Source organism: Bos taurus, chromosome 1 (genome assembly GCF_002263795.3).
Source record: "Bos taurus isolate L1 Dominette 01449 registration number 42190680 breed Hereford chromosome 1, ARS-UCD2.0, whole genome shotgun sequence".
In the NCBI taxonomy this organism is placed as follows: domain Eukaryota; kingdom Metazoa; phylum Chordata; class Mammalia; order Artiodactyla; family Bovidae; genus Bos; species Bos taurus.
In genome coordinates this window covers 83,116,252-83,260,430 of record NC_037328.1, presented here as the reverse complement: position 1 = coordinate 83,260,430, position 144,179 = coordinate 83,116,252, and the positions used below count along the sequence as shown (strand labels likewise).

At 43.9% G+C, this 144,179-nt stretch overlaps 3 protein-coding genes and 2 pseudogenes across 13 annotated transcripts in view; all 5 read right to left on the bottom strand.

Moving 5' to 3' along the window:
• Positions 1–14,241, bottom strand: part of PARL (presenilin associated rhomboid like) — a 55,108-nt gene extending 40,867 nt beyond the window's left edge. Inside the window, exons 1-3 of one of the 3 annotated variants that reach the window (XM_059881183.1) lie at positions 14,192–14,241; positions 2,371–2,560; positions 1,771–1,911 (exon numbers count right to left, since the gene is read on the bottom strand). In XM_059881183.1, the coding sequence (XP_059737166.1) occupies positions 1,771–1,911; positions 2,371–2,560; positions 14,192–14,226 (366 nt within the window). In that variant the 5' untranslated portion in view covers positions 14,227–14,241. 3 annotated transcript variants of the gene reach the window in all.
• Positions 14,242–23,380: 9,139 nt separating this feature from the next.
• LOC782787 (cytochrome P450 2J2-like) lies at positions 23,381–32,705 on the bottom strand (annotated as a pseudogene).
• On the bottom strand, positions 27,071–27,614 carry LOC504858 (small ribosomal subunit protein uS15-like). Its single transcript, XM_010801329.4, has one exon. It carries the CDS (start codon positions 27,582–27,584, stop codon positions 27,186–27,188), a length of 399 nt encoding a protein of 132 aa, XP_010799631.1. The 5' UTR covers positions 27,585–27,614; the 3' UTR covers positions 27,071–27,185.
• Positions 32,706–53,161: 20,456 nt separating the features above from the next.
• On the bottom strand, positions 53,162–54,222 carry LOC101907797 (glycine cleavage system H protein, mitochondrial-like; annotated as a pseudogene).
• A 975-nt stretch (positions 54,223–55,197) lies between these two features.
• On the bottom strand, positions 55,198–137,563 carry ABCC5 (ATP binding cassette subfamily C member 5). 9 transcript variants are annotated; one of them, XM_005201586.5, is made up of 30 exons: positions 135,459–137,561; positions 134,410–134,586; positions 116,942–117,099; positions 114,419–114,574; positions 113,639–113,786; positions 108,602–108,835; positions 108,278–108,451; positions 107,074–107,221; positions 104,782–104,930; positions 104,415–104,522; positions 99,753–100,109; positions 94,327–94,398; positions 91,933–92,057; positions 91,740–91,812; positions 89,933–90,136; positions 88,945–89,088; positions 88,070–88,172; positions 84,570–84,754; positions 84,027–84,173; positions 83,626–83,755; positions 81,967–82,120; positions 81,747–81,875; positions 79,851–80,037; positions 78,072–78,161; positions 75,992–76,181; positions 70,807–70,966; positions 60,892–60,970; positions 59,751–59,864; positions 57,991–58,155; positions 55,198–56,655 (listed from the first exon to the last, which is right to left on the bottom strand). In XM_005201586.5, the coding sequence occupies exons 2-30, from the start codon at positions 134,536–134,538 to the stop codon at positions 56,554–56,556; spliced, it is 4,314 nt and encodes a 1,437-aa protein (XP_005201643.1). In that variant the 5' UTR covers positions 134,539–134,586; positions 135,459–137,561; the 3' UTR covers positions 55,198–56,553. The 9 variants fall into 9 exon arrangements, with proteins under 9 accessions (XP_005201643.1, XP_005201642.1, XP_005201644.1 ...); XM_005201585.5 differs by having other exon boundaries at positions 137,463–137,561; XM_005201587.5 differs by having other exon boundaries at positions 135,382–135,486.
• Positions 137,564–144,179: the final 6,616 nt, after the last annotated feature.

Sequence of the window (144,179 nt, the reverse complement as noted above, 5' to 3'; positions counted from 1 at the left end):
ACTGAAAGAAATCCAAGGTCAGAAAAAAAAAAGTTACAACTCAGTAGTATGTATTTGATCCATATTCAACAATGATTTCATTTTTGTAATTCAGTTGACCCTTGAGCAGCAGAGGCTTGAACTGCATTGGTCCACTTAAACGAAGATTTTTTTCAGTAAATATGTACTACACCATATACACTGTACCATCTGCAGCTGGCAGAACCCACCAACGTGGGACCACTGTTCCGGAGGGCCAACTATAAAGTTACATGCACGTTTGCCACTACGTGGAGGATCAGCGCCTCAAGCCCTGCATTGTTCAAGGGTCAACTGTAAAATTAAATGTATGTGAGCTCTCACACCTTACTTGCTGCAGTAGTGTGGCATGGGTTCCCAGGACTTTCATTCCCCATGTTTTCTTTATGTGTTACTTCAACTTTAACCAGATTTTACATTTTATACCCTATCATTTACCTATCTCAAACAAACTCATCTTTGGATGAAGATTATGTATATCATTTGTGTCATTTTCACCATTTCAAGGAACAATTTGGATACCAAAACTTTATACTTCAGAAGCCTGTAGCTTTTAAAGGGATCCAGGAATGTGGAATAGGTCAGCACTACCATCTTCTCAAACATATTGTACTAAATAAAAACCTTTGCTCATTATTGCAGGTTTTACCCGCAAAATTACATCAATTGTTCTTCTGACAAAAGCCTCTCTAGAACAGGTAGGGCTCATGCTTCTTGTGTTGATGGGGAAACAAGGAGGAATGAATCCTCCCAACTTAGAGGAACCTCAACTATCATTAAGAAAAAGAACACCCACGGCTGCCCTCTCAGCCTCTCACTGGCCAGGAAAAAAGTGGAAGGGGAAAACCGAAGAGGACACCAACTCATCTCCAAACTGGAAGGGCAGTGTGCTGCCACGAAAAAATAAAAGGAAGTGCCTGAAAATGAAAGATTCACAAATTGGCCTACAGGCTCTGCTCAATAAGCACTGTCAAATGAAACAAAATATATGCTTTCTCTAAAAGGTGAGGAAGGTCATTAACATGCATATGAAGTAAGGAAAAGTTCTAAAAGCTCTGCATTTGTACCCTTTTCTTGCATCCTCAATCCAAGCACAATTAGAAACATCAACAGTAGGTATTTATCAGAGACATATAAACATAATGTCACTAAGAAGCTTTCTAAAATCCACACAGTATCTCTACCCCTCAAACATAAAACGCCCTCTGATTCCAACATGTACTCCAAAATCATCCATCCAGATGATGCAAGTAAAAACAGTGGCCATTAGAAGAGCTGGAAGAAAATGCACAACAGTAATTTTTAACAACTATTTGTGGTGATTCTTGGTATATGTGGGTAGAGGGACGAACTTCTTGAAACACTTGACCACCACAGTGCCAGCCATATAAAACATTAATACTCAGTGGCTCAGTCAGTAAGGAATCAGTCAGTAAGGAATCCACCAGCAATGCAGGAGACGAGGGTTCAATCCCCTGGTTGGGAAGATCCTCTGGAGTAGGAAATGGCAACCCACTCCAGTATTCTTGTCTGGGAAATCCCTTGGACCGAGGAGCTTCATGGGCTACAGTCCATGGGGTCGCAAGAGTTGGACACAATTTGGTGACTAAAACTACTACAGTGAATAAAGAAGAATATTAAGTGCACTGACTTCATATCTACTGACCTAACGTTGCTATTAAAAACACTTCATAATAACCAGACTTCAAAAACTTATCAACTAGAATAAACAAAAGCCACGTTTATCTTTACCTCCTTTCTGAAGTCTCCTTCCTTCTGCGGTCTTATGCTATCCAACCAATCAGCTTTTATACCATCAAAATAACTTTGGACCTTGGATTTCAGTGATTCATATTGCCAAATAGCAGCTGATCCAAATGCACAGCCTGTAAACTACATAAAACAAACATATTACAAAAAATTTTTTTAAGAAATAGACCTATACATAGTTTCAAGGATATTATTTCATTTTCATCACTTTTTATGAACATAAGGAACATCGGGTACACTGAAACTTATTAGGTGAACATTTCACTGTTTCCCATTTTATTAACTTCACAGTACCCTGGGACCTGCTTACAATTAGAACTTTTTCAATAAAATTAAAAATATCAACTCAGTATCACCTGCAATGTTATACCAAGTAAGAGGCCCATGAGTTTCTTCTCCAGGGCTTACATGAGTGAACCATGCGCTAACAGCAATTACCCCATTCATGTTTTCTTATAATCACGACTCCAGATCCTTTTGATGCCCCTCCATGTGTCATTAAGGGAGCCCAAACACGACGAACAGTACTTTAACGCCACACCTGAGGCAATGTAGGTAACTCATATTAATGTGAGCTCTTACCCCAACAGTAAAAAACAAAGGCTTTACAAGAGTCCTTATAGGATAGGGAGAAGGGTAAAAGGCTGTTTCTTCTACAGGAGGAATCAAAGCACTTCTCTTGTACGCTTCACTGCTTGTGTCCGATCTTCGTGGTTCAACCTTCCTGGGTGCTTTTCTGAATCCACATTTTTGCTGAATAAAAAAGTTAAACCTACAGAAGAAAATGGCAGATTAGAAACTGAACTGCATCTTGCCAACAGCAACCTCTATGAGCCTCCCCTCTTAGCCTGCAGCCACCAACTCAGTTTACTCTCGCTCTGCAGCCCCAAAGCCACCGAGACTCCTGCTCCCGGGAGGATTCAGTCAAAACAGTGAACATGCTCTTATGAAAAAGGAGAGACACACTGCAGCAGCTTTACAGGGCATGTCTGGACTATTACTGTGTATCAATAAATAAAACAATTTGTACTCCTCCTCCACACAGTTTACAATCCAATAAAAAGCTTTTTTCTTTTGTCAAATGGTAATTTCTCCCAGGTAGACCAGGCAGAGGCCTCTTCCTGACTGTTCTCATTATACTCTAAACATACTACCTTTCTACACTCATAAAACTGCTTGAAAGCAATCAGACAGGTCTTCTCATCTTTGTAACCCACACCCTGAAACACTCTGGTTGAGTAAAAAGAAAAATTTCATTTCTGTGGCCTGGATGACATCTAAACAAGTAACTCAAATATATGTCTCGAGTCCCAGCCTCAATTTTCTTATCCTGTATTTCCAACTATATATTGAATATTTCTACTTGGCTGGAGAAGGAAATGGCAACCCTCTCCAGTATTCTTGCTGAGAGAATCCCAGGGGCAGAGGAGCCTGGTAGGCTACAGTCCATGGGGTCACAAAGAGGTGGACATGACTAAGCATGCAGGCATGCTCCCCATCACTTCAAAAACCAATATATTCAAAAGGGAATTCAGCCCCCTCTACAAACAGCTCCATTTTCCGACTTCCTTACTCCTTCGGTGGTCCCACAGTTCTCTGAACCACTAAGATTAAAAATCTAGAAGTTATTATTCTCTCTCCTTAATTTTTACCATCTCCTTAATTCCTACCATCTAATTAAAAATCAACTCTGGCAAATAACATTCTTTCCATTCTTAATTTAGTCCTTTATCTCATGCCTAGTTTATGCCAACAGCTTATTTAAGTTCAAACATTTGTTTTAACATGTTGCATTTTCTTCTTTCCTCATATTATTCTTCCACAAACATTCAACACCTCCTCAAATGCTCTCTCAGAGGACCAACATTCTCTCCTTAATTCCAACACAATCCATTAGCTCATCCCTTCTGACCTGGAATACTTTACCATTTCCTAACAGATTTCATTGCTTTTAATACCTCCCTACTCCAATTCATCCTTCACATTTTATTAAACGCAAATACCTTTCTTATTCCCCTGCCTGGAACCACACAGTAAATGTCTCATCATCTATCAAACTTCGCAACGCGCTCCTTTGTCGCAGGATGTGCTTCTCTAACTTCTTCTGTGCCCTTCGAACTTCAGCTCACGTACTCCTCCAAGCAGCAGTCCTAACCTCCCCCAGGCTGAGTGTATTCTTTGCACTCCTAGAGTCCTAAAATACCTTGTATATACTCTTAACCTTCTCTCATTCACTGGCTGTACTGTAATTGGATTGTCACTTCTGTGTTCATTATATCTCTACCACCAAGGCCAATCCCTAATAAAGAAAGGGTCAACAATTACTTCAGAAAAAAGGGATCAAGAACAATTATTGGTTTTATTTTGAATAACTGAAAGGAAAGTGGTACCATTCACTAAGACAACGAAAATCAGAAGCACCAAAACAGGAAAGTAGAAGGAGAGATGAATAATTCCATCTTAGGCACTGTTTAAAATGCTTGCAGTCATTGCAGCACAATTCTATCAGCTAAAAAATTGGAACTTAAACTGCTATCAACTGGGGAAAGGAGAAAGTTTGGTATATTTATATGATGGAATACAGTTGTCCCTCAGCATCTATTGGGGATTGGTTCTAGGACCTCTTGCAGATACCAAATTCTGGATGTTCAAATCCCTTATAGAAAATATAGCTGACATTCCCCATCAACATGGTTGAATCCATGGATGAGAAAGCTGGAGATACACAGGGCCAACTGAACTACTCAATGAAAAACTACCGATCACACATCACAGATGAATCTCAAAAACACTGAGCAAAAGAAGTCAAACACAAAAGAGCACATAATGCAACTGTGTGATGGCGTGTATATATATATACACGAAGCTGAAAACTAGGCAAAAATTACCTGTGGTTAAAAAATAATAATCTGTGGTGATCAAAATCAATAGTGATTGCTTAATCACTTGACTGGAAAGAGGCAAGAGGGAACTTGCTGGAATGATGGACATTATTTTTAGGTGACAGTTGCACAGGTGTATACATCTGTCAGCACTAAGGGGCTATACACTTAACACTTATACATTTTACCAGATGTAAGCTATATTGCAATAGTGTTTGAGCACCCAGGTGATATCTAGCAGGCATATGGAAACATAAAACTCAGAAACATGGAGTAGCTACTGTTACTACTATTACTCATCTAACTTGCTCTTCAATACTGAGTCCACAGCACAGTTCAAATTTTCAGACATCACGTGGTAAGGATGGGTAATGATAAAGTAATTCACCTTAAAACTTTTAGTAAGTCAGAATTTGTACTTACAAATAAGTGCTACTCCTTTCAACAAAATCTATTTTGGAAAGCAATGCACTTATTCAAACAATGCCAACTGTTACTCAGAATGGCTCTGAATTCCTTCAGAATCTGTCACCAGGCTTATGAATTTGTTGTTTGTTCAGTTGCTAAGTAGTAACCAACTCTTTGCGACCCCATGAACTGCAGCACGCCAGGCTTCCCTGTCCTTCACTATCTCCTGGAGTTTGCTCCAACTCATGTCCAATGAGTCAGTGATGCCATCCATCTCATACTGTCACCCCCTTCTCCTCCTGCCCTCAATCTTTCCCAGCATCAGGGTCTCTTCCAGTGAGCTGGCTCTTCGCATTAGGTGGCCAAAGTACTGGAGCTTCAGCATCAGTCCTTCCAGTGAATATTAAGGGTTGATTTCCTTTAGGATTAACTTGTTTGATCTCCGTGCTGTCCAAGGGACTCTTGAATCTTCTCCCGCACCACAATTTAAAAGCATCAATTCTTCCATGTTCAGTCTTCTTTACGGTCCAACTCTCAGATCCGTACTTGACTACTGGGAAAACCAAAGCTTTATCCTTTAGCAAATAACTACTGAATGGCAAATTGCAAATCTACTTTTCTATTTCTTGTTCTATTGCCTGCTTTTACTGCAGACGCTAAGAAAGATAAATATCTTCACTTTATGAGGCTCTCCTATGGCTGCTGCTGCTGCTAAGTCACTTCAGTCGTGTCTGACTCTGTGCGACCCCATAGATGGCAGCCCACCAGGCTCCCTCGTCCCTGGGATTCTCCAGGCAAGAACACTGGAGTGGGTTGCCATTTCCTTCTCCAATGCGTGAAAGTGAAAAGTGAAAGTGAAGTTGCTCAGTTGTGTCCTACTCTTAGCGACCCCGAGGACTGTAGCCTACCAGGCTCCTCCATCCATGGGATTTTCCAGGCAAGAGTACTGGAGTGGGGTGCCATTGCCTTCTCCGCTCCTATGGCTAGGGGTGGCCATATTACAGAGTTCTATGAGACAATTATTTAGAAACCTCCTGAAAAGGTTTTGCTTATCCAGTAAAAATGGAGGTATCACTAATGTTACATCCCTCCCACTTCTTTTTGCCTTGAAAAAAAGGATGTAAGTCTCTAGAGACAGGGCAGTTATCTTGAATGTCAAGAGAAAGGCCAAGGACTTCAGGTACTAACCTTGACATTTTATGAGCAACTGAGCAAAGACAACAGTTACCTACCAATCATTTTAAGCTAAGTACTTTTTTTTACTTTACAATATTGTATTGGTTTTGCCATACATCAACATGAATCAACCATGGGTGTACACGTGTTCCCCATCCTGAACCCCACTCCCAGCCACCTCCCCATCCCATCTCTCTGGGTCATCCCAGTGCACCAGCCCCAAGCATCCTGTCTCATGCATCAAACCTGGACTGGCGATTCATTTCATATATGATATTATACGTTTCAATGCCATTCTCCCAAATCATCCCACACTCTCCCTCTCCCACAGAGTCCAAAAGACTGTTCTAGACATCTGTGTCTCTTTTGCGGTCTCGCATACAGGGTTACTGTTACCATCTTTCTAAGAGCTAAGTATTTCTCTCATATATTTAAGCAACAATTAACTTACCACCAAGGGCATTCCTCCCCACTCCAGTACTCTTGCCTGGGGCTGCAGTCCATGGGGTCGCTAAGAGTAGGACACGACTGAGCAACTTCACTTTCACTTTTCACTTTCATGCATTGGAGAAGGAAATGGCAACCCGCTCCAGTGTTCTTGCCTGGAGAATCCCAGGGACGGGGGAGCCTGATGGGCTGCCGTCTATGGGGTCGCACAGAGACGGACACGACTGAAGCGACTCAGCAGCAGCAGCAAGGGCATTCCTAACTGATAACACCTTTAAAAGTGTGTCAATCCTTTGCAATTGGATTTGATTTTTCTTAAATACTCCAAAGTAATTTAGACTAATGTGCTTAGCCGCTCAGTTGTGTCCAACTCTTTATGACCCCATGGACTGTAGCCCACCAGGCTCCTCTGTTCATGGGATTCTCTGGTCAAGAATACTGGAGTGAGTAGCCACTCCTTTCTGCAGGGGACCTTCCTGACCCAACGATTGAACCCAGGCCTTCTGCACTGCAGGCCTCCTACATTGTGGGCGGATTCCTGACTGTCTGAGCTACCAGGGTTTAAGCCCTAATTTACAGCGAGGTCTAGTAAACAAAGCAACACCACTGTGTGTCAAAAAACAAAAGATGTGACACAAAGTTACAGGAATACATTTCCTTTCAATGTTTCCTTGTAAATGGTTAGAAATTGTAACCCAGTGTAGTTGGCAGCTGGTTCCCACCCCCCCCCCCCCCCCCCCGCCCCGAGTTGTGCCACAAGGTTCCCAGGACTTCAGCTCTCTCATCAGGGGCTGAACCCAGGCCATGGCAATGAGGTCCTTGTAATCCTAACCACTAGGCCACACTTTTCTCTTTTTAGACCAAGAAATATGAAGGATGAGATTTCTTTGTATCTCCAATAGCTTAATACTACAGGATATGTACTCAATCGCTTCTAATGAAAGACTACTTCAACAGTTCTTCAACTCATTTACAGTTCTGAAGCACAATGCCTGAGAAGGAACACAAACATGCCAGGTTGGGAATCTGGCTTTGTGTCAAAGACTGATGTTTATCTTGAGATAAACTTTTGCCTAGACTAATGTTTATCTTGAGAATCTCAACAAAAGTTAAGTGTGGGGCTGAGGACACAAAGAACATGATACACAAACTAGCCCCAGGTACAGTTCAGATGCAGAATATATATGTTACAGCTGGACATACAGAACTTATTGGATAGAATTAAGTACTGTGACTTGGTTCACTGAACACTTATTCCTTTCACCTAAGGTACATTCAGGAGAAGGCAATGGCACCCCACTCCAGTACTGTTGCCCGGAAAATCCCATGGATGGAGAAGCCTGGTAGGCTGCAGTTCATGGGGTTGCACAGAGTCGGACACGACTGAAGTGACACAGCAACAGCAACAGCAAAGGTACATTCATATGCTGCAGGGACTGGGAAGCTACAAACTGTTTTACAGATATCCTTTCGGTTAGAGTCGTGACGTGACCAATGCCTTCTCATCAGATTCGCCAGCCAGAACTGGGTTTAGTGAGGAGGCAGGACACAGGCATCACTCCCGAGGAAGGTGGAGGCAGCACAGTTCCTGCTCTGGTCAGCAGATCCATATCTAGCAGCAACTTCCCCAGTTGCCTCATTTATTATTGCATAACAGACTGCCCCAAGACTTAGTTGTCCTGAAAGCCTAATTACATCGCATGACTCTGTGAGGTAGCTGCCCTCGGCTGAGCAGTTCTTCTGCTGGTCTCATCTGGAATCACTCATGCAGCCAGTTATCTGGCTGCTCAACTGGAGCTGGAAAGGCTACGATGGCCTCCCTGCCATATCTGGAGCCTCAGTACTGGCTGTTAGCTGGTTCTTTCTAAATGGTCTCGGTAATCTCTAGTCTAGTCTAACAAGAGCTTTAACCATAGCAGTGAGAGTGTTCCAAGACAGATAAGGATAAAGCTGCAAGGCCTCTTGAGGTCCAGACTCTGAACCTTGCACATTACTTCTTCCACATGCCAACCCTGCTTCAAGAAAAAGGGAAATAGATTCCAGCTTCAGATGAGAAAAGCTGCAAATGACTGTGGCCATGTTTTAAAATCTACCACATTAACTGCGGCAGAAGCAGTTATGACTCTGAAAGCATAGTCTGGAACAGTAATTCTCAACGCTGGCTCCTGAAGAGGAGCAGAATACTCCACCCCCAAATATGCTACTTTGGCACGGGGATTATTTTGAGCTGAAGACAACTGAGAAGCAGCAGATATAAGAAAAACTCTCTGCCCTGCCCCTATAGGCCTAGAAGCAGGATACACACTTGTAAGGGTGTACCCCCACCCGTCTCTACCAGGAAGGACAGAATTAACCACAAGACAACTCAAGACCCTTAACTCAGAGAACATCAGAGGAATCTACATAACAATCTTTACTAACTCACCCCTATATTAACTTCCCACTATTTGCTGCCCTAGAAACTCAAAGTCCTTTCCCTTTGCCTTCTCATTTCTCTAAAACTTTGTTGTTCTTTTGTTAAAATGTATATAAGACCAAGTTCTAACCATCCCTTTTGGTTACTCATCACTGAGTACTTCCAGGTATATGTACAAAGCACATTTTCCCCTTGTTAACCTGGTTTTTTGTTAGTCTGGCAGGGCCCCAGCCAATAAACCTAATATTGGTAGACAGAAAACAGCTTTTCCTTTCCTATATTATACCTTAGTACTGCCTGGTAAGCTCTTAAAAACAGGACACCATGGCTTCACATCAGACCAATTAAATTAGCATCTCCAGTGTTCTTGCCTGGAGAATCCCAGGGACGGGGGAGCCTGGTGGGCTGCCGTCTATGGGGTCGCACAGAGTCGGACATGACTGAAGTGACTTAGCAGCAGGGATGGGATCAGTGAGTGCATCAGTATTTTTTAAGGGCTCCCCGGCAACCCACTCCAGTGTTCTTGCCTGGAGAGTCCCAGGGATGTGGGAGCCTGGTGGGCTGCCCTCTATGGGGTTGCACAGAGTCAGACTCGACTGAAGCGACTTAGCAGCAGCAGCAGCAGGTTTCTCAAGTGTGGGAGGGTTGAAAAGTTGAGATTTACCACAGATGTGGGGAAAACTTTAGTCTCTACACAAATCACCTGGGGATCTTGTTTAAAAAAAAAAAAAAAGATTCTAATTCAGTAGGTCTAGGGTGACTCTGAGATGCTGCATTTCTAAACAAGCTCCTAAATTCCAGACTGACAAAACTATGGCCTGCAGAGAGAATTTGGTCTTCCAACTTAAAACAGCTTTTGCATTTTTAAAGAGTTGTTTAAAAGAAAAATAATATCTGACAAAGACCTACATGGCCCTATTTTCTATCTAGACTTTTATAAAATAAGTCTGACAAACCCCTGTCCTAAACTGCTAGTTCATGAACCACTTTGAATACCAGGAGCTAGAAATGAATCCCCCACTCTTCCAACAATATTTCCACTTAAATTACAATAGTTATCTACAGGTTAATCCTAACTAGTTAGAATTTTAAAAATAGGATTTGTAAACAAACGAAGAATTCCAATAGGAAAGTTTAACTAGGACTGACAGTGAGCATTTTTGGCTCATTCCCAGCATAACATCCACATCCTCTTTCCCTCTCGAAAGAGTACCCTGGAATTTCCAGCCATTTGGTTGGGGGAGGTACACCAAGCTCCTGACTGGCGTAAGCATGTCACAGTTATTTTCTTAAAACTCATCCTGAGTTAATACGTGGAAGATTAAAAGGGAAATAAATATACCAGATTTTACTAATTTGTCAAGTATTTAAATATATCTTAAGACTGTCATCCCAGTCTAAATTTAAGATTTACGCTCCATATAAATGATACATACAACTGAAAAATTATGCAGGCTTCTTTCAAGCCTAAACCATTTTTCAGAAGTGCTGCCAACAGTTTGACAATGGTAAAGTTTCTAAAAACTCTAAGTGAGATGTTCTTCATTTTCTGTAAAGAGCCAGACAATAAATATTTTAGTCTTTGTGAAAAACAACTTATATCTCTGTGGCATACTGTTCAGTCTTTTAAAGCACAGAAACCATTCTTCACTGGCAGGCTGCTTTGGGCCTGCCATTATAGTTTGCAGAAATTTTGAGGAATATCACTACCTGTAGTTCTTGTTAAAAAAAAAAAAAAAGCAAATTCTCAGCCACACTTCACTCCTGTTACAACAAAAAATCACAAGGACTAAGCCCAGACCTCTGTTTTAATCATATCACTGACTTCATTCCTCCATATACTAATTTTAGAACTTCGAGAAGTGAAAGCAGATCTAATAAAGTTACATACAAAGAAATTTGCTTCTTTCTAGAAGTTACATTTCGGGCTCACCCACAATCTCTTTTTCAATGTCACCCCAAATAATGTCAATTTCAAACTCTGCATATGAATGACAAACTAAAACGTGTGATGGTAATCTTCAACACCACATGTATTTGTTTCAAATGGTCTCCATTTTTACTGGAACCTCCTCTTTAACCAAGTTGTTCTTCTTTTCCTTTCCCTTCCTAAAACAGATCTTGAATATTGAACACCTGTTGCTTCCTAATAGCTACATTCACTCTTCTTCCCTCTCAAACTATGCAATTTCAACTGGGGTTTGGAATAAAGAATGGAATCAGGACCACTGATATAAATTACCACCTCCACCTGACCTCCTCATTCTCCCATCTCCTCAGGAGTTTTAGGTTAGTGCTAAGGCTCCACGTTCCCCTGTATCATGAAGTTAAGTACAATGTAAGCCAGTTTACCACAAATCTCTGATCCTACATTCAGTGCTTGTTTAGAACTACAGGTTCTTTCCCGCTTCTCCCACAACCCACCTCCTTTCCCCCAACCCACCTCTGCCCACCAGGCAAGTCGACAGGATTGAGGTAAGGCCTGGGAAATATACAGACACTCCAGATGATCTGAAAATTAAGGATGGCTCCACCATATTGGGGAGAAGGCAATGGCACCCCACTCCGGTACTCCTGCCTAGAGAATCCCGTGGATGGAGGAGCCTGGAAGGCTGCAGTCCATGGGGTCGCTGAGGGTTGGACACGACTGAGTGACTTCACTTTCACTTTTCACTTCAATGCATTGGAGAAGGAAATGGCAACCCACTCCAGTGTTCTTGCCTGGAGAATCCCAGGAATGGGGGAGCCTGGTGGGCTGCCATCTATGGGGTCACACAGAGTCGGACATGACTGAAGTAACTAGCAGCAGCAGCCGCAGCAGCAGCCACCATATTGGAGCCTCAATTATTTACCACTGGCTAGAGCTGGTGTTCCAGAGAAGGCAATGGCAACCCACTCCAGTACTCTTGCCTGGAAAATGCCATGGACGGAGGAGCCTGGTAGGCTGCAGTCCATGGGGTTGCTCGAGTCAGACAAGACTGAGAGACTTCACTTTCACTTTTCACTTCCATGCATTGGAGAAGGAAATGGCAACCCACTCCAGTATTCTTGCCTGGAGAATCCCAGGGACAGAGGACCCTAGTGGGCTGCCATCTATGGGGTCGCACAGAGTCAGACACGACTGAAGCGACTTAGCAGCAGCAGCAGCAGAGCTGGTGTTCACGGAGAAGGCAATGGCAACCCACTTCAGTATTCTTGCCTGGAAAATCCCAGGGATGGAGGAGCCTGGCAGGCTGCAGTCCATGGGTTTGCTAAGAGTCCGACATGACTGAGCAACTTCACTTTCACTTTCATGCACTGGAAAAGGAAATGGCAACCCACTCCAGTATTCTTGCCTGGAGAATCCCAGGGACAGGGGAGCCTGGTGGGCTGCCGTCTATGGGGTCACACAGAGTTGGACACGACTGAAGCGACTTAGTAGCAGCAGAGCTGGTGTTGAACTAAACACAAGGCTTCTTGCTATCATCTATCAGGTAGACTTCAGGCACTCATCTAACCAAGTAAGAAAACGGGGAACTGAAACTCTGTTAAACAACAGAAAGAAAATTCAGAGCCAAATACACACTAGAACCTTAGATAAGGGGTTTCTCTCAATTTATAGTTGAACTATTCTAATGCAAAAAGGGCAAACACTGATAGACCATACTCTTCACACAGCTTCTACTCAGGAAAAATCAAGTTTTCTTTCCAAGTCATCTGAAAACCAAATATTCCCTTGTCTCAACTCGTTTAACAGAAAAGCCTCTCCTACCATTTTGCAAGAGGCAAAGTGATGCCCTCCTCTGACTCCGCCTTCCCTCATAAATTCCTCTGAAGAAGTAATCTGTAGAAAAACAAAGCTTTTATAAAAATTGATAAGAGATTAAAAACTAGGCCCTGCGACTCTACCAGCTGTGTTAATTCTTTATTTGCTCGCGGGATTATGAGGTATGGTGCCCAATCTGCCCTTTACAGATTACTTCCCCTTCCCGACACGCCCCTCCCGAGAAAGAGGCTACCGCGGGCTCACGGAGATCTGGGCCGGGGATGGTCACTGAGCACCCGGGGCGAGGTGGCGCGACGAGAAGCGAAGACTGGACGGAGGCGTAAGAGGAAGAGAGAGAGGAGGGACGCGAGAGAAGAGGGGGTGAGGCAGGGGAGGCACAAGAGGCCCGCACGGCCTCCGCACCTGAGGATGCGCGGCCGGAATCGCAGGTCTGAGACGCGAGAAGCCCGGAGGTCGGTCATTACCTGCGCCGGAGCAGCCGCGACGGGGCCAGGGCCGCAGTGAGCTCTTCATAGCTGCCGCCGCACACTGGCAGAGTCCACGCTTGTCCACAGCCCCAGCCTCTCTGCGCCCAGCCTCGCCACGCCATCTTCCCAACCTCTGCCCCACCATGGCCCGACCTTATCAACCCCAGCCGGAAACCACTTCCGGGGCGAGGGACAACCATAGAGTGCCGAGGAGCAACCTAGAGCGCCCCCGTGCGGCGAAGCCCAGGTTCGACCTACGGACAGACGGGGACCCGAAAGCCGCCAGCCAGTCTACCGGCACCGCTCGGTCTGCATTTTGGAGGAGCGTCGTCTAGCCGCCCGGCCTACAGCCTACTGGCCCAGGGGAAAAAGAGGAGGGAAAACGAATTTACTGAATGATGCCATGGACCAGGCACTTTACTGAATTTATTACTCGCAAAACACTGAAGATAGAGGTTGTTACTGTTGTTAGTTTGTTGTTTTCTACTGAAGGGAAGCGAGTGGAGGAACCAATATTGCAACCCAAGTTTTATTAAATTACTACTCTTTTTACTGCACCTCACCATTTCACGTTGTGATACACTGAAGAGTCTGTGCATATAACAAAAGGTCAAAATCTGGCCTGAAAATCCAGATTCTAAATAAAACTCAAACCTCCTGATCAGCTCTTTCCCACCTGTCAACTTTATTTTCTGCCACTCCATCCCTCCCTCTTACCCTAACTGTGGTCATACTGAATCATCTGCACTTTCTGAAAAGCACAACTTTTCCAGTCCCTCCTTCTCCGAAGTTCGTATTAACCATCCTCACTGCCCAAACCACCTTTCCCTTCTCTTCCTACCGAAATAATTTGTCCTTCAGACCAACTTGGAGCATCACCTCTTCTAGGAAGCTGTAGGAAAAAGTTCTCCTCCATCCTGGCCAGGTCTGAAAGTTAAGTGATAAAGACATTAACAGGACAAAAGCACACCGATGTTATTAAATTTTTACATGCTCATGGAAGTCTTCACAAAAGAATGAAGATCAGAAGAAAAGACTAGCGCAGGAAGTTTTTATACCTTTTCTACAAAGATACAGGGCTTCCCTGGTGGCTCAGTGGTAGAGAATCCACTTGCCAATGCAGGAGAGGTGAGTTTGATCCTGAGTTGGGAAGATCCCCTAGAGAAGGAAATGGCAACCCATTCCAGTATTCTCCCTGGGAAATCCCATGGACAGAGGAACCTGACAGGCTGCAGTCCATTGGACACAGAGTCACATGCAACTTAGCAACTAACACAACACAGCAACAACTGCAAAGAAACAATCTGTGAAGAACTGACAAGATGATGCGGCTTGGGCTAGGGGGAGTCCAACCAGGGTTAGGTAGTGCTTATCTTCCTTACTAGGAAGGTAAGTGTTAGGTTAACGAAGTTTGTTGCAGATTGCACCAGTGTCTCATTGAACAATAATATTAATAATTATTAGTAATAAATACTCATAATATGGAGGTTGCAGAGAACAAAGCTTTATTTAGGGTCTCAAGAATTGCAATTCAGAGGCACAGATTAGGGTAAAATGAAACATCTTCTGGGTAAGAGAAGGAAGCAGAGGCCTATAAAGGCAAAAGCCACAAGGTTGTTCAAGAATTAGGGAGTTCCCTGGTGGCCTAGTGGTTAGGATTCTGGGTTTTCACTGCCATGACTCAGGTTCAATGCCTGGTTGGGGAACAGAGATCCCGCAAGCGAAAAAAAGAAAAATTATTGATCCTGAGGCAGTCCCTTAAGGCATTTTCCTTAAGGGATGGACTCTTGCCAGTTATTTTAGGCTAAGAGTTTAATAAACAGGTAGGCTGTCATGAGTTAATTTTCAGTTCAGTTCAGTTCAGTCGCTCAGTCGTGTCTGACTCTTTGTGACGCCATGGATCACAGCATGCCAGGCCTCCCTGTCCATCACCAACTCCCAGAGTTCACTCAAACTCATGTCCATTGAGTCGGTGATGCCATCCAACCATCTCATCCTCTGTCCTCCCCTTCTCCTGCCCCCAATCCCTCCGAGCATCAGGGTCTGTTCCAATGAGTCAACTCTTCACATGAGGTGGCCAAAGTATTGGAGTTTCACCCTCAGCATCAGTCCTTCCAATGAATACCCAGGACTGATCTCCTTTAGGATAGATTGGTTGGATCTCCTTGCAGTCCAAGGGACTCTCAAGAGTCTTCTCCAACACCACAGTTCAAAACCATCAATTCTTCAGCACTCAGCTTTCTTCACAGTCCAACTCTCCCATCCATACGTGACCACTAGAAAAACCATAGCCTTTGACTAGACAGACCTTTGTTGGCAAAGTAATGTGTCTGCTTTTGAATATGCTATCTAGGTTGGTCATAACTTTCCTTCCAAGGAGTAAGCGTCTTTTAATTTCATGGCTGCAGTCACCATCTGCAGTGATTTTGGAGCCCCAAAAAATGAACTCTCTGACACTATTTCCACTGTTTCCCCATCTATTTCCCATGGAGTGATGGGACCAGATGCCATGATCTTAGTTTTCTGAATGTTGAGCTTTAAGCCAACTTTTTCATTCTCCTCTTTCACTTTCATCAAGAGGCTTTTGAGTTCCTCTTCACTTTCTGCCATAAGGGTGGTGTCATCTGCATATCTGAGGTTATTAATATCTCTCCTGGCAATCTTGATTCCAGCTTGTGCTTCTTCCAGCCCAGCGTTTCTCATGATGTACTGTGCATAGAAGTTAAATAAGCAGGGTGACAATATACAGCCTTGACGTACTCCTTTTCCTATTTGGAACCAGTCTGTTGTTCCATGTCCAGTTCTAACTGTTGCTTCCTGACCTGCATATAGGTTTCTCAAGAAGCAAGTCAGGTGGTCTGGTATTCCCATCTCTTTCACAATTTTCCACAGTTTATCGTGATCCACGCAGTCAAAGGCTTTAGCATAGTCAATAAAGCAGAAATAGATGTTTTTCTGGAACTCTCTTGCTTTTTCGATGATCCAGTGAATGTTGACAATTTGATCTCTAGTTCCTCTGCCTTTTCTAAAACCAGCTTGAACATCTGGAAGTTCACAGTTCACGTATTGCTGAAGCCTGGCTTGGAGAATTTTGAGCATTACTTTACTAGCGTGTGAGATGAGTGCAATTGTGTGGTAGTTTGAGCATTCTTTGGCATTGCCTTTCTTTGGGGTTGGACCTTTTCCAGTCCTGTGGCCACTGCTGAGTTTTCCAAGTTTGCTGGCATATTGAGTGCAGCACTTTCACAGCATCATCTTTCAGGATTTGAAATAGCTCAACTGGAATTCCATCAGCTCCACTAGCTTTGTTCGTAGTGATGCTTTCTAAGGCCCACTTGACTTCACATTTCAGGATGTCTGACTGTAGGTTAGTGTCACACCTTCGTGGTTTTGTGGGTCATTAAGACCTTATTTGTACAGTTCTTCTGTGTATTCTTGCCATCTCTTCTTCATATCTTCTGCTTCTGTTAGGTCCATACCATTTCTGTCCTTTATGGAGCCCATCTTTGCATGAAATGTTCCCTTGGTATCTCGAATTTTCTTGAAGGGATCTCTAGTCTTTCCCATTCTGTTGTTTTCCTCTATTTCTTTGCATTGACCGCTGAGGAAGGCTTTCTTATGTCTCCTTGCTATTCTTTGGAACTCTGCATTCAGATGCTTATATCTTTCCTTTTCTCCTTTGCTTTTCGCTTCTCTTCTTTTCACAGCTATTTGTAAGGCCTCCTCAGACAGCCATTATGCTTTTTTGCATTTCCTTTCCATGGGGATGGTCTTGATCCCTGTCTCCTGTACAATGTCACGAACCTCTGTCCATAGTTCATCAGGCACTCTGTCTATCAGATCTAGTCCCTTAAATCTATTTCTCACTTCCACTGTATAATCATAAGGAATTTGATTTAAGTCATACCTGAATGGTCTAGTGGTTTTCCCCACTTTCTTCAATTTAAGTCTGAATTTGGCAATAAGAGTTAATTTTAGGCTGAGTCAAATAATTATCTTGAGTTTCTGGAACATTGAATAGATCTTCTGGATCCTGCCATTAAGACAATAAGTTGTCCAAAGGTCAGATTCTTTGACTGAGGAGAATCTGAGAAGGCTGAGAAGTGCATAGATCACACTTTCTCAATGATTTCCCAACTCTCTAAAATATAGAGCTCTCTTAGCAATACTGACTCCATTTTGATTTTACTTTCACATTGGTCTCCAGTCTTTGGACCGATAAGGATCTGTCTCCTTGAAAGGAAACATTTATTTTCTGTCTTTAGAAAGAAAAGGAAGGGGGCAGTGTCTGCATTTGTTGCTGCTTTTGTTATATTTTATTATTTTTGTTTGTTTGTTTTTTGTTTGTTATATTTTATATTTGCATTTACTGCTTCTTAATTGCCTTTGGCTCAAAGTAACTTTTATGTCAAAGAGTCATATTCAGAGGTGACATTTTGGTTTCCAATAAGTCCTTCCTCTTAGACCTTCACTCTGATTTAGATGACCTTGAGTACTATAATAATACCACATTCAATCTATAAATATTTATTAAATACATAATGCCAGGCAGTATAGGCTTCCCTGATAGCTCAGTTGGTAAAGAATCTGCCTGCAAGGCAGGAGATCCTGGTTTGATTCCTAAGTCGGGAAGATCCACTGGAAAAGTGATAGGCTACCCACTCCAGTATTCTTGCGCTGCCATTGTGGCTCAGCTGGTGAAGCCAGGCAGTGTACTAGATCTGAGATATATTTTAAGAAGACACTATCTCTGACCTCACAGAGATCCTGCTCTACTGAGGAAGAAGGGAGCAAGTCAATAAACAGGCAATTACAATACATTGGAAGAAGTGCTATGGTCAGAGAAGGAGAAGGCTCTCTGGGGGTTTAGAGGAGGGGGAAATAACACAGTCAAGGGATAATGAATGGGAGGTAGGGGAGAAGGCTTCTCAGAGAAATTGATGGAGTTTATCAGGAGAAGAGAAGGGCTGAAATGTTCTAGGTAGAGAGAATAGCATTTTTGATGTGTTCCAGGGCATGACTTACTTAAGAAACTAAAATAAATTAACCTTAGATTTGTCAGTTCGGATCAGTTCAGTCGCTCAGTCATTTCTGATGCTTTGAGACCCCATGGACTGCAGCACACCAGGCTTCCCTGTCCATCACCAATTCCCAGAGCTTGCTCAAACTCATGTCCATCAAGTCAGTGATGCCATCCAACCATCTTATCCTGTGTTGTCCCCTTCTCCTCCTGCCTTCAATCTTTCCCAGCATCAGGGTCTTTTCAAATGGGTCAGTTCTTCGCATCAGGTGGCCAAAGTATTGGAGCTTCAGCTTCAGCATCAAAGTTGTATATTGTCACCTTGCTTATTTAATTTATATGCAGAGTACATCATGCAAAATGCCAGACTGGATGAAGCACAAGCTGGAATCAAGATTGCAGGGAGAAATATCAATAACCTCAGATATGCAGATGACACCACCCTTATGGCAGAAAGCGAATGAATATTCAGGACTGATTTCCTTTAGGATTGAGTGGTTTGATCTCCTTGCAGTCCAAGGGACTCTCAAGAGTCTTCTCCAACACCACAGTCCAAAAGCATCAATTCTTCAGCACTCAGTTTTCTTTATGATCCAACTCTCACATCCATACACGACTACTGGAAAAACCATAGCTTTGACAAGATGGACCTTTGCTGGCAAAGTAACGTTTCTGCTTTTTAATATGCTATCTAGGTTTGTCATAGCTTTTCTTCCAAGGAGCAAGTGTCTTTTAAATTTCATGGCTGCAGTCATCATCTGCATCGATTTTGGAGCCCAAGAAAATAAAATCTGTCTCTGTTTCCATTGTTTCCCTATCTATTTGCCATGAAGTGATGGGACTGGATGCCATGAGCTTCGTTTTTTGAATGCTGAGCTTTAAGCCAGCTTTTTCACTCTCCTCTTTCACTTTCAGCAAGAGGCTCTTCAGTTCCTCTTCACTTTCTGCCATAAGGGTGGTGTCATCTGCATATCTGAGGTTATTGATATTTCTCCCTGCAATCTTGATTCCAGCTTGTGCTTCATCCAGTCTGGCATTTTGCATGATGTACTCTGCATAAAAGTTAAATAAGCAAGGTGACAATATACAACTTTGACATACTCCTTTCCCAATTTGAAACCAGTCAGTTGTCCCATGTCTGGTTCTAACTGTGGCCTCTTGACCTGCGTACAGATTTCTCAAGAGGCAGGTAAGCAACCTTAGAGGCTGCTGGGTCACAAACAGCTGCCAGCCCTGTGAGGGGGTCATTCAGGCAAGAGAACTAGGCTTTTTGCCACTTTCTGGGACCCTGTGCGCTCAGTGGGGCCCATTCTGGACTCCCCAGGCCCTGGGTATGGTTCCACACAGAAAATAACATGTCTGTGAGAAAGTTTCAAGATCTCGAAAAGCCTGTTAGAGAATAATGCTCAGCCATAAAAAGGAATGAAATACTGCCATTTGCAGCAACATAGATGGACCTAGAGATTATCTACTAAGTGAAGTCAGATAAAGAGAAATATATGATATTACTTATATGTGGAATCTAAAAAAAGTGATACAAATGAACTTATTTACAAAACAGAAATAGACTCAGAGACAGAGAGACAAACTTGAACGGGGGAGGAAGGGATAAATTAGGACTTTGGGATTAACACACACACACTACTATATACATATAATAATCAACAAGGACCTACTGTATAGCACAGAGAACTGTATTCAATATATTGTGATAACCTGTAATGTGATCATCTTTTTTCAGAAAAGAATCTAAAAAAAGACTATATAGAAACACATTTATGTACTTCCCATGCAGTCCATGGGGTTTCAAAGAGTCGGACATGACTGAGTGACTGAACTGAACTGATGGGCTTCCCAGGCAGCATAGCGGTAAAGTATCCACCTGCCAACACAGGAGATACAGGAGACGCAGTTTCGATCCCTGCTTTGGGAAGATCCCCTGGAGTAGGAAATGGCAACCACTCCAGTATTCTTGCCTGGGAAATTCCATAGACAGAGGAGCCTGGTGGGCTACAGTCCATGGAGTTGCAAAAAGTCAGATACAGCTGAGCACGCACACAGGCACACACATGTACTGAGTCATTTTGCAGTACATATGAAACATTGTATATCAACTGTACTTCAATTTTAAAAAAGAAGGAAAAAAAGCCTAGAAGAACTTGTACATTTGCTTGCAGAAAAGACTGCTGCTGCTGCTGCTAAGTCGCTTCAGTCGTGTCCGACTCTGTGCGACCCCAGAGACAGCATGGGAAGCTCCCCTGTCCCTGGGATTCTCCAGGCAAGAACACTGGAGTGGGTTGCCATTTCCTTCTCCAATTGCAGAAAGACTAGAGGCTAATTAATACAAGTTTCCCAGCTGGAATTTTAGGCTGGAATTTTCCCAGCTCAGTTTAACAGTTGTGGATGAAAAAATTAATAGTCAATCTAAGAAAGGAATAGAAACTTTTATTAGAGCCAATCTAAGGATTCTAACCTGGGAGACAGTCTTTCAGAAAGCTCTGTTCCACCCATTAGAGGTCAAAGCATAGTTATGTAAGTTTTTGAGACAAATATACATCAAATGATGTATCACTGACAATTTATATAGTGCAGATCTGCACATACAAAGGAAGGAGTAGGTCATGTGTCCTCACGGCCCATTACAAGGTTAAGAACGACGGCTATCTTTTTAAGGAGGTCTGGTTACTGCCAATGCACCACACACTCTCAAGGGGAGCAGGGAGACCCAAAGCTGCAAGGAAGTTTTTTGCTTAAATTTTTTCCTGTCTTGCCATAAAATAGGCATTTTATTTCATCACAGTGATGACTGATATCCTACTAATTAGAAATGTTGGTTCATTTTGTCCACTGGAAAAACCACACAAGATAAGAGCAGTGAGTTTCTGCTTTATTCAGGGACAGTACTGAGGACTGTGGCCCAGAAGACAGCCTCTCAGAGCCTCAAGGAACTGCTCCTAACAGGTAGGGGGGGGATCAGTATGTATACACATTTTTTGTGGAAAATTGTGTGTGCACGCACACGCTCATTTGTGTCCAACTCTTTGCGACCCTGTGGGCTGTAGTCTGCCAGGCTCCTCTGTCTATGGAATATTCCAAGCAAGAATACTGGAGCAGTTTGCCATTTCCTACTCCAGGGATCTTCCTGACCCGAGCGTCAAACTTGCCTCTCGGACATTGCAGGCAGATTCTTTACCACTGAGCTATGGGGAAAACACAGAAGTGAGGAAGGAAAAGCTTACTATTAATCACAAAGAAGAGATATCTCAAGGTAATGATTTTAGTGCTTATCTGTCTCTGTAAGGGAAGACGAAAGCTCTGGGTCATTGAAATCCTTCCTTAGATATGCATCTTAAGTACCTCGGGGCCCTTGCATCCAAAACACAGCTTGCATCCTCCTGCTTTTCTATCCTGAGTTCCCCTCAGGGCGCGCTGTCCCAGGGACTGCAGACCCGCTGTAAGTGGGGCTTGACTTAGCCCTTCATATAAGGAGATGATGAGTGACGCTTTTTAAGAATAATTGTTATTGGATATAGTTAATTTGCAATGTTGTGTTGGTTTCAGGTGTTCAGCAAAGTGAATCACCCTTCCACATGTAGCCACTTTTTTTTAGATTGTCTTCCCATACAACCATTGCAGAGTACTGAGTTCACTGTGCTATACAGCAGGTTATTAGCCATCTATTTATAAATTGTTCTGTATATATGTCACTCCCAGTCTCCCAGTTTATCCTCCCCACCACCTTATCCCCCGGTAACCGTAAGTTTTCTATATCTGTACTTTGTTTACAAGTCATAGGTACATCTTTTAAATAACGCAAAGGATAAAAGATATTTCTTTCTTAGAAGTCAGATTTATTCAGATATGATTTATATACAACATTCACTCTTGTAAGTATGCAGTTCAATGATTTTTGACAAACACATTCAGTTGTGTAACTGTCACCATAATCAAGATACAGAACATTCCCATCACCCCAAAAAGTTCTCTTGTGTCCCTTTATAGTCAACCCATAACCCTATTCCCAGACCTTGCCAACCACTTATGTTTTATGTCCTATAATTTTGCCTTTCCAAGAATATCACAGAAATGGAATCATATAGTATGTTTTGTTGTGAATGTATATTTTCACTTCTTTTGGTTAAATACCTAGGAGTGAAACAGCTGGATAGTATGGTCTAGTGTTTAATTGTACCGGGAATTGCCCATGTGATTGAACTATTTTACATTCCCATCATCAGTGTGTGAGAATTCCAGTACTTAGGTTCAAGACTTTGTTTTTAGCAATACTAATAAGTGTGTAGTGGTATCTCATTTTGACTTTAATTTGAATTTCCTAATCAAATTATTCTTTTTTAATAAGCAATGTTTGTCTAGAGACACAGTGGGGTGTTTTTTTGTTTTGTTTTTTGGCCGTGCCATGAGGCATGCAGAATCTTGGTTACCTGATCAGGGATTGAACAGATGCCCCCTGCAGTGGAAACGTGGAGTCCTAACCACTGGCCAATCAGGGAAGTCCCTGGAAACAATGTTTTAAAACTTGAGGCATCCTAGGTTGCTGGGGAGATCTTTCCTAGTCATGTGGCTGCAGGGGCATGCACTTCCTGCCTCTGGTCAGGAGAGGGCAGGAGAGGACAGAAAAATGAGCTTCCCAGGTTTTGGACTGTCAGGGCCTGCATCAATAGTATAAAGATGCATTACTGCATTTATGGTTTTTCTCTCTGAACTGCTGAGATGCTACCTCGTGAGACTTGACTCCCCAGATTAATCTTCTAAAGTGATTCAAGGCCACATCTCTTAACCAACCTTATAAAATCCTAGGGACTGAGCTACCCAACTGAACCACATTGGTAGAATCCTTAATAAGTATACCCTCCAATGTCACGCATCAGAGCTTGTGTTAGGGAGAACCATAGGCCACTAAACTGGTAAACTCTGTTCTTCTCCAACTTTTCAGGAGCTGAGAGACTGAGGCAGGTCTTTGTGGGCGACAAGTCTCCAGACTCCAGAGGGCTACAGGACCTCCTCTCTAGGACCTGGATGGGGGCAGTTCAGACGGGACACGGCATAGATCTTCTGGGGCAGGGGCTTCCGGGTGCCCCCAAAGTTGTACTCCAACCTGAGCCCTGGGCTCCGCCCTGGCAGCTGGAAGGAAAAGGTCCCAAGGAGGGTGGCAAACATCAGCAAGAGTTTCATCTGAGCCAGCTAGTCCCCTAGGCACATCTGATGCCCTGGAAGCAGAAGGAAAGGTCATGAGGCAGCAGGTGGTCCTGCAGGGGTCCCATCACACCCCCCACCCACAACCAGTGCTGCACCCCATACCTGCGGAGAATGGTGGGAAGATGTCCCTGACCACAAAATTTCCATCCTTGTCCAGGAAGTGGCCAGGGTTGAACTGTCGAGAGGTCCGCCAACACTCAGGGTCACAGAGCACAGCGGCCAGGTTGGGCAAGATGATGGTGCCCTGCAGAGACGAGCTGGTGTAGCTCAAGGAACTCAGTTGACCCAGCACCCAACCCTGACGCTGGGCTGACATGAGCTCAGAGAACACTAGGTGGGCAGGCGAGAGTCGCCTGGGGCCAGGGAGTCCCAAAAGATTCAGCAGAGGGGCCCTCACAGAAGTGAAGTTGCTGGGCATTACTCTCCTGGCTATGGGGCACCCACCTCCATCCTAAGACTCCCAGCCTGGGCTAGAGACACAGCTCCTGTCTCCAAGGAAGAGGGCCAGTGGCTGGTGGGCATGACCAGAGGGGACCAAGTCCTGCACAGGGCAACAAACAGTGGCAGTGTGTGTGCGAGAGAGAGAGGAGGAATGGAGTGGCAGGCAGACAAAGGGTAAGGAAAACTGAGTAACGAGGCAGAGAGAGAAGAAGAGACAGAAAGCTTCACTCCTTAGAATTAGGGAGAGGAGAGGGTGACCTCTAACCCTAACCTGAGCCCTCACTCTACCTCAAAGAAGTGAGTGACTGGAAAGAGAATCAGACTGATCAGACCAGAGCAGATAGGAGCCAACACTTGCTGTTGGTGACTTCTGCTCCGTACCTCGCAGGCCCTGGGCTGAGCAAGAGGCCCAAGGGGAGCCAGGAAGGGGTTTGCTGTGGCCTCCGGGACCTGGGACACAGCCCCAGGGCTCTGAAGCAGGCCTCCTATTCTGCGGCTCTTTAACCAACACCAGAGAATCAAACCAGTCATCCCTGGGGGACTAGAGAACTGGCCACATGATTCTTGGTTTTGACAAAGACATCTTGAAATTAAAGACAAAAACTCAGCAGTTTGAAGCCTGCACACCAGAGAGAAGCCAATGAGGAGTGCAGAACACAGAGAATGTGTATACTTGCAGAAGCCCTCTCCCCTCTTTTTTCAGTTGATCTACTGAAGCCTACAGGGAGGGGCCTGACCCTAGCCATCCAGACCGACAGGCACCCAGGCCTCCTGACTCCATGGCTTCAGGCAGAGGCTTTTGCACGGGAGGCACTTGCTCCTGCTGCTGCCTAAGCAGGCTGTTTCCTAGTTATGGTTCTGGGACTTCCACCCCACACTCTGTTTTCCCTTCCTGGGATGAAGAAACCTCTGCATTACAGCAGTTCTTAACAACCTCCTTTGGATGCAAAGCCTCCGGGAAAGACGCTCTTTTCCCTTCAGAGTTATTTATGTCCTGTTTTGGGTGAGGTTCTGGACTTCTTGCAAAGTGGCTGAGCAACCTCAACTCGCGGAACTGGCTCAGACATAGCCAGTACTTACTCAACAAGGCCAACCCTCCCTCTCCTCCAAATTATAGAACCATCTGCCTGCTGGGTGCCTCCTGGGGACTTTAGCCCAACTTCTTCCCTGTAAATGGCAGCTTGGAGTTTATAATCAAATAGAATGTCTGAGGAGACGGGCTTGATTAGGGGCCGTTGCTGTTGTCACTGTCACGTGACTGTTGGAATGGTTAAGAACAGTTTAGGAATATCTGTAACATTTAATGATCTACTGCCACGCTTTGATTCTACTTTCAGGAGACATCTCTTGTCCAGGCTGGGAAAGCTGGATATTGATTCCAGGCCGTTAATGGTTCCCTGGAGCTCTTATCACAGAACAAACTCCTAGAATCAATTGGCAAGAATGGGCTATTAATAAGGAAATTTCTAATCCCAGATGGCATGAAACAGACCTGAACTCTAGTTCCCTCTTTTTCAATTTGACCTAATTTGGTATAACTCTTAGACCACCAGGGCCTGGGGCCTCCTACCAGACTAACAGCAGAATGAGTTGATGACATGGTCCTGTCCTTACAATCCAGGAGACATTTAACCTCTGAACCTGATGGTCAAATACTGCCAAGGACTGTTCAGTATTAGCCAACCTAACAGAACAATAGACAATGCAAAGCATCTCCATCCAACATGCTGGCTCATTTACTTTACAAAAATGGGATTTTTGGAGCAATATGAATGGCAGGGAGTATGGTAAAAAGGACAAAAAAAAAAGTTGGAATCAGAAGGACATGAATTAAACTCAGTTAAGTTTCTTACTGTGTGTTTGGGGCAGTTACATGAGCTCTCATAAGCTATCTGTTTAAAAAAAGAATAACAATAGCAACAACATCAAAAAGACAGGATTATTATGAAGAAGAAAGTACATGGAGGCAGGGATCTCAAGTCTGATCAAATTAATAAGAATTTAATGATCACATCCTGCCAGGCCCTTGCAATCAAGTCTGCCCTGAACCACGGTTGTAAGAGTTGAACAAAGATTCTCCTGATGGAGAAGATTGGGCTTCCATACCTTCTCTCTCACCATCATTTCCATAGTGTACTATTTGTACCATCAAGGCTTCCAGCAAGAACAAGCTGGAGCATCAGTGCTGAGCCAAAGCCCCTTTCTGAGGGAAGGCTTGGGGCTCTAGCCATCACCTCCATGCACTGGGTGCCAAGATGAGAGACTCGGCCACATCTTTATTAAAATTGGCAACCTTACCATCTGTGCTTCTTTAAAATGACACCCCACTCCCCAAATGATTCTTGATACCTGGCATCCACTCCCCATGAAACCCTCTCTCCTTGAGGGTGGGCTGTCTGTAGTGACCCACTTCTGGCAAATAGAATATAGCAAAAGTCATGATATCATGTGAGATTAGGTTACAAAAAGACTAAGGCTTCTGTCTTCTCACTTGCTCTAATGGAGTTCAGCTGTTTTAAGCTCCCCTCTGTAGATTCCCAATGTCAAGAAACTGAGGGTGGCCTCCAGCCGACTGCCCAGAATCAAGCCTGAAGGTGTGGGACCTCCCTATGGAGCCTTCAGGGGAGACTGCAGCTGCAGCCCAACAACTTCATCATAGCATCATGAGAGATACTAAATCAGAGCCATCTAGCTAAGCAGCACCTAGGCCCCTGACCCACAGACACTCAGATCTCTGACTCTCTGAAATGCTGTTGTTGTAAGTTGCTAAGTTTGGAGGTAATTTATTACATAGCAGGAAAGGTAGGCTTCCCAGGTGGTGCTAGTGGTAAAGAATCCACCTGCCAATATGGGAGATATAAGAGACACAGGTTCGATCCCTGGGTTAGGAAGATCCTCTGGAGGAGGGCATGGCAACCCACTCCAGTATTCCTGTCTGGAGAATCCCAGGGACAGAGGAGCCTGGTGGGCTACAGTCCATGGGGTCACCAAGAGTCAGACAGACTGAAGCAACTGAGCATGCAAAGAGAAGTAGACAGTTAATTCTTTTTTTTTTTTTCTGTTAAACAATGATTTTATTGCTTTAGTATAATACACAAATTTATGCAACCAGGGCAGAGGCTGTGGATGACTCGTATTTCCAATTAGGGGGTAGGACTCATTTGGTCTTGTAGTATCGAGCTAACCGGTGAATACGGCTCTCAATCAGAATCAGATGGAATTTAGCATCTTTATCCTTTCTGTTCCTCTCAAGATGCTTCCGAAGAGCAACAGCTTTCTTAATTAAATGATAGAGATCCTCAGGGAGATCAGGAGCAAGTCCTTTGGACTTAAGAATTCTCAAGATTTTGTTGCCTGTCACAAAACGTACTTGTGCAACACCATGAGAGTCTCTCAGGATCACACCGATCTGTGAGGGAGTCAGGCCCTTCTTGGCCAGTTTGTAGATCTGCTCCTTCACGTCGTCAGAAGTGAGCTTCAGCCAGGTGGGGACACTGCGGCGGTAGGTCAGAGCCGACTGGGACAGGCCCTTCCCGGGAGCGTGCATGCGACCCATGATGGTGGCGGTGTGGCAGTAAAAGGCGACAGTTAATTCAATAAACATCTTTTACTTAGGATCTGTATGACAGTCATTGTGAAGACTGAATGCTGTAGTGGACACAAATCCCTTAACACAGTAAGGCTTGGCAGAGAGTAGGTAACTAGTTATTAGAAATTATTAGAACCCATTTCATGTCAGAAACCTGTCTCAAGTTGGATCACCAGAGAGCTATAAACCTCAACTCTATCTTTTTTTTTACTCCATACAAAAATGTATTCATGTCAAACTTACATCATTTAAAATGAGTTAGAGGTTAAAATTAAAAAAAATAAAATAAAATGAGTTAGAGGTAAGAAGCTACTATTTGGAAAAATATTCCTGTATCTTTTAAAAACTCCTACTTAAGGCACCACTCAATATATATTGTCTACTGGCCTTCAAAAATGTGTTATGAATGATGATCTTCATAACTTCTTGGAGGATAAGCCAAAGTTTTCCTCATACAGGTATGCTTGCTTTTATTACATGAGAGTCATAACTAATTTGGATTTCCTCTTTTGCCTTGACCCCAGGGTAGCTCAGACTCAAGTTTATGTACATATACAGTAGCTGTTTTCAACCTAAATAGTTTTTAACTTTATTTCTCTATCTCTCCTTATTCAGTACTTGTCCTTTTAACCTCTAAAATCACTGAGGATGGTGATTGCAGCCATAAAATTAAAAGACACTTGCTCCTTGGAAGGAAATCTCTGACAAACCCAGACAGTATATTAAAAAGCAGAGACATTACTTTGCCGACAAAGGTCTGTATAGTCAAAGCTATGATTTTTTCCAGTAATCACATACAGATGTAAGAGTTGGACAGTAAAGAAGGCTGAGCACTGAAGAATTGATGCCTTCAAACTGTAGTGCTGGATAAGACTCTTGAGAATCCCCTGGACTGCAAGGAGATCAAACCAATCAATCTTAAAGGAACTCAACCCTGAATATTCATTGGAAGGACTGATGATGAAGCTGAAGTTCCAACACTTTGGCTACCTGATGCGAAGAGCCAACTCATTAGGAAAGACCCCGATGCTGGGAAAGATCAAAGGCAAAAGGAGAAAGGGACGACAGATGATGAGATGGTTGGATGGTATCACTGCGGGGAGCGAGCTCCGCCTCTGGCAAAGGTCATGAGGAAGGAGGCTTGGCACACGCAAAGGCGGGATCAAGCCTCAGGAGTCTCCCTGGAAATTCTCGAGCAATCTCCCCCCAAAACCAGAGTCTGCCTACTTTCTGCTTTGTGCTTTCACCTACACCTCTGACTTTACGGGGGGCTGTCCCCCACTACCTCTCTGAAAAAAGTTAGCTTACAGCTCCAGTTAATAATTCCTGGGTGTGACAGTGTTTAACCTACAAACTCCTTTGGAAATCCTCTAGCCTGCCTGAATAGGTTTTTCCGGCCTCATGTGATTGTTCAGAGCCTCCCAACTGTGAGAGGCAGGAGATGTTCTAAACTGTCTAAACACAGATTCTTTTGAGTAGTTAAAAGATTGATTAGAAATTGTATTGGTGAAGGGATTTTCACTTCTTGGGCCAATGTTTGCTGCTAAGTTTCCATATCCCTTACCTGCTGTGTCCCTGGCAGTGTATTGATTAATATAATTGGTGTAAGTAGTAGCTTTAATGTTTGTAACCTGGGACCCTTGAGTTAATTCTTTTTCTTGTTATAGCCCACCACACCTTTGCGCTGTAGGAATGCAACTTTATCTAATGCTTTTGGAGGGTGGCTCCTGACCAATCACCTTTAGAGAAAAATAAGTTTTCTGAAGAAAAGGTCTTAAAATGTTAACAGGCCTCCGGGCCAGAAGATGATGCAAATCACCTAAGCTTTTGCATATGATAAGTTTGCAGGAAGAAAGCCTGGTTTGCTGCAAGACTCTACCCCTTCCCCCATTATCCTCTATGCATAACTTAAGGTATAAAAACTACTTTGAAAAATAAAGTGCGGGCCTTGTTCACCGAAACTTGGTCTCACCATGTCGTTCTTTCTCTTACCTTCTGGCTGAATTATTCAGCCTCTTTTCTCCACTGAATTTCCTCACTGAGCTATCCTCATTCTATTACTCTTTATATCCTTAATTAACGTTTAATTAAGCAGTTGTTTCCTGATCCTCGCCGACGCCGTCCCCGCTTCGAATACCCTGGATCAGCCAGGGCTGGTCCCCGGCAGTATCACCAACTCAATGGTCATGAATTTGAGTGGACTCCAGAAGATAGTAAAGGACAGGGAAGCCTGGTGTGCTGCAGTTCATGGGGTCACAAAGAGTTGGACCTGACTTAGCGGCTGAACAATAACAGCCTCTTAACCTAATTATAAAATGAAAGAAACTAGACAGGCATTTCCAAGGACATAATATAAAATGCAGACCAAGCCTAAGGCACATAAAGTGCAAATGGCCTAAAAGTTTATAAGAAGGGTTAAGAAATACAAAACACCCATTTGGTGGAATATTATGCAGCCATTAATAGTGATGTGGACCAATTGTGTTCAAACTGTGGTCCTGGGACCCAAAGCATCACCACCACCTGGGAACCTGTTAGAAAGGTAAATTCTCAGGGCTCACCCCCAGTACTCTGGGAATGGAGCCCAGAAATGTCCATTTTGGGGCTTCCCTGGTGGCTCAGACAGTAAATAATCTGCGTGCAATGAGGGAGACCCAGATTTGATCCCTGGGTCAGGAAGATCCTCTGGAGAAGAGCATGGCTACCTACTGCAGTATTCTTGCAAGGAGAAGCCTGGTAGGCTACGAGTCCATGGGGCCACAAAGAGTTGGACACAAGTGAACACCAACACTTTATTTCTTTCTAATGTACATTTTAGTAAGCCCTGCAGGTGATTCTGGAAGTTTGAGAACCAATACTGAAGAAGAATCAGAATAATGAGTTAACTGACGTGAAGGATTCAGAATTACGTATTCAGCATAATCATAGATATATAAAAAATGTGGACAGGAAAGATTGGAAAGAAGAACATTAAAATATGTGCAGGGGTACTTCTGAACAGTGCAGAACATTTAAAAATATCCCTAAATGAGTATATTCTTTCACAATCGTAACCTTCTTGTCTGGAAAGCCATAGATGGAGATGGATGCGTGGATGATTGACAGAGAGCCGGCAGACAGGCAGAAGCTGGAGCGGGTGGCTGTGCTGGGCAGGCTGTCCAGCAAAGGGTGCTTTCTGCAGGTGCTGGATCAGTCATGAGGTCACACGGGGGCCACCTACCTTGGGCACAGGATGGCCATGCACATGAGTGGAGGTCACACACTGGCACACGGCACTTATGCAACACTGCTGAGGCGCTGTGCCTCATGGAGGAGGGTGCAGATGTGGGGCAGTTGCTCGTGGTCCTTGTAGCAGATGGCTCCGGAGGTGCCCAGCACTGTGACCAGTTCCTGCTGCACCCTCTCTGCCGGCAGCTCCGCGTGGGTCCCAGGACGGTGCTGCAGCCCAGCCTCCCCACCGTCCTGGTCTGCACCCAGAGATCACCATGGAGACTCAGGGCACCCAGAGATCACCATGGAGACTCAGGGCACCCAGAGATCACCATGGAGACTCAGGGCTCCTAGGTCGCCCCACCTCACTCAGCCACCCTTGGTCCCAACAGTGACAGGCTCTCTCTAAGGCGGAGCTCGTGAACAAGATTTTGCAGGGTTTGCTTCTCCAGGGGTTCTGGAGGGAAGGAGAAGGATCCATATGTGAATACCCACTGTGTACCAGGTTTTCTATATACAAGGAGTCCTATGGAGTAGGAACGGTTTTCTCCATTTTACAGACAGGAAAACTGAGGCTGCGACCAGACAGGTATTCTGCTGAAGGTCACAAGACTGGTGGAACCAGGATGTGAACTTAGATCGTGGTTAGTCGGTCCCTGAGAGAACTCTAGCCACATTTTCTTTGTGATCTTGAGTACAGGGCCTGGCACTTAGAGGTACTGAATCAGTACTGAATGAGTGAAATAATACCACCTCATCTCACACTGGTTCTAAGTGGTTGAATTACTTACCCAGGATCACTCACTAAGTAGCCAGGAATAGAAGTCCCCTCCCTGCCCCCTCTCCCCCTTCTAATTCAAAGTCATGAACACTTCCCACACCACAGGGGTCAGAGCAGGGGCCCCCTTCCCAGGGCTATAGACCAAAGCCAGTGATGGGGGCCAGTGCCTTCAGCCCAGAGGCCCACAGCCCAGGGGCAGTCAGCAGGGTGTACCCACTGGCCCCCTTGACCTGGATGGCTCCATATTGGATCATGTAGATGAGCACCCAGTACAGAGTGGTGCCCGTGGTGTCAGTGCCTCCCAGAAACAGGCCGACCACCACCTGGATCAGGTTCTCTTCATTGAATGTGGAGACAGGGTCGTCCGTGGCCTAGTGGGTAGGCGGTGGAGAGGGCAGCTCCAGGTCTGAAGCTCTCCTTTAACAGAGCCCTGGGGTCTCCCTGAGTGAGGCCTGGCCAGTCCCTAGACTTGTGACCAGAATTCTCTGGGTAGAGGGAACTGCCCCAGGGGTGCTGGCTCTGACATCAGCTAGGTCCCCTGCTTCCCACCCTACCCATGTCTGCAGGAGCCAGCACTGGCCTGGGAGAAGAAGGGAGGAAAAACCCAAATGGCGGCTGCTTTGGTGAGCTCTGAAAGATTTGAGGCCAGGGTGAGGACCTGAGGCCATGGCTTTGAAATGAGATGCAGCTGGGAAAACTGCCCCTCTGCACCTCCCTCCAACCCCATCCCTCCCCCTGCTCCGGCCCTCCCCGCCACCTCCAGCCCTCTGCAGCCCTCTCAGGCCCACCTTGATGATCTGGGCCAGGTAGCAGCTGATGAAGTCCTTGGGGGCTTCAGATGTCCTGAGTTTGTGCCTCATGATCTCCCGGTGGATATAGCCCCGCACAGCCTTCTGGTACCTAAACATCTCCCGGTAGGGGCCAGGCAGGCAGCGGAAGGCCCAGGGGAACAGGTCGTTTAGCTGTGGGGTAAGAGGCCTCCCCAGGGGCTGCTCAGGTGCTGGCACTGAGTCAGGGGAACTGAGAACGTTGTTGGGGATGCTGAAGGGGGCTGAGACCTCTGATGTGGGCATCCCAGAAGGAACCCAGAAACAGGCCCTGTGGCCCTCCCCCTGCCTAACTGACACTCACCTGGCTATGCCCTGGCTGAGGCCCCTGCCTGCATCAGACCCGCAGCTGTCCAATGACCCGCACACCTGCCTCCTTGACAAAGGCCAGGCCAAAGTTGGTGGCTTAAATCAGTTCCTGGAAGAAGGGATCCTCCGAGAGGAAGTGGCGGCCGAACACGAGAGCCCCAGTGACTCTGGCCGTGGATCTGACAATGGGTGCCTGAGGGTCAAAGGGTCCACCTGAGAGCAGAGGGGCAGGGCTCAGAGTGAGGAGGCAGAGAGCACTGCGCCGAGCGCTCCTCCAGGCTGTATATGGCTGCTCATCGCATCATTCATTCATTCTCAGTCCTCGGTTGTTCCCTCAGCAAATGATTACTGAGCACCATCTATGGGCCAGGCTTCGTGATACAGGTGCTGGGTTTGCAAGGAGAGGTATTGGAGACACACACCACTTTAAACACACTAGAATGTGGGGCAGGTGTGTCCCAGCTGGGAGCAAAGGATGCAAGGACCTGGGATTCGGGGAGGGCTGCTTAGCAGGTGATGTCAGCCAGGTCTGAGAGGAGCTGGGGTTTCTCACAGGGAGGGAAGGGGTGTAGATTAGGATATTCTAGAGGAGGAAGAGCATGTGCAAAGGGTCTGTGGTGTAAAAGGCCCGAGATGTTGGGGGAGGACATTTCCCCATCTGTAGAGAAGGGCTTCAGGCTTCCCCAAGGACTGGACATTATGGGCCTGTGTCCACCTACCTGCCCACACTATAGAAATTCCTGATTTACTGATGTAGCGTAAGTCCCCTCCTGGACCTGCAAAGGGTCCACTCCTCTACACTTGCACACGCACACACACACACAGTTCAGCCTCCCTGCAGGAGTGTGCTGCGTGCTGCAGGGATTGGGGGGCTGTCCAGGCCGCTCCTCACCCTGTTCCCAGTGGAAGGCCTCGACCAGCCCTGCTGCCTCTTCCTGCAGCCTCAGCTCCAGCGCCAGTGGGCCTCAGCCCAGCCCCTGCAGCGCGGCCAGGCAGAAGCGTCTCTACTGCCGCCGCGTGCGCCCACTGCTGCAGATGACCCCTGGGTCAGGGGTGCGGCACGTCCAGCAGTCCCTCCCAGCCTCCCTGGCCAAAGCTGCCTGGCTCGCACCCAGGTGGGGAGGGCAGACCCCTGGCGGCCTTCCCAGTCAGCTCTGGGATGGTGCTCTGGCTGGCCAGCCGGCCAGTGAGGGGTATCTGCGGCTCGTGGGATCTGTGAGCCTGGTGCCGTCCAGGCTCAGCTGTGCCCTCCTCCCAGGCTGCCAACCTGATTTTTCCTTTAAGAGTCCCCACAGGAACTGGAGGAGGAGATAAAGAAAGGAAGGGAGGACAGGGCCTGGAGGGGAGAGCAGGGGGCGGAGAGCATTTGCTGAGCCAGGTGCTGTACTGGGCACCTTTGGGTGTGTGGCTCACTTAACCTCCCCCCTGCCCTGTCCCTGGGAGGCGAGAGCAGTCAGTCTCCCCATCTAACAGATGGGTACACTGAGGGACAGGGAGTGAGTGCCTCGTCTGGAGTGGAGCTGAAACGACCCAGGTCTTTTTAACCCCCTGAACTGGTTCCTCCCCATGCCACCCCCGCCCCTCGCACAGGGTTATCTGAGGAGACCTGAGTCCTCCCAGCAGGTTCCTCCATGTCAACAATTCTGGGTCACCCCACTGGACCCCTGTGTGCAGTCACCACCCAGCCACCCCGTCCCCAGCAGGAAGGGCAGCCTTGCCTCTTTCTCCAGCTAGGTCCTGGAAGAGTGGGGTGAGGGGCCAGCCTGAGAGCTGCTCTGAGTGGGAGACCAGGGCTTCCTTCCGCCTGAAAGCTGCACAGCACCACCACCGGCGTGGGGCCAACCCACACTGTGAACACGTGGCCATGAGTCTGGGCCAGCTGCGGAGAGACAGGGTCTCAGGTTGCAGAGACAGCTCAGCTGACCCCATTCTCTGCACCTTCCTTTTGGCATGAATCCCCTCCTTCTCACACCCAGTACTCACCTTCTCAGAGCACTCACCACCCATTCATCAGATAAGCCAAACCCCGGGTTCCCACAGCGGGGGTGCCAGCGGGGGTCACATCACAGGCTCCCTGTGGGCTTAGCATAGTCAGGGCCCAGCACTTACACACGTGGTGTCTGATCGTTGAACCTCAACAACCCTGGGAGTTGGGTATGTTCCACCCATTTTACAGATGATATTAAATTATCACTATACTTTCTCCAGAGCTTAGTGTCCGGTGTGGCCTTTACACAGATTACTTCAGCTTTAGCGCACCATCAGTGTATATATGAGGCACGTATTTTATGACAATGGAGGCCAGGGAATTCCCTGGTGGTCCTGTGGTTAGGATTCCATGCTCTCACTGCTGGGGGCCAGATTCAATTCCTGGTGGGGGAATGAAGATCCCACAAGCTGCTCAGCACAGCCAATAAAACAAGAAGAAGAGGAAGAAGAAAGAGAAGAAAATGGAGGCCAATAAAGAAAGTGAAAGACCAGAACCTCACACCCAGGACCCATGACTCTCAGTGCAGTGCTTTTCGGGGAGCCTGGGAATCATGGTTATCGCATATCTTCAACCAGAATTTTTAAGAATACTTAGTTGTCATCGATGAGAGTTGAGCCTTGTCATGCAGAAGGGAATTGTCTCCAGCCCTCCAGCTCTCATGGGAAGTATGGACTGATGCTGAAGGTGAAGCTCCAATACTTTGGCCACCTGATGCGAAGAACTGACTCATTCGAAAAGACCCTGATGCTGGGAAAGATTGAAGGCCGGAGGAGAAAGGGATGACAGAGGATGAGATGGTTGGATGGCATCACTGACTCAATGGGCATGAGTTTGAGTAGGCTCCAGGAGTTGGTGATGGACAGGGAAGCCTGGCATGCTGTAGTTCATGGAGTCGCAAAGAATCGGACACGACTGAGCGACTGAACTGAACTGAACTGAACTCCAGTTCTCAGTAACAAATCAGTTTTGGCCTGGATTTCAAACCCCTCTCCTTGCAACAGAAGCCCTTCTACTGGTGGGATCCACCCAACCCAGAAAGGGCCTTACTGCCACAGCATTACTTGAGTATACCCTTGGGGGTCCCAATCTCCCCAATTCCCAACCCAAGTGGCTTTTCAGAAAATGGCTTCCAGCCACAAACAGTACTGCCTTGGAGCAGAGTCTGGTGAAAGAGTGTTCTCCATCTCGTTACATTGGCAGTGGAGCTCTGCCTCAGGATCCTCTTGGCTGAGCTCTGGGCAAAGTCCTTACACTCTGTTTGCAGTCCCCCAACAGCCCTGCACTGGATAGATGAGGAAACCAAGGCTCGAGGCCATAATGTCGGTGAACGGCAGGAGCAGGATCCACCCTGATGTGTGTCTGAGCCCAGTTCCTTACTTCTAGTGCCAGGCTTTCTTCCTGCAAACTTATCATATGCAAAAGTTTAGGTGATTTGCATCATCTTCTGGCCAAGAGGCCTGTTAACATTTTAAGAAACTTATTTTTCTCTAAAGGTGATTATTCTAAAGTCAGGCGCCACCCTCCAAAAGCATTAGATAAAGTTGCATTCCTATAGGGCAAAGTTGTGGTAGGCTATAACAAGAAAAAGAATTAACTCAAGGGTCCAAGGTTACAAATATTAAAGCTACTACTTCCACCAATTATATTAATCAATACACTGCCAGGGTCACAGCAGGTAAGGGATATGGAGACTTAGCAGCAAACATTGGCCCAACAAGTGAAAAACCCTTCACCAATACAATTTCTAATCAATCTTTTAACTCCTCAAAAGAATCTGTATTTAGACAGTTTAGAACATCTCATGCCTCTCACAGTTGGGAGGCTCTGAGCAATCACATGTGGCCGGAAAAACCTATTCAGGCAGGCTAGAGGACTTCCAAAGGAGTTTGTAGGTTGAAACACTATCACACCCAGGAACTTTATTAACTGGAGCTGTAAGTTAACTGTTTTTTCAGAGAGAGGTAGTGGGGGACAGCCCCCCTGTAAAGTCAGAGGTGTAGGCGAGAGCACAAAGCAGAAAGTAGGCAGACTCTGGTTTGGGGGGTAGATGCTCGAGAATTTCCAGGGGTACTCCTGAGGCTCGATCCCACCTTTGCATATGCCGAGCCTCCTTCCTCATGACCTTTGCCATGGGCGGAGTTCCTCATGCTGGATCCCAGCAGTGATAGAATTCCAGTTGAGCTATTCCAGATCCTGAAAGATGATGCTATGAAAGTGCTGCACTCAATATGCAATATGCCGGGAGATGGCTCCCGGCACCTGGGCTGAGGGGGAGGGTCCGTGTGCCCACCCCTCCGGAGGGCCTCCAACTCAGGACAGATTCCCTACCTGGAGCAGCGTTGCCGGGTGCAGCTGAAAGCTTAGTTGCCACGGGTTTCCAAGGATGGGGAAGGGGAAGGGATCAGGAGGAAGGTGGTTCCTTTCCCAGTAGATGATGCTGAATTTCAGGAGCAGGAAAGAGGCGGCCAGTAAACCCAGCCAAATGAGCAGGGGGCACATGTCGGGCCTGCACCTCCCTCCCCTTGGCCTCCAGCCCTGGCTGCAGTGCGCCCCAGCCGTTTCTTTAGTCCTCCCTGGCCACCCTCCTCTCTCCACTGCCTGACCTCTGCTTTTATGCCAGCACTCTCAGGCAGTGTCATGCAGGGAGGCAACCCCAGGAGTCTTCTCATAATGGAATAAATCCATTTGGTCACACCAGTCACACCCAGCCTGCTACTCAGCAGGGCCACAGGGCTCTGGCCTGCAACAGGTTGGGACACCTTCACTCCCAGAGCAGCCTCACCCCTGGCCCGTGAAGCTCAGCCCCTCTCAGTTGACTGCCCAGGTCAATCCAAGGAAGACGGGGCAGTCACTGGCTGCGGCATGGTCTCCCTGCAGGAGATGCTCTTCCGGCTCAGCACGACGCCAACTGGGCTTGACTGTCTTGCTCCCCTCTGCCCAGGTGCTAAGCAGCCTCTCTGGAGGCCCCACCAACCTCCCAATCCCAGCCCCATCCTCTAGCCAGTTGGGACTCTTTACCTGCCCAGGGGTGACCACGTTTGTCACTTGTTGCGTTCTGTAACCTCTGCTTTTATCTCAGTTATCCTGGAGTCAGATGGTGAAGTCTAAATCCTAGTCCTCCCCTCACTGGCTGGGGACCTTGGGCAAGTTTTCAGCCTCCCCTGCCTTGGTTTTCTCATTTGTACGATGGAGATGTTAATTTTAGGCACGGCCTCAGAGAATTGTTGTGCCAGGTGTGGAAGGAAATAAATGGTATGCTCGAGTAAACTGAGGATAGTTTAATGAAGAGATGATGCAGGGAGCTTAAATCAGGTGCTCTGTGAACCTAGAGGGGTGCGATGGGGTGGGAGGTGGGAAGGAGGTTCAAGATGGAGGGAACATATATATACCTATGGCTGACTCATGTTGATGTATGGCAGAAACCTGCACAATATTATAAAGCAATTATCCTCCAGTTACAAATAAACAAAAGTTAAAAAAAAGATTTACAATGGTGTGTGGGCAGGGGTTAGGGGAATCACAAGGCACAGTGCAGTGCTCAGGGCAGCCACGTGGGGGAGTCCTGTCCACTAGAGAGGAGATGCCTTGATTAATGGATGCAGACTTTGAGTTCAGGAAGATGGAAAAGTTCTGGAGATGGATGGGGGAGATGGCTGCACAGCAGTGTGAATGTACTTAACGCCACTGAACTGTACACTTCAAAGTGATTTAAATTGTAAGCTTTATGTTGTGTACATCTTACCCCAATTTTTAAAAAAGAAGTCAAGGGACGGAGATGTGAGCAGATCCTGGAGCCCATCGTTTGGTGGAGACCCCCCAGCAACTCTTGGTGGGTCACTGACCAGAGCTCTGGCCTTCAGTAGTGGGATGTAGCTGTTTATGGCAACCCTGCAGGAAATAAATACCCCATCCTCACTCTGCTCCACCCTCTGATGTCTCTAAAGTAATGTGCCTCCCAGTCTCCTATTGGTCAAATCCAATTAAAAACTGTAGAGCGAGAAACCCGGTAGCAAACGTAAAGTTGTGCTGCTGCTTTGGAAACAATCTAGTCCCAGATGGTTCATCACAGCTGTGTGATCCAGCAATTCCACTCTCTAGGCATACACCCAAAAGAAATGAAAACATGTGTTCACACCAAGATGTGTACACAAGTGCTCATGGCAGCATCATTTGTAACGGCCCAAAATGATGAATGGTCCTCAGACCTCACTCTGCATGTGGAAACTCTTCACTCCCTCCGTCCCCACAGTCAGTGCTTCTTCATCTCTTATGCCTTCATTCACACAGTTCTCTCTGCCTGGAGGCCCTTCCCACATGTCTCCTCCTCTGGAAGTTTCATCTGTCTTCAAGGACTATCTCATCTGGATAGAATGACAAGGATGCTCCCCCCACAGGACTGTTAGGAGGATGAGCTGAGACAATGCGAGATAAAAGTGCTTGTGAATAACGTACATGCCAGTACAAATATTGTCACTGCTGCAGTTTCCACAAAACTACCGCCTTCTGCTTTTCATACATTGCCTTCCCCTCTCCAACATGTCATATTCCTTCTTTCTCAAATTATTGCTTAAGAGATTAAGTGTTAGTGTGAAGTCGCTCAGGTGTGTCCGACTCTTTGCCACCCCATAGATGATAGCCAACCAGGCTCTGGGTCCATGGAATTTTCCAGGCGAGAATACTGGAGTGGGCTGCCATTTCCTTCTCCAGGGGATCTTCCCAACCCAGGAATCGAACCCAAGTCTCCTGCATTGCAGACAGACGCTTTACCGTCTAAGCTACTAGGGAAGCTTAAGAGATTACACTTCTCTAAATGCCTCTCGAGCCAACCTCCCTAGTCTCTATCCACTCGCTCCAGACACCCAACCATCACCCACGATGGTCTTCATCTTGCTCTGGCTTGACTCCTTGGCTCTGCTAACTAAGTGTGCATCCACTCCAGTTTTTCTACAATATGACATGTTCCTAAGGGCAGATGCCTTATCTCCCCCTCTTTGGGTTTCTCCAACAGTGTCACCCGATTGCTCAGAGTCCCGAGTTGCCATTAGGTGATGTGGACTCACTAACAGAAGGACTGGTAGCCCCCGAGGCCAGTCCCAGGGCACTTAACATTCCTGTGTGTGAGCAACCAGTGTCCCCTGCATGAGTGCTCCTCCATGGTGGTCCTTCCTCACATCTAGACTTCAGCTTCATTCCCTTCTCTCCCTACTGCAATTGGGGGGGAGGGCTTGCAGTACCTCACATGTAACCTGGTACACCCTTCTGAGTGAATTCAGGTGGTTTTGGCGGTTTGGGTATGTGAGGATGGTGTTCTGGGGGTGGCTGGGGTGGGTGGTGCTGGCGGTCATGAGGGTTTTAATAGAGGCTTTTGCACAGATGCAGGGAGTTGGTCAGTGGCTGTGGTGGTGGCTCTGGTTTTGGAGATGGTGGTAGGATAGAAAGATGGGTCTGTCATCTGCCTTGTGACCCACTGACCACATTCCAGTCAGGTCCAGATATATTCTGGGTGTCTTGGCTAGGAATGTTTCTCAGAGCCTCCTCGACATCAGATATATCCTTTGAAGCCTTTTATTCAACAGACAGGCAACCTCCCCCTGATGGGAGATTGCCTGATCAACATTCCTAAGTGTGTTGAACTTTGACAAACTCCCCTCCCTCCCCAACTAACCCCCTGGCTCCGGAGGGGGGATGTGGCTCCTGGAAGAGACACACCCAGCACAAGGGCCCAGGCTGCTGTCAGATTCTAGGCATGGAGGGCCCAGGGCACCAACCTGTTCCTCAGTGCTCAGCCAGGCCCTCAGTGTTGGGTTGTGGGGTGTGGGCTCCCCAGTAAGATGGAGGAAGGAGGTCCACATGGTTCTCACTTAGAAGGAAGTTTCCACGCAGAGTGTCTGATCCTTGGTAAACCACCCTCAAGTTGTCCCTTCCCAGCTGGCCTCCGTATGATCCCAGTCACCATCGCCACCCGGGCTATCAGGCTCCCTATTTCCTTGAATCAAGATTGCTGGGAGAAATATCAATCACCTCAGATATGCAGATGACACCACCCTTATGGCAGAAAGTGAAGAGGAACTCAAAAGCCTCTTGATGAAAGTGAAAGTGGAGAGTGAAAAAGTTGGCTTAAAGCTCAACATTCAGAAAACGAAGATCATGGCATCCGGTCCCATCACTTCATGGGAAATAGATGGGGAAACAGTGGAAACAGTGTCAGACTTTATTTTTTGGGGCTCCAAAATCACTGCAGATGGTGACTGCAGCCATGAAATTAAAAGATGCTTACTCCTTGGAAGGAAAGTTATGACCAACCTAGATAGCATATTCAAAAGCAGAGACATTACTTTGCCAACAAAGGTTCGTCTAGTCAAGGCTATGGTTTTTCCTGTGGTCATGTATGGATGTGAGAGTTGGACTGTGAAGAAGGCTGAGCACCGAAGAATTGATGATTTTGAACTGTGGTGTTGGAGAAGACTCTTGAGAGTCCCTTGGACTGCGAGGAGATCCAACCAGCCCATTCTGAAGGAGATCAGCCCTGGGATTTCTTTGGAAGGAATGATGCTAAAGCTGAAACTCCAGCATTTTGGCCACCTCATGGGAAGAGTTGACTCATTGGAAAAGACTGATGCTGGGAGGGATTGGGGGCAGGAGGAGAAGGGGATGACAGAGGATGAGATGGTTGGATGGCATCACTGACTCGATGGACGTGAGTCTGAGTGAACTCTGGGAGTTGGTGATGGACAGGGAGGCCTGGCGTGCTGCGATTCATGGGGTTGCAAAGAGTCACACACGACTGAGCGACTGAAATGAACTGAACTGAACTGAACTGAGGCCAAGAGTGGACAAAACTCAGACTCCTGCCTCTTGTTCCTCTAGGAACAACTCAAATCAGCTAAAGATGTCTTAGCTAAGCACCTTCCCTGTGTGAGGTGTTTGCACATCGAATCCCTAAACCAATTCTTTCTACGGTACTGTGGAGGATGTTCCACTAAGCAGTTATGGTACAGAATCCCCAGAGAAAGAAAATCAAGCACGGCTTTCTTGACACAGAGAAGCCAGTTTTGGCCTAAGCCATCTTATAGTCTAAGCCTGGCCACAACACTGGCCCTTGAACAGGTTTCAGTAATTAATGATCTACAAGGAACAAAAGAATACAGAAACAAACAAGTGTTATCAAGTGAGAGAAGAATAAATGGCAGTGGTAGTATAAGGGTTGTAAGGATTCCCAGCTCTGGGTCTCTGTTTTGATGGTAAACACTAGCCTCAGGGGCTCAACCACCAGATCAATGGAAGCCTGAGGGACCATGCTGTTGCCCTTTTCTGACCCTCATGACTTTAGTCAACTGAAGCTTGGACTCTGAGGACCACCCAAGCCCCTTCATGAATCTGCATGTATCCTTAGCTTAAATTTCCCCAGTTTTGCTCTTGAGGAGACACTGCTTTGGGAAAGATCCCACAGTGTTCTCCTTACTTCTGCAGTTAATACCTCCTTCTCCTCTCCTGCTCTTTGGCTTGGGTTGTATCCTTTGGCTCTACAGCCACGACGAGGCAAACCCAAGTTGGGCTAACGTTCACTGCTTCTGCTTCACGGATGAAGAAAGAAAGGATGAACCGATTTGCTCAAGAAAGTGGTAGGTAGGGCTACGCCCAGGTTTCTGTCTCCAAGTTCAGTTTTCTTTTTCCACAGCTGTCTCCTATCTGGGAGGATGCCAACACACTCAAAATGAAGTTTATTAAAGGCCAGGAGGAAAACAGAAGTGAGAAGAGAGCCAGTCACACTTCCAGAGGTCCTGATGCAGTTGTAGAGGCCTCCCTCACAGGACCAGGCTGGCCCAGGCCTGCCGCTGCACCCAGAAACCCTTTCTTCGGAACTAAGATGCCCTTTCCACTCACTCTTCCTTTCTCTGCGTTCCCCCATCCAGGGGACTGCCTTCCAAGGCTTTTGAAGAAACAGTGGATAAGGACTACATATCACAGCCTCAGCTAAGGGGCCTGTGCCCCAGGCAGGAGCTATTTCCCCAAACAGACTGTTCCCTGCAACGTGACAGATGTCAGATAAAAGACTGCTTTCATCTCGAGATCCGCCCAAACCCGGGCCTAACCTGCACTCAGGGCCTGGAGGGTGTTCCCCTCCACACACACACTCCACAGGCACCAGCAAGTTCTGGGCTATCTGTAGCCCCAGCCCCACCTCTCCCTCTACTCTAGAAGGGAGGAGACAAAAATAAGGAGGAACAGAGACCACTGGATATAAAAGAACTGGGAAGAGGTGAGGGAGGAGAGGTCCCTAAGTTTATCTCTGTATACAGGAACAAAGAGAGGGATTGTGCTTCTTATATTTGTTTTGAATTTGCACACTGCACCTAGTGCCTACTGAAAGTGAGTGGGAACAAATGCAGTGGGCTCTGGGAAGTTAAGGGAGGTCCCCAAAGAACTGGAGCTATTTCTAGGAAAGGTTGGGAGACCCCTGGATCCCTAACTAAAGGAGGGTCAGACTCAGAGACCAGACCCAGGCAACCTGGGCAAAGGCCAGCCTTCAGGGACATGCCCTGCTTTGCATGTTATAATAATAATAATTGTGTCTCTTTCATTCTCCAAAGGATCCCTGTTTGACCACTCCCAAGAACAGCCTCCAGCCTCAACTCTGAAAGTCTCCAGGCTTTGCAAGTGGGGAAATGATGACATGACATCTCACTGCAATGAAGTCTCGGCCTTGGGAATACTATTGAGTGTTCCAGTTCCCACAGGGAGTTGCTTTCTTTCAACCTCAATTTGAAGAGGATGAGTGAAACTGCAAAAGACACTCCCATGCCACTGTTTGCCCAGGTGTAGGATCCCAGGGCTCAGGAGGAGGCTTGGTGTTTGAAGAGCATGGCAAAGGGCAGTCAATGCCCTCCCCACAGGAAAGCACATGGGCACACCCACATCCAGTACCCTCTGCCTCCACGGAGCTCCAGGGGCAGGTGAATTATTCACAAACTGAACCAATGTCTTTATTATACTCAGCCTATTCCTTCCATGCATACAAGATTTAGGAAAGCTTTTTATTAAAAACACCAAATGTATTTTAAACGGTCAAATAGAAAGATCCAAAATCTTATGAAGGACACTGGAAATGAACTGGGACAGACGTCCTGACAGCACCTGAGCTTCCTGTCGGCTGGAATGAGTGGAGACACACTGTGCTCCAGAAACTCCATCGAGAAGCCAAGAGTTTTCCCAACAGCAGATTCTGAAAAGGGTTTCCTGAGTCTGCTACCTAGTAGACAACGTTGTCAACAGAGATTTTCTGGAAGATGAGCAGCTTTCCACATGGGCCCAACTCTGAGGGTGACTCCAGTACTGACCAAGGACAAAGTATTGAAAGCAGAGAGAGGTGGTCTCTCTGTGGATACAAGGTGGCTCACCTCAGGCAGCGTGATTTATGGGGAAAACCTGGCCATACCTAGGAATGGGTGGTATCACTTATCTCAGTGTTGTTTTGCTTATCTACCTATGAATGCCAGTGGTTGTATCACATGGTGTGTGGCCAGGTCGGAGTGCCTATAGTCCTGATCAACTGCTGAGCTCCCAAAGGAAATAGGCACCAAGGCTCCTCTAGGCAAGTAAAGAATCCACCTGCCAATGCAGGAGACACAGGAGATGTGGGTTTAATCCCTGGGTAGGAAAGATCTCTTGGAGAAGGAAATGGCAACACATTCCAGTATTCTTACCTGGAGAATGCCATGGACAGAGGAGCCTGGCGGGCTACAGTCCATGGGTTTACAAAGAGTCGGACACAACTGAAGCGACTGAGCACAACACAGCTCTAGGGAAAACCCTTCTATTGATTGCTTCAAGATTTTGGCCTCTGTGAGGCAGCTTGGTGGGCTAGTCTGGACAGTTTGGGGCAGGGAACTCCTGTGGCTGGTCTCAGGGGGTACCCAGAGGCCTTTTTGGAGTGGCCCTGGGCTCACATCCTTGTATTAGACCTTTAGATCTTTCCACACTCAAGGTGAGAAGGCATGACCTCACGGTAAAGAACACTGCTGACAGGAGGAAAGGGTGTCTGTAGAGCCCAGGGCAGAGCTGGTCCAGGCACCTCCCGGGTGATGAAAGATGCTGGCTGTTCTCCGGTGCCGGCTGTTGTCCAGTGCTGGCTGCCTAGAGCAAGAGCAGAGGATCACAGAGGAGGGAAGGAGGGGAAAAGAGAGACAGAGAGACATTGTTTCTTCTTTTTCAAAGCTACCTGTGTCTGTTTTTGATCTCCAGCACTCAACAGATTTCCCAGCCCTTAATGAATGCTCCATAAATAGTTTAGGGCCAGGTGGGGGTGGGAGGTTGAGGGGTGGGGGGTGGGGGTGGGTGGGAAGAATCCGGTAGAAGCTAGAGTTCAGGTATTGGGAAGCTGGGAGGGAAGAGCAGCTTGGTCAGTAACATGGGAATGAGAAGTGTGGGCTTGCCATCCTTGAGGGCTTGGAGGGAAGATCTCTCACAGGCCCCTGGGAAAGGGACACGTTTTCTGCCATCAGTGGTTAGACTAGCCCCCAGGACCGCAGCTTACTAGATTCTTTGTCAAGGACACAGAGGAAGCTCAGGTGCTTTCAGGACATCCGTCCCAGGTCAGAACAGTGTCCCTCAGTCTCTAGAATCAACTGTTCTGGGCAAGGTGAGTGTTTCTGCCCCAACAACCGAGTGCCCACAGCGCCTCCCTGGCTGGCACTGGGGCGGTCCCAGGTGGGAGATGGGGCTTCTCTTTAGGAAGGGGGCTGTGGGAGACCAGTTCCCAGCACTGACAGTTCTCACTTGGCAGCAGCTGGCTTCATCTTCCTATGCTGAGTCCACCTGAGAGGGGTGGGTGGGAGTTGGCCTGGGCTCAGGTGGGAGACAGGAGCAGGAGCGGGAGAAGCTCCCAGGGAAAGAGGTGACTGCCTGCCTACAGAAACACTTCATCTCCCTCGTGGGAGCTAGGAGGAGGGATGCAGCTCTGGAGCTATGCTTCAAGCTATGCTTACCAGGAGGACCCAGGGTTTTCAGGGCATATTTGATCAACAGTAACCAGAATTGGAAGGACTTCCTTGGTGGTCCAATGGTTAGGACTCTGCGCTTCCACTGCAGGGGGCAAGGGTTCTATCCCTGTTCAAGGAACTAAGATTCTGTGTCCTGGGTGGCTGTGACCAAAAAAAAAAAAAAAGAATTGTAGCTGGAAGGAATCTTAGATACCATATGGTCCAGCACATGCATTTATTTATGAAGCAAGAGGACTACCTGTAGTTGGAATCAAACCATCTGGGTTTGAATTCTGTGTAATTTACCACATGCTGCATGTGTGACCTGAGAGAACTTAATCTCCATGGACCTGTTTCCTCATCAGCAAAATGTGTTTAATGACACCTACGCAGTATAATTGGAGAAGGAAATGGCAACCCACTCCAGTAATCTTGCCTGGGAAATTCCATGGACAGAGGAGCCTGGTGGGCTACAGTCCACGGAGTCTGAAGAGTCAGACACGACTTAGCAACTAAACTACCACCACTACCACCCAGTATAATAACTGAGAAAATTAAATAAGGTCATATTGCTGGTACCTCTGCAGTGCTTGGCACACTGGTGCTCAGATAATTGAGTTCTCTCGCTCCCAGTCGAAGGTGAAAACACTGATAGGTTATAAAGACCATTATGTTTAAAACCTTAATTAAAATATAATAAATCAATACCTATTATGAAATAGAGGATTTTATGAGACAAGTAGTTTGTTTTATACCTTGAAACGGGCTTTGCCAGGTCATGAATTCCCTGCAGCCAAGGTGGCTAGGTGTTTGCCAAAGCTGCTTTGTCCTCAAAGCAGTTTCGCCTCCTCGGCACACAGCTAGACACTGCATGGCCTCTCTTGAAGCTAGGTGCAGCTACAGAAGTTGAGTTCTAACCACTGGAATTTGAGTGGAAGCAATACATACCATCCTTAGGCAGGGCCCACAAAAACTTCCTGTTCAACATTCCATGCTCTTTCCTCCCTGGTTTACTAGCCTTACACACAGGAGCTGACTGAGGACTTTGAGGCCTAGAGGTCGGCAGAATGACTGGAGGGAGGAAGCCCGGGTTCAGAGTGAGTACAGGAGCAGGACTCTCACTCTGCACCTCCAGCACAACACTGCTCTGTGACAGGCGTGGGGTCATGGTGATAAGCTGCTCAAAGCTTGACCGGTTAGAGCAGTTAGCATGCTCTATCTGTTGGAATTCAGGGAATTATGAGCTAGGAGAGCACAAAGTGGTGATGTGAAAATTGCCTTTAAAAGGCACAGTTTCTAAGGCACTAGCCTAATGCATTCCCCTTTTGCCTGGCAAAGAAATAAAGCCACTCTTTTCTTCTCCATTAAAAAAAAATCAATTTAAAGACAACATATGGAAAAATGAAAACGGAAACAACCTAAATGTCCAGCAAAATTGGATTGTTCCTATGAACAGCGCACCAAAGCCATCTTCTCAGTAAGACTGGCCAGCTTCTCTAAAATTTACCCTCTGGTACCCTTCCCTGTTTTATTCTTTTTCCTCCTTATCATTATCTAATATTCCACATATCTTACTGATTACCAGTTCTCCCAATAAGATGTAAACTCCATGAAGGCAAGGACATTTTCTGTTTTACTCACTACTGTATTATCACTTCTTAGAACAGTGCCTGCCTTATACTATATGCTCAATAAATATTTTTTGAATGAAACAAATAAATGAACCTCTGTAAGAAAATGCTATGAAACTATTAAAATTATGTTTCTGAAGAATATTTGACATGAGAAAATATTCACAATATATTAGTTGAGATCATAAAACTGTGTATGTAAGTTATCCTAATTTTGTGTTTAACGAGTTCTATCTTAAATGAATAATGCTGTTATGTGTTTAGAAAAAAGACCTGGAAAAATACAGATCTAATTGTTAATAGTGGTTGCCTTCTTTGTAGGATGTGATTAAGATGCATTTCCACTGTCTATATTTTTTATGTTTAAGTGCTTTCTTAGTTTCTAACAAAAACGCATCCATAATATTTTTGATAATTTTTTTAAAAAGAAAAAAAATACGTGTTTAGAAAAAGCTATAGAGAATACAAGGTAACACTGGCTATTTTGGGTTGATGGATGCTTCAGTAGTGTTGTAAAACTACCCAAAAATGTAATGGTTTAAAAAAAGTCAATTTTGCTGAGGAATTTGGGCACAGTTCAGTGGGGTAGCTCGTCTCTAATCCACGAGGCATCAGCTGGGATGGGGGCTGGAGGTTTTACTCCCTAAATTGCCTCTTTACACACAAGCTGGATGCCTCAAGTACTCCCTGGCCTCACTCTATCTCCACACGCTCCCTCATCCTCCAGGAACCCTCCATGTGCTCTGTAAATCTCACAAAATGCTGGTCTCCGAATAGCTGCAACTCCTGACACAGCGGCTGGCTTCCAAGAGGCAGGAAGTGTGAGCCTCTAGGCTACAAAGGGGCTCTGTGCAGAACTAGCAGAGAACCACCACATTCTGTGGGTTACAGTCATCACAGAGCCCACACTCAAGGGGGTGGAGAAACAGACCCCATCTCTTCATGGGACAGTGGCAAGGTCACAGTGCAGGAGAGCCCGTGAGATGGGAGACACTGCTACGGCCATGGCTGTAAAACACACTGCCTGAACCCAATTTTGGGTTTCTTCACTGCATCTGTCTGCATTCTTCCAAATTTTGTGCAAGAAGCATGCATTACTTTTATAATCAGAAAAAAGAAAGCTCTTTAGAAAATATGGCACATGATCAGCAGGCAACCATCAGTGCAAGATCAGTTTTCAGTACTGAGCCTTTCTGTGACACACCCCCCCTCCCCGACTCCCCCACCACCCCATGGCTCATTTTCTTTCAGTCTGGGCCCTATTTCTAGGTGATCAATCAGGAAAGGGGCAGGAGAGGAGTGGTCACATCAGTGAGCCACACCTCAAACGCTGGGCATTCTGACTTTCTGGAATTCCCCGTTGTTAGGGAATGTTTAACAGGAGGATTCCTATGTGCTGTTTCTCATAAATCCTCTGTTCCTTGTCAGTTTCTGTTGTCAGAAACTAGTGGAGCGGCAAGCGGCTCCCAGGACTGAGGTCATAGGATGAGACGGGCTTGAATCTACTTCAGTAAACACTCTCCTTAGGACAAAACTGCTTAGTCTCCATCCTCTTTCTTGAGACATGGATTATCTCCTGACCTTGTGACCATTATTAATCCCTTGTTCCCTTGGTAATGGTTGCTGTACATTTGGTTTTCTGATCTTTATCATTGTCGAAAGAAATTTCTTATACAACAGCCTATATATACTCACAGAAAGATCATTAAAGCACCTTTGCTCCATCAGACGGAGAAGGCAATGGCACCCCACTCCAGTACTCTAGCCTGGAGAATCCCATGAATGGAGGAGCCTGGTAGGCTGCGGTCCATGGGGTCGCTGAGGGTCGGACATGTCTGAGCGACTTCCCTTTCACTTTTCACTTTCCTGCATTGGAGAAGGAAATGGCAACCCACTCCAGTGTTCTTGCCTGGAGAATCCCAGGGACGGGGAAGCCTGGTGGGCTCCTGTCTATGGGGTCGCACAGAGTCGGACACGACTGAAGTGACTTAGCAGCAGCAGCTCCATCAGAGCTTGGGTCCCCGTGTCTTTCTCTCTCACTCTCTCTCTCTCCTTCCCTCCAGCTCTCTCTTTCACTTTCTTATCATCCACTACGGACCACCAGGTTCCGGTCCATTAAAGGACCCCAACACCCTGTCATTCTATATAGGCCTCTTTCCCTCAATGCCACTTCTTTGCCTTTGAAGAAATCAAATTCTTTTTTTGCCATGACCATAAAGAAAGTCTGTAACACTGATTTCTATTAACAAATATTCATTGAGGCACCATTCAAGAGTCGGCTAAGTAGTGTGATACTTATTAAGCACCTTCTGTATGTAAAACATAATACTTAAGCCAGGAATTAAAAGGTATACAAAATGTACCTTATAATTAAGGGTATATTTAATAAGATTATTTACTGCCTTCAAATTTATATTCATGGGATGAAATATAAGGAAATAACCAGCCATAATATACAAAGCAAAAGTAAATAAACCTTAAAATAGATTTGTGAGCAAAGTGTAGGAACCAAGAGGAACTTGGTTTTAAGAGAAAGGCTTTGTGCAAGGAATAGTATTTGAACTGAATTTAAGATTCCTCTGTTCATGGAATTCTCCAGGCAAGAATACTGGAGTGGGTAGATTCCCTTCTCTAGTAGATGTTCCTGACTCACGGATGGAGCCCAGGTCGCCTGCATTGCAGGCAGATTCTTTATCATCTGAGCCACCAGAGAAGCCTAAGAAGGAAAACATGGATTTGTTTGACAAGAGAAGATCAAGGGATTCCAGGTTGAGAAAATAGTAAAGATTTAAAGTAAAGTGAAGTGAAGTGAAGTTGCTCAGTCGTGTCCGACTCTTTGCAGCCCCATGGACTGTAGCCTACCAGGCTCTTCTGTCCATGGGATTTTCCAGGCAATAGTACTGGAGTGAATTGCCATTTCCTTCTCCAGGGGATCTTCCTAACCCAGTGATCAGACCCAGGTCTCCCACATTGTAGACAGATGCTTTACCGTCTGAGCCACCAGGGAAGTCCCAGTAAAGATTTAGAGGTGTAAAAATATTGACTTGGGCTTCCCTGATGCTCAGAATCCACCTTCAAATGCAGGAGACATGGGTTAGATCCCTGATCCCAGAAGATCCCCCATGCCTTGAAGCAATTAAGCCCGCGAACCACGACTATTTTTTTTTTTTTTTTTTTTTGGCCACAACTACTGAGCCTGCGCTGTTGAACTCAGGCGCCGCCCCCACGTTCGGAAACTACGGAAGCTTGTGTGCCTAGAGTTGGTGCTCCAAAATAAGAGAAACCGCCTCAGCGAGAAGCCTGTGCACTGCAACCAGAGTAGCCCTCAATCGCTGCAACTGGAGAAAAGCCTTCACAGCAATGAAGACCCAACACAGCCAAAAATAAATAAAATTTAAAAATAAAATATTGGCTTATTTTTAGGAATACTGAGTAGAAAAGGAGGGTTGGAGCCAGATAATGAACACCCTGACTGCCAAACTCAGAAATATAGGCCACCTACAGGTAATTGTCTCCTGAAGACTTTTGGAAGGTAAAATATTTGGTCAACTTGCGTTTGGGTTTGTATTTTGGAAGTGGTATATACAATGATTTGGAGAGGACAACTGCGGCAGGGAGACTAGCAATAAGGCTGTAACTACAAAATTAAAAAAAGAAAGGGAGGGGAGTCCAAATTATGGCAAAAGGAGAGAAGGGGGTGGTGATGGTGACGCATAGGACCTGAAGTGACTAAGTTTATTGGGAAGCGGCAGGAGAACTGATATAACTAAAGCCTTTTCAGGCTTCTAGCCTGAAAGATTTAAGGAAGTCAGAGGAGCCACTAATTAAGACAAGGAACACTGATTTTCAACAGGCTGTTTGAGGGGCTTGGTGCTCAGTGGAGGCGCTCAGCAGGCAGCAGAGACTGGTCCGAAAGACAGGCCAAGCCCATAGTTGAAGGTCTGTCACTGTGCTGCTGGGAGTGAAAGAATCCAGGCAAGAAGAACAAAGGGCAGAAGGCAGGGCAATGCCTCCTCCTAAAGGGACAAAGCAGGTTACAGAGGTGGGAGGAGACCCAAGATAGAATAGAACTGAAGGAGGGGAAGTCAGTGTCACATGCAGCAGCGAGCTTTGCTAGGATGACCATGCAGGGCTCCTTCTGCCACCCTCGTTACCCTTCTTAGAGGGCACTTCCAGTGCATCCAGAAAAGTGGTTGCTTACCTTGGTGCCATCCAAGAGAACTTCCCACAACACCGAGAACATTCTATTGAATATGTTTGTGTAGCCACAGGCCGCAGGTGGTGACAAAGCACTTGAAATGTGACAACTGAGGAACATTTTTAATTTAAGAGCTGAGCCCCTTAATTTTTATGACACTGGTTTATAAAAGGGGGTGGGTTTAAGATACGATTTCTGATAACTCAGCAGTTCAGTCGCTCAGTCATGCCTGACTCTTTGCAACATGGAGTTCATGATTTCATGGAGGATGTGTCTCTGTGGTGTGGACACAAGCACAGAAATAGCTAAAGAATGTGGTATGCTTGCAAAACATTTTTCAATGGTTTTCTCCTGTAAGATAAGATAGACATTATGCTCCCAATTTTTCTGAGGAAGAAGCTGAGATTCAGGCAGGAAAAGCGGCAGGTCCAAGTTCCTATGGTCATCCACGGGAGGTGATGGATGGTCCTCCCAGTGCCTACGGCCAGGTTATTCCTGTCACACCAGATGAGAGTAAGTCAGCAGACAAGAGCGATGGGAAAAGGACACACAGGTGACTTAGATGGAGCCAGTTGGACGGATGGAGACCCCAGTGATGCCCACAGAGTGGCTGTAAAGAGCCTGAAAGACCCAAATTGAATACAGATGAAGGAATTCATCTGTTTGAAACAGGGCAGCTGTGTGAAATTAGACTGAAAAGGTGAGCATGTGATTAACATCAATGACAGATTGAGTCAGAGTACAAGTCAGGATGAATCAGGAAAATCCTGCAGGTAGTTAAGATATTTGGGAGGTTCTTCCAATGTAATCCCAGCTTGAGGAGCTGAGGAGCTGAGGACCTGGGTTAGGGGCTGTTCAGTTCAGTTGCTCAATTGTGTCCGACTCTTTGTGACCCCATGGACTGCAGCACACCAGGCTTCCCTGTCCATCATCACCAACTCCCAGAGCTTGCTCAAACTCGTGTCCATCAAGTCAGTGATACCATCCAAATATCTCATCCTCTGTCATCCCCTTCTCCTCCTGCCTTTAATCTTTCCCAGCATCAGGGTCTTTTCCAATGAGTCAGTTCTTCACATCAGGTGGCCAATACAAAGTATTGGAGCTTCAGTTTCAGCATCAGTCCTTCCAATGAATATTCAGGACTGATTTCCTTTAGGACTGACTGGTTTGATCTCTGCAGTCCAAAGGACTCTCTCAAGAGTCTTCTCCAACACCACAGTTCAAAAGCCTCAATTCTTCAATGCTCAGCTTTCTTGTGGTCTCTTAACATCCATACATGACTACTGGAAAAACTATAGCTTTGATAAGATGGACCTTTGTTGGCAAAGTAATGTCTCTGCTTTTTAATATGCTGTCTAGGTTGGTTATAGATTTTCTTCTAAGGAGCAAGCGTCTTTTAATTTCACGGCTGCAGTCACCATCTGCAGTGATTTTGTAGCCCAAGAAAATAAAATCTGTCATTGTTTCCATCATTTCCCCATCTATTTGCCATGAAGTGATGGGACCGGATGCCGTGATCTTCATTTTTTTAATGTTGAGTTTTAACATTAAAACTTTTTTTAATGTTAAAAAAACATTAAAAAATGTTTTTTACTCTCCAGCTTTTTCACTCTCCTCTTTCACTTTTTTAAAATTAAATTGTTTATTCTCCTGCAAGGCTGTTGCTTCACTGTATAAAAATAGCACCAGCAAACACAGTGTATTGCAAAATTAAGATAGTAATATTCTTCACTGGACAGTATACAACTAACAAACTTTTCTCCACTGGCAGTTATTTCTAGTGGAAAGATAATTTTGACCCAAATCCAAGGATAGCTGTAAGCAAGTTACAAGTCATATAAGGTTTAAGATAACCATGTTTTCCTTGAATTACATAATTTTTGTAATTAGTTTTACCAGAGATAATTTCAGGAATTCTGAATATTATAACTGGAGCCTAGCCTAAAAATCACAGGACGCTGTGGAAAAAGATACAGTGTTTATCTGAAGTCATTAGAAAGTTAAGGGGTATTTTCTTCAGGAAACATTGTTACAAGTAGTTTCTTTTGCTAAAAGTTGCTTTCTAAATATCTATCCACCACTAATTTAAGACAACTATGCTAGATTAAGTTGTTTCAAAGTAGTTTATTTAGAGGTTCCAGTTTCACTCCTCAATAGATTTTATGTATTTCTCATATGCTTCTTCACTCATTAGTTCATCTAGTTCTGAAGGGTTACTGAATGTCATCTTGATCAGCCAAGCATCTTCCTAACAAGACTTGTTGACAAGTCCTGGATTTTCTGCTAGAGCTTTATTAATTTCAGTTACTTCTCCTGATAGAGGAGAACAGAGTTCACTAGCAGCTTTCACACTTTCCAAAGCACCAAACTCCTCTTGTTTGTTCAACTTTGTCCCAACTTCAGGCAGACTACAGTAAACAACATCTCCCAAAGCTTCCTGTGCAAAATTGCTGATTCCCACTGTTCCGACACCATTTTCTGTTGTTACCCATTCGTGTTTTTCTGTGAATTTCCGCACCGACAGCAGAGCAGGGCCGGTGCGCAGCTTCCGGATGGCACCCGCTCGCAGTCCCCAGGGCCGCGGCGAGCAGGGCGGGCTAGGTGCCGAGATGGCGCGCAGGCTGCCGACCGCGGCCCGCATGCTCCACACCGCGCGCAGCGCCATGTTCGCACGGGTGCCTCCTCTTTCACTTTCAAGAGGCTCTTTAATTCCTCTTCGCTTTTTGCCGTAAGAGGTGGTGTTACCTGCATATCTGAGGTTATTGATGACTCAGCAGAACTGATACCAAATAGTTTAAAAGCTTTCTGCATACAATATGACATATTGAGAAATGTTAGAATGAGTACCCTTTTGAATGGGCACTTAATTCTCAATAAATTAATCTGAATGAATTGGCTGAAAGAGCAATTACATTATTTGGATTGCTGAGAACCCTCAACAAACTGTTCATTTAAAATATTTCTCCAGTGGAGGAGGAAATGGCAACCCACTCCAGTATTCTTGCCTGGAGAATCCCATGGACAGGGGAGCCTGGCAGGCTACAGTCCATGGGGTCTCAAAGAGCTGGACATGACTTAGCAACTACACAGATACAGAAAACAAACTAATAGTTATCAAAGGAGAGACAGAATTGTGATGGGACAAATTATGTGTATGGGATTAAGAAATTAAAAACTATTTATAAAACAGCAACAAATTTATATTGTATCAGATAAAGAATTATAGCCATCATTGTATAATAACATTTGGTAGAGTATAATCTGTAAAATACTGAATCACTGTGCTGTACACCTGAAACTAGTATAATATTGTAAATCTACTGCAATTAAAAATAAAAAAAGGTGAATTTTCAAAAAAAAAAATATTTCTCCACAACCACCGATCTCACTACACCCTTCCCACTTCCGACTCTTATTAGCAGCACAGGAGCTTGATTTGGTGACCATGCCCAGGACACAGGCTGCAGGGACTTCGGCCCACTGTAGTGATTCAAGGCAAGGTGTACTCCACATCCCCTGCAACCAACCAGCTCCACTACTGGTCCCTCCCCTCTGTCCATTATCTGCTAGATATTCAGATCCAAGGTTCCAGGACTCCAAAGCCACTCAAAGACCGCTTATTCCCCTCCCAGAGAATTATTTTCCACACCAAGAGTTTTAGAAAATCCAAAATAATTTTATTCACTTTTTCAGATTTTTGCTTCCACAAGGTGTTCAGCAAACATGCTAAGGCGACAGAATGTCTAGTTGGTCACGACATGCAGTGCTGACCATTCAACGGATGACAGCAGTGACCACGCCCACCTGAGCTACTGGCCCCACGGCACAATCGGGGTTGGCAGGAACACACCGAACCACACGGCAATCAGCAACCTGAGGTAGGTCTCTTTACAGTACAAAAACTTCTACACCAGTGTGAGACACTGATTAGCAAGAGCTGCTTAAAGTCACGGACTTTGGAGAGAGGAAGAGACTCTGCGGCAACCGCAGGAAGAAAGGAAAACAGACCCACAAAATCCTGAACCCTGTCACTGAACTGTGGGGGTGTGAGGCCAGGCAAATGAAGAAGGACCATCGGGCCAAGCGGCAGTGGGCTCCAGGGCTCAGAACAGACGGTTTCAAGGTGCCAGAGAGCTCTGTGCGTTGGCCAGCATTGGGAACCTGAGGCAGTGGGACACTCGGAGCAGACTCAATGCTTGCTGAGAAGCAACAGCAGAACAGAGGAAGGCAGGAGGATGCTCCCCCTTGGCCGAGGAAGGGTCTGTGACTCTCGGTCCCGGTGGAGGGGGAGGAGAGGGGTCTGGGACTCTGACCCACTGCTCTCCCGACAGAAGCGGTGAAGTGACAAGAGGACAGAAAGCAGGAGCCCTGAGAATTCACGGTGCTCTTCGCGGCCTCCGTGGGCCCCGCTCTGCCCCACCCCGGCGTGGCTGCTGGGAGGCAGCAGGGGGCCACTGGAGAGCCGGCTACTGCTACACTCCTTCCTTCGGACACCCAGAAATCCCGGCACCGTGAAACAGCCAGCTGGGGAAAAACGCACGCTACCCTTCCTATAGTCTAATAGCAAAACCAGACCTCTAGTGCAGCAGACTGTACAAAAATGATAGAAAGGAATCTGCACTGTTCTTAGCACAGTGCTTATTTTAATATAAAATAAACAGCTTACATTTTCACTGGAAATATAGGCTATGTACAGAATTATATATAGATATAGCTACACGTATAAAGCTTCATTATAGGCCTCTGATACATATATAATAACGGTTCCCTGAACCTTTTAGAGTGCAATTAAGAACAAAAACTAAATTTTGTTTACATGAATATGGAATAAATACAATAATCAAAATAGGACTCTCCCTAAAAGTGAAACACACAAGCCAATCCTGAACTGCTGTGCGAAAGATAAAATCGGGAAAGGCAAGGTTTCGGCAGGAGGACGCAGTGAGGGGCCCGCCCCAGGCAGGGAATGGCAATGCTCCAAAGAAAAGAGATGTGGACGGCACTGGGGGAGTTAGCCCTTGACGGCGATCTTGTTCTCTGCAGCAGCAAACATGGCATAGAACCGGGAGCTGTCGTTGGAAAGAAGGACCGATGGGGTGTCGAACTCCACCACCTGTAGAGGAAGGAGACAGCATCGGACGGTGACTCGGAGACACTCGGGGTGTCCTACAGGATCCACAGCTCAGGAAGGGGGGCAAAGCCCCAAACCCCCGAGGATGGAATCAAGGTGGCAGTTCAGCTAGCTCTGCCATGCCCACCTGGGTTCTCTCTCTCTTTTTTTTTTTAAACTAACCAGAGTTTAGTTAAGAGAAAATTTAGAGACACCTCCAGAGTCCCTTCACATTAAGTCTCAATTCTCTCAGCCCTGTGTAAGAAGGAATCAATCAAAAGGTCCTATATGCTGCAGAGGGAAGAAACTGGAGCTCAAGTCAAAGGCATACCAAGTAAATGGCATCTTATTGTGTAAGCTGATCCAAACCTATGGATGGAAAAGAGGCTTAGTTGGCAGAAAAACAAAAGGGAAGTGAGTATAAGGGATCAACTCAGTCAATTATCCATTCCCATGAGGGGCTACTAGGCAGTCACCGGAAATCACACTCCAGTAGAAAACAGAACAGTGTGCTGGCAGAACCTGCCTCCCAGACAGAGGCCACATACTCACTCCCCCAGCCTCCCTTGCTGCAGGGCAAAGGTGTGTGACACGACTCTGGCCAAGGACAGAGAACAGGACATCTCCTGGGATGCTCTTAGGAAAGGCTATCCTGTCCAACAGAGACAGGCACAAGGACAAAGTGTCTTCCTGGGGCTGGCTATGTGATGGTAGGCGGTTGGGTGCCAGAGCAGACACCCTGTACAGTAAGGGGGGAGGCAGACACTGGCTCTCTTATGGGATAGGCAGGGTATAAGCAGGTCCACATGGGAGAGTGAGCACAGGAAAGGGCATTTTAGGTAGATGGAACTGTATGAGTAGACAGAGAGGTGGAAATGCTTAGGGGATCCAAGATGGTTTATAGCCAACAGCACTGAAAGGAAATAGCAGGAAATGAAAAAGCCTGGGGGCCAGTATGTGGGAAAGCTGGGAACAGCAAGAAGTTTGGCACCACTACATGACTGCAAAAAGCAGACGTGTGGTGGCTGGTCTCAACAGCTTTGGAAAACCCCTGTGAGTGAACTACAAAGTACACATGCTCTCTGACCTAAGTCAAAGTGTTACTGTTCACAAGCAACAAAAGAACGGGTAGTAAAGCGTAATGAGAACCCAACAGGCATGCTCCAGACTCAATCTCTTGATTGGGAGGGCTGCATCCCATGCAAAAGGAACCAGGCTGGAGTCACTATGGCTGCTTATCTGAGTGCTATGAGGGCCATCAGCCTAATCCTGCCAGGGGCCAGTTCTCCTCCCAGACAAGGCCACGTGCCAAACCAAGGTCCCTTGGGGGCTCAGTACCTGCCCCTGGGCCAGCACCATAATCCTATCAGAGCCTAGGACTGTGTGTAGGCGATGGGCAATCGTCAGCATGGTGCAGTCAGCGAATGCTTCTCGGATGGTCTCTTGGATCAGTAAGTCTGTCTCGGTGTCCATGGCAGCTGTGGCTTCATCTAGAATCAGAATCTGCCGGGGAAGAGAGGAGAAAGAGGGATCCAACCAATTCCTTAAGCATTCTAGTTAATCTAGGTTTCACCAAAATGTGTTTTAAGATTTGAATTTTATATCATATATTGTTTTTTTCTAAATAGGTACACACAAATTTAAAATACTGTTTTGTTTAGAAATGACATAACTTCAAATTCATATGTTTGCCTTGATTTCCACAAATACATGAAATACTGATCTAACAAACCACTCGCCTCACTTGCTCTGTGACTCTGAACAGTTACTTTTTTGGACTTCCCTTTTCCAGTTTTAACATGACGGGACTGGACTGTATTTGATGATCTGGACATGTCTTACAGTTTTAAAATCTTTTAAGTCTATGGCTTCCAATACTACAACTACTCAGAAGACAGAAACAAGTTGCCCTTGGAAACTGAAGGCTCGAGGCCGTCAAAAATAAAAACAAAAAAGCAAACAAAATATCCATATACCCAAATTGTGTCAAGGTTAAACATCTCTGGGTATTCTGTTAAAAAAAATGCCACTGAGTGACGTTCCTGGTGGCTCAGTTGTAAAGAATCCACCTGCCAACACAGGAAACATGGGCTCAATCCCTGGTCCAGGAAGACGCCACACAGCAACTAAGCTCAAGTGCCACAACTCCTGAGCCTGTGCCCTAGTGCCCAGGAGCTGCAATTACTGAAGCCTGTGGGCCCTGGAGTCCAAGCTCAACAGGGTTGTTGTTCAATCGCTCAGTCGTGTCCTTCTCTCTCCAACTCCATGGACTGTAGCACGCCAGGCTTCCCTGTCCTTCACCATCTCCTGCAGCTTGCTCAAACCCATGTCCATTGAGTCGGTGATGCCATCCAACCACCTCATCCTCTGTTGTCCCCTTCTCCTCCTGCCTTCAATCTTTCCCAGCATCAGGATCTTTTCCAATGAGTCAGTTCTTCACATCAGGTGGTCAAAGTATTAGAGCTTCAGCTTCAGCATCAGTCCTTCCAATGAATATTCAGGACTGATCTCCTTTAGGATGGACTGGTTGGATCTCCTCGCAGTCCAAGGGACTCTCAAGAGTCTTCTCCAACACGAAAGTTCAAAAGCATCAATTCTTCGGCACTCAGCCTTCTTTATGGTCCAACTGTCACACCCATACATGACTACTGGAAAAACTATGGCTTTGAATAGACAGACCTTTGTCGACAAAGTATTGTCTCGGCTTTTTAATATGCTGTCTAGGTTGATCATAGCTTTTCTTCCAAGGAGCAAACATCTTTTAATTTCATGGCTACAGTCACCACCTGCAGTGATTTTGGAGCCCAAGAAAATAAAGTCTGTCACTGTTTCCATTGTTTCCCCATCTATTTGCCATGAAGTGATGGGGCCAGATGCCATCATCTTAGTTCTTTGACTGTTGAGTTTTAAGCCAGCGCACTGAGAAGCCCACACCCAAGCCGAGCAACAAAGATTCAGTGCAACCAAAAAAAAAAAAAAGTGCCCCTGGGCTCGGAGCCAAGAATGCCTTTGGACCTCATGCCACAGGCAATGGCTATTCTTCCATCTTCCTGTGCTTCTGCTGACGCCCTCCTCTGCCACCCACCAGACCACCTTACCTTACAGTGACGGAGTAAGGCTCTAGCTATGCACAAGAGCTGCCGTTCCCCCACTGAGAAGTTATCCCCATTCTCCATCACTTCAGATTCAAGTTTCAGAGGTAGCTGAGCAATCTAGGGAGAAATAGAGATTAGAAGGGTTAAAAAAAAAACACCTAAATTTTGAAAGAAAGAAAATAAAGCTAAATTTTGTCAAAAACCCAGGGGCAAAAATAAATTATTCTTAAACAGATGAAAGAATTATTAGCCAAGAATCTGGCTCACCTAGAAAGAACATACAGGTGTGATAATCACGTAGCAGGACCACATTTTCTAGGCCATTCCATATTTCAACTAAACTATCTATTAGTCTCATGTCATCAAAATGTCCCAGAAATTCCAATATATTTTATGTTCTGAAATCCTATCATTTTGGGTCCTGAAAATATGGTGATGCAATGAGAGATGGGGTAAACAAAACTACTCTCTTTCTGAAGGCCAAAGCTGTAGACCCATGGCTGTCAAACTTTTCTTCCTATAAATTATAGAACCTGTTCTTCAAATGAAATTGTTTGAAGAAGCCCAATAGAAAGGTCATGAAGGCAGAGCTGCTCTAGTTGAATTTGGGCAGGAGATCCTGGGCTAGTGTGCAGGAGCACAAGAGACCCCACTCCAGGCCAGGGGTAATCTTAGTTCGTGGCCCTTGGAGGGTGCCTGCTAAGTTACTCTGAGAGGTTCATATGCACATTGGGTGCTTTTTGTGGACTCAAGAAGTGATAAATCTTTTGCACATATATACATGCTTCAAAAGGATGTTGTACTGTTATGATTAATAAAATAGAACTTGATTTAAAAGCATACTGAACGCTGAGTGGTTGTCATTAATATCTTCTCAATGAATGGATGGTACAATAAAAAGGGAAATATGACTATGGGAGGGAATAAGAGAGGGGAGGTGAGGATAAGGAAATACTGACTTTTATACCCATTGTGAAATGCCTGGGAAGCCTTGCTCTGAAGTGCTCCTCCACAGACATCCTGGAGGTGGCGGGAAAGGCCGGGCTGGACAGAGGCAGCCAGAGCTGGCTGGGGAATGACCATGGCATCACCGAGTTTCCACCCCTGAAGTTCTAGCAAAGTTCTCCCTCAGTTCTTAACTTACACATTCCTTCATGTGTGTCCTTTCTAGGGCATCCCAGATCTGGTCTTCAGTGTACTGGTTGAAGGGATCCAAATTTGATCTAATGAGAAACATAATAGGAATTTCTCAGGGATCCAACACATAAGCAACCACCCCGCACACGATGACTGTGGTAAAGGTTTAAACAACGGGCTCTGACCCCGACAGCCACAGGTGGAGGCCGAGACGGGAGTGCTGCTGCCTGCCTGTCACAGGAATGAGCCTCCCTTTCTTCTTTACAAAACTGTATTATTTTTATTATGTAAATGATACAAGTTAGTTATAGAAAAATTAGGAAATATAGACATAAAAAGTCAAAAAAACCCATATATATATATACACATATATATAGGATCTTAGCATGTGGGATCTTAGTCCCCCAATCAGGGATCAAACCCATGTCCTCTGCACTGAAAGTGCAGAGTATTAACCACTGGACCACCAGAGAACTCCCTAAAACCAGTATGTTTAATCACTTATCAGACCCTTTGAAACAAACACTGTTAGCATTTTGACATATATCTTTCTAGATTGCTTCCTATGCATATGCATACTAAAATACATCTCTTATATGTATAAACTCAGAGAAACTCCCTCTCTCTTCTTGCTACACCAGAGTGAGAGCTCTGTCACTGGGCAGGGGTCTCAACAGCTAGCTGACCAGAAAAGGAGCCGATCCTGCAGGAGAGGGAGGGACAAAGCTGAGCAGAAAGGGGCTCAAGAGGAAGGATTTCACTAGCACCAAAAATCAGTTTGGGAACTGTTCTTGCTTACTGGACATTAAGATTGCCACCAAAACAACAGGACTAGAGAGCTCTTAAAGTGTTAAAGACAGGAGAAGAAGCTCTTGGTCGTGGAGGATGAGGTGAAAAGGTGGTGATGAAACAGATACTGGGTGGAAGGTGGGCTGTAGAATTAATTTTGGATGCCTTGTCTAGATCTAAACATCACATTTGTGGGTCTAGTAATCTTAAAGATATTAAGTATAATTTGCTTTGCTCATAAATTACACTTGAGGTGTGGGAAATAGAACAACCTTTGGGAGAACTCTATCTCTGATCCATACTTGTCTCCATGTCTAGGGTGACTAATCTCGGGCAGGCAAACACAAGCAGGTTATTACTTAAGAATTCTACCCTAGAGGAGAGTGCAGGTTGGCACATGACATCTCTGGACTCCTGGGAGACTCACTAAACAGTCCCACTTTCTTGTGTCCCTTCACACATGCGCTTCCTACCACTTAGAACACGAGATCACTCCCCACCTTTTGACATGAGAGGCACTGGTAAAAAGCAAGAGCTCTGGAGCCAGACTGCTTGATTCCTTCACAGCTTCTATCAATGACAACTGTGTGATCCTGGCCAAGTTAGCTTAACTTCTCTACACCTCAGTTCCCTTACGTGTAAGACAGGGATAAAAGAGCAGCTCTTTGGACTTCCCTGGTGGTGCAGTGGATAATAATCTGTCTGCCAATACAAGGGACATGGGTTTGATCCCTGGTCTGGGAAGATTCCACAGGCCTCAGAGCAACTAAGCCTGTATGCTACAATCACCAAGTCCAAGTGCTGCAACTACTGTAACCTGAGCACTGACAGCCTGTGCTCTGCAACAAGAGAAGCCGCCGCAGTGAGAAGCCTGCACACCGAAACCAAGATCAGCCCCCCTTCCTGCAACTAGAGAAAGCCCATGTGCAGCAACGAAGCCCTAGTGCAACCAAAAAATAAAAGAGCACCTCCTCAAAAGGCAGCTGTGGGAACCACAATTCACATATGTAAAGCACTTACAGGAGCGCCTGCTGCAGGCTTGGCAGTGTGTATGTGAGAGCTGCTATTGCTGCATCATTATTACATTGTTCCTGTTCCTTGGCTATGCTTCCTTCTCATCCTTCAGCTCTCAACTTAGCTGGTGTCTTCTGGCCCTTCAGGCCTGGACTGGGGGTATCCCCTGCTCACCCTTATGATGGCACTCGTCACTGTTTCATTTGTCTCTCTCCTCCATTGCATTAGAATCCCTGTCTGGATCTTATTCACTGTTGTAGCCCGGGTATACTGTCTAATATTTTTTGTAAGAGTAAGAGCCAACTGGGCTTGATCCCTACTCTGCCTCTTACCATCTGCATGACCTTGGACAAGTCACTCCTCAGTCTCCTCACCTATAAAATGGGGAGACAATGATGTGACACGCCCTGGTAGGTTGCTGTGAATATTAGAGATGTGTAGATACAGCACCTGGAACATGGTAGACATTTGATAGCTGGTGGCTGTTAAATTGACCGGGGATGTGGTCACTTTAAATGCCTGGTTACACTGTTTGGTGGTTTTGACTCTTATATTCAGCACATTTTCCAAGTGGACACAATAATCCCATGATCCTGAATACCAGGATCCTACCCATGGAAAGTCTAGATGGGGAAGGCTGATCTCTGCAGGCATGTCATCCAGGAAGAGCCCTCTCAGTTAAAGAAGGTGGTTCGATTTGTTGATAACCTAAAACTGAAATGGCAGACCACAGGCTAAATCAAAGGAGAATCTCGCCCGTTTCTAATCAAAAAGACAAAACTGAAAGACGTGGAAAGCACCTGATCATCCCTGTCCCTCTAACACTCTGGAGTCTGTCTGCACATGCATCAGGGTTGATGAAATCTATGTCCATGGCTCTCCTCTCCAGCCACCTTTTTAGGGGAACTTTGTACTGATATACCACAGATCAGGGACAGACTCAAACACGTGTTCTCCATCCCAAGTCTCGGGGGATAAAAGGTTAATCATTTTCCCCTGATTCAAAACTGACTGGTGGGAATTCCCATGGGGCAAGATTAGCAAGACAATCCTCTGAGAGACATTTATCCAGATAGCAAGGCAAGTTTTTATAATAAAATATTCTCTCTCCTATTTGTGTGGTCTAATATGGACTTCCTCATACTTTTATAGCAGAATTCTTGACCTGGGGGTCATAATAGGGTTTTTAGTTTTGAACCAAAATGCTCAGAGCTCTTTTTTAAAACAAGAGACTTCCCTGGTGGTCCAGTGGTTAAGATTTCGCCTTCTAATGCACAGTGCATGGATCCCGCATGCCTCACAGCCAAAAAAACAAAACATAAAACAGAAGCAATATGGTAACAAATTCAAGAAAGCCTTAAAAAAAAAGTTCCAGGACTTTTGTGGTGGTCCAGAATTCCTCATCATCCTAGAAGAAGGGGTACCTACTCCCATGGGAAATCATGACTGGCTTTAAACAGGGGTTATGTTTAAAGCACCTGAGCAAAAACCATGCTTTGCCTGGTCTCACCCTGCACTGCGTTCTCTATACAGACACCCCACAGGACTGCATGCTGAAGAGCGGCCTCTGCCATTACAGAGAATCAACTCTTCCTCAGGCAATAGGATCTGTGGTTTAGCACCCGGCTGCTCTGATCTGGCTCCTGGTCTGACTGTAGTTCCCATTTAGAGCCAGCAGAACCTCTTCTTGAGTTAGAATCTACCTGTTAGCCAGTTCTGCTAGGTCAATTCCTATTGTGTCTCCATGTATCCAGGTCTAGCCTGACAGCCTGCTCAGGCTCCTAAGGCTTGGGGCCCCACCTTAGTCTGGTTCTATCTCCAAGCTCCAAGCCCCCTGGAACACTGCCCAGTCTCTACTACTGTGATCTGTTTGCCTGTAGAAAATTTGTATTTACCTAAGGCTGGAATTCCCAGCACCAATAACTTGATAAACTGCTACCTATGGTTTGATACCTCACTTTTTGAATTTCCGGCTTAGCCTGTCACCTACTGCTCAAATCTTCCCTTTCTCTATGTCTTCCTGGAAGGACTGCATAATTTTAGGCTTTAGATTTGACCACTTGTTCAGATTCTTCCCAATTCTGCTGAGTCGAGTCCTTTCCACAGAGTTAAGATCTCACTCCAGTACTCTTGCCTGGAAAATCCCGTGGACGGAGAAGCCTGGTGGGCTGAAGTCCATGGGGTCACTGGGAGTCGGACACGACTGAGCGACTTCACTTTCACTTTTCACTTTCATGCATTAGAGAAAGAAATGGCAACCCACTCCAGTGTTCTTGCCTGGAGTATCCCAGGGGGAGCCTGGTGGGCTGCCGTCTATGGGGTTGCACAGAGTCGGACACGACTGAAGCGACTTAGCAGCAGCAAGACCTCAATAAATATATGTTCAAGATTGAAGGGTCCATAATACTGGTTTTCAGGAAAGGAATGTGCAGATAATTTCTCTAGAGTTAGTCTAGGAAGTATTCTCTTTCTCTTTTGGCTGTGAGGCTTGTGGGATTTTAGTTTCCCAACCAGGGATCAAACTGGGGCCCTTGGCTATGAGAGTGAGGAGTCCTAACCACAGGACTGCCAGGGAAGTCCCAAGGAAATGTTAACACTGTACATTGATGCCTAGCATCATGGGTTGAAGAGTATCCCCCCAAAAGATATGCTGAAATTTAATCCTCGGTACCTAAGAATGTGACTTTATCTGGAAATAAATCAGTGTAGATAGTATTAGGTGAGATGAGGTCAGCCTGGAGTAGTAAAGTAGGGTAGACTCTCAATCTAGGACTGGTGTCCTTAGAAGAGAGAGGGCCACATAAAGACAGAGACAGGGAGAGAACCCATGTGACAACGGAGGCAGAGACTAGAATGATGAATCTACAAGCCAAGCACACCAGAGACTGTTGGCAAACCACTAAAATGTAGTGGAGGCAGGGAAGGACCCTACAGGCTTCAGAGTACGGCCCTGCTGACACTTGATGTCATCCTTCTAGCCTCCAGAACTGTGAGAGAGTCAAGCTCTGTGGTTTTAAACTACCCAGTTTGTGGTACACTGTTGCAGCATCTCTAGCACATAAACACATCCAGTAAATTCATCAGATACGTCTACTAGACAAGCAGGAAGCACACCAGAGTGCGGACCCTGCTCACTGAGCAGCTGCCCCATCAGACTCGGCAGACATGTGGATGGGCTTGACCTTCAACCTCGCCCAGGACCATCACACCAGCTGAAGGAGCCCCCAAGACTAAGCCATGGGTTCCGGATATATAGGGAATATTTATGTACACCAGCAGGTGGTATTGTTTAGTCTGTCAGTCATGTCTGACTCTTGGCCACCCCATGGAATGTGGCCCTCCAGGCTCCTCTGTCCATGGCATTCTCCAGGTAAGAATACTGGAATGGGTTGCCATTTCCTTCTCCAGGGGATCTTTCCTACCCAGGGACTGAACGTTTGTCTCCTGCATTGCAGGCGGATTCTTTATTGCTTGAGCCATTGGGGAAACCCCAGCAGGTGGTTACACATTAAGGCAGACCAGACTGATCTCAACAAGGAACTCAATCAAGAATGAGAAAAACAAAAACACATCCTCATTATAGTGGCCAGATGGTCCTGGTCTGACCCACAAAAATGAAAGCAAGCAAAGTTATGTATCCACTGCATCAAGTACTCATCTGGGTGGATGGACAGAAAGAAAATCTGAGAATGAAGGTTATTTTTAACAGTCAGAAGTCCTGGAGTCCTATGTTGCCCAAAGTGTATTTTCCTCTTTGGTTTTTATGTTTTATTTTTAGCAATATTCTAAGCTCACCTATTGACAACTACCGAATAAGGTCAAGAGTATCTCCTGAGGGGAATGAGGATACAGCAATCCCTTCCAGGCACACAGAAGACTCCACGCTGAACTACACTGTCCTCTGTCCATGTGGGCACCTCCCTGCAGCCTTGGGATTTCAGGGTAAGAGACTACAGGACCCTCAGACCTTCTGACAGGAAGCTAAAGGAAAGTTCAAAATAGTCATTCAGAAATATGGACTGATTTTGGCTTTTAGTTAGAGCATATGAAAAAGACTAAAGAGCAGAGTTTGTGTGACAATTTTTCTCAAGAAAAGGGACAGAGACCTACTGCAAATCTGAAAGCAGATAATGAAATTTTAAAGATATTGGAAAAAGAAAGGTAACTAACGGTCAAGACGCCTGAGGAAGCAGGCCCAACCTTGGTGCTTGGACAGACAGGGTTACCTCTCAAGGTTATGACTGAGGAGGGTGTGGTAGGAACTTCAGGAGACAACACAGCAAGTATGGTGAGGAAGAACCCAGGCTCTGAGCCAAATAGCCCAGATTGAAATTCTTATCTTTGGGCAAGTTATTTAACCACTTTGGGCTTTAGCTTTTTCACCTATAAATAGGCATAATAATAGTACCTACCCTCACCAAATTCTGAGTACTTTAATTTTGATAAATTAATACAATTTAAATGCTTAGGACAGTAGGCCACGTAAATCCTCAATGAGCTTAGCTAATACTATTGTCGTTGTTGTTCTTTAGAGTAGCAGTGTTTGGTACAGTGTGACTTTTTTTTTTTTTGGCCATGCCACAGCTTGCAGAATCTCAGTTCCCCAACCAGGGACTGAACCTGGGCCCCAGGAGTGAAAGCCTAGAATCCTAACCACTAGGCCAAAAGACAACTCCCCAGAATGACCTTTTCCTTTTTTTAAGGACAATTTTAAAAGACCAGTTTCAGGTTCACAGCAAAATTAAGACGAAGATACAGAGATTTCACACATACTCCCAGCCAGAAAGACTTCAACAAAACTTAGATAACATCTAGTGTTCTTCAAAGTTATCCTAGATTTACCATTACTTGCTGGCGTTGAGACTAGAAGCTTTTGGGGATTCCTTGATTCCACAGAGACTCAGATGTCAAAAAAAGTAAAAGGGGGCCCCTTAAACAACAGAATAATGCAAAGACAAATGAAAAACCTTGAGATTCTAAGAACTGCTTCAAATTTGGAGCAACTTCCATTTCTTCTAGAGCACTAAGTGCTTCTGCCTGAAGGTGTTTTGGCCCAGAATGAATCAAAGCAGAGGTGGATCAGTTGTGGGCTCAGGTGCCTTTGTTGTGATTTTGAGTTGAGAGCTTGAGATATTCCTCAAAAGTGGAAAAAAATAAAATAAAATGGGCAAGTAGAAAAGGAGAGAAAGCATCTGAACAGGAAGACGTGAGAACACTGCTTCCTGATAATGGATGGACGCTAGGTAGAGATGCTCCTGGTGATGAGATGCGCTCATCCCCGGTGAGGAGACTGAGATGCAGAGACACACCAGAGTGACAGCTGAGGACAACTAGTCCCTCTAAGGGGCAGATTAACCACCAGCCAAGCCAGACTGCAGACAGTCCACAAGGATGGAAAGCGAGAGTGGAGGCAAAGAGATGGGCTTCCTGAGACCAGGAAGCATAGGTCCTCTGGGAAAAGAAAAGTATTGCCAGGACTATGAAAGAGGGAAGGTCAGCCAAAGTGTTTAGGTCTGGATGAAAACGGACCACTCTTCATGGAGATAATCAGAGCAAATGGCAGAGGAAAGTACTGGCTGGCCTCAGACACACAGGAGCCCTATAGCTCAAACCCAGACAGCTGGATGAGGCAGGCCTGGATGAGCTATTGGAATGGATTGGATTAGGACAAGCTATTTGAATGGGCTAATCCAGGGAGGGGTGTGCCCCTAAACGATCTGGTCTATGATTTATCTATATTGGCATCACTGACTCAATGGACGTGGGTCTGAGTGAACTCTGGGAGTTGGTGATGGACAGGGAGGCCTGGTGTGCTGCGATTCATGGGGTCGCAAAGAGTCGGACATGACTGAGCGACTGAAGTGAACTGAACTGATACGTAGAACAATTCAGACATTTTTATCTTTCGAGAGTCTGAGTTTTGTTTGTTCGATTTTGGTTTTACCTTGAATTCCCTTCTGATACACTTTAATGGCAAGTTGGAATCTCCAGGAGATGTACCCACCCCCAATGCTGGTTAATGGCGGTGGAGACACAGTTCCAAAATTTGGAGTCTCTAGGGGGTAGTTGAGGGAGCAGATGATCTAGCCTGCCCTTGCCTTGGGAAACTCATTACAGGTCTTCTAATTTTCTAAGAACAGCAAAAGAATACCAAACGCTGGATATTCTTTGGGATCTATGAGAAACTTGAGAGGATAAAGGAAAGGTAGATGGTCTGGGATTGAATTTGTTCTCAGTGACAGTCCTAAACAGTCAAAATTTCAGTGAGCAGAAAGTGAAACTTATATGATTTCCTAGGTTTGCACAGCTGACTGACTAAACAGTGCTCCAAGCTCAATGACTAAAAACGCGGGCAGCAGCACACCAGCCACTGAGCCTGTCCATCAGGTGGCAACACGTCTCTGGAGCTGATAACAAACGGCCCCAACTCCCAAAAAGGCTGCGCTTCCATGATGTTCCACAAACAGCAGCCAGCAGGTCAGTTCTTAACCGTTAACTCCAGAAGCCGAGTCAAAGACTTAAATGAAGTGCTGTAAAAATGTGAAATGAACACTGGTACTTCTTGGTAGCACCATATTCATGGGAAGTCTATAACGTGTCTTACTTTCTAGATCTCTTCTAAATGGTAATTTTAAAAAAATAAGAAAAATATGTTTTTTTTTGTCCTGAGCCAAAAAATCATTAGGCCAATTTTATTCTCAAAGGCATTCCCATGGCACCTAAAAATAGAGAGATTTATAGGAAGGAAGAGCAGACTTGGTAATATCTCTCAATTTGTTTAGACCTTAGACTTGAGTCTTCAATAAATTCAAATTCTCTTTGATGTTGCTTGTTTGACCTTGTTATTTATTCACCCAAAGGGAATGATTAATCATGATCAAAACTGCTTGCAATTTGGGAGACCAGGGTTCAATCCCTGGGTGGGAAAGATCCCCTGGAGAAGGGAATGGCAAACCAATTCAGTATCCTTGCCTGAAGAATTCCATGGAGAGAGGAGCCTGGTGGGCTACAGTCCATGGGGTTGCAAAGAGTCAGACATGACTGAGTGACTAATACTTTCATTTATCATCATCAACAGAGCCAGTCTGTGCTATACAAATTCACTAGTGTTTTAGAGAAATGCCAAAATAAACACACCCAAGAGTACTGACCCCACATAAATGTAGGTAAGAATTCAGTTTATCTACCGAACCTCCTCAAATCAGTGAGTTCAAATGCCATTTCTAAAAGTGGTGGGGGGTGGGGGGGGATGAGTCTGTTTTAAAGACAATTCTGAACACTGTGGTTATTTGAAATTAAATTGGTACCTTTTCTTGGAAACTGCTAAAAAGTAAAGAGAAAATGACAATATCACTTTTAGAGTAATTTTTAAAAAGAAGTGCTATCTAGGTCAACTATATGGTTGAAGCTATTTTTATTTAGAGAGTCAACTTAAATAGAAATGGACACAAATTATGGAAACCCATTGTTTTTAGGAGGCAAATGCTTAAGGCTAGACTGATAAAGCACAGGAAAAGACAATGGGGTTAAACGTATTTCCTTATTAGTTACTGTTATAACACGTCAAGAAAAGAAATGTTTTCTTTGGCAGTCTGGTAGATTTCAGAGAGGGGCATCATTCCAGAGTGAGAACCAAAAATTTGCAGAAGATTCTAGAAAATGAGAACCACAAGTAGTAATAATGCCTGAAAACCATCGAGAGAACTGCAACTCTTGAGTGTCCCTAGGAGAGAGGACAGTGAGGGATGATGGTGGCTGCTTCCATGCACAGAATGCTCGCCCTCTGCCAGCCTCCACGCTTCTATAAAATTTGTACAAATTCATTCAATTATCACAACAACAGATCTTAGTAACATCCCCATTTCATGGAGGAGGAAACAAGCTTAGGAGTGGCTAAGTAACTTGTCTGAAGACAGAGATTCCAGATCTCTCTGACTTCTTACCATCCGGCTGCAGGGCCCCTGGGTCCTGCTTAACTAATGAGGTGACTAGTACTATGGAGCTGCTCTTCCTGCAACAGGGAGTGCATGGTGTTGGGAAAGTGCCGCACCAGAGGCCACTGGATCTCAGTCCCCGGAGGGGCTCTGTCCCGCTCACCTGGCCTGCACTGAGGTCTCACCTGACAGTACCGCTGAACAGCACCGGCTCCTGGGGAATGATGGAGAGCTTGCTCCGGAGGTCAGCAAGGCCGATGTCACTGATTCTCACTCCATCAATCTTGATGCAGCCTCCACACAACTCCACCAGGCGGAAGAGGGCCATGCCCAGAGAGGACTTCCCTGATAAGTCAGAAGATAGGCAAGAGTCATTCGATTGGCAAATTCTGGGAAGACAAAACTGGCCTCTTCTCAGGGCAACATCATCTATTTTTCTATTTCTGTTCAATCATTATTTCGATGGATAACGTAGATAACAAAGATAATGTAGAAAGTGATAGCTAGAAAAATAAAAACAAAAAACAAGGAACTCTCTGGAGCTACCAAGCATATACACTTATACAACATACTGCAGCCTGAGAAGGAGTAGGAGGGACCATTACACTCTCCTGAGAGTAAAATGGAAAAACGTCTCCTTTTCACCTTAGGTACAGGTACACAGGGTTTGATGCTTCTCAGGTAAGAACCAAGAGCTAGGAGCTTGAGGCAAATCAGAGGACAAGCTGTTGTCTCTCTTCTGTCCCCTTATCTCAGCAAAGAAAAACAGTACAAGGCCTTTCACTGCCACGAAGCTAGGGAAGGGAGAAGTTCTAGGCTAAACACACAAGGAAAGGAGTTTTGGATTTGAGAAAATGAGTGACTGTAGATTCTCTACCATGATAGGAAAATGTAGAAAAGCAGGTTTGGGGGATAAAATAGCAAGTTTAGGATCACAGTAATAGGCAGAATAGCCTTTCATAATTGACTCTTCAAAAAATGATATAAATAATTCAAGCAGATAACATCAATTTCCCATAATCTAACTACTCCTTTTAAAAAAAATTATATATGTACATTATCTATTTATTTATTTGGCTACAGTGGGTCTTGGTTGTGGTATCGTCTTTTTAAGTTGCTGCATGTGGAGTCTAGTTCCTTGACCAGGGATTGGACCCAGGACCCCTGCACTAGGAGCACAGACCACCAGCCACTGCACCACCAGGAAAGTCCTGCTTTTTTTTTTTTTTTTTGACACATTTCCTTTTAGTTTGTTTCCTTAAGAGTTGAGATGATACCAGAGAAATATTGTAACTATCTTCTCCACTTAACATTACATAGCAAGCACTCAGTTATATTATTATCTTTTTGAGATAAAGTTTTAGTGGCTACAATAATTTCCATTGTGTGGCTGTACTCTTATTTAAACAGTCCTCTAATGTTGCACATGTAGTTTAATTAAAACTTGCTAGAATAATGCTATAGGGCTTCCTAGGTGGCTCAGTGGTAAAGAATTTGCCTGCCAAGTTTGATCCCTGGGTTGGGAAGATCCCCTGGAGAAGGAAATGACAACCCACTCCGGTATTCTTGCTGGGAAAATCCTATGGACAGAGGAACCTGGCAGGCTACAGCCCATGGGGTTGCAAAGAGTTGGACATGACTTAGTGACCAAACAGCAGCAGCAGCAGAATAATGCTATGGTAACCTTGTCATCACTCAAACTGCTCCTACCTCAGAAAATTTCCTTGAAACAGATTCTGAGAACTGAAATGACTTTATTAAATATTTACATATATATTTTAAAAGCTCAGTGCTCTTCCCCCATCAAAAAAAAAAAAAAGTTCGACATAGTCCTGTCTATCTTTCTGCAAGTCAGACCCACAATTTAGATGCAGAACTATGGGATTTTAGCTGTTTGAGCAGTTTTCCTGGTTGTCTTTTAAAAAAACCTTTTTTAAACTAGTTTGATTTATCTTTTTATTTATTAAAAAAATTTTTTTGGCCACACCCTGAGGCATACAGGATCTTAGCTCCCCAATCAGGGATCGAACCCATACCCCCTGCATTGGAAGCCAGAGTCTTAACCACTGGACTGCCAGTGAAGTCCCAGTTTTCTGGTTCTTGACTCTCCGTCCCTGCTCTGCCTCCATGTTCTTAAAGACTTCTCATGGCAGCCTCCTGACTGTCTACTCAGAGGTCAGTGAGGATACAAATATCTCCCTTGCTCCAGTGTCTGTAGCCACAGACCTGCAGTCTAGATCTGACCCCTGTCAAACAACCTCTGGGAACCCTGACTGTCCATCTCCCTATGGCAGGGGTCTTCATGTCCATCTGCGAGTTGGGAAACCCGAATCCATGTAGCAGAACAGTTCTCAAGGAGCCTTTCCTCCTGGGATTGGCTTTTTCAGGACTGGGGGATCTGGCTAGTGGTCTCTCACCCAGGTAGAAGGGAGGGCCCCTTCTACCTGGGTGAGAGACCAGACCTTCTACCTGGAGGGCCCCCTTCAGTGCCAAAGCAGTGGTTCAAGATTTAAGGTGCTCAAATAAATGGTGCTCAAAGGAAGGAATGGTGCTCCAATAAATGATAAGCACCATTTATCTGAGCATCATAAATCTTGAAGGAATGATGGAAGGAATAGTGCTTAAATAAATAGGTTAAGTTGTTCTAACAAAAGATCTGAGTCTAGACTACCTTTGCACAGATGGAATGTGCTGGTAAAAAAAGCCATGATGTCCTCAGGTGGTTATAACCATGGAGAGCCAGGACCTATGTCACAGTCTTGAAAGAACCTTATTAGGATTATAGTTTAGACTTTGTAAGTCAGGCTGTTTAGAATTATTTTATTTTTGTTTATTTCTCATCTACTTATACTTTAATAAAGTCTTGGTGAAAATTTTATCTGTCTTACTGCGTTAAAAGGACATCACAAGAAGGGAGGTCAGAGGTTTCAGGTGAGCAGTGCACCCCTAGGGGTCCAATGCAGCAGAGGGAATTTATGGGAGGGAGCTGAGTAAGAGCCATGGGTACAGTCACCCTCATGGCTGGGCATTCTCTCTCCAGTGTAAAAACCTAGAGGCCGTATCTTGTTTTAACGTGAAATAATGCCTTCAAAGAGGGAGCAGGAAATAGCTTTTTCTTTTCTGCTTACCACATTCTTTAAAGTAAATTGACTAGAAAAGACTATTTTTTAATGGCAAGAGAAAAAAAAGCTAAAGGAGTTTTGATGCCAAGGGAGCATAGAGCCTAGAAAGCTCAAGAGAAGTCACTCAATTTAGATGCAGAACTATGGGTTTTTAGCTGTTTGAGCAGTTTTCCTGCTCAAACTGCTAAAGCAGTTTTGATGCCAAGGGAGGATAGAGCCTAGAAAGCTCAAGAGAAGTGACTCAGAGAGAACTCTTACACAAGGGTGAACAGGTTAGTGAAAAAAGACGAGACTCAATCTTGAAATGTTATTCAGGAAAGAAAGAGGGAAAGAAACACACTTCTAAGAATAGTAGGGAACTAAAATGCCTAAAGTGATGGCCTATTCTCTATTTATTTACAACTGATGTCAGATCAAGAAAATAATTTCTGTCTTCGAAGGAACATAGATTGCTTATTTAGAGCTATGTTGCCTTCTAATAAATATGAGACTATACTTGTAACACATCACAAAGACCTTAAGCTTTTTGTATATTTTGACTTCATAGAAATAAGGATGTTACTGTGGTGCTATCCATAAAAGCAAAAAATTGACAACAACTCACTGCCCTTCAATTGGATCTGGGTTAATATAAATTGTGGTACATCCATAAAACAGAATTTTATGTCATACTGCATAGAAATCATGTCATAGAATATTAATTGACATGGAAAGTATGTGGTAATTTTATAAATAGGCCATGAAACAGTGTGTGTAAAAGTACCTCATTTTTGTAAAATACATTTGTTGATAGCCTAATAAGATATCCACCAAAATGCTAGCAGTTAATTATCTCTGGGTAGTGGAGTTATGGTTACCTTTCACCTTTTGTACTTTGCTATACGTTTCCAGAAATATTCTACTTCTGCTTTATTGACTACGCCAAACCCTTTAACTGTGTGGATCACAACAAACTGTGGAAAATTCAAGAGATGGAAATACCAGACCACTTTACCTGCCTCCTGAGAAATCTGTATGCAGGTCAAGAAGCAACAGTTAGAACCGGACATGGAACAACAGACTGGTTCCAAATTAGGAAAGAGTACATCAAGGCTGTATACTGTCACTCTGCTTATTTAACTTATATGCAGAGTACATAATGTAAAATGCCAGGCTAGATGAAGCACAAGCTGGAATCAAGTTTGCTGGGAGAAATATCAATGACCTCAGATATGCAGATAACACCACCCTTATGGCAGACAGTGAAGAGGAACTGAAGAGCCTCTTGATAAAAGTGAAAGAGGAGAGTGAAAAAGCTGGTTTAAAACTCAACATTCAAAAAATTATGATCATGGCCTCTGGGCCCATCACTTCATGACACAGATGGCACTTCATAGATGGGGAAAGAATGGAAACAGTAAAAGACTTTATTTTCTTGGGTTCCAAAATCACTGCAGATGGTGACTGCAGCCATGAAATTAAAAGACACTTACTCCTTGGAAGGAAAGTTATGACCAACCTAAATAGCATATTCAAAAGCAGAAACATTACTTTGCCAACAAAGGTCCATCTTGTCAAAACTATGGTCTTTCTAGTAGTCATGTATGCATGTGAGAGTTGGACCACAAGAAAGCTGAGCACCAAAGAATTGATGCTTTTGAACTGTGGTATTGGAGAAGACTCTTGAGAGTCCCTTGGACTGCAAGGAGATCCAACCAGTCAATCCTAAAGGGAATCAGTCCTGAATATTCATTGGAAGGACTAATGCTGAAGCTGAAGCTCCAATACTTTGGCCACCTGAGGTGAAGAACTGACTCACTGGAAAAGACCCTGATGCTAGGAAAGATTGAAGGCAGGAGGAGAAGGGGATGACAGAGGATGAGATGGCTGGATGGCATCACTGACTCGATGGACATGAGTTTGAACAAGCCCTGGGACCTGGTGATGGACAAGGAGGCCTGGCGTGATACAGTCCATGGGGTTGCAAAGAGTCGAACATGACTGAGCAACTGATCTGAACTGAACTGACACGTTTCAAGTGTTCTGCATTGAGAATGTATACTTTGATGATTAGAAAAATTATTAAATGTTTTGAAGCAGTGTTGAAAATAAACCTCAAAAAGTAGTTTCAGAGACCTGAGACACTAATTACTCATCTAACAGGAATCTGGTTTGAAGAGATGAGAGTGATATTCAATAAACAGCAAATCATGGGCCCTAAACTTGACTCTGGTTGATTTAAATGTTTCTTCAGAGAGGTGATCCTTACCTGATCCTGTTCGACCCACGATGCCAATCTTCTCCTTGGGTTTGATGGTGAAGGACACTTTCTTCAGGACCAGAGGGAGATTTTCTTGGTACCTCATCTCTGCATTCTCAAAGGTGATCTCTCCTTCCTGGGGCCAGTCAGGGGAGGGAGCTTTGTTCTTAATTCTGGCAGGTGCTTCCAAAGATAGAGTCTGGGGAGACAGAAAAGGCCAGTTCAGACTGACCACAGATTCTAGGGTAGCTGAAAGGTTTTGTCACAGAAGTAAGACCAGGATACCCATAGCAACCACAGAGACAGCTGCTGCCCTGCTCCCTTGCTGCAAAAGAGCCCCTGGCAGGAAATGCTCATCACCAATAAACCAGACAGAGACAGAGAACAATTGCCTCTACCCTTGGCAGTTTACAATGGCCTTCTGTCCCTCTTTAGCCACAGCAGATTTTAGTGGAATTCTTTGAAAACATTCCCCTTGAAACAGAGTTTCATCATTTGAAAATCAATGGCCTAAACTCAAAGGAGCAAAACTAAAATTCATGGAACATTTAATGAGAGTCTAGCACCCTGAGCCATCTCAGTCAATCCAGGAGACTCAGACGCTAATCCCAACTCTACCACTAACAGCTGCATGGACTGGATATACCAGTTCTTCAATCTTTGTCTTAGTTTCTCATCTGTAAACTCTAGGGACTGGATTAGATGATTTTAGAAATCCATTCCAGCTTAAAAATGTTGTGCTTAATAATTATTGGGTAATTTTGGCCATCTATAGTCACGCCTCCCCATGTTTTTAAAACTCTCTGGAGATTAGTCATGGAGCCTATAGCCTCACAGGGAAGTAAAGGTCAAAGACTGCAGTGCTCTGGTGGGTGGGGGTAGGGACTCAAGTCTAAAACTCTGTGCTGGGACAGGCTTCCAGGTTGTGGACAGGCAGCAGGGAACCAGTTCTCAGGAATGTGATTGATTTGTGCAAAGTACACTCTGTACCACGTCTGACCATCACCCTGACCTTTCCAGCAAGAGACCCACACCAATAGTGATATTAAATCAAACACAACATGTACAGTCACAAATTGCCCGCAGACAATTTGGGTGCCCAAAGAGCACCCAGCCAAGAGGCTCATGGATAAACATAAACGGCTATTAGCAGATTTATCAGATAGCTACCTGCCATTCTTCCTGATAATAATCATTTATAAGTTTAAGAAATATCCTACGACTGATCAGGTTCATTGCCAAAACAAACCAGTGGGACATGTCTCTGCTAGAAAAAGCAGTTACATAACATACTAGTTCTCAGTGAAAGGGCAGTTCTTCAAAACAGTGTTTGTAAGTCAATATTCTAGTTGGAAGTTGGAATGTATTCTGCCCATGTAAATAATGATATAAATGAAAATAAAGTCTCTGGGCAGTTTGCAAAATAGATAACTCCTGAGAAATGAGTTCAACATGAGAATGTTAACTACTCAAGACTCTGCTTCTCTCTACAGAAAATTGCTTTCAGACTTTGAACTAGGAGGAAGACACTGCCACACTGTAGGACTGCAGAGGTTCCTGGGGGAAGGTGGGAAGAGCTGGATCATCTCAGTACCAATGCAGTTAACTGGTTTCTGAACTGTGAACACAGTATAGAATTAGGCATGGAGCCTTTGAAACTCCTGAAGTCTGGGTCCTATCTCAAAATAGGAATCTTTAGAGATGAGGCCAATGTTAGTCTTTGCCTCAAGCTCTGTACGGGATTCTGATGGCCATCCCTGGTTAAGAACCAAATGAACTAGACTAAGACTTGAAATAACACCTGGTTTTAAATAGTATAAGGAAAATATTACATTAGTTTGCTTAACTGAATTAATGAGGTTAGGAACACTTTGGAAATTAGATGATGAATGTAAGTTCTCAATCAGACCACAATTCACAAATACACTTAGAAAATCTTATGATATTCTCTTCGCATTCCATGCATACTGGAGAGATGCTGCCTCTCCTGTGGGACAAGATGAGACAGAGAAAACAAGCATCTTCCTGGGACATTTATTCCAGGTGGTAAGAGGGTAAAACTGCAGCAGAAGGCCTGCAGGAGCCTGACCTTGATGTAGTGGTTGATCCTCTCCACTGAGGTGAAGCGAGCTTCTGTCTCCGATGCCAGTCTGACAGTAAACTGGAACAGCCCTGTCAACTGATCATGGAAAACAACAATTCAAGAGAGAATTTATTATTATTATACACCAAGGGAATGCCAGCAAACCTCCTTCACCTCAGGGATCACAACTCAATTGTGAGAACTAACTGCGGATAGACAGCAGCTGGCTTTAGGGATCAGATCATTCTTTAACTGTTCAAGACAATGCCTAAGAGCCCCCAGTCAACTGCAACTCTCAGGGAATCTAGGTGGCACTGCAGTACTGGCACTAACTTTTCTATACCTAAAGGCTTTCTGTCTGTTTTTACATTTCCAGAAATTCAGCTGTAGCTGAATAACTTCTGGGCTTCATAATTGTACCTATACCTGGATATAGCAGCCACAATAAATGGAGACTGTATCAGCCTGTGAGCAGCAGTGAGAATGCTTCCAGGAAGGTCAACAGAGACCAGGCTGGGCCAAAACTGAATGCAGAGCCCCAGTCTGTGTACCCCAGACTGAGTACTCTGAAACAGAAGTATATTTAACACAGATTTCTCCCACCCCCCACCCCCAGCCCTCCAAGAATCAAGTTAAGTCTGCAAGACATGGACAAATACCTTTGAGTATCTGTAAAGATATAGATCTCTTCTTAGGTTTCCTCTGGCCACTTATTTTTATCTTTCCAATATAGGAAAATGTCAAACATATACAAGAATAGAGAGGACAGTATAATGGGCTCCCACATATCAAACATTCATCTTAAAAAAATTATCAACTTACAACCAGCATTGTTTCATCTGTACCACCCCATCCTTCCATAGATCTGGAATCAAATCTCACATAGCCTAAGTCTTATCCATAAATACTTCAGCTTCTATCTCTCTAAAATATAAAATCTCTTTGAAAACCATTACCACATCTTAAAAAAGTTAGCAACAATTCTTTATCATCTTTAACTATCTAGTCAGTGCTAAGTTCCCCGCTATTCTCTGAGCTATTTGAAGACCTTCAATCATCCCTAAGAACCAAAAAGGTTTATGTATGTAACAGTACTGGGAAAATTTGGGGCCTGAAAATAAAACACACAGAAGTAGTATATTGAGGATATGTGTTTCTTAGAAGACTAGGAAGAGGCCAGAGAAGAAAGGTTAGTGAAGACATAAATCTACAATTAAGAAACAATTTTCAAAATCTGTTTATTTAAGAAAAAACAGTACCTACTTCATAAACACATGCAACAGAGTTAAATCCCTTTATTCCCATGAAGTCAACCTTTAGCATTCGTGGGGAATTGGTTCCAGGATTCTGTCAAAAATCCAAGAATGCTCAAGTCCCTTATATAAAATGGCCCAGTAATTGCCTACAACCTACAGACATTCTCCTGTATCCTTTAAGTCATCTCTAGATTACTTATAATACCTAATGCAATGTAAGGACTTGGTAAATAGTTATAAATACAATGTGCTACATAAATAGTTGTACATCTGTAGTAAATTCAGTTTTCGGAACTATCTGGAATTTCCCCTCCCAAATATCTTTGATCTGCAGTTGGTTGACGCTATGGACGCAGAACTTGGGGATGTGGAGGGCTGACTGTGTTCCAGTCCACAGTGCTACTGCCAAAGCAGATGGGGAGAAGCTCTAGGAGCCAGAGGTAAAATGACAGCTTAGGGCAGAGCCGCCTACCAGGCCTCTCCTAGGCCAACGTATGAGAAAGACAATGCCCTCATCCCAAAGACTAACCTGCACAGCATAGGAGATGGCAAGCCCTGCGTAGGCCGGGGGAATCTGCCCATGCATGAGAACAATCATCAGCCCAGTGGTGGTGATCAGGGCAATGCTGATTAGGTCCAGCCGCACCGCCAGCCACCGCATCGCACAAGTGAACAGGAAGAAAGGACTCTGGTTGTTATCCAGTAGCTCCTGGTACCTGTGAGGAAGACAGAACACCTAATAAAGTAAGTAAAGTACCACACAACCCCAGTCATGGAGGATGCCGAAGTACTGGTGAGTTTTGGGTAGAGGGCTAATACTAAAGTATAATACCACTGCTTGTAACCAGGAGAGTGATATGGAAACTTAAGGAGTACAGAGTATTCCAGGCTCCACACACAGGAAGACACGGGGGTTTTCTAGTTTTACCCTTTGAAAGAAACATATTCAAGATACTAGGAAAAACATATCTACTTCAACAGCACCAGGAAAGCAGGGGGGAAGAAGACCAAATAAAGAGGCTGTTTAAGCTTTAGAGAATTGTTTTAGGTCAGTGGTCATTTTCTTGAGGAAAGAGAGGTTACAAATGCAAACTGCAGAAATGGCACAAGAGCAGGAAAAAGACTTTTGGACTGAATACGAGAAAGTGGAAACGGTCTGCTGGTTTCCCAAGGCCATGGAGCAGAGAACCAGAGCAGTGAGTTAGTTAAACCAGAACAGATAGACCGAGACAACCTTTGTCACTGCAGGAAGGAGACCCTCTGTCATCAGGGGTCCTAGAGAGCAGCTCTCACCCCACCTGAGGGTCTGGGGTCACATACAACTAGAACTCCAGAGTGGAAGGCCTGGGTAGGCAAAGATACTTTGCCTTAAAGAAAATCCCTTTCCTCCTTATAAGAAGATATGTGCACTTTAGAGAAAATTTAGGAAACATAATAAAAAAGAGGGAAATGTAAAATTCCAGTACTCTCACCACTCAGCTAAAACCAGAATCCATATTCTGCTGCATTTCCTCCTAGTATTTTTTCCAATGCTCTCACGTTTATTTGGGTACATACCTACACATGTACACGGTCAACATATTTTACTCTTTGTTTTGCTTAAAGTTAGCATACATTTTTCAGAATTATTTAACCAACCTTTCTATGCTAGAGTTACTTTTTAATGTTAATTACTTAATTTTTGGAATGAACTATATACTCTATAAGACAGAATATTCACAAGGTAAAAAGGTTTTACCATGAAAAGTCAGTCTTTCTCCTGCCCTCCTCCAGCTATTCACTTCCACTGTCCAGTGGCAGCTGTTAGTTTCCTGTGTGTTCTTTCAGATATTCTAAATGTCACACACACATATTTAAAGGGAGCAAACTATACATGCACATCTGTATCTTTCTCTTTCATCTAATATAACTTGGAGATCATTCCACATCAATACCTAGGAAACAGTCTCATTCTTTTTAGGGGTCACATAATATTGCATTATATGGGGACACCACAGCCTATTTAACCAGTCCTTTACTGAAAGACATTTAGTCTAGTTCAACCTCTAGTAAACATACATCTCCACAATGACTATATAAGTACAGAAATTTCTCACACAAACAATATTAACAACTAAATGTCAATTTATTGTCTATGAATATCTTACTTTTCCAAGAAAAAAAAAAAAGGAGCAAAACTCTGTCAAATATAGCCATTCAGAACTGAAAGCTAATAAAGACTCCAAATCTGTTTGGTCTTCCCATTTGCTCAGAAGGGAGTTCTACCAAGCAAGTGAATCTTAATCAGCAGAGATCATTAAATCACTAATACTCTTAGTAATGATTTTTATAATCCCCAATTTTGACTTTGAAAGGCTTCTTAAACTCTCATTAAATGCTGAGATGTTGGCTCCCTGATGAGCCCTCTGGCCCCCATGGAACTAACCTGTGCAGAAATTCCTGCCCTTTGTTGTAGGCATGGATGGTGGCAAGGCCCTGTATGCTGGATGTGATGTGGGAGAGGAAAGGTGACTGCGTGATATTATCCAGACGCTTCAGCTCTCGGATCAGGACCCTGGAGAGAGAACGAGTGCTGTGTCAGAGGGGTGGACTGGCAACTCTGGCTTCACCCTTTGCACTGAAAGATACAAAGACTTCCTGTTTACCTGGAGACAATGTGCAGAATTGAAAAGAGGATGACAAGGGGCCCCACTGCCACGAGGAACCACGGGAAAACTCCTGCGATCATTCCAACACAGAAGAACACCAAGATAACGTTCTGAATGAACATCTCAGCCTGGAACGGCAGGCGCACATCGACTAAGGAAACAGTAAAGGAACATGTGTCAGATGCTGGGATCCACAAACAGCCAGAATTTTTCAAAAAACAAAAAGAGGCTCACAAAAAGCCATATCTGAAATTTGTGACTTTTTTTGTCTTTTAAACAGTCTGATCAAATAAAAATCTGGTAATGTAGTTGCTCTAATTTTTCTTGTCCCAAGAGCATTTAAGTGATCTTTCTCACCTGTGCCCTCTTTTTGGTTCACTGTGCTGCCCAACCCCCTTAAACATTTTTCCACTTTGCAAAGTAATATATGTTTGCTATAAAATATTTGGAAAATAAATATGCAAAAAATTAAATAAACATAGTCTTATTCTTACCAATATGAATGAACTGCTGCTAACATTTAAGAAACTTTTCATGGAAAATTTTAAACATACACAAAAATTGTAAACATACACAAAAACTGGAAGAGTATAGAACCTCCAAGAGTTAACATTTTCTTCACCTATTTTGGACATCTCCTCCCCCCACCTATTTTCTTACAAATCTGAGACATGTTGATACCACTGATTTTCATCAGTCTCTTTTCTATTCATCTGTGCGTATGTGAGTTTAATACAAATGTGATCATATCACACACATGTGTATCACTATTTTGTGTATCAGTGATGGTTTTGATCTCTTGTTACCTCTGGCCATAGCTATACATTGGCCTATCAACATCTGAAACAAACTCCTTCTATGGAGGCAGCACAGTAAGTAGTTAAAAACATTAGTTCTGGGGTCAAAAAGATCTGAGCTCAATTTGCAGCTTGCTATTTAATAGTTGTGCAATCTTGAGCAAGTCAACCTTTCTAGATATCAGCTTTCCCATGCATTTTGTGGGTGAAATGATACCCACACCTCACAGGGCTGCTATGATGGCTAGGATAATGCATGTAAAACTGCTTGTAACACAGTAAGCCCTCAAAAAATGTCAGATAGCATCACTATTATTATAGGCTATGGGAGTACAGTTGACCTTTGAATAACATGGGGGTTAGAGACACAGACCCTCCATGCAGTGAAAAATCTGCATGTAATCTACAGTCAGCCCTCCATAGATGTGGTTCCTCATCCACAGTTTCATATCCAAAGACTCAACCAACCTGTTGTTCAAGGGTCAAGTGTATTTAAGTTCTGGTGCTGGCACAGCCCATGAAGCATTCAGCATCCAGCAAACCTGTCAAGAGACTGTACGTGTCCAGGAACCTACACACCACCCACAAGTAAATATGTCTTTTGGACTCTCAAACACCCTGTCCAAAGCCTTTATGGTCAGCACTCTGAACTGGTTTTCAGGTTAAATAAGATCAAATAAGAGCTCACATGAAAGATGAAAAATCAGATAGGTCCTTAGCCTAAAGAGAAATTGCAATGTGGAGAAATTGCAATGTGGAGAAAATGCCCAAGCTAACATGTTCCTGATGCAAATATTGCAGCCACTGTGCTGGGTGGTTCATGCTCTGGAGCACAACAGAGAGAAGCAGTGAGAAATACCTTCATCCATGTCTTTGGAAAACCTGTTGAGAATTCTTCCCGTGGGGGTAGTGTCAAAAAACTTCATAGGGCTTCGAAGGATTCTTCGGAAAAGCTCATCATGGAGTCGGGAGGAGGCTCGCAATGTGCCCTGAGGAGCAGAGTACAGAGCAATCAAAGACCCAGGACTCAGTAGGCTCAGAACCCACTCCACGGGTCCAAAGCCAGAGAAGGGCAAGTGGCTGTGGAGGAAGGAGGTGGCTAACCGGAAAGGGCTGAGGCTGACGGGATGCAGGTCACTTCGGCAAGAGGCATCCTGCTTCAGAGGAGCTCCCCAACTCAGAATAAACCCGAGAGGTGCCAGGCAGAAGCCTGACCACAAAGCCACCAGTGAGAAGAGGAGCAGAGGCCCCAGTGCATACCTTGACAAAGACCACTCCACGAATGGCTTTCAGGATCAGCATGACTGCCATGGAGAGGGCGTAGATGCTGGCATAGTAGTGCATGAGAGGATTGTCCTTCATGCTGTTGCTCACAGACGTCCTATTTTCTTGAGTCACAGTGGTATTCTGTTTGGAAGCAAGGTTCTGTGAGGCAAGACCCTTAGGGACATCCAAGAAGCCCTTGTCAGGGCCACTCTTGGCTCAAGGCAGGGTACAGGAAACAAACTCTGGGAGCTGGTGGAGACAAACACAAGGCAGGCTTTGCCTGTTCCCCTCTCTTCTCTAATGACAACAGACAGCCTATAGATGTGCTCCTGGTAAGCGCTACTGCTCTGTGAGTTGGTCAGGGAGCAACTACCTGGTGAGGTTACATTAGGGACTCATCTCTTTAATCCTGGGTAATCTTTGTTAATTACCTCTCTTAACAGAAAACTAGAGCACTTTCCCTAAGAAGAGCCAGGAAATATGAAGAGATGGCCATATTATTAGACGTACAATTTTCCCATCAATGAGAAATCTTACCCCACTTCCTTGCTTGATCCAGTAACTCAACCACCAGTTGCTGAAAGCGGTGCTGCCCACATTCAGCATGAAAAGGGACAGAATGACCAGGAATGCCAAAGGGCCCCCAGCAGCCTGGATGTAGACACCATACACTGACCAGGGCACAGAACCCTGCCCCTTCTCTTCCATTTGCACAAGCTGCCCTAGGTGAGGAAAAGAGAAACGTGAATTCAGAAAGGAAAAGCTGCTTTTCTAGAAGGAAGTCACATGTAGAAGAGGAGAACCAAAGAGAGCCTACAGTTTCACAGAGCTCTAGGTTGGAATTATTTCCCCCTTTCCAGGAGCATTCATTTATCCATTTAATATCTATCTACTAGGTACCTACTATGAACCACGCCCAGGAATAAGCCCTGGAGAGGCAAAGAGGATTAAGACCAGGTCCCTGGCTCAGATCATCCACATATAGATAAATAAGTACAAAATTATAGTAAAATGTGCTAACCCCAATGCTGGAACTACTTGTAGGGCAGCATGGGAACATTCAGGAAGTGCACCTAACCTACTTGGGGGAGCTGTGAGGGGCTTAGCAGGGAGATTCCAGGTGAGACTTTCTATGTAGTCCATATTGTGTCTTTTTTTTTCTTTTTTAGCTGCACAGCATGACTCGGATTTTAGTTCCCCTATCAGGGTTGAACCTACACCCTCTGCAATGAAAGTGTGGAGTCCTACCCACTGGACTGCAGGTGAAAGGTAAGCCAGAGTTAGCCAGGTGGGGAAATGATAGGCATAGGTGTGAGGAAACAGGAAATCAGTATACACAGATATCCAATTCAACATGGCTAGAATATTCCGTATGCCTAAGGAGTGGCAGGAGATAAGGCTTATTAAGCAGGCTGTGGTCAGAGGATAAAGGTATTTGAACATTATTCTTCAGATAAGAACTTCTCAAGAGAAAGGGCTACAGGGGTGTAGAGATTTGACTCCCAGCCCTACTGTAGGAGATGGGACTGGAATGGCCAGACCAGCCACCTCAGGCAGCCTCTTCCATGCATCCCAGCATCTCAGACAAAGAATGGATTTTCTATGTGTGCCACATCAGGAAAAAGATTTTAAAAATGCTGCTTTGAAACTGGGAAGGCATTGAATAGCCTCAAGCCCCAGGCAGTTGGCTGGTCTCCTGTTTTCAACTAGATCTCCTAGTTGTTCATGTGGAAGACAGATTTAAAAGGAGGCAACTGTAACAGTCTCGGTGGGAGATGATAAAGGTCAGAACCAGGGTTATTTTCTTGGGCTCCAAAATCACTGCAGATGGTGACTGCAGCCATGAAATTATGATGCTTGCTCCTTGAAAGCAAAGCTATGACCAACCTAGACAGCATATTAAAAAGCAGAGACATTACTCTGCTGACAAAGGTCTGTCTAGTCAAAGCTACAGTTTTTCTAGTAGTCATGTACGGACATGAGAGTTGGACCATAAAGAAAGCTGAGCACCGAAGAATTGATGCTTTTGAACTGTGGTGTTGGAGAAGACTCTTGAGAGTCCCATGGACAGTAAGGAGATCAAACCACTCAATCCTAAAGGAAATCAGTCCTGAATACTCATTGGAAGGACTGATGCTAAAGCTGAAGCTCCAACACTTTGGCCACCTGATGTGAAGAACAGACTCATTGGAAAAGACCCTGATGCTGGGAAAGACTGAAGGCAGGAGGAGAAGGAGATGACAGAGGATGAGATGGGTGGGTGGTATCAATGACTTGATGGACATGAGTTTGAATAAGCTCCAGGAGTTGGTGGTGGACAGAGAAGCCTGGTGTGCTGCAGTCCATGGGATCACAAAGAGTCGGACACAACTGAGCAACTGAACTGACTGACTGAAAACCAGGGTTGTGGCCATGGGGATGGAGTATTCAGGAAGTAAATTCAGTAGGATGGGGTAACTGACTGTGGGAGGAAAAAAAACATTTAAGGATATTTCCTAGGGGCTCCCTGGACTGGTCGGGAGATTGATGTTGACAAGAGAATACAGAGAAAGCCCCACCTCTTTATCACATATGCTATGCAATTATCTTGGAACAAGCCACACAGGCCTCGAGCACTTTATGATGAGAGTCTCTAGGTCACATGTCCCCTAAAGACAATCTGTTTTTTGCCTACTGCCTGCGGCAGGAATTGACAGATGTCTCAGCCTTCTGTGCTGTTTGCTTTGTGAGAGTAAGGTACCTCCAATCACACCTGAATTCAAGAGCTCATACAGGGCTTATTAAAAGAAAGAAAAGAATCAGTATGGTCAACTCCTAACACCCAATGTCTGCTGCAGTTTTAAGACCAAGGAAATGAAAACAACATGGCAAACCAGAAAAAAAGTCCTAAATTCAACATGTCAGGTGAGAAGGTAACACTGAAGAAATAACTTTAAAACAGGAATGCATTTCTATTTATTATTTACAAAAGTGAAAATGCCTAAGGTATTGCAAACAGCTTCTCCAACTCTCAAGATTTGTTTTGGTTGATAAGATGAAGGGTTTGAAAAACAGGACCAAGGAGTCTGGATAGGAAAATCAAGTAGGAAAAATCTTGGCTGTAACTCTTCACCACAGCCCTGCTGGTGCCTGCTTGGGACAAGCCAAGGAGTGATCATTGTACCAGGGGAGGGGGTAGAGGGGGGTTAACTGAGGATGTGGGCATTCTTAGAGCTAGCATGCCTTTGCTTTGGTTGGCATGACTTTTAAAGAGGAGAGATGAATCACAGGAAAGAAAGGTATACCTCTATCCATGATTCAATTTTTCCGTAAAGATGACTCAGCTATGACTACCTACACCTCACTCCACCCTGCATAGCAAAAAAAGGCATAGAAGTAAAGGTCATTTTTATTGCCTTGGTCTATTTGAGCAAACAGAAGTTGCCTCATGGTCTCCCAATAATCATATAAGAATCTTGTTATTCTAGAAATATAAGGCCAGGTGTTCTACAACAGGCAGCATGAATTGCTACATGGCATAATTTCTGATAAACTTTAATGACATACTTTACATCATCTTTCTGCACTGCTGTACTGGTGCTCATGAATGCCCTGGCTGGCTGATGACCTCAAGAGCATCATCAATGACAAAAAGAGAGGCAAGCACCAGGTTCTTACTAGTCCATGTGCCACAGTCATCAGCAGGCTTTTGACTTGATGGTGAAGTGTGGTTATATGGGCAAATTTAACTGATGATCACAGGACTGGGAAAATTGCTGTGAACCTCATGGGCAGGTTAAACAAGTGAGGAGGGATCAGCCCCAGATATGATGGGCAACCCACATATGTGGAAAAATGGGAGCCCCCATCCCATCATTTTCATTGTACTGACAATCTCATCTGGCATCATGGACCATGAAAAAGCAAGTGCATGAAAACACTCTAGAGGGAAAACCATGGGATCCTTTTTCTAGGGATGTAATAGATATATGCAAATAAAATGCCAAAACAAAACAAAAGCAAAAACTTTAATGACAATTCTCAAAAAGGTTCATTACCTTCCTCTGGCTTCACTGCTTTCTCCTTCTTTACTGATCCTGTTTTAGGACCCTTCTCTTGTGTTTTCTTCTGTGAACCACTGGTTTCCTTTTTTGAATTAATCTAATGAAAAAAAAAGTGTCTCCAGTTATCATGATATGGCCATTCAGATAAATGTCCAAAGGACATGTTAGCAAATGCATTCATGGAGTTGCTGCTCTTATTGAAAAGAGACACGTCCAACTTCTTAAAAGTTAACTTATGTAACTTCCCTAACTCCTGACATCTTTGAGGTCTGGGTTCCAGCCATTCCATAGACCCTGCTCTCCCCAAAGTACCTAAAGACCTAAATTCCAAACACAGTAGACTTTATGCTATTCTTATCCACTCTAACTTGTGCAAAGTATCAGCTGGATGACATCTATAAAGAGCCTAAGCCAGTAATTGGGACACAGTCAGTGCTAGTTAATAAGTGCCAAGTTGGCAGCCAAGACACCATGGATAATTTTCAAATGTATGCAGGATTTAATGTCTCTTGCCTGCCACATTATTCATTTGATTATTAAGAAAGGCACTTTCGTAACGCTCTGGTTAGGATTTAATTGAGTTTAAGAAATTAAGTTATGACTGAACAATAGCACACACTGAGCCCACATCCTTCTTGTCATTGCCTTACTGATGAATTCTCAGTGACAGAAGATCTTGGTTCTCTAGTCCCTCAGTCCTTCCCTCCTAGAACAGAACCAGTGTGTGGACTAAAGCATAGTAATCTGGTCACTGGAAAACAGGGCCCCTGCCAGCAAGACACAGACAATGAGTTCAGCAGAGATTTCTCCATCATTCACTATGGTAACATCTGTCTCTCACTAGAAAGACACACACATGCAAATCTTACCTCAACTGGGGGTGTCTCTCCCAGCAACAGGTTATTAAAAATAGTAGCATAATCACCATTTAGATTCATCAATTCCTCATGAGTGCCTCTCTCTGTAATACAGCCCTCTTTCATGAAGATCACTTCATCACAGTCAGCCAGGTACTGGAGACAAAGACAGGGACAACGTAGTGTGGCTGATTATTTGTGCAAATACATCCAAACCCCTACACCTTACTTCAGCAGGTCTCACCTGGAGGTGGCCAAGCCCCCCCAGGGGACACTTGGCGATATCTGGAGACATTTTTGATTGTTACAATGGGGGGGGGGTACTACTGCCATCTGGTAGATAGATGCCAGGGATGCACAGGACAGGCCCCCACAACAGAGAGCTAAGACTGAGAACTCCTGCTTTAGTTTCTCGTGTCTTGTGATATAGTTCAAAAAGCAGGTTCTCCAGTTTTTGATATAAATCTGCTGATGAAGCCACACAGTCTTCTATTAAACTTTACATCCCTTTACTAGACGCAGAAGTACAAATAATTAGACTTTCTGTGGCAGAACAGGGGGTTAGCCCCCTAAACTTGACAACATAAGCAAAGCAGATGGCAACCTCCTTGAGCTGCTCTCTGAAGTGGCTGCTTGTTATGGAATGACAGAGTGAGAAGAGCTTGTTTTTCCTAAACAGTACCCACTCGCATATAGATGTTAACAGAATGCTTTCCAAACTATCTCTTACCCAGACTCCATTTTCAGCCTATTCCTCTTAGCCCTTTTACTTACTGATTTATATGCAAAAGCTAACATGCTCCAAGGATCTCTGATTCAGATGGCCATCTGGTACAACAAGCTTTATTGGTACAATGAGCCAGGAGGCTATTTGCTGAGGAAGGGAACACCATGATTCCAGGGACTTCAAGGAGCCCCATGAAGGTACCTGGACCAAGCCCGCCTCCCTGTTTCTCCCTGCCCAAGTCAAGGTGGGTAGCCTGGGGAAGGAAGCACATACCTGTAACTGGTGGGTAATGAACAGAACCGTCTTGGACTTGAGATGCTTCTGGATAGCACTGTTGAAGATGTGGTTGCCCACGTGGGCGTCTAAGGCACTAAGGGGGTCGTCCAGGATGTAGATGTCTCGGTCACTATACAAGGCCCGGGCGAGGCTGATCCTCTGGCGTTGCCCGCCACTCAGGTTGGCTCCTCGCTCACCAATCTACAGGAACCCAGAAAGCACAAGGAAGTCTCCAGTTCAAGTCCAGAACAACACTCAGTGGTTGCCTCAGTCACCTCTCCTCTCTTCCACCCAAACCAGCTCCTTCTCTTTATTTCCCCACCTGGATGGAATGCCACTGTATCCTTTAGGGCCCACACCAGAACTGGGGGTATCAGCCCAATGCCTCATCCTCTCCCACAACCATCTGGTTACTAACCAATCCTGTGTCTGAGCCTTACCACATCCTCTGGATGCCCCACTACAATCCATTCTCCATGGGCAGAATGACTTTTTCAAAACACAAAGCTGACCATCTTGCTTAGTCCTAAAGGACAGAATCTAAGCCTCCAGATATGGCTGACAAAGCAGGCCCTTTACCAACTGGCTTTCTAGCAACTCTTAGCCTCCGCTGTCAATGCCCCTTCTATACCCTGGGATCTGAGCAGGTGTGTCTGCTCAGTTACATTGGTGTCCATTATGAACACGCATGACTACTGTCATGCCTTCTGTACTTGTCTGCTCAGTTCTGGCATCTTCTCCTCTGCAAAGCCTACCCTCCCCTTCTCCACTAACACCCAAAAGAAAGGGGACTCTTTCATCACCTTATTTTGTGCCTATTTGTCAGTATGTCTTTCCTAACTGTAAGCTTGTTGAGGATACAGATTATTGTCCTTTTCTTTTATATTCCCAGTGCCCCCAGAAGCTTCTGCACAGGCAGCTGACATATAATAAGCACTTAATAAATGTTACTAAGTGAAAAAAAAAATCGATTGTCAAACAGTAACTGGCACTGTATTTTTTTAAAAAAATCTTGTCCTTAAAAAAAAAAAACTTCAATTATTTCAAAGATTTTCAAATAAGAGCATGTATAAGAATTACCTGCAGGGCTTGTTAAAATGGACTGAGGGGCCCCACCTCTCAAGTCATGATTCAGTAGGTCTCTGGTGGGGCTGAGAGTCTGCAGTGATGTTGCTGATGTGCTGCTAATCAGGGGACCGGAATCTGAGAACCAGTAAATTAATCAAACCACTCCAATCTGGTTTGAGGGCTTAAATGGAAGTCAATTGAATAAAAGTCAGCCTCAGAGACCTCAAGGGCAGGTCATGGAAGATGAGCATTAACACTGAGGGCCAGTTCCAAAGACAAGCCTCGGGGAACTACTCAAGGGCAGAGAAGCAATGAAAGGCAGCTTTATGTTAAGGCCTCTTTCTTTCTAGAGGGAGTCAGCTCTCTAGAGAGTTACATGAGTAAAAAGAGGTTGGAAGAATAAAGTTCAAGGAATCTCAACAGGCATACGATTGAATAATGGTTTTAAATATGAACAGTGCAGAAAACATGAACTGTTCACCAACAATGGGATTTTGTTTAAAATCCACAACACATGAAATTTACGTGCTTAAAATAGGCAATGTTGCTATCCCTGCCCTTAGGAACAAACGTGTCCCTAACATAAAGTCCCAATGAAAGCAAAACTCCCGTGAAAGTTCTTCTCCCACAATTTAAGGTGCATGCCTAGGAGGCAGTTCCGGTACAGCTCTGCCCCCCAACTGCCATAATCCTCTCTGCTAAATAGCCTGGCTCAGCAGGGGCAGAAGGCCGGTACCTCTGTCAGATCACTGTGGGGAAGGATGGCCAGGTCAGGCCTCAGGCAGCAGCAGTTCAGCACAGAGTTGTATCTGAGGGACACAAAAATACCCAGAGTCAGGGGCACGGTTGGGGTAGAGCCTGGTGACTTGGGCTGCCTTGCGTCTCCCACGGCCAAGAGGAAAGCATGACAGAAACCAAACATTCCTTGCCTTTCTTCATCAAATTCCTTCCCAAAGAGGATGTTGTCTCTCAGAGTGGCATTGAGGATCCAGGCCTGCTGGGCCACATAAGCGAAGGTTCCATTGACTGCAATGCTGCCCTCTAGAAGTGTCATCTAGGGAAACAGACACCATCCAATGGCATCACAATGCAAAGCCATCACCCTGAGTCAACAGAACCCCCCACATTCCACAAGGGAGTTGACAGTCTAGTTGGTTTCCTTGGATGCTTTTGGAATCCAAATCCAGCTCTCACATTTGTTCCACAGCAGTCAAGAAAATCAAAGTTCTCCTTGCTTATATGTGATGGGAGCCCAGCATAATCCATGACTTGAATGAACGAATATTTCATTCAGCAACTCATAAGCTACTTTATCATCCTTTCTTCCTAACTGCAAACTGTTCTAATTAAAGGAACCCAAGCAGAAGGCCCTTTTGCAGAATTCCCCTGGGGAGGATGCTGCAAGGATTTAGAGCTAGTCCCTGCCTCAAGATGAGGGCAGGCCAACTCATCTACAGAATTAATCCAGGCTGTTGGCTAGGTCAGCTGCTTTTGTAAAATGAGGACCGGGGGTGGGGTGGGGGTGGAATTCCAGTTAGACATCAACTAGCATTTTTCACTTTCATGCACTGGAGAAGGAAATGGTAACCCACTCCAGTATTCTTGCCTGGAGAATCCCAGGGACGGTAGCCTGGTGGGCTGCCATCTATGGGGTCACACAGAGTTGGACACAACTGACGTGACTTAGGAGCAGCAGCATTATAGAGTATTTACATAATGGTAACAGACCCTCCATTCCAATGTGAAGAGATTACACAATAAGCCATGAGCTTTGAATTATGTTTTCAGTTGCAGGGATTGACACGAATCAATTTATCACTTTACTCTCTTTCAGGGTTCCTTTCAAAGGGACTAACAATAGATGCTTGTCTTGGGTTATGAATGCTATAGCTTGAAACGGTTTCATTAACCAATCTGCACATACAAGCTTGTCCTCTCAAACACAGTAACGCACAGCAGACACACACAAGACTGTAACATACTGCCAACTGCCCACAAACAGGTAAGCACTCTCACAGATAATGCATTCAGAGTGTTCAGAAACCTGGAGGGTCTACTGTGGAAATCCAGCTCTTCCAGCTGCTACAGTACAAACACCCCACATGCAGACCACCAATAAGGAGTTAAACTCTAAAGAAGCAGGGCTGACAAGTAGCCCCTGCCTCTCTGTCAGGATCTGATCCAGAAGCAAAGACCCGTTCAGTTTTCAATTTAACTGCTGCCCACCAACCCTCCCTTTCAGTCCACCTGTGTCTCTCATCACTGGCCCTGAAATTTGGCTGATCAGAAATTACGTAGGAGGTTTTTGGCTCTTAGCAAACCCCAGTGGCTGAGCCCAACCTCTGCACAGTCTCATAAGCCAGAAGGGGTGGGGGTGGGGAGCTGTCCCTCCCGACGATTTGGATGCAGCTTTCCTCAGACCACCCTGAACACCTTTGCTCCACCAACTGTGACGATGACGCCGAACAAGACAAAATAACCCATAGACTAGATGCTACATGAAAATCATCCCCAATCCCTTCTCCCATTTGTTTAATTTCCTCAACATGGATAAATGACTCAGAGGACCTTATCCATCAGCAGGAATAATCTTACACTTATCCTCATCTCAATCATCTAAGCCAAGCTCGTTTAATCCAAATTTAGAAGCACATGGGGTTTTGCTTTATTCTCCTGATTATTTGGTTCTAAAACATAGTAGAAGATAATCTGTCTTAGTTGGATGATCCCCACTTGAAATGCTGACTTCTGGGCCCTCTGAACACTATTCCCTCACTGCCTTGGGCTGTGCTAGTGTGTCTAGAAGGCCTAGCACCCCAACCAAACCATGAACTCCTCGAGGGCATAATTCTTTTAATGGTTAGCTTGAAAATGGAGTAGGTCTTTGTTTCTAGATCAAATCCTGAAGGCCCTTTCCCTGACAGGGAGGTTGGTGAGGCTGGTCCATTTGCTGGCAGTCTGCAGTTTGTCAGTCTCTGACCTCTGACATTCCCTAGCACACTGTCTGGCACACCTATGGCACTCAGTAAACACGTGCTGAATAAAAGAAGGCATGAGGAACAAGTGACTCCAGCTGGGTATCAGTGGGTCATTCACCAGGCGCCCACTGAATCCCATCCCAGATACAACGCTGTTGTTAAGGGGTAGGAGTAGAGGGGGTGGGGCGGGGAGTGGCAGGAGCATGATACAGACCAAGGGTCCTTTTGTTTCCACCTTTCCTGACTCTCTTCAGGAAATAAGCTTATTTTTCCCGAGACTCGTACTAAATAAGCAGAATCCAGAGGAAGAAGCAGAAAATGCCCAGGACAATAACAAAATCTTACCTGGCCTAAAATGGATGAAATGAGAGAAGTTTTTCCACTTCCCACACTGCCACAGATTCCAACCAGTTTACCCTGGACAAAGCACATGCGAGAGGAAGGTCATTAAAGGATACTGACCATTCATGTCAAGGACTTTAGATTTCTTTGAGGAAAAAAACATTAATGACAGTCCATCACTATGGGAACTGTCATCCTGAGGACCCAGCAAGTCACTTACCTTTGTTCTCCCTCATCAGCCACCCACGTCATAGGGTTTCTGTGGGGATGCACTGAGGTAATAGATGTGTAAGCCTTTTAGAAAATTTAAATATGCCATAGGCATTAAGGGGTCCCACATCACTTTTAGAAAGGCCCAAACCTTTCCCTACTTTGTTGGCAACCCGTGCTTTTTGATAACTTGTTTGTTTTTATTGATGGTTTTAAAAGAGAGGACAGGACTCCTGAAAATCATTTTATTTTCATTTTATTTTATATGATTTTTTCCTCAGGGTCTATAAATCATTTTCAATAAAAACTACGCACAATGTGCACTGTTGTTTCCATTTTTCTACAAAACATTCCCAAGAATCTGAGGGCATATTTTTACCATCAATCTGACATGAAAGTAGAAAACCAAGCCTGTGATTAACTGAATATCCCCAGGGAAAATGATGAGTTCTCCATGGGCAGTATTAAGTTTTCAAGAACAGACAGATGATTTTAACAGGGACGCTTGTTCAGCAGCACTCTATCGCCTCAAGCCTGGCATGGAGGAAGGGGATGGAGAGTGGTCGTGTGGAAAGAACATGGATTCTGGAGGCAGACAGGTCTTATAAAAGTATTCTTGACAAAGTTTTTGACATGGCCAGGGGGCTGAGAGATCACAAACCAGTGGTTACAAAGAGACCAAGCCACAGGCTTAGACTCTGCTCTGGTCAGTCAGGTTAACACAAAGAAAACTCTGTTCTGACGACTACATGGTGGCTAAAGAAGATGTCAGCAGTGAAGCATGTGCCTGGGACACAGAAGACATCTGGCAAATGTTAACCTCCCTCCTCTTCCCTAAAGAGAGGGGCTGGGGGGAATAGCTAAAGGTCTGTCATGTGAACATGGACTGTAAAGGGCAGAAGGAGGGTCAACAGATAGAAAGGAAAAGAATAAACTTTACCTGATTACAAGAAATAATCCTCTAATAGAGTTGACTAGCAATGTAATAGAGTTGCCTCAAGATAACTGTTATTAAATAAGAAGCCTGCTGTTAAAAGGTAACTGAAGTCCAAAAACTGACTCGCACGCCCTCCAATGATGAGCCATGCTAGTTGTTTCACGTGGTCTCATCCATCTCCCTCTTGTCTGTAACTTCCAACAGCTACGAGCTTTTTGTTTCCCTTTAGTACAGCTCTGGATCTGTATAACATGCCTCTCTGTACGGTCCAGCTCTCACCACCATATGTGACCACTGGGACTACTATAGCCTTGACTATACCTTTGTCGACAGAGTGATGTCTCAGCTTTTCAACACACTGTCTAGGTTTGTCATTGCTTTCCTGCCAAGAAGCAATTGTCTTCTGATTTGATGGCTGCAGTCACCTTCCACAATGATTTTGGAGCCCAAGAAAAGGAAATTGGTCACTACTTCCACCTTTTCCGCTTCTATTTGCCACACACAGGTCAGGAAGCAACAGTTAGAACTGGACATGGAACAACAGACTGGTTCCAAATAGGAAAAGGAGTACGTCAAGGCTGTATAGTGTCACCCTGCTTATTTAACTTATATGCAGAGTACATCATGAGAAAAGCTGGGCTGGAAGAAGCACAAGCTGGAATCAAGATTGCTGGGAGAAATATCAATAACCTCAGATATGCAGATGACACCACCCTTATGGCAGAAAGTGAAGAGGAACTCAAAAGCCTCTTGATGAAAGTGAAAGAGGAGAGTGAAAAAGTTGGCTTAAAGCTCAACATTCAGAAAACTAAGATCATGGCATCTGGTCCCATCACTTCATGGTAAATAGATGGGGAAACAGTGGAAACAGTGGCAGACTTTATTTTTGGGGGCTCCAAAATTACTGCAAATGGTGACTGCAGCCATGAAATTAAAAGATGCTTACTCCTTGGAAGGAAAGTTATGACCAACCTAGATAGCATATTCAAAAGCAGAGACATTACTTTGCCAACAAAGGTCCGTCTAGTCAAGGCTATGGTTTTTCCAGTAGTCATGTATGGATGTGAGAGGTGGACTGTAAAGAAAGCTGAGCGCCGAAGAATTGATACCTTTGAACTGTGGTGTTGGAGAAGACTCTTGAGAGTCCCTTGGACTGCAAGGAGATCCAACCAGTCCATTCTAAAGGAGATCAGTCCTGGGTGTTCTTTGGAAGGAATGATGCTAAAGCTGAAACTCCAGTACTATGGCCACCTCATGCGAAGAGTTGACTCTGATGCTGGGAGGGATTTGGGGCTGGAGGAGAAGGGGACGACAGAGGATGAGATGGCTGGATGGCATCACCGACTCAATGGACGTGAGTTTGAGTGAACTCCAGGAGTTGGTGATGGACAGGGAGGCCTGGCGTGGTGCGATTCATGGGGTCACAAAGAGTCAGACACGACTGAGCAACTGAACTGAACTGAATGGGGTAGATCCCATGATCTCAGTTTTTTTTAAATATTTAGTCTTAAGCAGGCTCTTTCACTCTCCTCCTTCACCCTTATCAAGAGGTTCTTTAGTTCCTCTTCGCTTTCTGCCATTAGAGTGGTATCCTCTGCATATCTTAGGTTGTTGATGTTTCTCCCGTCTGTTTTGGTTCCTGCTTGTAACTGTAAAGAAGGCAGAATGCCAAAGAACTGAGGCCTTCGAACTTTGGTGTTGCAGAAGACTCCTGAAAGTCCCTTGGATAGCAAGGAGATCAAACCAGGTCAATCTTAAGGGAGATCAACCCTGAATATTCACTGGAAGGACTGAAGCTGAAACTCCAGTATTATGGTCATCTGATGCAAACAGATGACTCACTGGAAAAGTCCCTGATGCTGGGAAACATTGTGGACAGAAGAGGGTGTCAGAGAATGAGATGGCTGGATGGCATCGCCAATGCAATGAACATGAACTTGAGCAAACTTCGGGAGATGGTGAGGGATAGGAAGGCCTGGCGTGCTGCAATCCATGGGGTCGCAAAAGTCAGACACGACTGGGTGACTGAACAACAACAACAACAAGCCTCACACCACATTAGAACCCCTGAAGACTACTTCCAGTGAGGTAGATGAACATTCCTTACCACCTCTGTCACCACCACCTTGGTCCAGAAAACTAATGCTTTTCCTTGGTTCTCCTGGCTTCACTCCTTGTTTTCCTACACTCTTCTGAATCCAGAAGCTAGAATGATTCTCTGCATCTCTAAGTCAGATCACATCACTCTTCTCCTCCAATCCCTCTAGTGGCTTTTCTATCCATTCAGAGTAAAGGAAAAGTCATTATGAAGGCTCTGGCACTCCAATCCTCTCTGCTTTCAGCACCCTCCCCTCTCTCCCATGCTCACTCTGCTCCTGTGAAAGCACAATTAACATACTCAGGGCTTTTGTGCTGCTGTTCCCTCTGCCTGAATGCTCTTCTTCCCCCATGTATTCTCATGGCTCATTCCTTCAAGTCTTTGGTCAAATACAGGCATACCTTGCACATACTGCAGGTCTGGTTCCAGATTATTTCAGTAAAGCAAATATCACAATAAACGTTCTGGTTTCCCAGTGTTTGTATTAGTTATCTTTACTTTATACTTTAGCCTATATAGTGTGCAATTACATTGTGTCTAAGAAAAAACACTGTATCTATTTTAATGTAAATACTTTATACTTTAGCCTATATAGTGTGCAATTACATTGTGTCTAAGAAAAAACACTGTATCTATTTTAATGTAAATACTTTATACTTTAGCCTATATAGTGTGCAATTACATTGTGTCTAAGAAAAAACACTGTATCTATTTTAATATAAATACTTTATACTTTAGCCTATATAGTGTGCAATTACATTGTGTCTAAGAAAAAACACTGTATCTATTTTAATGTAAAAATATTGCTAAAAAATGCTAACCATCATCTGAGTCTTTAATGAATCGTAATCTTCTCTGATGGAGGGTTTGAAGTATTTCTAGAATTACCAAAACATAACAGAAATATGAAGTAAGCAAATGCTCTTGGGAAAAAAACGTCTACAGGCTTGCTTGATGCAGGGTTGCCAGAAGCCTTCAATTTGTTTAAAAAAAAAAAAGGCATCATGTCTGTTATTACTTTTTTTTTTTTGGCTGTGCCCTGAGGAATGCAGAATCTTAGTTTGAGGCCTTCCCTCAAGTAGTCTATTTAAACTGCAGTGACACCTGCTCTCTGTCCGTCAAGCCCTTCATCCCCTTTTCTTTGTAGCCCCTTTACCTGTTTACTATCTGCCTTTGCTCAGAAGAAGGCAAAATCCAGGATGGCAGGGATTTTGGTTTCTGCTGCTCTGTAACAGTGCCTGACAGACAGATGGCACTCAAAATGGCTGTGGAGACTTAGAGAACGAATTTATGATCACCACGGGGGAAGGGTGGGGGGAAAGGATAGTTAGGGAGTTTGGGATGGACATGTATACACTGCTATACTTAAAATGGATAACCAACAAGGACCTACTGTATAGCACAAGGAACTCTACTCAATGTTACGTGGCAGCCTGGATAGGAGGGGAGCTTGGGGGAGAATGGATATATGTATATGTATGGCTGAGTCCCTCTGCTGTTCACCTGAAACTTTACAACATTGTTAATTGGCTGTACCCCAATACAAAATAAAAAGTTTAAAGACAAATGGCTGTGGAGTGAGCAGATATATATACTCCTTGGATTTTCTGGATGCTGCAGCCCTCAGCACGCTGCTGGGCCCCAGTCATGTTCGGTAGGTTAAGCCTTGAAGCTGGAGTGCCTGGTAGTCACTCCCTATAGGGAGATTTCTGAGAGACTCTAGTCCTGGGCTGTAACATCATATACCATAATGGCCTTTGCTTTCAGTAAGAAATAAAGTTACAGTAGAATTGCTGATGACAGCACCACTGGGAATACCTATTATACACCAGGTTCTGTGCTATGCATAGCCCAGCACTAATGAGCAGCTCACACAGAGTTATAATAAGAAATCATTATTATAGCTCACACATAATATAACAATCAAATCTACTCAGGGCAAGATTGTGGAAAACCCACTTGAATGCTTCATTTCCTTGTTTACAAAATGAGTATCTCATGAGAGCATTTCTATTATTTATTTCTATTGTTATTCATTTCTAGTGTTAAATTCCTAAGAATCCCTTCTAGAGTGGACCTGGCCAGGTTGGCTCTTTAATGCAAAATCACTCCCAGCCATGAAGCACTTTGCCGAAACGACGGTAGCAGCCCCCTCTCCCCAGAGGACAGCCGGGAGACAGTTACCTCTTCGATCTCTAAGTCGATGTTGTAGAGTGTCCTCTGCAGGCGGAGGCTCCCCAGGTGGATGTGCTTGCCCTCTTCCTCCTCAGGGCTGGGCCGCTCGTCACTGTCCAGGAGGAGGTGACCCTTCTGCTCTGCCAGCACCGCCTGATGCTCAGTGCGCTGCAGCTGCCTCACCTTCTCTTTCTTGCCCCTGGCAGCCCTCTTGTCTTTTTTCGTTTTGGGGGTCAGCTTGGGTGAGTTCTGGATACTGGAGTGGGAGGAGTCCCATGCCAAGGTGGCATTTTTCATCTCTATCGTGAGGTGAGGGCTGGCTGGTTTTTTCTTTATCATGTGAACCTCTTCCATTAGAAACAAACTCTGATAGGAGTTGTGAGAGAGGTGCAAAGATGAGACACTGGATCAAGACCAGGGAGACAAGCCTAGGGCGTACACTCACGTAGCAAAACACATCAGGCTATACAGTGGAAGGAAGCTGAAGGGCAAAAGGTAGCTCATTAGTGTAGCCCAGCCTCAGGCCCATGGAGAGGTCACGGGAATGTGGGGACACCTTGGGAGGGACAGGGGCCTCCTCAATCGGCCCACACTCTATGTTACCAGTTAAATGCTAAACTCCTCTTTCCTTTTCCACCACTCTCAAGAGGACCAGGGGATATTTAACTGACTGGTCTGCAGCCCTCTGTTCTCATTCAGGAGCTGCTGAGTGGTAGGCAGTAAAATGTAAGCAGGAAAACCAAAGGGCACATTGCTCTCCTGCTCTGACTCTTGTCACTCTGCCATCCAGACCACTCCTGCAGGGCCCCCAAGCCTGGGCACTTTCCTCAGGTACCCCATGGCACATGGCACAGGGATAGGCTGAACTGAGCTGATGACCAGGCCTAACTCTCTCCGGTTAGAAAGGAGTACCTAAGGTTTGATCGACAGCAGAGCACATCTTCTCACCAACAAGTTCTCATGTCTTCCAAGTCCTACCTTGGAACTTGTGAGAATTCAAACAAAGGGCTTGCATGAAAGGGAAGGGTATCTCCCTCAGACACCCAGCTGAGAAGAAAGCAAGACTTTTCCCTCCCACCCATTCCCCAGCCCCACTGAGGCATGTCAGGGGAAGAAAAGAGGAATGCTTGAAAAGCTAAATGTCTTGGAAATTACACCGGAAACACTGACCATAATAAACCTCTGCCCAGAACCAACATGTGCCCATGACTTTGAACTCACTTCTGACACGTCCCTTAACTAAGTGATCTTTTCTACAGGATGCTATACCAGTTGGATTCCAAATATGATTAAACAATGTTTTTTTAAACATTAGAAAGTCTTTAGAAAAAAGATAACTTTTAGTGGCAGGACTCTTTCCTTAGTCACTTTGTTACCAAGAACCCCTAACTATTTTAAAAGCCCTTTCAAGTTTGCAGCTGCTATTAAGTGTACCGCATAATCCCATCGCCTGAGAGCAAGCCCCTTCTCCTAAATCCTAAACTTGGTCTTTCCACTCCTAAACTGCCACATCTCCTACCCGCTCCCAATCCTCCATCTTCCCAGAAGTGTCATGTTCCTAAATCTGGATAATCTTTGCTCTTGGTCATCCTTTCAAAACAGAGTAGTTTAAAGTTTAGTTTTCTGAAAAGAGCCATTGGCTTCATTTGTTCAGAGCCTTCCTGAGAAGACTGGGCTGAGAATAACATGCCAAATATTCTGCCCACCTTCACAGACTGGACCACATACTGACAGAATTCCCGTCATTTCTCTCACCTGAAGAGTTACTAAAAGGATCTCCTAGGGCTTATGTACTATAAAAACTATGTTAGTGCCTCTGACTTGCACAGCTTGTCCACATTTTCCTCTCCCACAGGCTCCCCACAGCCTCGTACTCCTCCCAGGAGGATTTCAGCCTCAGTCGCTCTGCCCAGACACTCTGAGGCATACAAGGGCCCCACGCACCTGAATTCGTATCTACATGGATTTGCACCTGCCAGGCAAGAATCTTAGAGGTACATAAACCATGAACCTCAGCTTCACCAGAGGACGATGACCATCCAAACACTACTCTCAGTCACTGAAACAATCAAATTGGAGTGTATCTGTTGAGCAGAAGAGGGGACCACTCATAGAGTTGCCAGATAAAATACAGGACACCTAGCTAAATTCTGATTCAGGATAAACAATGACTAACCTTTTAGTCTAAGTACATCTCATGCAGTTATTAACTGGGTGTCTTATGTTTTTATTGGCTAAACCTGGCAACACTACAGTGGTGACTGTCTTAACAGAAAAGTTATAAGGTGGCTTCTCACTGCCTTTCTATAAATTATCATGCTCCTAGAAGTAGAGGTGGGGGAGGAGGAGAAGACTGACAAAAGGAACTAGCCAGAATGCGACTCATTCTCATGGGGTATATAGCAGAGCTGTGGGTGGTTTTGCTTCTATTATTAACTCTGAAACTTCCTGGGTAGAGGAAGGATCTATAGTGTGAAAAGCCATCTGCTAACATAAGTTCTCACTAGTAAGTGAAAAGAGAGCTCTCAAGAAACAATAGGAGTGAACAAATCTACACTATAAATTCCTATCCCTTCATCCAAAATGTCACCAAAGCCATTCACTAAAGAAGACTGAGAAACAATTAATGGTCTAATTAATGGGACTAATTAATGGTCAAAACATCTGCCTTAGAGGTGAACATTCTGATTATTACAGATCATTTCAACTGATCTATTTTTAAGTTAAAGCTGTTCAATACATTTTCAAATCTTGATTAATATATTTTCTTAGTGTAAAAATTTTTATTTGGTTAGTTTCTAGCTCTTCTATTTCTCTGCTGAGACTATGTTTTCATTTCTAAGGTCTTTTTCTGATAATTCCAACATTTGGGTCATCTCAGTTTGTTTTCGACTTTCTTGGTTCTTTGTATGTAGAGAAATTTTGGATTGTATCCTGGGTATTTTGAATATTACACTATGAGACTCTAGGTCCTGGTTTTGAATCCTATCAAAAATGTTGTGTTTTTGTTTTAGGAGGAAATTAATCCATTTAGGATCAATTCTGGTCTGCTTCCTATGGGTTGTTAAAAACAACAGGCCTCAAATAGTCACTGATGTTAAGCCCCAAACTAGGACTTAACTACAGTTTCAGCTCTCCCAGCAATGGAATATTAAACCAGTCAATCAGGAATCACCTGATCAGCACTAGCTAGGAAACATGCCTGAGAGACCCCTGCTGCTGCTTCTGCTAAGTCGCTTCAGTCGTGTCCGACTCTGTGTGACCTCATAGACGGCAGTCTCCTCCATCCTTGGGGTTCTCCAGGCAAGAATGCTGGAGTGGGTTGCCATTTCCTTCTCCAATGCATGAAAGTGAAAAGTGAAAGTGAAGTCGCTCAGTCGTGTCTGACTCTTTGTGACCCCATGGACTGCAGCCTACCAGTTTCCTCCATCCATGAGAGTTTCCAGGCAAGAGTACTGGAGTGGGTTGCCATTGCCTTCTCCAGAGAGACCCCTATTTTCCCCTAAAGGAAAGTAACCTTGCAATAACCAATGCAGTTTTCTGCCTAGGAAAACATCCTTGTTCCCAGTCCCTTCTGCCTGTAAATCCTTTCATTCTGTATAGCTCCTCAGAGCTTTTCTCTTTACTAGATTGCATGCTGCCCAATTCATGAATCACTGAATAAATCCAATTAAGATTTTTTCAATTAAAAAAAAATCTGCCTTCGTCAAAGCTAGACATTGTGGGTTCTGCAAAATAAAGCTCTGATTACGATTAAACCATTTCTTTTCACGCGGCTCTGGAATTTGGCCTTCTAGAAACCAGGCTGGGGTGATGGAGGGTTGGGCCTGGGGGGCACATTCTTGAGGACTACCTTTCTTGACCAACAAGGCTGAGAACCTTACTTTTGTATTGCTCTCAGCAGCCAAGAAGGATTAGCAGGGGCTACTCTCAGCAGTGGCTTTGTCAACAGCCACTTTGCCAACAGCTGGGACTCCAGCCACACAGGTGCTGTTTCTTTTTGTTTTCATTTTTTTAAGTATTAACCACTTCCAAATATCTACCTCCCTCCACCCTCCCAAATATATCTACTTCTTGTATCATGTATTTGTGTTATTCTGAAAGCACAAAGAACATAGTCAAGGCATGATCAACTAATCCCTTGCAAGGGAAAAAAAAAATCCTTACTTCACTTCTCAGTATGGTCTAGCTTTATACTATTCCCATGTCACTGCATTTCCTGTACCATGAATGACCAACATACAGGACAGAAAAAAGAATCAAAAAGAGTTTATGACCACCAGCATTTTGGTAAAGGTAGATGTAGATTAAGGTGAGAAAAAGCTGACAGTCTCCTGATCATTCTAATTGCCTAGGTTTGAATCACTTAAAGGCCCAGTAAATTATAACAAATACCTGTGTTAAGTCCAGACAAAAGAGACTAGCTCTGAAGGGGAACAATGAAATTTTGGGAGCCGAGAACTACATAGGCTGTCTATAAAAGGTAAAAAGTCATATTTCTATGGAAAGGCCCTCTGAGTCTTTCACTAACTTGATTCTTACCAACTTGCCAAAAGGCTAAAGGTGAAAAATGTCAAGTGTAGCCAGCCCATGTGGCCCACTGGAATAAAGGCAGCAGTTAGTTTTGCCATGGACAGCTCCTGACATGGAGGGGCAAAGGGAGCCACTTACCTTAAATCTGTCAACAGCCACAGATGCTTCTGAGAGGGATTTTACTGAAAACGGTGTAACTTTCAAAGCAAAAGTCATGGAATTGAAGACAGTTACCACTGTGAAAGCCTGAAAATAGGAAAAGAGGAGAAATTGAGACCTCCAATTAAAATTCTCAGTGAATTTAAATCAATTGATGATCTGTATTTCAGAATTAAACCCAAAGCTGAGTTGACTAAAAACAAGCCGTACATTATCTATGCACTGGGGCTAAATCTTCATTCTTCCACTTGGATTAACTGCATGGGTGAAAAATCCAAATCTAGTAATAAGAGGACCAGAGCATCTCTACATGTGGTGTTTCTAAAATGTCTCCAAGCTCACTGACCTGTGCTGCTGTTAGATCAAAGCCAAGGGTCATGTGAACAGAGAAGGTCACCACGCTGGCGATCACCATCACAATAGGAGCCACGCCAACAGTGATGCTCTGAAAGTACCCAGCTTTTTCCAACATCCGACGTTCATCCTCTCGGATTTCTAAGGAAAAAAAGCAAGACAGTTTCTAAAAAGCAAGTCGAAAGAAACTATGTGATACTGCTTGCTGCTGCTGCTAAGTCACTTCAGTCATGTCTGACTCTGTGCAACCCCATAGACGGCAGCCCACCAGGCTCCCCCGTCCCTGGGATTCTCCAGGCAAGGATACTGCTTATCTGTCACCAAACACGATTTGGTAGGTCTTTGGCCACCATGGGTTTTAAAACGACCCTATGATGCAAAAACTAGGTCAATATGACCGTCAATTATAATTTAATCATGAAAGCTGGTATGCAAGCCTGAGGTTTGAAATGGATCAAGTCATAGGAATGAATCTAACATCACCTTCTGCCTTGGTCTGATTCTTTTTGCAAATTTCTTATGTTCAGAAGGAATGAACACATTAATCATGTCTGCTATTGGCAGTTATGTTTGCTTACCTGGTTGTTGTTCATTTCTAGCTTAAGTACTTATAGGAAAGACTATACAACAATAATGGAGAATTAAAAAGGAACTAAGATTTACTAGGGTGCTTACTGTATGTTGGAGCTAGGAAAGAGGCTTTCACACAACAAAGCAGTAAGGATGACTGAAAGAAGATGAATGAGATAAAATACAATTTTTGTAGGCAGAATGACTTTTCTTAAATATCTACAAAACTAACAACCTTATTAACAGAGTAACCATGGAGTTTAAAAGACCACAGAGTAGGAAGTATGACAATAAAGCAGTGAAGTATTTTCAAAACATTTTCAAACACAAAGCAATGCTTTTGAGAGGCTACACACTGACCTTAAAGGCATTACCACTGTCCCAAACACTGAGAAATATATTAAGAGCCAGCTCTCAAGCCATACTTTTAAAAATTTCATTTCATTGCTTTAACATTTATCACATAACTTACCCAAGTCTATAATGAGCAAGAATGCTCTTTTCAAGCTAATACACACGGGTAAAGATACCAAAGTCAGGAGCTGAAGGATGAGTGGAATCTCAGAAAGAAGATTAGAAAACTGAGAAAATCAGAATTTGAGAGCCAGAAGGGACCATCAGTGGTGACCCTGCCACAACAGGCTTGGCAGACATCCTGTTAGCATCCAACTGCTACATTCTATTGGCAACAAACTCACTAGTTAAAGAAGGGGCCCGATCCATTGCTGGAACTTCTGAGTGGTCACTTCCTTCTGATGACCACTCATAATTAAAGTTAATGGAATGTCCCTGAAGGTTTACTCAACAAATCAAGCAGTGAAAATAAAACAGCTTCCTTAATCTGAACACTGTATTTCTTCTGTTCAACTCAAAATTGCACCAACTTTTTAATTGGAACATATTCAGGTTAGCTTACTATGAGATTATGGTTGATGAACAGGCATTTCTATTATATTTAAATTAAGTTTAACTGTAACTATGTCTTCTCATTTGAACTCTAAAGTGCCTTTAAATATATTTTTTCTTAAATTTCACTTTTTAAGGCCCAAGATTTCAACTTTTGTTAAGATCTTTAGGAATGCCCAGCTAAGGTGTTAATTATTCCTCCAAACTTTGTGGCATTTACATACAACATGCTTATGTCTGCACTGAATTTATGGATCAGAGTAGGGCCAGGCACTGAAAACCTTGTGACTCAACACAAATCAATTATTTGAAAAGAAACCAAACTTAGTAACTACTGAGCGAGCGGAAGAGTGAGGCCCAGAGTCCAGCGTCCTAAACCCCGGCCCAGCTCCTCTCCCAGCACCACCCCCAGGTTCTTACACCTGCCTACTTGTATTGCACACATACCCACAGCGTGGGGGGCAGGGGGTAGAAGTGGAGCTCTCAGCAGCCACTTGTTATTGTTTTCTGTGACGGCCTCATGTCCAGACCAGAAAATCACAGGCAGGGTGACAGTATAGATAGGGGGCTTTGAAACTGAATCAATTACTCATAACCAGCTGAGTTATCTTGGGAAAAGTCAGGTCTCAGTTTCCTCATTTACAAGGCAAGGTCATGAGTGACAGTCTCTAAGATCCCTATCTACGTAATGCTATAGGATATTACAACAACATATGATATTCTGATCCTACGACATTAGGATTCACAGTAGCTAATGTGCTCAGAAAGCAAAGAAGCCAATATACATATACCAAGGTTTTAAACTCACTTTGTACACTCTGAGAGAACGCTTTGACCCAGGCATACATTTTAATAAATTTAATATAGGTGAGGACTTCATTCATCTTCTGGACACGGTCATCTGTAATGGTCACACATTTTCTCCTGAAATACGCAGTGATCCGTGATACAAACATCTGAAAGGAAAAGCAATGTCATGCCAAATCAGAGCTTATTCATAATTAAGAACTGTCTACTCTTTCTGGGAAGTAAATCCACTTAAGATTATTATAAAAGTGAGCATCCTGTAGTTGTACTGCCTTTTTTAAAAAAATTATTTATTTACTTATTTGGCTGCACTGAGTCTTATCTGTGGCATGTGGAATCCTTAGTTGTGGCATGTGGGATCAAGTTCCCTAACCAGGAATCAAACCTGGGCCCCCTGCACTGGGAGCACAGAGTCTTAGCCACTGGATCACCAGGGGAGCCCCTGTACTGTGTTTTAATAAAAGTGGGCTTAAATGATAATAGTACTTGACTCATTCCTTTGGAAGGAAGTTAAGGCAAGTATCAGAGAAGGCAATGGCACCCCACTCCAGTACTCTTGCCTGGCAAATCCCATGGACGGAGGAGCCTGGAAGGCTGTAGTCCATGGGGTCGCTGAGGGTCGGACACGACTGAGCGACTTCACTTTCACTTTTCACTTTCATGCACTGGAGAAGGAAATGGCAACCCACTCCAGTGTTCTTGCCTGGCAAATCCCAGGGACGGGGGAGCCTGGTGGGCTGCCGTCTATGGGGTCGCACAGAGTCGGACACGACTGAAGTGACTTAGCAGTAGCAGTAAGGCAAGTATTTGCCCTCAGAGCAATCACGGATATCGAGGCTACCAAAGGGAAACAGGAGAGCTATATCAGTTAGCATCTGCTTGAAATGGAGTGACTCAACCGTTCCTGTATTACCTGGGGGCAGAGTTCACCTGGTGACCTTCTCCTCACTCACACTCTCTTTTTAAATCTCATGTAGGAGCTACTGCCTTTATTCTAATGACATCCGACTTCCTCTGAAGTCAAAATTTTGCCTGTGTGGACTGTACACTGTTTAGCTCTTTCCAGACATTTCCAAACCAGGTACCTGCTTAAAGAACTTTCCAATCAAAGATGTGATACCTCAGTGGTGTCAACTATATAAAGCCCAACAGAAGTAATTCTTCTGCGGAGAAGTTGCCAAAATACAGTAAAAAGGCTTACTCACCATTGCAGGATAAAAGAGGATAAAAACAGCTGATCCCAGGAAGCCTGTTGGTCCCAGAATAATTACATTATAAACCATGCCCAATATGGCAATAACAGGTCCTCCAGCCAGCAAGCTGCCAACAGCAGCTGCCTCAAACATCCTCTGCCCGTCGTTTGAGCACAGGTTGATGAGCTACGAGACACAAACAGTGGTGAGTGGACACTGCAAGGACACAGATGCTGGCTCAGCAGGAAGGTAAAGGTCAGAGCAGGGACTCAAGGGAAGGAAAAAGCCCAGGCTGGGAGCTCTCTCTCTGCCCTGAAGCCATCACCCCTCACTCACCTCACCCACAGACTTTTCCTTAATGTTCTTCAGCTTAAGGATCTTCTTAAACGCCATGGTTAGGATGGCTCCCCGCAAGCGTACCCCAGTTCGGTAATTCAACGCCCATGTCAGTGCGAGTGACCAAGAACGCACAATTTCTGTCAGGAGGAGGCCCAGGACTAGCAGCAAGCTGTACTGGAGGTTAGACTCTGTGTCCTGGGTGTACTCCAGGAGGTGTTTCACCACGAAGGCCTACAGGGAGAAACACACACTGCTGTCAGCATCTCCACCGCACCCACACACTACACCGCAGTTTTATGTTAAGTTAGAAAGAGAAGGCATCTCCACTGTACAGTGACAAGTGCCTAAGCAGAGAAAGACCTTCTTGGAGGACCAATTACTGCTGATGGCCCACCCTCGGCAATTTATGCAGGGCATTTTGCAGGAGGCAGGTCTAATTTGAAACTTTTCTTCCTTTGGATACCATCGAAACTGATACTCTTTCTAATGTAACATAAACCTGTCCATGAGCTGAAATTCATTCTCAACACACTGATCATTAAAAAGTATATATTTGACCTTATTCCAGTATCTCCACACAATGATACATTTCTTTACATGAAGTTAAGACCTTTCTTTTTTTTGGATCGTTTCAAACGTGCTTATTTGATAAAAAGGAACAGTGTACCTACAGTTGGACTGGGGAAGAGTGAGAAGTGCATTTGCAAAACATTCCTGAAAATAAACATCAGCAGTTTAATAGTACAGAAGAGAGCAAACAAAGCAGACTATCCACAATCCAGAGCCCCTCCCACGGGCCCTCCCCCACGCCCCAATCCCTCCCAAAAACAAAAACATGTTACCTCAGGTAGCACATGTCTAACACCACCTGCAGGGAGGGAAGGCAGCAGCCCCCAGAACCACCGAGTGCCACCTCCAGCTCTGAGGTCCTGCAACGCCGGAGCACACACTCACACAAGGCACATTCAGCAACAGGATTAAATACCAGGAAGTGGGAGGTCATGTACTTTTATTGAAAATGAAAAAAAAAAAAGTACCATCTTCAAAGAGCATCTCACAGACACTGTACAACAGGAGGAGCATTGCGGTAACATACATGGGAACATACAGAGTTGAGTTATACAGGGCTAGCCAGCCAACAGGTCGGCTGGCCATGACTGTTGTTTTTTAACTACACACAGTGGAAATACAGCATTGAACCGAGATCTGTTTCCAAAGTCCGGAGGAGCACATCAAGCTGACAGCACTTAATCGGTTAGGGCTCCTGAAGTTGCAGTGAGTCTGCAATAGAGGAGATTCTCCAGGAATAAAGACCTCGCTGCTAAGGAAAGAGAGTTAAAAAACAAAACAAAACTGAAAACTCCCCAAAGGGGTGACTCTTGCTTAAAATCACTGGTGCTATTGGGTCACTAGGCCGTGAGGAGTGACCTTTGCTCAGGACGGAATACAAAAATCTAGGCCTCAAGGAAAAACGGGTGGCATCCTTCAGAGTCTTTTCGAGTCCTTACAGCTAAAGTCGATCTTGCCAAAAATGAAACAAAACAAACCACAGCAAAAAGAAAGTCAAACCAATCCCCCTCCCTAAAGGGAGAAAACAAAATTAAGGAGAAACCCATCCACAATCTACCCCAATCTTTATAGCAAAGGGTACTGAAGCTGGAAACCAGCTTGACTGACAGACCAAAATGGAGGCCAGATGCAATTGTCCTGAAGCAGCTAATGCTGAATTCCAGACTCTCTCTGGGTGAGTCGTTATTTCTTTTTTTTTCTAAGAGGAAATTAATACCAGATGTTGACTAGATCCTAAGAGATCCCCACCAATCAGATTTCCGTCAAGTCTCAGTAAACAATCTGATCAAGTAAATAGGAGATTTCAGATGCCAAGAACTGTGTATCCCATCGCTCCCCTCCCTTGGATTTTTAGGTTTTATATCCACTGCTTGGGTCACCACTGCACACAGCTGGGTTGCTGGATTACTAGCAAGAAGGTTGGCTTCTTTTCCAGTACGCAATCCGAAATGTGGAACTGAGTCACTGAGTGGCAGGGTCAGAACCCCATTTTCCTCACGTGAAGCGACTCAGTAAGATGGCGGTGCGGTAAAGCATTTTCTCACACACCTCGGCACTGACGGAGCCGTCTCCAAAGGAAGGCGTGAAAGGACAGCAGGTTGTAGTTTGGGGTTCCTTCCTTCCCATACCTTTATTGTGCCACTTTCAGCACCAGGCAATAGCATTAGGACCTCCCAGAGGGGAGGAGAAGGGGGAAGGTAAAAGACAAAATGAATGCTTACACTATATAAAACTTTCAAAGGGGAGGGAAGAGAGGAAACAGCAGATTAAAGACTTTTCAACACACACAGCGTTTTTAAAAAACAATTACATTTCAAACCATTTTGTATGGAACAAAGGAAATAAAAAGGTTCTCATGAAAAAACCAACCAAAATTTCATCTTAAAAGGTTACAGATTTATCATTTAAATTTAAACAAACTGGGAGAAAACTCGAGATTGTCAGCATAGCTGTCTGGCTGTCCATTCCCAGTGAATAAACATTACCTTACCTGAACTCTTGGCGAGAGATTCTGCCCAGCTTGACTCTCTCATTCTGACCGCAGAATACAGCCATCCTGAAAATTCTAAAGAACAGCTTCTGTCACTGGTTCCACTACAGAGACACTCCCCCCAAATCCAGATCCTGACAGCACCAAGCAAGCTGCAGCTGGAGAGAGGTTGGAAGGGCGGGAAACTTACCTCTCTAGAGGCTTTTCACTGTCCTTTCCCGCAAAGGCCCGTGAGCAGAGTTAGCATTCACCAAGAGATTGCACTGCAGGAGGAAGCCGTCTCTTGCAAATCTACAGGGCGGATGCTAATTCTTTACACATAAATCATAAGTCAGGCCTGGTCTTCTAAAACTGTTTTAATCCAAGAAGGCCACAAATCATCTCTGCAAGTTTAGCAATTTGGCCACTCATCAGAGATCAGGATCATATCCTTATAGATTTTGGTTCTCCATTAACACTATGGTGACCCTTAGACGCCATGTGCAGAGTGCTGGTCCACTGGTGTGACTGAAACCCATCTTGATCATTAATGTCCAGCCCTGGCCAGCCAGCAGTTAAAAAAATGAAACAACACACATTCACTTGATTGTGTTTCATTAGCTCTGCATATGGCTACCAAGGTTCAGTGAGGCCGGAGGGGAGATTTAAAAAAAAAAAAAAAATATATATATATGGTATCTGGGGACTCAGTTCTTACGTAGATTTCTGTAAGAACAGATGAAGACAGTTTGAAAGCCCTGACATATTAGAAAATGTGCAAAAATCGAAAATGGATATTCTTCCAGAGGATTTAAATCCACAGATGGAAGGTATGCTCACTGCTAATAGTAATCTCAAACTCAATTCTTCAGTTTTCAATTAAAAAGAAATTCGTTAGAACTGGAGCTCTGAAAAACAGAAATTTTCATTGCTTACAATCTGAAATCTTTTTTTGTCAATAAGATACTGGATGAAACCACTGCTTTCTTGATCGTTCCAGGGAAAAAGTCTCCTGAAATAACACAGGCCTTAAGGTGTTCTTCGTAAAGAGAGTGAAGAAAAGGAAAAGCGTGCTGCTGTTTTCCTATTGAAGGAAGGCTCTCCGCTTTCCCTGGCGTTGAGGACACTTTACTAGAGATTAGTAGTCCAGTGCACGGTGCCTTAAAAGAGAGCTGAAAGAATATGCAGGTGCTCAAGGGAGTGACTGTAAGGCCCCCAAGCTGAACAAGCATAAGTAACTGTTCTTCCCAAGAGAAAAATTAAAATCCCAACAATATGGAATTTTGGGGGGGAGGTGGGAGAGCCAATGAAATTCTAGCATTGACCAAACAGAATCAAGGAAGCCTGTATACCGTGCTACCCAGCTGAAAGAATTCTTCAAAAGATCAGAGCAGCCACCAGCCCTGTAGTGAAACAATGACAGAAGCTCTTCTTGGGGGAAGCTGGTCCTATGAAAACGTTTGCCATTTTGGTCAGTGACATAATATTCAGGTACATGGTCCCTCTTACTTAAAAACTTATACCAAAGTGTGTTAGTTGGTCAATTAATAAGAAACCCAATACCAGAAAAGGAGTGTTCTCTGCTTCAGAAAAGAGATCAAAACTTTTTAAAGACATCAAACATTAAAAACAAAAAACAAATGAACAAACAACAACAAAAAAAGAACATAACAGAAAAACTGCAAATTAGTTTTACCTAATTACCATGCATCTTAGGCCCATACTTACCAAAACCATGAACCTCCAGCTTACCCACACATGGAAAATGCACAGAATAAGGAGTACTACTGCTCCGATGCCTCAAGGCAAATATGTAGAAAATAGATTTAATCAAAATCTCAAGTGTAAGGGCAGCACAGTGGGTGTAAGAAACAGGTGTCCAGAGAACAGTGTGGTGGTCACTCTTCTCCCCTACTCTGCTTCAGCAACACTAGGAAAACCAGGGCTGCCATCCCGACACCTGCCACACAGCTTACACTATAAACCAAAACTGAAAATGGACTTCAGGTTAGACTCTAAAAATCTCAACAGTCCTCCAGCTTCTTGAGGGCTCCTTTGCCACAGAACTGGCAAACACGTGACAACTCTGCCTCCAGACCTTCGCTGTGTCACCAGCACCAACTCAACAGCCTATGCCATACAACGCCACTCACAGCACAGCAAGACACACCTCCCGAACCAGGACTATTGTTTCATGTCAACACACACCACAGCAGCATGGTCCTGTACAGAAACGGAATCACTCAGCTTCACCCCCACCCCAGGGAAGTAAGCCAGTTCCGCTTCTTCTCTGGTAACACGGCCCCCTCATCCTTCCAGTTTTCACAAACCACTATTCACCCAATATCAGTTGTTCCCTGGCAACAGACCTGGAGGCATCTCTAAGGTTGCTAACTAGCCCAAAGGTGAGCACAACCCCTGAAACAGAATAAGAATGTTAGAGCTGGCCATGGCTGGGCCCCTGGAGACTGTCAGAAAGGATGGTTAGGACTTACTGGTCCACTGAAGCCCGCCAGCTGCGTGATCATCAGGCACACGATGGAGAGGATGAGCCTGGTGCGGCAGAAGGTCCACACAACCCTCCGGAGGGAAGCAGCGTCGGGCCCAACTTCATTCAGCTCTTCTTGCCACAGTCTCTCTAGTCTTAACAAGGGCACATATCCTCCGTTACACATCTTTCCAGGGAATACGCACACCCCAGCCTCCCTGCTGCCACCACTCGCACCAGTCTCTCCTTTAAAGTTATGTACAGAGTCTTCACCTTGTGGGGAAAAAAGACCCTTCCTGGTAACCACATATTTACCCTGTATAGGCAGCCTCTCAGGATTCAGAAAATGATGAGAACCAAAGTCTTTCCTTCCACCCACAAAAATTATCCCTGAATAGAATCTGTCTTTCTCAAGGGTCCCCAACCCTTGCTGAAGGATCCTCTGGTAAAGTGTAAAGTTGTAAACTAGATTTTAATCATGACAATCGGCTACCACAAAAATGTACTCTGTCACAAGGCAGCAACATAATCTCCCTGCAGACTCAGGAAGAGAAGCGGGGCTGAGAGAGAGAGAGAAAGCCCGTAGTTAAAACAGGATTCAAGGTAAAATAGGAGATAAAGCAGAAGAGCAAAGAGAAAGTCACCCCCAGGCTACCCTCCCTCTATAGCACGGCTCAAATCCTAAAAGGACTCAGAGTTCTGAATGTGGCACTGCCAGACCCACACTCCTAGCTCAGGCCCTACATATCCAGTCTGTGGGAAATGAGGGTGGACCAGAGACGCCTACCTTCTGCAGTTCACCTCGGAAGACTCATACTTGGACAAAGACCACACATCCTCCATTAAGAGCTCCCCCTTCTTGTGGGCTTTGCGAGCCAGAGGAGAAAGCCAAGAAAAAGTCATACAGGAGAAGAGCCCAGCATTGTCCACTGGGTGCTGGTGTCTGAGGAGAGAAAACCCAAAGCACAAAATTGTCAACGCACATGGAAAGGCCAGCCAACACTTAAAATACGCTGTTTAGTTAGTATACAGCACTCTTAACAATGGAAACAGTGAGAGACTTTATTTTGGGGGCTCCAAAATCACTGCAGTTGGTGACTGAAGCCATGAAATTAAAAGATGCGCTAGTCCTTGGAAGAAAAGCTATGACCAACCTAGTTCAGTTCAGTTCCGTCGCTCAGTCGTGTCCGACTCTTTGCAACCCCATGAATCGCAGCACACCAGGCCTCCCTATCCATCACCAGCTCCCGGAGTTCACCCAGACTCACGTCCATCAAGTCGGTGATGCCATCCAGCCATCTCATCCTCTGCCATCCCCTTCTCCTCCTGCCCCCAATCCCTCCCAGCATCAGTCTTTTCCAATGAGTCAACTCTTCGCATGAGGTGGCCAAAGTACTGGAGTTTCAGCTTCAGCATCATTCCTTCCAAAGAAATCCCAGGGCTGATCTCCTTCAGAATGGACTGGTTGGATCTCCTTGCAGTCCAAGGGACTCTCAAGAGTCTTCTCCAACACCACAGTTCAAAAGCATCAGTTCTTCGGCGCTCAGCCTTCTTCACAGTCCAACTCTCACATCCATACATGACCACAGGAAAAACCATAGCCTTGACTAGACGAACCTTTGTTGGCAAAGTAATGTCTCTGCTTTTGAATATGCTATCTAGGTTGGTCATAACTTTCCTTCCAAGGAGTAAGCGTCTTTTAATTCCATGGCTGCAGTCACCATCTGCAGTGATTTTGGAGCCCAGAAAAATAAAGTCTAACACTGTTTCCCCATCTATTTCCCACGAGGTGATGGGACTGGATGTCATGATCTTCGTTTTCTGGATGTTAAGCTTTAAGCCAACTTTTTCACTCTCCACTTTCACTTTCATCAAGAGGCTTTTGAGTTCCTCTTCACTTTCTGCCATAAGGGTGGTGTCATCTGCATATCTGAGTGACTGAACTGAACTGAACTGAAGTGGGGGGAGAGGGATAGATTGGGAGATAGGGAGTGATAGATACACTCCAATTTTACTACATAAAAATAGATAACTAATAGGGATAATAAACTTTAAATACTCTTTCTAGTAATTGATAGAGCAAGCAGAAAACAAATTACTGAGAAACTCAATTAGTAACATTAGACCACAGTGCAAATAAGTTTGAAAATAATCACTAAGAGACTGCTAAAAATTCCCCTGAACACTAGAAATTTAAAATAATTTTAAAAAATGTCTCATGAAACACAAAAAAAATCACACTGGAAATTTGAAAAAAAGCCCTAAATTATAATGAAAAGAGCATACATCTAAACATGCTGCTAAATCACTATTTGTGTCAAAATTAATATACTCTAATGCTTGAACTCAAGAAAAAGAGAGTCTAATATATAAAGAAGCTACGAGGAAAAGAAGAATGAACTGAAAGAAGGAGGAAAATAAAAGTAAAACTTAATGAATTAGAAAACATATAAGCAATAAAAAATCATGAGCTGCAAAAACCCTGATTTTATGAAAATCCTAATTAAACATGTAATTCTCTGTAATGACTTGTCAAGGAAAAGAAAAAGAGGGAATGCACAAATACTTCATATGATGAATTGGTATTTTTTTTTTAATTTTATTGGAGTATAGTTGATTTGCAATGTTGTGTTAGTTTCAGGTATACAGCAAAGTGAATCAGTTATACATATATTCTTTTAAAGCTAATTTTCCCACGTAGGTCATTACAGAATGTTGAGTGGAGTTCCCTGACCAACCTAGACAGCATATTAAAAAGCAGAGACATTACTTTGCCAACAAAGGTCCATCTAGTCAAAGCTATGGTTTTTTCAGTAGTCATGTATGGATATGAGAGCTGAGCACCAAAGAACTGATGCTTTTGAACTATGGTGTTGAAGACTCTTGAGAGTCCCTTGGACTGCAAGGAGATCAAACCATTCAGTCCTAAAGGAAATCAATCCTCAATATTCATTAGAAGGACTGATGCTGGAGCTGAAGCTCCAATACTTTGGCCACCTGATGTGAAGAACTGACTCATTGGAAAAGATCCTGATGCTGGGAAAGATTGAAGGCAGGAGGAGAAGGGGCAACAGATGATGAGATGGTTAGATGTCATCACTGACTTGATGGACATGAGTTTAAGTAAGCTCCGGGAGTTGGTGATAGACAGGGAAGCCTGGCATGCTGCAGTCCATGGGGTCGCAAAAGGTTGGACATGACTGAGCAACTGAACTGATACTGATGACTAAACTCAAGTTTCCCCAAATAATCTTAGCCCCAATTTTTCTGGTGCTTCACAGACAAGCCATTAAGTAGCAGAAGCTCTTACTTGGAAGTGGTCCGGATGGGCTTCAGAACACTTAAGCTATGATGGTACTTTCCCTTGGGATGTTCCTCATCCAGGATTCTGAGCTGAGAATGCATGGAGGGGTCCAGGGAAAGGCCTTCAGCTCGGGCTGCTGTTTCCAAGGCATCCTGGCAATCCAACTGTTTCAACAGAGAGGGAGAAAAGGCAAAGCACAGTTAATGAACATGAGAGAATCAGAGAGGACCAAATCTACTGACACAACAGCTCAAACTGCAAACCTGAGTCATCTCACCCAGGAAACCCCAAGGGTCAGGAGGTTAAACACTCACTTGTGTGATACGAACTCACTAAGGAACATTCAACCGGATACTTAAAACTTCTACACTAATAGACTTCATTTATGATTATTATTTGAGCACTTTCAGAAAAACTGAGCAGAAAGTACTGAGTTCCCATAGACCTCCTCACCTACCCTCTTCTCCTCCATAATTAACATCTTGCATGAGTGCACTACATTTGCCACAAGTGATGGCCCAAGACCGATATGTTATCACTAACTGAAATCCACAGTTTATATTAGGATTCACTCATTGTGTTGTATGTTTTAAAATTTATATTTTTATCATCAAAATGTTTTATCTTTCATTTCCCAATACAGACTGAGAGTCAATTATTTCACTACTAACTGCAAATTCTATTGCCTATTTTCTATGACAAAAAGTTAACAATCAACACCCCTCCCCATTAAATAGTTCTGTCAGGCAGAAAAAGCCAGAATGCACACATGCTTCCCCACTCTCTCTCTTGTTAGCAATAAGGAGTGCAGAACTGGGGCTCTCACCCTGGCTGCCCAACTAAAGAGCTCCTATCCAGACTTCCACAAGCAGAGGGTCTCATGGGTAGAAATACAAAGTTTATAAATACCAATTAATCATATTAATAAAAATGCATGTAATTCAAACTCTGACTATGGCAGAAGAGGGTGGGCCAAAAACCTGGACACATCTATGCCTATTTATTCTAAAAGTAACCCAAAATTACTTTTTTAAAAATTTTATTGAAGTGTAGTTAATTCATAGTCGTGCATTAATTTTTACAGTAGAGCAAAATGATTCAGTTATGCATACACATTCTTTTTAAAAAACTTTTGTATTGGGGTATATAGCTGATTAACAAACAATGTTGTGATAGTTTCAGGTGAGTAGAGAAGGGACTCAGCCATACATACACATGTATCCATTCTTCCCCAAATCCCCCTCCCATCCAGGCTGCCACATTAACCACTGAGCAGAGTTCTATGTGCTATACAGTAGGTCCCTGTTTGCTATTCATTTTAGCAGTGTGTACATGTCTATCTCAAAGTCCCTAACTCCCTCTTCCCCCTCCAGCAACCATAAGCTCGTTCTGGAGGTCTGTGAGTCTGTTTCTGTTTTATAAGTTCATTTGTATCATTTCATTGTAGATTCCACATATAAGGGATGTCATATGATATTTCTCCTTCTCCCTATGACTTAATTCACTCAGTATGATAATCTCTAGGTCCATCCATGTTGCTGCAAATGGCACTATTTCATTCTTTTCAATGGCTGAGTAATATTTTATTGTATATATGTTTATACATATATACACGGATATATAGATCCGTCACGGATCATAGAGTCACACAGATCCCCATACAGAGTGGGATCACAGGGTCACACACACACATTCTTCCTCATATTCTTTTCCATTATGGTTTATCACAGGATACGGAATATAGTTCCCTGTCCTATTCCATAGAACCTTGTTGTTTGTCGACCCAAAGTGACTTCCGCAGTTACTGTTACAGAAGCAGAACCATTCTTTTCCTCATGAAAGGGTTTATAAGAACCTTATTCTTTTCTGACATTCTCACAAATATTTCTAGCAATTACTGTAAACTAGCAAGAAAGAATAAACTCTCGGATAAAAAAAAATTTACGTGGTGTAGCACCTAACACACTGGGCCTTATACAAAGTGAAGTCTCTATTTTCACACTCTACCTCTTTTACACACAGAAGAGAAGCAACTCAAATATTAAGAGGCAGCTATTTAGTAAGTCTCACAATAGCACAGTGTGCTATCTCCAACTTTATTATTCTTCCTTTACAAAACTGGTTTAGCTGTTCTAGATCTTTTGTCTTTCTAGGAGAACCAAGTTCAAGAGTTAGGAGAGTTTTATAAACATCTTTGGACAGTATGGCATCAGAAAAGGAAAACTTGGGGGGAATTTCCTGGCTGTCCAGTGGTTAGGACTCCAAGCTTCCACTGCAGGGGGCACAGGTTTGATCCCTGGTGGGGGAACTAAGATCCCGCATGCCACATGGCATGACCAATAAATAAAGAAAGAAAGAAGTATCAAAGCTTATGTTTTTTTTAAAAAAGGAAGACTTGGTATGCCATCCATTAGCATTCTTATATAAGAATAGCATAGTAGCATTAAGAGAAAACTAAAATCTTAACATCTTATTTAATTCATTCTTTCAACAAATAACTTACAGAGCACCTATATACAAAACTGTCCTAGATACTGGGAATAAAAGCATTCCAATTTCTATCTTTATAGTACACTGATTTCATTTTATTCATCTCTAAAATGCCTAGTTTCATCAAAACCTATGAAAAGAAAAGTGAATGGACTTAATGATAACAATAAACAAAAATCGATCTTAATGCATGAGTTTTGTTCCTTTGACTATATGCATGATGTCATGTTCTACCACCTTCCAGGTAGTTCCTTCCCATAGTGGAGAATGTGAAATTCAAAGGTTCTCTAAAAACACTCAGATGAGAGCAGGCAGGCAAGGTTTCACTCGCCCAGGCATATCATGAGTACTACACCAGCATGAGAAAATGCCTGTAATGTATCAGAGACTGAGGGCTCTTGTACTGTTTTTGATTTTCATACAAGGCATTCAGTATAATTTTATTCTGACAAAGAAAAACCCCATAAAAGTAGTTGAAAAAGTGGCTGAATTAATACTCATATTTTCATATAATAATAACACATGGAGTAGGAATGACCACCATATGGGTATGGAAAAGTCAATACTGTTGATCTAAGACAATTGAAAGTTACCATTCTAAGCAACCCACTTAATAAGTCACATCATATTTTTGCTATTCTTTCCTAAACTGCTTCTCAAACTGTCAATCTTGTTGCCGTATCCTACTCACTGCCTAGATGACAACAGTGAAATATTTGTTGGAGATGATAGGATCCATGCAGAATCCTGTTTCAAGTCCTGCTCCATACTTGCCCCCAGCTCCTTCAAAGACAGGACTCTCAAAACAATAAGTAGCAGGTGTTTAGCTCCTGGCAAGAATTCTTGAATGATAAAATAACACTATCAAGAAAATCAACACAAAACCCCCTTACTCCAATAAAACTATACTCTCTATGATCTTAAAGTATTTATATTCCTTAGGCCACTGTGGGATTTTCCCATAGTTGGAGGCCTCTGTGAAGTATAGTGGTTTTGCATATGGATTTTATTTTCTTATTTTTATAATTTAGTTTATATATTTATTTTTGGCTATGCTGGGTCTTCATTGCTGCATGTGGGCTTTCTCTAGTTGCTGCGAGCGAGGGCTACTCTCCATTGCAGTGCGAGGGCTTCTCATTGTGGTGGCTTCTCCTGTTGTGGAGTACGGGCTCTAGGGCATGCAAGCTTCAGTAGTGGCAGCACACAGGCTCAGGAGTTGTGGCCTGAGGGTCCTAGAGCGCATGGGCTTAGTTGCTCCGTGGCATGGGAACCTTCCTGAACCAGGGATTGAACCCGTGTCCCCTGCATTGGCAGGTGGGTTTTATCTACTGTGCCACCAGGGAAGTCCCTGCACGTGGATTTTAGAAGATAAGATATGGGCTCACAGGCTGATTCTGCCACCAACTTTCTGCATATTACCAAGTCACTTTAAGCTTCAACTTACTCATTTTTACAATGGTACATGCACCTACCACAAAGTGTTGAAAAGAATGAATTAAAGTGAAAATGGCTTAGTTATGTCTGACTCTTTGCAATCCCATGGACTATACAGTCCATGGAATTCTCCAGCCCAGAATACTGGAGTGGGTAGCCTTTCCCTTCCTTCTCCAGGGGATCTTCCCAACCCAGTGACCGAACCCAGGTCTCCCGCATTGCAGGCGGATTCTTTACCAGCTGAGGCACCAGGGAAGACCACAAAGTATTGAGAAGAATGAATGGGATAATGAAAAGTGTTTAGCAAAATATTGGGTATAAGTATTAAACAAACATTTAATACATATTAATTACACACCAACTGATCCACCTGATAAATCTTATGGACTATCTCAACCATTCCTCTTTCCTTTAGCTTTGCCTAATTGTTTCAAGATTAGGGAATTCACTTCCTCCTTCCTATGTCTTCCCTGTACTACGCCACTGCAGTGGGATGCTTCTGGCAAGAGAAGAGCTCCTGGAGGGCAGGCTGACTAACTCTTGTTTGTATCCTTGGTCCCTGGCTCAGTACAGGGCCTGGCACCTATTATTCAAATGTCAACTAGAATATCTCAATATTGCTCCACAGTCTGCATTATCATCATTTAAAGCTACATGATATACCACTAAGAAATCTTCTTAACCAATACACTTCTAATCTTCTGTGTATTATTAATCGTGTAATAAACAATTGTAGTTCATTTTTCTCTTTCTGGATTATTTAGGATAAATTCCACCAGTGGGATTATAGGATTAAAAAGTATAGCTCCCAGCAACTAGACATATATCCAGTTTGCTTAATTACTCATTATAAAATGTGCATTCCAGTGATATTGCAAAAGAGAACTTCTATTAGCTTTAGTACTTTCAGTTCTATTTTGTCAACCCAAGGCTGCCTTTGTCCCATCTACTCTGGGACATTAGCAAGAAATACAGGAAGTTAGGACAGCCTTCTTTGTCTGCAGCCAGATCTCTTGACTAGTATAACTGCTTACTTGAAGGTGATGGGAAAATGTGGACAAACGAACTTATAACAAACCAATAAAGCATTTACTGTGTGCCAGGCATTGTTTTAAATGTTTTACAGATACTAACTTCTTATAATTCTCACAATTACCCTATGAGGTAGACACTCTCATTCCCCTGTCTTACAGCTGAGGAAACTGTGAAGTAACAACAGAGATTTGAAGAGATCTTTAAAAAGCAGAGATTGAATCCAGGCTCCAGAGTTGAGGCTCTTAATTACTAAGCTATGTGCCTTTCAAAGAAAAAACAAGCAAATAAATCATTACTGTATAAGATGACCTCGGATATATCTTTATAGACAGCCAGCTCTCCTCTCTTCCCCAGGGTGAGTATTAGATTAAAATAAACTCTGACTCTCCAAATTAACCTCATTATAAGCAAATAGTACTTTCCAAAGTCAAAATCACAAACACTAGACTATAAACAGATGAGTTTACTTAATCGCAAAAGTGCACTTCCAGGTGGTTTTTCAACCAAAGATGAGTAGATGCTAACAGATGAATACATTACAGACTGATATTTTAAAATAAAGTAAAAGCATATTTATATCACCTGCTAGTAACTGCAAAGATGTCACAAATGTCTAATTGTGTCTGGCTGGATGCCTAACTTCTCTTTCTTTCTAGGCTTTCCAAAAAAGTTTACCTGGCCAAGCAAGTCGAGGGGAAAAAAATGTCTATTTAAAGTAAAAACAAATATATTCTACTATATTAACTTTCTGTAAAGCAAGTTATCAACATTCTAAGACTGACTGAATTAAAAATGGAAATGAACCAAGAAAACTGACTCTATATATTCAAGCTATATAGGCTTGCTATATGAACACATAAATAACATAACAGGGTAGGGAAATATGATTCAGTGGATATCATTGGGACAAATAAAAAACAGACTGGAGATGAACTGAGACTCATGTTTCATATCATACATTAATCCATCTGGGATTAACCCTCAAAGTTACATTAAAATGGTGAAATAAACAGAAGAGAATTAAATAGCATTTTAGCACAATGATGGAAGGAAAATAGTCTCCATCTGCCTCCAAAGTCAGAAACTTACCGAAGGCAAAATGGATGGCTTGAATATAAAAAGGAAAACTTTCTGTGTAATGAAATTAGCACAAGAAAAAGGAGAATACAACTAAAAAAGTGACCAGATAACTAACATAATATTTTGAACAGTCAGCTTTTACTGAAAAACATATGTTTTATCCATTCATTCAGTATTTATTGAGGGACCTACAACACACCAGGCACAGCTCTGGGTGTGGAAACAGGAGGGAAAAAACAGACTCACAGCTCAAAATCACTGCTTTCATGCAAGTTATAGTCTAGTATTTATAAAAGTTCAAAATCCAGAATAGTCTACTAAATTGATTCAAAAGTGTCCATCTCTCAGCCTCTAAATTCAATGTCACCAAGCAAGAAATTAAACTTAAATTTTAAGATACAATTATACATACCTTAATATCAGTAGAAATAGAGATAAAATCCAAGCGAACAAAGAGGGAAACATAAGAAAAACATACATCTGAACCTTGACTGGATTTTTAGTGATTGCTGGCAGGTAGTCAGGGAAACAAACTGGTCACATGTAACACTTTAGACATGCTCTGTCTCCATAATATTACTGTAGAAAGAAAATTCTCCCCAAGAAAAGACATAATTTAAACCCATGGTATACAGGGGACTAGATGCTTAATAAGAAGATTAATGGTTAAACCACAGTAGATTGACACTCCAGTGCAATGTTGTCCAACAGAAAAAAATATAAGACACAAATGTAATTTAAATGTTTTTAGTAGCCACACTAAAAAGGGAAGAGAAACAGGTGAAATTAACCATAAGAATATACTTTAACCCAATATATACAAAATAGTATCTTTTAAACATGTAATCGATAAAAAATTATAAGGTATATTCTTTTTTGGTTCTAAGTCTTTGACACCTGGTGCGTGTGTTCTATATGGCAGATCTCAATTTGGACTTTCCACATTTCCAAGGCCCAACAGCTGCCTTTGGCTGGCAGCTACAGTGTTAGATAGTATAGCCTCAGATCAGATCAGTCACTCAATCGTGTCCGACTCTTTGCAACCTCATGAATTGCAGCACGCCAGGCCTCCCTGTCCATTACCAACTCCCGGAGTTCACCCAGACTCACGTCCATCAAGTCAGTGATGCCATCCAGCCATCTCATCCTCTGTCGTCCCCTTCTCCTCCTGCCCCCAATCCCTCCCAGCATCAGAGTCTTTTCCAACGAGTCAACTCTTCGCATGAGGTGGCCAAAGTACTGGAGTTTCAGCTTTAGCATCATTCCTTCCAAAGAAATCCCAGGGCTGATGTCCTTCAGAATGGACTGGTTGGATCTCCTTGCAGTCCAAGGGACTCTCAAGAGTCTTCTCCAACACCACAGTTCAAAAGCATCAATTCTTTGGTGCTCAGCCTTCTTCACAGTCCAGTATAGCCTAGTAGTCTTCAATTGAGGAGGATTTTTACTTGCCCAGGAGACATCTGGTAATGTTTGCAGACATTTTGGTCATAACTGTGCATTCAGTGGGTAGAGGCCAGGGATGCTGCTGAACAGCCAACCATGCACAGGACAGGCCCCCACAACAAAGAAGGATTTAGCCCCCAAATGTCAGTAGCGCTAAGGTAGTCCAAGAGAGTTAAACTTGGCTCACATGCTAGTATTCGGTGTATGCTGACCTAGGGAAATGTGTTTTATGGCCTATTTGTTTTTTATATTACAATGCTTTAAGTCAATTTTAGAAGTAACTTCTTAAGGCTTCTCCTGAGATGCACTAATTTTTCTGTATTTCTCCTAAAGAGGTTTGCAGACTGAAGGGCTCTCCATGGACCGAGGACGCAGCCACAGAAGGCGTCCAACAGCAGCTGATTCATTCCAAAGGGAAAAATACTGATTGGTCCAGGAGTTGAGAAAACATTCAACAAAGAAATTACTGCTGCTGTTTGTATCTTCCTGAGGACTCTGGCTAGGAGACTCTGAGATGGAGCAGGGTGAGGACGCTGGGGAACCGAAAGGGGACAGTGAAATTTAGATTCAGCCACTGTTCAAATAAAGGTCAGGGAAACACAGAGCCATTTATATGCCCATCCGGTGAGGAAAGCAAGGAACTTTCGATCCATAAGCAAACAGAGATATTTGCACAGGGACCCTCCCTCCTCTGTGCTCCAAGACCATCCCCAGGGCTGTGATAACAGGCTCACTGTTACACCACAGGGCTTCTGCTTATCTAGTTTGTTCATCTCATTTTAACAGGCTGCCAGAGTGGAATGTCTGCTGACAGGGCAACCTCGGGCTTCCCCCTGCCCAGAGACGCCTGGGACAGGATACCAAGGACCGACGGTCATTCCTCAGGCTGAACAATCCCTTCCTCAAAGCAAACAGCAGGGCAGCCTTCTGAACGAAGCCCAGGGGCTGAGGAACCAACCAGGTGCGCCTCTCAGCTTCCAAGGGGATTAAAGGTTACAAAGAAAGCGGCCCTCAGGGCACAATCAGAATGGACTTGCCTCAAGAGCCTAGGGCATATTCTTCTCCTCAATTCACAAGATATTAACAAAAATACAGAATGGATAGCCTCTTCTTACAAACTCTTCTGGCTCAAGTAAAAGCTTTTCTGTAGGTGTCCCATTCCTGCAGCTGCCTTTACTATAAACATTTAGAAAGACAAACTTTTAAGGGAAGCTGTTACAAAGATACAGTTTTCAAAGAGACTCAAAATGTTCAAGATTAAAGAGAAAGTTACGTTTTATTTTAAATTTAAAAAGAAATGATGGGGAGGGAGGAGGGAGGAGGGTTCGGGATGGGGAACACATGTATACCTGTGGCGGATTCATTTTGATATTTGGCAAAACTAATACAATTATGTAAAGTTTAAAAATAAAATAAATTAGAGGGAAAAAAAAAAAAGAAATGAAAAAAGCTGATGCCCTTCCAAGAACATCTGACTTCAGGCTTCCCCATCCTCCCTCTCCTCAATAAGTTAACACCGCAAAGGACAATTCCCCCAATTCTCAGCACTTTCTTATTCCAATGTGTGATTAACAAGATCCTGATCATCTCAAGCATTTCCCTTAAGAAATTCCAGAGAGTGGCCACTTCAGTCTAGAGGGACAGCAAAATTTCAGAATGCAACCTTCACAGGAAGGAAACATAATATATTAGAAATGGCTCACTAGTCAGAGTTGGGGAACCTGCTAACCTCAGCCTTATTGCTCAGTGGCTATGGATTAATTTGTACCCCAGCTCAGTCATTTGTAACTAGGCTGAGTTACCCTAATGTCCAGGATCTGCTATTAATACAATCCACAAGTGTAAATACGTAAAACCAGTGGATATACCTTATTACCATCACGGTAACACAGGTATTTTTCTGCACCTCATAATCTAGCATTACCCCAGAATCAGGAGAAAAACTGGAGGGCTTTCAGTTGTTTCATAAGCTAAATTCCAAGAAACTTTTCCCAAGTTCCTATTACATCGGGGGATGAGATTAACTTTGTTATTACAATGATAAGGTTTCAAAGGATAAACTGAAAATAAATCTCAGAAGAAGAAAAGGGAAACACTTGGAGCCCCACTGGTTGAGGGGATAGAAGAGACGATCCCGTGAGATCTAGGGAAGAGGTTCTCGGCGCTGGTGACACATTAGGATCACCAGGGCAGCTTTAAAAAGCACTGACTGCCTGAGCGTGACCCCAGAGACCGGTTTAATTTGTTTGGAGTATTAGTATCTTTTCTTAACATTCTTCAAGTGATTTTAACATGCAGCCTAAACTGAGAGCCACCAGTGTCGATAACAAAATGTTGGTATTTTACATTTGACAAAATCCCTTGAAGACTTTCAGGCTTTAGCTTAAAAAAAAAAAAAGCCAAAATATAATTTGTAAATGAAACTCCCTTCAGTGCCCAGCACTGTGTGTGCCTGTGTTAAATGCCTCAGATAAGACATCAGTGGGTCCATTATGTGACCTGTACTGCAGAGCAGGCTGGAAGCGCTGACAATGGTGAGATGCAAAGTAAAGGTGAATATTTGGGCAGTTTGCCTATTTTTCCACTGTGAGAATACATTTAAGGAAACTAAGTAACTGCTTAACATCATACCTGCTTTAGTCAACAGAAATTGTTATTTGATATCTAATAAGAGTTGATTCTTTGAACAGCTAATTTAGAAAATAATCTTAAATAATTAAAAAAATATGGCATCTAATTATCTAAATAGGTTAACTCACAAAAAGGGGGGTAAGGAGGGAAGGGATCGACTTAATAAGATTAATTCTACTAATTAGTGGACTTTTGTGCACCAAATTATCTTCATATTAGTCTGTAACTTTGATACTGAGAGGTTCAACTATTGTAAAGACTTATAGAGGCCCTGTTCCCTGTTCCTGGCATTGGCCTTTTTAATTTTTGATTACGAGAAAGTGAGGGACAGAATGGTGAGACATTTTAGAAAGCATTAGCACAAGGCTGCGTATGCATGCTCAGTAGCGTTTGACTCTTTGTGACCCCATGGACTGTAGCCTGCTAGGCTCTTCTGTCCATGGAATTTTCCAGGCAATAACACTGGAGCAGGTTGCCATTTCTTTCTCCAGGGTATCTTCCCAAACCAGGGATCGAACCCATGTCTCTTGCATCTCCTGCATTAGCAGGCAAGTTTCTTTACCAACACATCACCTGAGAAGCCCCAGTAGAAGGCTACCTCAAAGCAAAACCCAGGTTTCATTGAAAAAGTTTTCATTAACCATTTGTCACTTCCAAGTTATAGATTTTAACAAAGTAAAGGCTTGAGTATTTAAAATTGCTTGAAAAATACATTGCTAGTTCCAATACTTTTCTTCCCTTTGACAGAAAGCTCCTTTAACTCGTGCCAACAAGCTATATTTATTTCCCTTAAGCAGCATTTCCTAGCTAGGAAGCAGCAGCCACGCTGCAGATGGCGTAAAAGAGCTCATGATCAAGGCAGCAGACCAACCTCAGGAGACCTGCGGGCTCTAGACTCAGTCACCATGCAGGAAAGCCACCCGGGCTCTGCACCAATGGCAGCACTGTTGTCATCCCCACCAGAGAGCTCCAGGCTGCTATTGGAGACCAACATCTGGCACCAGGCCAGAGACCGTATCATACCGTACTAAGCTCTATAAAGCTTTATAGATGCCTTCAGGGAAAAGGGGGCAGGGAGGCAGGTGTTCTTACTCATCCTATTACTGACTGTCCAGAAAATATGCTGAGTCACTGAGTACCAATCAAGAGAAAAATAACGCAGAGACTGCAATACTAATCTCCTTCACCCCGCTCTCCTTCCTAACAGCAAGGAGACTCACAGGTAATATTTTTGACACTGAAAACACAAGGGCATAGAAAAATTCACATACCCTTCATCCATAAAGAAGAGCTTTCAGAATCAAATTTTGTTAAAGTTTTAAACAAAACTATTTTATGACAACAATAGTTGTCCCTAGGTAGAGGTGTTAAGGGTGATTTTATTTTTTCCTGTAATCTTCCATAATTTGCACATTTTCTGTAAGAGACCATAATTCTTTCATAATAACATATCCTAGAATCCTATTTCTTGGTAAGAGATTACTAATCACATCCTTGTCTCTAGCATATAACTTGAGCTCACCCAAATAGTTCTTCCACTCACTAATCACAAGTACTCCAACCAAGACTAAAGTGTCAGCCGGACACAGAACTAAAGGAGACACTTGGTGAAGGTCACTGGACTCTGTGAATACTTGCTTTGTTACTTTGCCTAGAGGCAGAATATTCTAACATGGGTAGAAAGCAAATCCCACTAGTGGTACACTTGACAGAAGGGACAAAAAGAGTAAAGTAGTACAGGCACATGAACTTTAGTTGACTACTCCTTATTTTGCATGTTTCCTCCTTTCTTAGTTAGATTAGACATGCTAGGGAAAAAAAACAGTCACCCTTGGCTTTAGCCTGAGCACAGTGAGAAAACCACCACCAAAAAAAAAAAAGCTTATAAAAGTATCACAGAGTTTTGTCTTGTTTTTGCTTCAATTTTAATTTGAAGCAACTAAAACACCAACTCCTTGGCCTGTTATTCAAGAACACACATCATCTCCTTGCTGTCCACCTGAAACTATCATAACATTATTAATCAGCTATGCTCCTATATAAAATTAAAAGTTTGAAAAACAAACAAAAAACCTCACTGGCCTTTTTTAAAATGAGGAAAAAACCTACCAAAATAAACTGCAGATTTAGCAAAAAAAAACAAAAACACATCATCTGAAACTCATGATCTAGCCCTTTATATCTATGACTTCACACTTGATGCTCAAAGCCAACAGTTCTTTGGTTGGCCTACCCACAGCTTGTTGGTCCTACCCACAGCTCTTTCTTCCACCAGGCATGTTCTTCATTTCTTCAAATTCTACCTGTTCTTCAAGTCTCCAACCAAATTCTACCTCCTGAAATCTTCCCTGATCTGAGAGACTGAAGAATTCTTTTCTTCTTGTTAAATTCCACAGCATCTAAATTTTAGTAATCTACATACATGACTATGAGTTGAAGCTTCTAGGGAGGTTAGGCAGGGCCAGCCTCAATTTATCATCATGTGCACCAGAACACTTCATTCAGGGCTGTGTGTTCATCTTGGAGAGTGCTCAAATGTTTGCTGAATCAAAAAAAAAAAAAAAGAATATATATCACATCTTAAAACAAACCAACCAGAGTTGGTAGAGTTATGTGGTCAACATGTACATATCTGAATGCAATTATAAGAAAAGGAGCTATGTTCAAAAGAGAGTCACGCCTCAGACACGGGAACAGTGTTAAGGAGTGGTCTGGACATAAATCTTCATGTTAGTTGAAATAACGCCAGCCTAACACCAGCCAAGATTAGTACTTAGGCTCAAAGAACTAACAGCACCAGAAGGCACCCCTATTAGCACTTCAGGATTAAAGGATGTCTGCAAATCATGAAGTTGTGTGTGGCCACAAGCTTTACCTCAATAGTCTTGAACAAAAGGAAGGTGTGAAAATGCATTATTTTAACTAGCTCTAAGCAGATGTGATACAAATATCTGAAGGTGTGAACGATTAGAGCAATTTTCCCAAAGAGTATTCCAAAAGATTTGGTCATAATATTAGGAAAGGGGCAAACAATATACTCTGCAACTTTGCTGACAGCAAAAAAAAAAAAAAAGAAAGAAAGAAAATCACCAACTTGTTTAAAATGCGTTTAATACTTGGTGCTTTACTTCTGACTTCTGTTTGACAGTTTCATGTGTCCATGTTAAACTGAACCTATCAAAGGCTAATGGTGGTGGATAAAATCTTGTTTTCCAATTAAGAGCCACAAATGTATCCTTATCTTTTGTTACTTTGGGAGGTACTGTTTTTCATTTCTGATGGATAATAATAGGCAGAACTGGCATCTGGGAGGTCTTGTCCCAGATTTCATCTCTACTAACTAATACAAAAACAATGGCTATGATCATAAGACACGAAACTGTAATCTCTACCCAATTATCTACTTACATTCTTAAAAAAGGTAAATGGTATGCTTTTATAGCCATTCCACTTCCCAGATACTTAAATTGTCCATTTTTATACCATGGCTGAACCAGAAATTTGTCATTTTGCTTTTTTCCTATTAGCAAACTGCTAACATACGAGACAAGTTGAAGATGTATTTGTATCTATGAAATCTGGAGTTTTGATAGATAATACGCAAGAACATTCTAGGTGTTATGTGAATTTTTAAAAACACTTGATCATTATATATGCCTTTTATCATGTGTAAAAAAATATGTTATATAAACCTATAATTCTATTCCTTAGGTCAAGGCTGAGCAAAAAGAAAAAAGTTGATTAAAAGAAACAGTTTAAGTTAAAAACAAAAAAAGTTCAGAGGCTACAGGATATGGTTAAAAAAAAAAAAAAACGGAAAACAATACTCATATTTAAAAGTTTAGGAAACATCAAAGGATAATGAAAATTAAATTCATGTGCACTCCTGAGATCTCACAAAAGTGGTTGGTATCAGCCTCCTGTTTCTTCAAGATGAGGCTGAGTCACATGAAGGAAACTTTCTGTCTGGTGCCTGACTTAATAATTTAGAGGACACAAGGCACAACAGTGACTTCTCTACCCACAGAGGAAAAGTTTGCTGCTGCCACTGCACACCCGAATGTCAGTTCTGCTCTAACTAAATGGACAGGGCCTCTGTCCTCAGAAATGTCACAGGACCACGCTCTATCTTTCCAGGTTCCATCTCTTCTTCTTTTACAAGCTAGGCATGGGCAAGCTTGCTCACTAAGGCTTCATCTACACAGATGCACTAACGACTCTGAAACTTGTCCCAGCTCCATTCCGCATCTGTACTCTATCTACTGATCACCTTATCTGGATGCACCGCAAATTCCACATGTTCAAAAGTAAACTCATGCTCACCTCCTTCTCCTTTCCCCATATGCCCATCAATAGCCTTACCACAGGCACCCCAATGTCTCCCTGCCTCCTTCCCGAAATACCCCTAAGTCTCTCCCTCTCCTCCATCTTCACTATTAGACTTGGATCCAGACCCCTGGCCTCTTTCACCTGGGCTGGCACAGGAGGCTCCAGGCTGCTCCCTGTATTTTGTCTCTCTCTCTGTCTCATACACATTTTTCATATACTGCCTGAAAATTAATCTTCCTAAGATAAATGAAGTCTTAAAAATCTCAGCTCAACTGCATTAGCTATTAGGTCATGCAAAGTAAAATTACAATGAGATATCAGACAAACCTATCAGAATGGCTAAAATTAAATTAATAACATCAAATACTGGCAAGAATGCAGAGAAACTGGATGACTCACACATTGCTGGTGGGAATGTAAAATTAAAGTTACTCTGGAAAAAATAGTACTGAAGTTTCTGATAAAACTAAACATGCACTTACCATATGACCCAGCAATTACACTCCTGGAATTCACCCAGAGAAATGGAAGGTTTATTCACAAAAAATCCTATACACAAATGTTCAGAGCAGCTTTGTTTATAATAGTTACAAACTAGAAATAACCCACATTTCCTTCAACAGATGAATGGTTAAACAAACTGTAGTCTATCTATAACATGGAAAATACAATTGATACACAACAAATAGATGGATCACAAGGGAATAATGCTGAGTGAGAAAATTCAATGTCAAAAGGTTACATACTATATAATCCCACTGGTACAGCTTTCTTAAAATGACAAAATCACAGAGATGGAAAACAGATGAGTGGTTGCCAAAGACTAGGGGAGAGGGCAAGGGAGGAGGCTGTGGCTCTAAAAGGGGAGCACATAACTAATACAATTATGTAAAGTTTAAAAATAAAATTAAATTAAAAAAATAATAAAAATAAAAGGGGAGCACAAGACATCCTTTTGGTGGAGTTGATTTGTATCTTGACTGTGATGGTGGTCATACAAATCTACTTGTGAAAAAACTGCATAGAACACACACAAATAAGTGCACATGAAACTGGCAAAGTCTTAATAAAGTGGTTGCATGTTATCCTTGTCAATCAATATCCTGTCATGATTTTATACCATAGGATGCAAGAAGTTACCACTGGGAGAAGCCAGATAAAGTATGCATGGGATCTCTCTGTATTATTTTTACAACTGCATGTGGATCTACGGTCATCTCCAAATAAAAAATTAAGAGAAAAAAACCCTTTTAATAATTTCCAGTAGTTCCCCTATGCCCATAGTAAAATATTCCTTAGCATGACATGTAGAACTTTCCCACACACCTCTTATGCCCTAGACTACTAGCTCTAAGTACCCCACTCCAGTACTTTTGCCTGGAAAATCCCATGGATGGAGGAGCCTGGTAGGCTGCAATCCATGGGGTCGCTAAGAGTCAGACACGACTGAGCGACTGAGCGACTTCGCTTTCACTTTTCACTTTCATGCATTGGAGAAGGAGATGGCAACCCACTCCAGTGTTCTTGCCTGGAGAATCCCAGGGACGGGAGAGCCTGGTGGCTGCCATCTATGGGGTCGCACAGAGTCGGACACGACTGAAGTGACTTAGCATAGCACTAGCTCTAAGAGCTAACATTCTTTGAGCACAGGCTACGTGGCAGGCACCATTCTAAGCATTTTATATGTATTAGCTCATTTAATACTCAAGGCATCTCATGAGTTAGGTTCTACCATTGATACTATTTTAATTCCTAAGCCACTAAGACACAGATGACTTAACAGCTTGACAGCATCCCCACTTCATTCGTTCTCTGTGACTTTTTCCAGTGTAAGTGCTATACTAAATGTCAAGCATTCAAAAGATATTCAATAAGTGTTTTAACATAAAGTCTGAACAAAAGGACACAGAAATGGTACAGAACTGGGACCTTAAGGATTTGACACTGATTACAGTGAATCTATGTTTTTCCAAAGTTAAGCTTGAATAGGAAAGCATTGTATCACAGACAGTCGAAACAGAAAATACCCATCAGTGAGAAAATGTTGATTAATAAGGCTACAGCTTTCACGAAGCAAAGAGGGACAAGTAAGGTCAGGCTAATGAAACTCCAGTGTCAGCTATAGAGCCATGCTGCTGCTGCTGTGTCGCTTCAGTCATGTCCGACTCTGTGAGACCCCGACTCTGTGAGACCCCACAGACGGCAGCCCACCGGGCCTCCCGTCCCTGGGATTCTCCAGGCAAGAACACTGGAGTGGGTTGCCATTTCCTTCTCCAATGCATGAAAGTGAAAATTGAAAGGGAAGCGCTCAGTTGTGTCCGATTCTAGCGACCCCATGGACTGCAGCCTTCCAGGCTCCTCTGTCCATGGGATTTTCTAGGCAAAAGTACTGGAGTGGGGTGCCATTGCCTTCACAGAACAAATACAGGAACACAAACCTCAACTTCCTACCCAGCAACCCCCATTCTTTCTTATTACTTCTGCAATTCAAGAATTTTTCCCCAGATGAAGATGTTTCTTCCAGATTAAAATGCATATTCATTATTTCCCTCGGAGGAAATTATTCACTAAAGACTCCTTTACACTCATAGGTTTTCTTGAAAATTTCAACTGATTATCCTCCACCAATATAGAATTGTTCCAAGTACGCTCTGAAATCTGAATGAGAATCTCCAGTCACCTTTTAAAAGCAGACAACAGAGGCAGAGGGAGGGAACAATTATAAGTACAAGACTGAAGTATAATGGTTCCTATTCCCACTGCTCCCTGCCCAGCCCTTCCCCTCCCCAACCCTGCATAAACTGTCTTCTTTCTAGCAACACCTTTTCAGAGGAGAACTCAAAGGGGAAAAACAGATGACAGGTGGAGAGCCAACATCTTCTCTTTCACAAATAACAATAAATTCTTAACAGTGACCTAAAGTCAGTAAAGAAAAAGAAACCTCTTTTCAGTTATGCATTTTGTGAAGAAAGAAGGTATGGTCTAGCACAGCAAGCAGATAAGGAGAGGAAATTAGGCAGGGCAACACTGACCGGTTGAGTTCTCTTGTACTTGGAGTCCTCACGGTCTCGGTGCTGCCCTGAATTGCTGGTTCTCTCCCGCACATTTCTATAACCAGGGCTGGGGATGATGTATTCTTTTCCTATGTCAATGTCCTTCATCTTCTCTGAGTGGAGGGCTCACAGACTCTTGGTTCCACTTGAGAATTCCTGGAATTAAAAATGCATCAAGGACAGGTATTTCCTAAATTGTGCTTAATAAGTAAAAGTACTTTAAAATAGGGAGAAAGAGACAAAAGCATTAAAATTTTCTGTCATTATATCTATAAAAATAAATTCTCAAACATCTTTCAAGTACCATTTTATTTTTCTCAACTAAGTTCAACTGCAATGCATAGAGCATTTAGATAAATCTTTAAAAAAAAAAAAAAAAAGGCTTTCCAGAAACAATTTAAGTTTGTTCCAAAAAAATTTTACACCTGAATTTTAAAAACAAATTCCCCGTGGATTACGGACAGTGTCCTAAAATTAGCTAGTGGTGATGATTGCACAATTCTGTTAATATACTAACCAAACACCAAGCTCTACACTCAGGTGAATTTCATAGTATACAAATATCTCAACAAAGCTGTTATAAAAAAAATAATAGCAAAAAGAAATTCCCCACCCTGTTCTACTAAGTCTTATCTAGTATCTACCTGAAACGCTGTTCTAAACCCTAGTTAGCCTGATTAACTCTAATCAATACCTGGTATCAATTCTGGTTACTTTAGAAAAAGTAAAACACATACATACTCCACCCTAAGATGGTCAAAGCTTCCCAGATACAAGCTGGGAAAACACTTTTTATAACAGCCTCACTAGAAATTAAAGAACTGTAGCTGTGTTGCCTTTAGAATTCCATAAATTCCTATCAATCACTGAGAATGAAAAATACAACATTGCGGACATAATTCTGACAAGTACAATTCATTTTTTAAGGTATCAGAAAACAAGAAAACTTACAAATCCTCTAAATAAAAAGGACTAAATCTCCACCATAGAGACTTGTTTCCAGCACAAAAGAAAGCTTGACTTCTTACCTTTCAGAGGTCTGGCTCCAGTACCCTGAGTTGATATTGCTCAACTACTTATCTTTCAAAGAAAAAAGTCACCTTGTCCAATGACAAACTGCACCATAAAGAACACCGGCTTACAACCAAGAGCGCAGCAATCACGTCACTGGGACCTCATTAAGCCTAAACTATAAACAGATCTGGCATCTGCCAGTGTCCCCAGTGTCAGGATGCAGCTGCAGATCAGAATAATCCTGCTTGTTACAGGGATCACTGAAGTCCAACCTTCCCTGCCAAAGGTTCCTCAACCTAGCCAACTATCTGGAAAGCAGAAAAGATCAGTCCTGCTTTGAAAAAAGGCAAGAGGAGGGGAGCAAGTTTGAAAGGAAGGAGGCCATAGAAACTCACTCAGAATGCCAAATGCCACGTCAGGAAGACCACAAGGATCACCTCAATTGCCTAAGAATTCATGTAACCTCAGTTTCTTTCAATCACTTTGTTCCAGGTTATTCTAAGTTGGAAGGGTGTGGGGAGCAATTTTCCATTCCCTCTAACACTCCTGCTTATTTAATTTCCTGGGCCAAGAGGTAGAGCAATGAAAGTAGACAGGCCTTGTGCAAGGACAAAGCTACTATCTCCTGGCCTTGAACATAAGGAGGATTCCATCTTCTGAGTATCAGGAAGGCCAGCCAAGAGCTAGAAGTCCAATAGATCTGGGAAACAAACAAGGCCCAAATCTGAAGAAAACAATTAAGGAAAGATCACTAGGCCAGAGTTTGGGGATGAAGCAGAGGGTACTATTTGTATTTCCCTTTTCTTCTTTCTGTTCTCCCTTAAAGTTGTTTAAAAGTCTTTTTTAAGAGAGAAGAAGAAAGGGAAGGGATTTTCATTTACTTCTGAGTCAGAGCTGTACATGACACTTAGCAGAATAATCAAAGTGAGAGAACCCATAGAGGTCTCTTGGTCAGCGACTTTTTTTTAACCAGGACTCTCCTTCAGTGCTAAGTGTAGACATTCTGTACAATGATGCAGTCAAAACTGCCTGGGGGGAGGAGTTTGCACAGGATTACAAGGACTGGAAGTAGCCACACTGGTGTTCCCAAATTGCCTTCATTGCAATATTGCTTAGGTTTCCAACACCTCAGGAATGTGGTTCCAGGCCCTGCAGCCACACAAAAAGACCTGAAGCTACAAGGGTATGTACTTACCACTTCCCTGAAAGCTACTTGTCTCCAGCCTACCACACCTTTCATTGACTCACCCTGGAGACCCCAGAACGACCTATTCATCTTCTCCTTCAAAACCTTCTGAAACTTTGCCAGTCCTTTCTGCGTCCATCTGCCTCCTGCCTCCCCCATGTCTGTGCAGAAACCGAATGACCCCTACGTGAAAAATACAAAGCCCCATGCAGCTCTCTGCGGTGGAAAGGGAAAGAGCACTAATGACTGTCAAGAGATCCGGATTCCATTCCGGACTCTGCCAAGGGTTTCCTGTGCGTGCTTCTGTCACGAACCTCTATCTACCCCATAGCCAAAATGAGACGATGACTTCTGAGGTCGCTGGGTGCTCAGTCCCCTCTGTGCGGCTTAAGCGGGGGTGCCCCAAACCGTCTCTCTACAACCTTGAAGAGGGGGGCTTCTCTCAGGCCAGCATCCCCTAGGATACCCCTGGCCTTAGGGCGTTCCCACGGCCAATTCTGGCCTGGAAAGGCGATAGCGACCCACACACACAGGCCGCGGGCGTAGCACCACCTGGTGGCGTTAGCCGGGAATGTAGCCGGCACCCCGATCACTCATCCCACCCTACCTGCCTTCCGAGGACCTCACCTCCAACCCTCCCGGTCGCGTCCCGAAAATGAGGCGGCGGGAGACTAGAGGAAGGCCAGGCCGCTTTTCTCAGTTCTCCGATTCCCGCGGACTGCTCGCATCCTCGATCGCAGTCCCCCACTATGGGCCGAAACACACTGGATGGGGATGGCCCCCGCGACAACCCGAGGGAGAAGGAAGGGGTACGGCAGTCACCGACACCTACCTGTGCCCCAGCTCCAGGACGGCTGCGCCGGCCACTCGACCACGCTCCGGAGCATTAGCCCCTGGAGCAAAACAATCCTTTATAGCGGCATTGGCCTCCAGACTGCGCAGGCGTGCTGCACAAAGAATTTCCAAGACTGAAGGGAATTGTAGTCCTGCTTCCTGGAGCCCCAGGCTCCTTTCGCGGCTAAGAACTATATTTCCCAGAAGCACTGTAGAAGCCCTGGAGGAGATGCAGGCCGCTCCTCCCTTCCATTGCGCTCCAGGCTCTGCACCGTCCTCCGCAGAGTTTCTGCGATCCTGTCTGGAATCTTCTCCAAGGCCCTGTGTTCCAGTGAGTGGTCGGGAGGGTTGACAGTAGCCCTCTGTGGGCTGGCTGCCCAGTGTTTGTAGGCAGGGCGGTCACGGCGATGCTTGGCCGTTTATGCACCAGAAAACACGGTGAAGGTCACCGTAGCCTATAGGAGACCAGCCGGCCCCTCATCTTATCTGTGTGGCCCTTAAGGGTTTACCACTGCGTGCTCGCGACCCTGCATTATCACCTGTCTCACTTTAATCCCACTGTCCATCACATGTTTTTGTGCTGCCCATGTTCTAGAAAATAAACGCCAGGATGACAGTTTTTAGAGTGGCAAGAGCCTTAGAAACGACATGCCAATTCATCCCTTTTTATAAATGAAACTGAGGTTTCCAAATAGATTGATCACTTCATTTCTCTTTGTGTTTCATTTGTACCTTCAAGATGATCATAACATAAATAACTACTGTGTTTAGTGCCTACGTAGTCTGTACCTAGTCGCTACCTAGTCGCTAAGAGTCGGACACGACTGAGCAACTTCACTTTCACTTTTCACTTTCATGCATTGGAGAAGGAAATGGCAACCCACTCCAGTGTTCTTGCCCGGAGAATCCCAGGGATGGGGGAGCCTGGTGGGCTGCCGTCTATGGGGCCGCACAGGGTCAGACATGACTGAAGCGACTTAGCAGCAGCAGCAGTCTGTATCTTGTGCTTTACATACTTGTTTTTTAAATCTCCATGTATTTAAAGGAGATTATCCTTTAAATAGGTATAGGTGTTATGATTATCCATTTCAAAGTTGTTTTTTTTAATGGAAGGTAAAATGACTCCTCTACCTTTATACTTTTAGCTAGTATGAAACACCAATGTAGGGAATTCCCCAGCTGTCCAGCTGTTAGGACGCCCCACTTTCACTGACAAGGTCACATCCAGCTTCAATCCCTGGTGGGGGAACTAAGAACTGAGATCCCAAGTGACTTGAACCACAGCAAAAACAAACAAACAAGTGACTTGAACCACAGCAAAAAACAAACAAAATGCACACCAATGTACAATAGAGCTGAAGTAATTAACACAGTGTTTTGCCCAAGAATGGATTAATAAACCAATGCAATAAAGAGCCTAGAAACAGACTCATGCATACATGTAAAGCTGATCTGTAAGAAAGAAAACATTACAAATCAGTAGAGAAAGAAAGAAAAGACTATGGATAATGCTGGAACAATTGGTCATCCGTATTTCTTAAAACTCAGGGGTTATAGCTTCATACCACATAGATCAAAGGCCCAACTGAAAAGGAAAACCTTCAAACATTTAGAAGAAAATGTGAAATATCTTTGTGAACTTCTTAAATAAGATACAAAAACAATAAAATAAGGTTTGATTAATTTTTATATTAAAGTTTCAGCTTCTGTATAAGATGCCATAAAGCAAAAAGATAAACTACAAGTTATAACTGACAAAGTTTTTAATACAAATAATTCCTACAACTCAATAAGAAATGCTAAATAACTGAATAGAAAAATTGGCAAATGATGTGAATAGACAGTTCACAGAAAAGGAAAACTCAAGCAGCCACTCAAATATGAAAAGAGACCCAGGGAGATAAGCTCAAGATGGTGGAGTAGAAGGACTTGAGCTCACCTGTCTTATGTAAACACCAAAATCACAAACAACTGTTGAATGACCATCAACAAAAAAACACTGGAACCTACCAAAAAAGATACCCTGCATCCAAAGGCACAGAAGAAACCACAAAGAGATGGTAGGAGGGGCAAAATCGCAATAAAATAAAATCCCATACCTGCTGGGTGGGCAACCCACAAACTGGAAAACAATTATACCACAGAAGTTTTGCCACAGGAGTGAAGTTCTGAGCCCCACCTTAGCCTTCCCAACCAAAGGGTCTGACAACAGGAGAAGGAGCCCCCAGAGAATCTGGCTTTGAAGAACATCAGGGTTTGATTGCAGGAATTCCACAAGACTGGTGAATACAGAAACTTCACTCCTGGAGGGCACATACAAGGTCTTGAGCACAGCAGGGCCCAGGGGAAAAGATACCCAATCTTACTAATAATCAGGGAAATGGAAATTAAATTAGCAACAAGATACCATTTTATGCCCACCTGATAGGGAAACATAAAAATCTGACAATATCGTGTTTTCAGGATCTAGAGAGACAGGATGCTTCACACATTGCTGGTAGAGTATCGACTGATAGAACCACATAACAGTTGGCCAAATTAACAGGTTGGAAATGAACTGTACTGTTAGGCCCCAAATTCATTTCAGTTCAGTCACTCAGTTGTGTCTGACTCTTTGCGACCCCAGGACTGTAGCACGCCAGGTTTCCCTGTCCATCACCAATTCCCAGAGCTTGCTCTAACCCATGTCCATCGAGTCGGTGATGCCATTCAACCATCTCATCCTCTGTCATCCCCTTCTCCTCCTGCCTTCAGTCTTTCCCAGCATCAGGGGCTTTTCCAATGAGTCGGTTCTTCACCTCAGGTGGCCAAAGTATTGGAGCTTCAGTTTCAGCATCAGTCCTTCCAATGAATACTCAGGACTGATTTCCTTTTGGATGGACTGCTTGGATCTCCTTGCAGTTCAAGGGATTCTCAAGATTCTCCAAGGGATTCTCCAGCACCACAGTTCAAAAGCATCAGTTCTTCAGTGCTCAGGTTTCTTGTGGTCCAACTCTCACATCCATACATGACTACTAAAAAAATCATAGCTTTGACTAGACAGACCTTTATGTAATGGTAAAGTAATGTCTGCTTTTTAATATGCTGTCTAGATTGGTCATAGCTTTTCTTCCAAGGAGCAAGCATCTTTTAATTTCATGGCTGCTGTCACCATCTGCAGTGATTTTGGAGCCCCCCAAAATAAAGTCTCTCACTGTTTCCATTGTTTCCCCATCTATTTGCCATGAAGTGATGGGACTGGATGCCATGATCTTATTTTTTCGAATACTAGGTTTTAAGCCAGCTTTTTCACTCTCCTCTTTCACTTTCATCACAAGGCTCTTTAGTTCTTCTTCACTTTCTGCCATAAGTGTGGTGTCATCTGCATATCTGAGGTTACTGATATTTCTCCCGGCAATCTTGATTCCAGCTTGTGCTTCATCCAGCCCGGCATTTTGTGTGATGTACTCTGCATATAAGTTAAAAAAGCAGGATGACAATACACAGCCTTGATGTACTCCTTATCCAATTGCAACCAGTCTGTTGTTCCATGTCTGGTTCTAGTTATTGCTTCTTGACCTGCATACAAATTTCTCACGTAAGGTGGTCTGGTATTCCCATCTCTTTAAGAATTTTCCACAATTTGTTGTGATCCACTCAGTCAAAGGCTTTGGCATAGTCAATAAAGCAGAAGTAGCTGTTTTTGTGGAACTTTCTTGCTTTTTCTATGATCCACCCAATGTTGGAAATTTGATCTCTGGTTCCTCTGCGTTTTCTAAATCCAGCTTGAACATCTGGAAGTTCATAGTTCATGTACTGCTGAAGCCTGGCTTGGAGAATTTTGAGCATTACTTTGCTAGCATCTGAAATGAGAAGGGAATGGCAAACCACTTCAGTATTGTTGCCTTGAGAACCCCATGAACAGTATGAAAAAGATCCCAAGTAAACCCTGCAATTCAGTGTCTTGTAGTCAAGAAGTGTATTTTGCCCCTGCATAAAAGTCCCAGGTGAGTGAGTATACCAGATCAGCAGTGTAAGTTGTGGTCTTGGCACTCAGGTGGAGACCCAGGGTGAACTCTGTCAAGTTCAACATTTGGCTTCCAAAGTTGCTCTACTAATTGCCACCACCAGTCACCCAAATGAAGGGAAGGAAAAATGGAGTGTGGAGGAGGTGTGACTTGGCCTTAAGGCAGATCAGCCCAGAAGCAACATCTCTCATTTCCATTCACATTCTATTGGTAACAATTTAGTCATATGGTTGCATCTAACTGAGAAGGAAGCAAGAAAATGCAGTTCTCAATGAGGCAGCTAGGAGCCATCTACAATTCTGTCACAATGGAAGAAGGAAAGAACAGATTTTGGTGAAAGCTAATGTTCTATCACATATGCCTATCCTGAACCTAGCTATTCTACTTCTACATACATGCTCTACAGTAGCCATTCTCAATCAGAGCTTCTGCAAATGAGTCAAACCCTACAGAAAATTATTTGAGTAACTATTTTCTCAATTCTCCCAAGGATAACACATAGCTAAACTCATTCTGGGCTTCCCTGGTGGCTCAGATGGTAAAAAATCCTTCTGCAATGCAGGAGACCTGGGTTTGATCCCTGGGTTGGGAAGATCCCCTGGAGGAGGGCATGGCAACCCACTCCAGTATTCTTGCCTGGAGAATCTCCATGGATGGAGGAGCCTGGTGGGCTACAGTCCATGAGGTCGCAAAGAGTTGGACACAACTGAGCAACTAAGCACAGCACACTCATTCTAGATGCCTAGAAGTTAATTCCTTATACACAGTGAATACCTTAGGGTGTTATGGCTTAATACTATCATCTGAGAAAAGCTACCCTAAAGGGTCTCTCACACACATGCACAAGGAGGTATGTTCCTTGTGCATTTGCACAAGGAGGTATGTTCCTTGTGCATTTTCTATAATAGAGAAAAGAATCTAAATTTCATTAACAAGAGAACAAGATTATGATATTTGTACAACTCAATACAACTGTTAAAGAACAAGAGTTAAAATGTTATCAATATGTATAGACCTCAAAAACAATGTTAAGCAAAAATAAGTTACAAAGGGTTTCCCTGATGGCTCAGTGGTAAACAATCTGCCTGCCAATGCACAAGACATGGGTTCAATTACTGGTCTGGGAAGATCCCACATGCAGTAGAGCAACTAAGCCTGTGTACCACAACTATTGAGGCTGTGCTCTAGAGCTCGGGAGCGACAAGTACTGAGCCCACCTGCCACGACTACTGAAGTTCACACACCCTAGAACCCGTGCTCCACAACAGGAGAAGTTACTGCAACGAGAAGCCCATGCACAACAGCTGGAGAGTAGCCCTTGCTCTCCGCAACTAGAGAAAAGCCCGAGCAGCAACAAAGACCCAGCACAGCCAAAAATAAATAAATACAATTAAGTTGCAAAAAGACTAAAATTCTATGACCTCATTTGTATTCACCGCTGTTGTGTTGTTCAGTGAGAACAGAGAGGGACACACAAGGGGATACACAAGGGGCTTTATCTGTCCTGTAATATTTTATTTCTTCAAGAAATGACTTGGATGGACCTAGAGACTATCATACTAAGTGAAGTAAGTAAGAGAAAGACCAATACCATATGATATCACTGATGTGTGGAATCTTAAAAAATGATACAAATGAACTTATTTACAAAACAGAATCAGCCTCACAGACATAGAAAACAAATTTATGATTACCAAAAGGGAGAGGTTGGGGGAGGGATTAACTCCTCAACAATTAGGAGTTTGAGATTAACTGATACATATTAATATATCTAAAACGGATAAGCAACAAGGATCTATTGTATAGCACAGGCAACTATGAGTGCTGCTTGCTCAGTCGCTTCAGTCATGTCTGACTCTTTGTGACTCTATGGACTGTAGCCCGCCAGGTTGCTCCAGACAAGAATTCTCCAGACAAGAATACTAGAGTGGGTAGCCATTCCCTTCTCCAGGGGATTCTCCCAATGCAGGATCGAACCTGGGTCTCCTGCATTGCAGGAGGATTCTGTACCAACTGAGCCACCAGGGAAGCCCAGGCAACTATATTCAATATTTTATAATAATCTATAATAGAAAGGAATCTGAAAAAGAACATATATATATTTATATATATGTATTATATATATATAATATGGTTGAATCACTTTGCTGCACACCAGAAACTAACACAACATTGTAACTCAACTATACATCAATTTTAAAAAATGATTTATAAATGTTAAAATTTAACAAAGCTTCACAGGGGGTACACAAGTGCTTCTAAAATCATTTGCTGTACTTTTTGGTAGCCTGTAAGTATGTCATAATAAAAAAGTTTTAGTATCATAGGAATAAATCATTTCCCTTCTCGATAAGGATACATTCAGTTTATCAGAAAAATATTGAGGGTTTGTATACATATAGATATATAAATATAGATAAAGTTATAGATATATAATGGAGGAGGAAATGGCAACCCACTCCAGTATTCTTGCCTGGAGAATCCCACAGATGGAGGAGCCTGGTAGGCTACAGTCCATGGGGTCGCAAAGAGTCGGACATGACTGAGCAACTTCACTTTCACTTTATAGATATATAAACATATATCTATTGAGAGTTCTTTAAGCACCTCTGGCCATCCAGTGGGAGAAGAAAACTTCTTTCTCAACACACCTCAAGCCACCTCTCCTAAGGCATACTAGTACTTCTGACACTGCTTAAAACACTGTA

What these genes read in the sequence shown, in the direction of transcription:
- LOC504858 (XM_010801329.4), bottom strand. Translation starts at nt 27,584, where the DNA reads ATGGGTCGCATGCACGCTCCCGGGAAGGGCCTGTCCCAGTCGGCTCTG.
- ABCC5 (XM_005201586.5), bottom strand. Translation starts at nt 134,538, where the DNA reads ATGAAGGACATTGACATAGGAAAAGAATACATCATCCCCAGCCCTGGT. An exon ending in TGGCGGGCTTCAGTGGACCA is followed by an intron (nt 108,836 to 113,638) that starts GTAAGTCCTAAC and finishes TTCTCCCTGTAG; the next exon opens with GCCTTCGTGGTGAAACACCT. An exon ending in GTGGAGTGGTCTTTGTCAAG is followed by an intron (nt 83,756 to 84,026) that starts GTATGCACTGGG and finishes TCTGCTCCTCAG; the next exon opens with GGCACATTGCGAGCCTCCTC.